The 144,179-nt window shown below is 39.0% G+C and overlaps 4 protein-coding genes, 1 long non-coding RNA gene, 1 other non-coding gene and 1 pseudogene across 9 annotated transcripts; 6 read left to right on the forward strand and 1 right to left on the reverse strand.

Annotated features, from left to right (window-relative positions):
• The first annotated feature begins 1,393 nt into the window (after window positions 1-1,393).
• On the forward strand, window positions 1,394-1,502 carry LOC120104742 (small nucleolar RNA R71). The gene has a single exon (XR_015974348.2). It is a non-coding gene; the product is annotated as a small nucleolar RNA R71 (small nucleolar RNA).
• Window positions 1,503-13,848: 12,346 nt separating this feature from the next.
• On the forward strand, window positions 13,849-15,680 carry LOC103700484 (senescence-specific cysteine protease SAG39-like). Its single transcript, XM_008782423.5, has 2 exons — window positions 13,849-14,547; window positions 14,656-15,680. The coding sequence occupies exons 1-2, from the start codon at window positions 13,917-13,919 to the stop codon at window positions 15,240-15,242; spliced, it is 1,218 nt and encodes a 405-aa protein (XP_008780645.4). The 5' UTR covers window positions 13,849-13,916; the 3' UTR covers window positions 15,243-15,680.
• A 17,743-nt stretch (window positions 15,681-33,423) lies between these two features.
• LOC148715472 (uncharacterized) lies at window positions 33,424-65,349 on the forward strand. The gene is made up of 2 exons (XR_015972402.2): window positions 33,424-33,980; window positions 65,099-65,349. It is a non-coding gene; the product is annotated as an uncharacterized LOC148715472 (long non-coding RNA).
• LOC148700584 (uncharacterized) lies at window positions 57,959-60,457 on the forward strand. Of its 3 annotated transcripts, XM_089926465.1 has the most exons (10): window positions 57,959-58,173; window positions 58,253-58,497; window positions 58,614-58,817; window positions 58,920-59,012; window positions 59,102-59,203; window positions 59,307-59,699; window positions 59,807-59,871; window positions 60,103-60,140; window positions 60,236-60,313; window positions 60,424-60,457. In XM_089926465.1, exons 1-3 carry the CDS (start codon window positions 58,005-58,007, stop codon window positions 58,797-58,799), a joined length of 600 nt encoding a protein of 199 aa, XP_089782591.1. In that variant the 5' UTR covers window positions 57,959-58,004; the 3' UTR covers window positions 58,800-58,817; window positions 58,920-59,012; window positions 59,102-59,203; window positions 59,307-59,699; window positions 59,807-59,871; window positions 60,103-60,140; window positions 60,236-60,313; window positions 60,424-60,457. The 3 variants fall into 3 exon arrangements, with proteins under 3 accessions (XP_089782591.1, XP_089782590.1, XP_089782588.1); XM_089926464.1 differs by lacking the exon at window positions 60,424-60,457 and having other exon boundaries at window positions 60,236-60,404; XM_089926462.1 differs by lacking the exons at window positions 60,236-60,313; window positions 60,424-60,457 and having other exon boundaries at window positions 60,103-60,201.
• On the forward strand, window positions 60,238-62,575 carry LOC149768819 (telomere repeat-binding protein 1-like). The gene is made up of 6 exons (XM_089927392.1): window positions 60,238-60,313; window positions 60,603-61,169; window positions 61,347-61,556; window positions 61,650-61,712; window positions 61,824-61,903; window positions 62,278-62,575. Exons 1-6 carry the CDS (start codon window positions 60,238-60,240, stop codon window positions 62,407-62,409), a joined length of 1,128 nt encoding a protein of 375 aa, XP_089783518.1. The 3' UTR covers window positions 62,410-62,575.
• Window positions 65,350-70,865: 5,516 nt separating the features above from the next.
• On the forward strand, window positions 70,866-72,317 carry LOC103721657 (senescence-specific cysteine protease SAG39-like; annotated as a pseudogene). The gene is made up of 2 exons (XR_015972403.2): window positions 70,866-71,313; window positions 71,441-72,317. The product of XR_015972403.2 is annotated as a senescence-specific cysteine protease SAG39-like (transcript).
• Window positions 72,318-96,685: 24,368 nt separating this feature from the next.
• On the reverse strand, window positions 96,686-99,532 carry LOC103700213 (putative auxin efflux carrier component 1d). Its single transcript, XM_088709411.1, has 7 exons — window positions 99,044-99,532; window positions 98,767-98,959; window positions 98,175-98,497; window positions 98,002-98,087; window positions 97,682-97,839; window positions 97,289-97,365; window positions 96,686-96,997 (listed from the first exon to the last, which is right to left on the reverse strand). Exons 2-7 carry the CDS (start codon window positions 98,827-98,829, stop codon window positions 96,907-96,909), a joined length of 798 nt encoding a protein of 265 aa, XP_088565537.1. The 5' UTR covers window positions 98,830-98,959; window positions 99,044-99,532; the 3' UTR covers window positions 96,686-96,906.
• Between the last annotated feature and the right edge of the window lie 44,647 nt (window positions 99,533-144,179).

Consider the following 144,179-nt stretch of genomic DNA (forward strand, 5'->3'; position numbering starts at 1 on the left):
AACTGACCTGTCAGCTAATTGCAAAGTGACGGAGGTTGGCTTCAACTCACCTAAACCAAGTTGCTCATATACAGAATATGGCAACAAATTCACACTCGCCCCTAAATCTAACAATGCTCGCTCTATCCTAAAGTCGCCTATGATGCATGAGATGGTTGGGCAACCTGGATCTTTATATTTAGGGAGAATGTTGTGCTGCAAAATAGCACTCACATTTTTAGTTAAAAATGCCTTCTTCTTAACATTTAATCGGCGCTTGACAGTACACAAGTCCTTCAAAAATTTGGCATATGAGGGTACTTGTTTGATTGCATCAAGAAGAGGTATGTTGATCTTTACTTGCTTAAAAAGCTCAAGAATTTCAAAATTAGGTTCAAGCTTTTGCAACGGCTTTAACCGTTGTGGAAAAGATGGAGGAAAAGGACATTCAACTTTCTTGGTAGAAGTTGGGACCTCAACTTCTTCTTTGTCCCTTTCATCGACTTTGGGAGCATCAGAATTAGAAGTGACCTGCGGTCTCAATGGAACGGTTTGATCAATGATTTTCCCATTACGCAAAGTCATGATGCTCTTTGCATGTTCTGTATGCGAACTAGAAGGAGCCGTATTATTACTACCGTGCACTTGTGGGTTAGGTTGGGGTTGAGCTGGAATCTTACCCTTCTCTTGGGTACTTAGGACGGTAGTCAACATTGACAATTGGTTCCTTATATCTTCAAAATTTTGAGTATTTTGAGCATTGATATTAGCTTGACCTTGTAGAAAAGTTTGTATAGATTGCAAGGTATCCTCGATATTTGGCTTCTGAGAGGGTGGTGATGCAAAAGTAGGATGTGCAGATGGAGGAACTGAATGGTGTAATTGTTGAGGATGATCATTTCTCCACCTAAAATTTGGATGATTCTTCCAACCAGGGTTATAGGTATTCGAGTATGGATCGTTATAAGGCTTTTGGTAGGAGTTCATAGCATTTGCTTGATCGTGCAAGACTTCTTTAAATGCCGGTATGGTGGGACAATTTGTAGTAGTATGACCCGACATATCGCAGATACTACAACACTCGTTTCTAAACTCTATAGTCTTGACAGACTCAACCTTCCTAAGCTCAATTTCTTCTACCTTCCTAGTGAGGGCTGCTATTTTAGCATGAAGATCATCCTCAGTTCTAAGGTTGTAAAGGCCTCCCTATACAGAGCTAGTAGGCTTAGGCAAAGACTTGTTGTTTCTATTCCCGTTATCCCAAAGTTGGGCAGTCTCCGCAAGGGAATCCAAATACTCCCACGCCTCATCAGGGTGTTTTTCTAAAAATCTACCATTGCACCTAGTCTCTGCAAACTGTTTCAACTGTGGAGATAAACCTTCATAAAAGAAGCTAATGGTTCTCCAAGTTTTGAATCCGTGATGAGGGCATGAGAGAAGAAGGTCTTTAAATCTTTCCCAACATTCATAAAATGTTTCATTATCTTTTTGTTGGAAATTACTGATATGTCTTTTCAAAAAGTTGGTCCTTTGTGTGGGGAAGAACTTCTTTAAAAATTCTCTCTGCATATCTTGCCAAGTTCTTATTGATCTAGGTCGTAAAGAGTTTAGCCATGTTTTGGCCTTATCCTTTAAAGAGAAAGGAAACAATGTCAGCTTGAGGACATCCTCGGTGACATTTGGCACTCTAAATGTAATGCTCAATTCTTCAAAATCCTTTAAATGAAGATACGGACTCTCGGTTTCTAACCCGTGAAACTTGGCAGCAATTGAATTACCCCGGGTTTGATGTTAAAATGTCCTACATTATCAGAAAAAATTATGCATGAAGGCTGACTAGTCCTAGCCGGTTGTAGGTATTGTCTTAGGGTCATAACATGGGGTTCACGTTCTCGATCGTGGTGACTCCCCGCATCTTCATTTAAATCAGCCATCTCACAAGGTGTGAGATATTGCGAAGGAATTTCAGGGGTATGTCCTAAGGGATGATCTAAAGTTGTACGACTTAATCGACCGGTGTCGTCCCTATTCTACTTTAGCATGCAAAATATTTTCCTCTCTTTTTTTTTCTTTTTTTTAAAAAAAATAAAATAAATATAAGTACCAACTAAAGATACCCTAATACGAAAATCTATTCACAATCAAACATGCAACAAAACATTACATCTTAATTCCTAATGTTTTTCTTAAATTTCTAGACAACTCCTAACTGGTTTGAAGAGGGCACCTAAGCCTCCAATCCGATCTAATGAACCGAGTTGACCAGGTAAGCTCCCAGGTAAGTGAAGGGGTCACGATGCGTTCGCAAAGGTTCCACTTAAAACCCACTTGCCTCGAACAGATGAACTGTCTTCCTTATAGGGACAAAGCTTGCCTAGACATCAACTAAGCCACAGAGCAAAATTGGTGCAACTTTCGGTGGTCTTCATCCTATTGAGCTCGAATGTCCTTAGGGGCCAACGTCTAGTTGATTTTAGTTAAGCTTAGGATATTTATGCACTGGGGTGATTTTTGGGCTAAGGACGAGTGATGAAATCCCGACCTTATCTTTTTAAATTGGTTCAGCCCTTAGAATATTTTATGCTGATGCCTTATACTATATGCAACAATCAAGAAATTTTTTTTTTAATGTTTTATGACATGACATTAAATTTCATTGAATAGGTGATCAAGCAAATTATTTATTTTTTTAAAAAAAATTTATGAGTTGAAGTTTGAAATTTGAATTCTGAAATTTGAAATTTGAAATTTGAAATTTTAGTTTTTTTCTCTTTTTTTTTAATTTTTAAATAATCACCCTTTATCTTTTCTTAAAGTTTTTTTTTCTAAATTTTCAATTAACAACAAGGGTTAATGAGATATGATAACAATAAAATTCTGATTCTAAAAAAAATTAAATGCAGAAAATTTAAAATAAAAAGCAGCAAGGTTTTGTATTAATCTGATGGTCTTAAAAATGTCAGAATGTCAATCAGACCATTCAGATTATCGAACAATGTGTCTTTCACTAGCTGACCAAATTTGAGTCAAATCAGACGGCTAATTTCTATTATATCAGAGTTTGATGCAAACTGTGCAGGGAATTAAAAATAGTAGCTAGTAAAAAATTATTTATTTATTTATTTTTTTAAAAAAATACTAACTACTAAGGTAAAAATTAAATCTAAAATTATACTAATCACTCAGCCGTTGCCCGGCAACGGCGCCAAAAACTTGGTGCTTTCGAAAAAATGTTCTCCCAAGTGCAGGAGATTCGCACAAGTAGTATAACTCGAAAGTCCGAGGTCGATTTCTCAGGGAACGATCTATGGATTATTAGCGTAATCTCAGATTAATTAATTCAGTTAATTTGTTGATTAAGATGATGTTTTGCAAATAGAAAACAACTCAGTACACAGAGAATCAAAGTATGGATAGATTAAGATGGAGTAGGGATCTGGAATTCCCCTTGATAATTTTGCATTCAAGAAATAAATTCTTCGATTCTTGATTAAAGATATAAATGTAGGATAGATCAAAGCATGGGATATATTTTAGGGACATATGAACTCTATTTCTAAGCATTTATCGTGCCTATTACATCAACGACAAATCAAATACTAAAGCGGTCCACATGTCGATCAACATAAACCATTAAAGAACTATCTACAAAATAATTATGCAATAATCCATAATATATTGGAAATATAAATCTATAAGAATTAAAGGTTTAGAATTTACTTCAAAGATAGCAATACATCAAGGGTTCCTCCATCACCCTTCACCTAAAGGATTAGCCAGCCATCAACATCAAAGACTCTCCCCTGTTACTCCTCTCTCTTTTATTTTTTTTTTCTTTTTCTTCTCGGAAACAGGGCATCCCCTGTTTCCTTCTTCTCTTTTCCTTCAACCCCAGCAGGCGGCCCCGGCTTCCCTGTTTTCTTTTTTTTTTCGATCCCTCTGCCTCTCCCAACCGAGAGAGCCTTATAGTTGGCATTCAATCCCCCTCTTTGCACTCGACGCTGCATCTCGGGCGAATGGGGCGTGAGATGGGCAGAAGAGGAGCAGGCGCAGATCCGGGAATGGCTCGCGGAAGAAGAGGATGCACAAAATCATCACGAACAGCTGGGAGTGATCGCGGGCGGATGAAGAGGCTGGACTTGCGTGGGATCGACGCTGGGACGAGTCGTCGATCTGCAAGACGCCCAGAAGGAAACTGATCGCGGACTGTTGGGGGGGTCGCCGAGATGGTCATGAATGGCTGCAGGCAAGATCAGCGGGATGCTGGGGGCTTCACGGGTGGCTCGCAGGAGGATAGGCTGCACACGGACGCTGTGAAGGAGGCGGTGATCACACAGGTGGCTGGGGAGTCTGATGCGGGTCCGGAAGAAAGGGGCGTTGATCGCTGGTGCTGTGGAGGAGGTTGGAGACGATCACGGGCACAGGAGCGTTGATCGGGTGCGACGCTGCGGACGAGACGGATGGCTGGGAGGAGCGTGAGATGGGCGCAGGTCACGGATCCGGAATGCTGAAATCTCAGACACGAGGCTGATCGCGGAAGGCTTGGAACATGGGAGAAGCTGATGAATGCCGTGGCTCACTTGCGGAAATGGGAGAATGTAAGCAGGAACCTTGGCTCGGATGTGCGAGAACCCAGGAGAGGTGGACGCTCTGGGATGATGGAGGAAGCTGAGAGATCTAATTGCAGAATTTGGGAAGTTGCTCGGGTGCGCGGAAGAAGAGTCATGGACTCTGTTATGCAGTTAGGAAGATGCGTCCTTTTTAGATGAATTCATACAAAATAATGATATAAATTATAATAAGTGCTAAGGATAAAATATTAATCCTGCAAATGCTAACACCTATTATTTATCATTATTTTGCTAGCATTAGGCTAAGTTAATTGGTACTTAGATCGCACTTTTGTGCTCTCATCACAGGCTTCTTACCCAACTGCATGAATTCGAAAACTCTCTCCTATTCTTGTATGATATTGGCTATTGGCACCGGCCTGTGTTTGTGGATCAATCTTAATTTCAATCATGCCGGCATTTATCCTATGGAAATTTGAAGTATGAAATTGTAATCGTACTTAATTTAAGTAATTTATGATATGATTTTGGATTTCTGCACACATTTGGGATTAAACTTTATGGCATAGGAGTATCTGATACTTTGGTTTGCTTGCTGCAGTTTGGACTAATTATTCACAATATGATCTCTTAATAAAGTGGGTTTACTTAGATAAAATTTAAAAAGAAATTCAGTTTTTCTTTTTTGCTTTCTGTGTATGAAGTGTTAAATATATTATTTGATCTATTGACAATCCTATCATCATAAACTGCACTTATCAGTTAAGAGCATAGATTTAAAAAATTAGTTTGTCCATTTCCAATGTGGCTCCCACGTTGCTCGACCTTCCTCAAATGAAATACCACTAGAATTGTTACTTGGCTTCAAATCCAAAACTCTCTCTCTCTCTCTCTCTCTCTCGCTTCTGAATTTAGGAGAGCAGCAATCAAATGGCGGAGCCGAGTCTTGCTAGTTGTTATCCTTCTGTCTTTAGATTAAGTCATTTTAAAACAGATTGATGGGATCTAATTTGTAGGCTGCGTCTAACTTAATGAATTAAGTAATTATAGGCTAAAGTAGTTGATATTGATATGACGTAGGCAAGCTCCATTTTTTTGGGTTGAAAAGTATGCCTTCCGTTTCACTAGAAAGAATAGGCTTGGTCTAGTTGCATGTCATGGACCAAGGCAAGGTTTGGGCCGAGCAATGTTCTCTTGATAAGACTAGCCAGCCCGACCCTGGATAAAATTTTCCAAACCCTAGACTTACTTCGTAACTGGTACTCAAATCGTAGACCTAGGCCCAATTGAGTCTTAAGCCTGGCTCTGGGTCCGGGCTTGTCCTCCATACACACCACATCCTGTGACGCAAGCGCAGGGCTTTTTTTTATATATAGATATATGTGTTCTTGATCCAAAACTCCATATCGTGTTTTTGTTTTAATTCTTGCATGGATTTCATCATATGAATCCAAAAGAATGAGTTTGCGGTGGTTTCTTGATTTTAGAGATAAAAGATAAAATAGGAGAAGGTGTTGAGGATATCGGTCGATTGTAAATTACAAGAAGGATCGATACAGAGAGATCTTGATCGTGCATTATTGTCCACGAAAAAAGAAAAAAGAAAAAAAAATCCCAAAGGTTAAAGGGAGACTCCATAAAAAGAGATGGGTTGATCGGCTCTTGCAATGGTTTCTTGATTTCCAATAGCATTCTTGTCTAATAAGAAAAAAGAAATTTCAAAAATGTTAGAAGGGGTTTTACAAAGGGCAGTACATCTTCATATGGCTTTAAGGGAATCCTTCCTTCACTAGGGCTTTAAGGGTCAAGGGGTAATTGGAAGAGGGCCACCCTTGTTGTGAAGCCCATTGACTCCAGGATTCTTCTGAGATATCAAGATAGATAAAGAGAGAGACTATCTCAAGTCAATCCTTATGGTAGTTGATGATAACTTGTTGGCTACTGATAAGCCATACTTTATAGATTTGTTTTATATGGTTATTGCATGTGTCAGTTATCTCTTAAGGTTGACATATTTCTACTCATTGTTCATGCCATTACATGGAAACAAATCCCATTTTATTTTGCTTTTCATGATTCTGTCCTACTCTTTTCATGTGCAGCCCAGTGATTACATCAACTGATTTGTTGGCTCCTAGAGATGGTCAAGTTCCTGTCGATGTTCATTAATCTTTGGCTACTCAAGGAATTTTTCATGTGGTATGTTGTCCATATTTTAGCAGCTATTACAAATAATTTTGCACTGTTTATAGGACAACATTTTATGTTGCATGTAAATCAACAATGGAACAACCAAACTTGTCTTATTCATTACTAAACTAAATAATTTTGTTTCTGAAGAGATTGGGCTTATCAGTGGGAGGTGATGCCGTCAAGCTTGCTTATTTACTGAATGCTGCATACAATGGGGAAGAAAATATACGCCATAACATCGACTCATGTTGATTATGAAGCCTTTTTTGAAACTATTCGAAGGCAATGAGATTGGTGGCTGTGTATTGGAAAGAAACTGTTTTATTACTAATCATGAATTATTCACCATCACCATCATGCATTATTTTGGCTAGTGCATCATTGATTCTTTTAGTGCATATTGGCCATTTAATATGTAAATTTCCTTTTTTTACTTTCATATTTGTGCATTATTTATTCAAATGCCAAAAAATGTTCAGAAATAAATCTGTTTGTGCGAACTACTAAAAATGCATCCGTTCACCGCGCTTTATACTTAAATTATTTCAGTCTAAGCTTTTTTTATGCACCGATACATCCTTCTATAGGCCACTTTGAGACTAGACATGATCTTGAAAATTTTAATTAGTTATCCAAATCCCGTTTTACCACTTCTGTGCATGTCTGTGATTTTTATTATGCTTTTTAGCCCCGCCAAAAGGTTGTTTGAATGATTCTGCCCCTGTTGTTTGAATTCAACATTCTCTAGATGTGTATATTATGTGGATTATGTACTTGGAAACAAGGAAAAAGCCTTAGTCGGTATTTTAGGCCCATTCATTTTCGGACTTGGTAATGACTTTTCTCTCTACAACTTTAGTTGGTATTTTAGGCCCATTTACAATATTTTTCCATAATTCATAATATATAGCTTGAACATATATTCTCATTCTACCTTTCCAATAGTTATAGTTTAAATCATTAAGTAAAGGTGGCTTATTGGTCGATTGATCTTCGGCAAGAGAGGTTCCTATTATGGTTGCCATGATCTACTCTAAGACAGTTAAGCCTATAAATAGAGCTCTTGTTCTGATACCAATTATTGGCCCAACTAGGCAACCCAAGATTGGGTTTATAAAATTTTGCAAAAATAAAATCAAATCCCTTCAAATGAAAAAAACTAGATGCAACAAGTATAGCAAGTAATAATCACAAATATATAACTAAGTATGAAAAAGTAAAGAGTGAAGGAAAAAAAGTCTTACATGACGATTTATAGTGGTTCGGTCTTCTTGTGAGCCTACATCCACTCTCCAAGACTTCTTCTCGAGATTTAATCCACTATGCTTATTCAAAACTTTACAAAATGCTTGTCTTCCGGGTGCAAGCAACTTTTACACTTGGTGATATCCGAGCTAACTCTTGGTTGATCTACTTCCTTAAACACTTCCTTGTTTATCTAGAGGACGATCCTCCCAAGCAATCCTCTCTATCACTCAAGTTAACAAGAGCTCAACAACTCTCTTACGATACTTAATCAAAATAACAAAAATGAAAGCACTACACTCAATTTCTCAACAGAAAAGGCTTTTTATTTGTAAACACAATACTGTTTTGATTTCTCTTCAAACTCTATAGAACTCTCTTGATGCAATATGAGGTATGAATTTTCTTTTATAAGCTTTAGAAGCCATTTTCTCGTTTGAAACAATTTGAAGCTTTGGAAATTCTTTTTCAACACATTTAACGTAAGCAGATTCAGGTTAGATTTAATTTTTTACTTTGCATGACCTTTTTGATAAATCAAAAGGTTGAATTTGACTTAGTTTCTAAAGACAAAATTGTATCCCTTTACGTTATCTTTCCAACATGATAAGAACCATCTCAAAAGAATATTTGGTTGAAAAGTTACAGTTAAAAGAGTAAACATATGTCAGCGTAAATTATGGCTATGGATAGATAGATCTCAGACCCTATTACTCATAGATAACGTTCCAATTTGAAAATATATTGAACATAAAAGTTGTATCGCTTTAAGTTATCTTTTCAACCTGATAAGAATCATCTCAAAAGGACATTTGGTTGAAAAGTTACAGCTAAACTAGTAAACATATGTTAGCCTAAATTACAGCTATGGATAGATAGATTGCAGACCCTATTACTCATAGCTAAGGTTCAAATTTAAAAATATATTGAATATAAAAGTTGTATATAAATACGTCTTTGTTCCAGATATTTAAGAATTGCATTAATATTACATTCCAATAAAAAGTTATACCAAAAATACTAACACACGTTTAAAATTCCAGCATCTACCTTCAAAAGAAATCTTAATTTCTAATTTTCATTCATTTGCTATAATTATAATAATGAACTAAATTCATTTGTTTGTTATCATCAAAATCAAACAGTAAACCATTGAAACCATGGGGTTAACATTCATATTATAATTTATCTTACGTATCCTCATATTTCCTTTTCTCTCTTGCCACCTGAAATACTTGGGCATGTGTTTGATTTTGATTCTCGTATCTGTGTCCATGGAGCACTGCTCATTAGCTTCATTTAGAACCAAATCCTGTCCTATCACTTTGCCTCGCCAAAGTTGATTTCATGTGACAAGTTTATTAGCATGATTTTATCTGGTTCTAAATTATATAAAATTTTGATTAAATTTATTGCTCAAAACAAGTATTCATTAAACTCAACAGGCCTAAAGCATAGATTTATGACTCTGTAAGTTTTCTATGTTTAAGTATGTGGGATGAGAAATATTGTACTTCTATAGTTCTCATGTATGCATCACGAGTGAAGTCGTGAAGACTTTGTTCACCCTATCATGAGTGTTGGTCCTAAACAAACCTTAAGTGGAATCTGCCTTTTTTATTTAGCTTTAGTTAGTATTTTGAAGATTGAGTTGCCTTGTTTAAACCCATTTGTTCTTAAATCCATTTATTTCCAAAGATTTTTGGACTCTATAAAGTTGATTCCGCTTCAGTTAGCTATTTATTTGCTGGTGCTCCCTGGGACATCCTAATGTCTATGGAATCCTCTAATATAATTACATGTTCGGATTGTTAAAAATCTTGCATCATTATGCTACTTGCAGGCAATTAAGTTTATGTCTCCAACAAATTTCTAAGTACAAAATTGGGAATGCAATCCAATGGTTGCTTGAATTGGTTCTTGTGTTTCTTACTAGAATACATTTGTCGTGGAAAAAATTTGCATCCATTTTGCATAGAATCATGGTTTAGATCATAATGGAATAGAGTTTTGGCATGTGCTTTCTCCTTTTTTATATTGGCCAGCTCTACCATATGATTGCTGCAGGTATAATTTAATATTTTTGCATGTGATGGTTTTACTTACTCTTTGATATCATTGCGGGTCACTGAAAACTTTATACATGTTCCTAAGGTGGGCACCATATTTGACCCCTAATCTTTAATTAGAGCTCTGACTGATTTGATATATGAGCATAGGGATTCCTTCATGGTGCACTCTAAAGCTATGGCATAGAATCTGTAAAAAAGTTTAAAGCTTCTGCAAAAGTTGTATATTTATCCTACATTTACTCCATATTGTAGAATTAGCTCTGTAAAGTAATTCACCTCATCTCCCCATATAATGTATTATTTTTTTATTATCTTGTTGGATGCATTCTGTTTGTTCTTGCCCAATGTTGTTCTATTTTTGTCTTGCTGCATTAACAATTCCATACGTACCTTTGTACCTCTGCTTATCTTCAAATATTATATACATTTATTTACGAAAAGAAAATTGCATGCAAAGCATTCTTACAACAAATTCGAGATGGATTCCACCTTTTCATTTTTTTTGGTACATTGAGTGATGATAGATTCTTCAACCAAGATTCCTTCTGGATGGATTCATCATATTTTTGTCTTATATCATTGTTCGTTATCCCAAGCTAGTATTCCACATTCTTCCCTTGCACTTGAGTGCGATCTTCACGGCTTGGTAGATCATTTGTGATTCTTTGAAAAATATAGGAATGCCAACTGTTGAATTGCTCAACGAGATAGTCTACAACCACTGAACGACCTTGATCAAAAAAAATTGGAAACATCACAATTATTGTCGCAAACAGGGGAAGGGCTTCTGCCACTATTGGAATGTAGGTGCGAACATAGGAGACAAAGCGGATTCTATCTGATTTTGATCTTTATCCACGAAGACATTCTTATTCCAAGGAACAAAGTGTGCATGATATTTTCCATTCATATAAAATTTTAAATTAGTGTAAATGATTGGATCTAATCTTGAACTTCTTTGGGGTCATGGAGTTCTGCACAATTTTATTTCATTTTATTTTATTTTTTGAGAAAATAAGGGAGTGGAATGGGAAACCTCCTGTACTTTAATTATATCAAGTTCAATTTTTTGAGGATGCATCCCTTAAAAACGGGATCCAAAATCTTTTTTGATCGATTTGTATGCACTTTATATCATGTGTTAAACTCCTAATAGAGTTCTCGAGCTCTATATTTTCGTAAAAATAAGCAAAAAATTGAAAATTCTATCAACTCTGGCCTAGATGCTCCGCAATACACACATAAAAAGTCAAATTGGTTGTTGTCTAGAAGGCTAATATTTATGGGTCATAAAGTATTTGGTGGTTTACTCAATATCTAGTTTTTTTTTTTTTTTTGAGAATTCTCTTATTTTTAGAATAGTAGGAAGACTGATATTTTTTTCATGTTAAAGTGTAGAGGCCTGAGTATCATAGTGTGCCATGCATAGCAATGAAGATTGTTCAAGCGCGAGATAGCTGATATAGGAGATTTTTTTTTAATGATTCTTTGCTTACACCAATTCAAGGGATGAAATGTCAAATATGATTGTTAAGATACTGGTAAAAATGTGATGATTTATCAACAACCAAAGCATATGCTAATTAGCCAAGCTGTCTAGTTAGACAGAGGTTTATCATTGTTGTATATTTCTGTTTAGGCAATGTTTAACAAATGTCAACCAAACCTAGTAAATGATGAGTAGTGATACATCAACCAAGACTTCTTTAAAATAGATTGATTAATTTATTTCTTCAATTAACCATCTAATTTTTTTTTTTGGACAAACAAGAATTTCTCAAGGTGGGAATTATTTGCATCCATAACTCAAAATGTTCTTGCTAGAAATAATTGTAGATTTGATGATTAAAAGCAACAGTAAAGATTTGTTTGGAACTGCATCAATTTGTAGAATAACTACAATAATATTTATACTAAATGGGTTCTCTTAGCCTTTTATCATGTAATTAGATTTCTTCTCTGCAATGAAGGTTTGACCAACTCTAATGATCATTTTTCCATCTTTAATCATTGTATTTTAATATTTTCAATTATGTCCAACATACATCAAGAATCTATAAATCAAATTGCATGGAGGTCGATTTAGTTCCATTCTTTTATCTAATTCATGTCTTTGGTACTTCTTTTACACTTTTTTGCCTCCTATGTCACCTGCAAATTAGTCCTTTTATCATAGGTAAAAATATAGAAACCCTCTATAGTCAATCTCTTGATTGAGATAAAATGTGTAAATTGCATTCATCAACATTTGAATTATTGGCTAATTAACCAAATTGTACACAACCATGTGTTTTATAACAATTCTAAGCAAATTGTTTTCAATTCATTCTAATTTGGGGCGGTGTCTAGTGTCTATGTTTTGACCATATATCAAGATCATGTATACGTTTCTAGTATAGGACTCACATTTGGGTCAATATCAGTTATTACATTACATGTGTACCACATTAAAGACTTGATAATATAGTATGGTTATGGTAGTCTCTTTTACTTTTTTTCCCCTAAAACCACCTACTTGAGATGCTGCATCACCTTCCGTCTTCCTTGCATGCTGTGAACTCCTTTCTTTTAAGGCCCGTTCTTTAGGGGCTAAAACACTTACTCAGATATCTATATTTTCCTAAGTAAGTATTTTTTGGGCAATATTTAGATGGAAAAATAGCTTACGCATATTCTTTTATGCATTGGAAATTGGCTCCTTAATATGTTACCTATGTTCTTTTGCATTACTACTTTCTCAAGTAAGTTGCTAAGAACTTTCTATATTTTCTACAATACCTTTTATTGTATAAATACTATTACGTATAATATAATATATTATACTGTATTATACATATTATATTATATTATTATTATTATTATTATTCTACTATCGTAGGGTGATCGATATTTTAGGAACAAAATAAAAAGATTATTTTACCAGCTAGTGGGAAAATAATTTGGTTATATCCCTATTGGGTTAAGTCTTTCTGTCCAATTTATAGGTAAATGGTGTCCACAAAAAAATATCTTAGCAACTTAGAGAAACGAAGAGCATGGATATGTTGGTCAATGAAAAAGTTGGTCAACTTTCTAATAATATTTTTACACCAGAGGACCGGCCCATGATTATGATTTTCGGCGTGAGTATCCATTCTTAGAAACCTCTAAAATATTACACTATGACCCAACACGCGTCTTCTTGGATGACCGAAGTTTGCAGAGGATTAACTGTAGGTCTTAATCAATTGCAAGCCCGATAAATCCAAAAATAAAGCTGAAATAGATTAAAAAAACCAAGCTTTTTATTAATTGGACAAGAATTGTGTAAGATCACGTCATCTTCTTCTTCTTCTTTTTCTTGTTGGTTTAGCCAATCATCACTAGCTAGCCTAAGATATTTTTATCAGGAAAAAGAGTAAGGACGAGAAAGAAAAGCCAAATTATTGATCATGGTGGCCAGACGCATGAAGAGTCGTTCGCATGCAGCAAGATGCATTGTACAGGAATAAATTAAGATGCGACTGATAGCAACCCAGGCCGAAATTGGGTGCGCAATGCCAGTTTGGGTCCGTTATATTGTGGCCCACCAGGCGAGCGGTCTCTTCCGAAGCGCACGACACGTTTTCTAGAGAGTATCACGCGCTTCACACAACAATAGCCGTCAATGCTCGAACAAATCAGCCACCGCTCATCACGCTCTGCAAGACGTGTGATGCGAGTTAAGAGCACACGTAAAGTTTCAGGATTCTTCTGCTAAGCCAAACCTCCGTATAAACCCTAGCTCTCTGCCGGCAACCTCTCCAGTACTAAATAGGCACTCTGCTGCACCATTCCCGAAGTCTTTCCACACGTCGTTTTGCGGCATCGAAGCGTGATGAACGGCCCAAACTGCAGAATCCGGCAAACAATTAAACAAGAGTCCGTCCAAACGGGCCGCTCATCACTCTTTGCAAAACGTGCGATATCCGTCGGGATGCCGTCCGTCAGGCTCCAAACCTCCTTCCAGGCCAACAACCTCTATATAATCCCGGCTCGACACCTATTGTTTGCATCAAGCAAACATTACCACAAGACCATGGCTTCTACCACCCACCAATGCCTATGGCTTATACTTGCCTTGTTCTCCATGGGCTTTTCCCCAAGAGATGCGTCCCGCACCATCGGCGACAGTCTGATCGCCGCGAGGCACGAGCAATGGATGGTGCAGTATGGGCGTGTGTACAAGGATGCAGCAGAGAAGGAGCACCGCTTCCAGATCTTCAAAGCCAACGTCGATTACATTGAATCCACGAACCAAGCTGGGCATCGCAAATACAAGCTCAACATCAACCAATTTGCCGATCTCACCACCGAGGAGTTCAGGGCATCTCACACTGGATTTAAGCCCAAGCCGATGCGTGCCACAGGACAGAACTTCGGATATGCGAACGTAACCGACGTGCCTCCAAGCGTGGACTGGAGGAGTAAAGGAGCGGTAACTCCCGTCAAGGATCAAGGCCAATGTGGTACGATACGATGCACGTACGATTGTAGTTCTTTCGAAGAATGAATTGATGTACGTGCGTACTTAAGTGCTTCACTAACAAGTCATACTAATGAATAAAATAAAATAGGATGTTGCTGGGCATTTTCTGCCGTCGCGGCTACTGAAGGGATCGCTCAGATCAGCACTGGCAAATTGACCTCCTTATCAGAGCAACAACTTGTGGATTGCGACAAGAAGAATGGAGGATGCGATGGGGGCATAATGGATGATGCATTTAAGTTCATCATCAGCAATAAAGGCATAACGACGGAAGCTAATTATCCTTACATGGCGAAGGATGGAACCTGCGACACCAATAAAAGATCATCCGTTGCAGCCACCATCAGCGGCTACGAAGACGTGCCTAGGAACAGCGAGTCATCGCTCTTACAAGCAGTCGCAAAACAGCCCGTTTCCGTTGCCATCGAGGGCAGTGGGAAAGACTTCCAGTTTTACTCCGGCGGCGTTTTCATGGGTAATTGCGGAACTGATCTGGACCATGCTGTCACTGTCGTGGGCTATGGGACGGCAAATGATGGAACTAAATATTGGCTGCTCAAGAATTCATGGGGTACCACTTGGGGCGAAAACGGATATATGAGGTTGCTTCGGGACATCGACGACGCAGAAGGTCTCTGTGGCATTGCCATGCAACCTTCTTATCCAACCGCATGAATTGCAAAGGACGACATCTCATTAACGTACTACATGGTTACTTATAATCTTGGCCTGCAATGATTTTTCCAGCCTACTTTGCTTTGCATCAATGTCTGTCGTATTAGCCATCATATCTAGTGGCTGTTAATGTATTGAAAGTTCAAATACTATGCTTTGTTTTAATTGTTTGTTGTATCCGTATGCCATTTAGACATGGATGATGTGAGATACGGGTCTGAAGTCGGGCAGCCCCAGCCGACTTCAGCCCCATTCCTCTTTTGGAAGGGGCCAGGGGATTGCAATCGCGATCCCCTCCGGCTTCTCCGGGTGCAACGGGAGCGGAGGCACCGCGGACAATCCGCGGCAGCCCCACGGTCGTTTTGTGGCCGCTCCGCGTCCGCATGAGCAGCCGCTGATTTCGCCTCCGCCGCGATTTCCGCCATGGAGAGCCATTGAAATGGGATGATAAAACCCCCATTCCTCTTCCTGAGACCACCTTCGAGCCCTCCTCCCTCTCCTCCATCTCCTTCTCTTCCTCTCCCTTCTTCTTCTCCTCCCTCTCCTCTTGCTTCCCAAGTGGCCGGCGTGCCGCCCGACCAAGCACCACCACTGATTCCTATTTCCTTGATTTTCCCCTATTTCAAGATCTCATTTCGCCGTCAGAAAGCACCGTCGCTGCTGCCGCTTCACAGTCGGACTGAGTCACCTGCGGCTTAGATCCTCCGCCTCTGTCGACCGTCGGTAAGCTCCTTCTTTTTCTCTTTGTTCCGTTGCTAAACATCCTCGAGTTTTTTCCTTTATTTTGGCCACAAATTGAGACCATGCTCGGTTGATCATGCCCGTCGCCATAGCGACCGCCGGCCGCCACTGCGGTCGGCTGGCCGGTCGACCGGGCGACGGCCCCCAGCCGCCTAGGCCGGCCACCCAGGCCGACCACCCCGCCGATCCCCCTTCCTCTCCCGTTCTCCCATCTCCCCTGTCCATGGGGAGCTCGGTGAGGAAGAAGGCCCATGTGGGCCGAACTGGGCCAAGCTTGGGCCCGGATCACTGTGGGCCCAACTTGGGCCCAGTTGAAACCCGAACCCAAAATCCAAAATCCGAATCCGAAATTCGAACCCGAAAATCCGGAATCCGGAACCCAAAACCCAAACCTGTTTGGCCAATAAATGGAATTTTGCAGTTAAGCTCTTGACAATATATTATTTCACAAAAAGGTCTTCTGTAATTTATATTTGATCCTTATAAGAAAGATTTATAACATAAAGGTCCTCAAATATATTTGTTTGGTCCCTTTACTCAAGTTTTATTATAGAACAATACCCTATAATTAAGTATTAGTCCCTGCAATAAATTTGATTGCATAAATAACCCATTTAGAGGCCAACTTTGGGGGCGCTATTGGGTCGGATCTACGAGGGCCCATTAGGCCATATCCGATGTGGACCTTGTCGGGTCATGCCCATTATGGGCCAACGCTGGGCCCTGTTGGACCATGTTCAATAGTATTATTTTTAGTTTTACTTAGCTCCAAAATTAACAAAGAAATTAATTAAATTTAAACAGGTGAACCTGATCAGCCTACCTGAAGTAGGAGTTAAGCGAGAAGAGGTAAGTAACTTAATGCTTAAAAGTGCATTTTTTCTAAAATAATTATTAGCGGAATAAATTTTGAAATATGTTTTGTATTTAGTAAAATGGGTCTCGCATGTTAAATTTCATTTGAAAATTATGTTATATGCTCTGAAATTCGTAAACTATGATTGGGCAATTTATGAAATATGTTTCTATATATATGCATTCTCAGCATGGCTATGATATGTTCTGTTCTGTTCTGGCCCCGCCAATGGGGATTATATGTTGGACCTGTCGACTTGTAATCTATGAGGAACCGGTTTCGACACCGCGCCACCGATGATTAGAATAGTAGATTTGGACACCGGCTGCCATCAGTGGATAAATATAGTGGATTTGGCACTTTTGTGCAACACCGGCTGCCATCAGTGGGTAAATATAATGGATTTGGCACTTTTGTGCAACACCGGCTGCCATCGGTGGATAAAAATAGTAGATTTGGCACCTTGTGCAACCCATGCCACTGGGTTATGTAATGGCCGTAGCCTATTATGTTGAGATTCCAGTATCAGAGTTTTTGTAAAAATAAAAATAAGTTTTGAAAAGAGAAAACGATGTTATTTGTGATTTATTCTCAGTTATTATTTTGTTTTGATCTGATATGCTTTGACCCCACTCTGGGGTATTTTGTTGCTTACTGGGTTAATATAGCTCATTACCTTATTTTCTCTGTTTTCAGATCCAGAGACTTGATCGCACGGAATTGGGGAGTGCACTAGACTTTTCGATTATTCCTTCAATTATTAGCATTTTAGTTAGATTAGCTTGGACATTTGAATTATGTTGGCATATGCTATTTTGAAATTGTGTAAGACTGCAGAAAAATTTTGATCTATAAAAAAAAAATTCAAGAATTTGTATTTGTTTTGATATGATCAGCTGCCTTGCACACCTGTGCGGTTCGCCGTATGAGCGTGCGGTGTCTGCCGCGCTCCGGGCTCGGGGCGTGGCAGATGATATATCATGGATAGGGTCTACATAAACCTTATTGCTTCAAGATATTTTGCTTCTCTTCCTTTAACCTACATGCTGAGTTCGACTCGACATGATCGTCCCATAATATCTCTGAATTCCTCCTCCATGAGAAAAGATTTCCTCTCCTTCCTCCACATGAACTATACCAGAGAGAGAAAGAGAGAGATGTTGGAAATATTTCTTCTACAACGTTATAAATCTCTTTTATGGAATTTTACTTTTTTATCTGTAATATCTAATTAATTAATGACTTCCTGTACATATGGAATAAATAAATTCAGTTTTGATACTATCTGATTCGAGGCATGCTATGGAAGGCACTTACTGTAGAGTAGAAAGATAAAAACTAAATCTATTTAGAAAATCAAGTTATTTGAGAACCTAGGATAAGGATTTATATTGAAGTAGGTTTATGTTTAGTTAAATATCTATTATGGGATTAATTTTAGAATGAGTTTTCATATAGTATAAAATCTAAATTAGTATAAATGATTGGATCTAATCTTGAACTACCTTTTGGAGTTATGGAATCCTACACAATTTCATTTCATTTTATTTTATTTTTTGATAAAATAGGGGTGGGGGAAGGGAACCTCCCATACTTTAATTACATCAACTCCAATTTTTTGAGGATGCATCCCTAAAAAATCAGATCTAGAATCTTTTTTTGTTAAATAAGAGGTGATCCTGACACCTCTGCTTGCCAGCACCCTCCGGGTCGGTAAGCAGCCCCAAGCCACCATCCAAACAAACAAGGCTACTTAAGGGTGCACCCACATCCTCCATATCCATATGCCCTCAATCTGTCGTAGAGCCTCTCTGCCCATCGGCACCTGCAAATCCCTGTTACACACCCTCGCCCTTCCTATCGATGTCCACAGTCGCCTGTCTCTTCTCACCTCACCAAGGATCAGAATATCTAGGACCCTCTCAGCCAACTGCTCTCTGAGGGCGTCCCGGATCACTACCTCGTTCCATCAGCCCCTGCCCCGACTGAGCAAGTCACTGACTCTGCACCCGGCCAATTTTGTTGAGTCCACCATCGTCGGCATCCTACCCAGTGGCTGGTCAGTCACTTAAGCATCTCCGAGGACATCAATAGACCATCCATCCCCGATGGTCTATCTAATCGATGGCAGCATCACCGAAGAATGAGCACAAATCTCCTTCCAGATGAAGGAACTATGTCATCCCATCCGGAAGTCATCCATTGTCGAGCACACACCTTACTTGCCCCTCAGAAGGGCATACCACAGGTTGTCCGACTCCAGAATATGCCTGGTCGCATATCTCACTTGCAAAATCTCCCGCCTCACTACTAGGGAGTGCACCCCCAGACCACTTGACCTGACCGGCTAGCATATCACCTCCCACGCTACAAGGTGGATGCCTCTTCTTACTTAGTGTTGACATATTAGTGAACAAAGTCTGGAACTAGGCTATTTGATACAAATTTTATATGCCATAAATATAGTACTGGCAATTGTGGGGTCCATTTGTGTTAGTGCTCCTCGGCCTTGCACTAGTATCTTTGCTTTATAAATGCTTTAGAGATAGCCCAATCCCATAGGTTGTGGCCCATAACCATACTCATATAGATAAGTCCTTCAAGGATGTCTACAATGGATATATGTTGACAGACTTTTAAGCCATTTTTCCAGTATTATTAAGTGCAATCATCCCAGCTTCCATAGAGGATCTTGAGATACTAGATTGCTTAGCAGATTTCCGAGTTATAGTGTCTCCACCGAGTGTAAACACATATCCAGTTGACTTTAAATATTCAAATCGACAATTCAATTGGCATCACTATATCCTTCTAATACAGCGAGATAACCATATTGTCACTATCGTGGGCTATGGGGCAACAATTGATCGAACTAAATATAGGCTTGGGGGGGAAATAGATATATGCATGGTGGTGCTCCAAGACATTGATGATGTAGGTCATTGTGGCATTGGTATGCAAGCTTCTTACCTAGTCACATGCATACATATTTGCATACAAATACATACATACATACATATACACATAAATACACACATACATACATACAAGCATACACACATGCATACACATACATGCATATATATGTATATATGTGTGTGTGTGTATGTACGTATGTGTATATATATGTATGTAAGTACGTACGTATGTATGTATGTATGTATGTATGTATATCGAAGGTTCTAATGGATGATGCCGTCTAATTTATTAGTGATAATAGGGGTTTAACAACTAGGGGTAACTATCTTTGCTAGGCACCAGATGACACTTGCAAGTTGCAACACCAACAAGGCATCCACTAGCCAGCTGGCCAGTCTCAGTTGTTATCAATGCTGGCGACTTAGGCCCTATTTGGAGGAGCTTTTGTAGGGCTAAAAAGCACTTTCTGGCCCTCCAAAAGTACTTTTGGATAAAAAAGAGTGTTTGATAAAAATTTCGAAAAACTATTTTAGATTTTTTAGAAAGCTAAAAAAAGCTTTTTGGAAGAAGCTCAATTTGGAGCTTTCCGAAAATACTGTTTTCAGCTTTGTCGGAAAGCTATTTTTTTGACCAAAATACTCCTATTTAAAAGTTCCTTTTTCCTTCCAAAACCCTCCATCCTACCGCCTCTTCCTCTCTCACCCTTCCCTCTCTCTCTCCTTCTTCTTGTCAACACCGCCGGCTGTTTCTTTTTTTTTTTGGTGAACCCATGGTTGCCCACGGTGGCAGCCACCACGTCGGCCACCACCTGTGGCCGGCGGCCCCTTCGTAGGTTATCGCGATACCACCCGTGGCACATGGCCGGCCCATGGAGTGGTCGGGCTTGGCTCTGGGGTGGCCGGGCCTCCGTCAGCCGCGAGACCACGGCGTCCCAGCCGCGGGACCAAAGAGGCGAGCCGCAGCGAAGCCCCCAATGGCGGCCAGCCGTGAGGTGTTCTTTTAGGCGGCGGCGGCCGCCCGCGGCGACGTGCGCCAGTGGTGGAGCTATGGGGCGGCGATGTCCGCCCGCGGTGGTGGCGGGCTGTTGGCAGCGACTCGCACCGGAACCCACTCACACCGGTACAACCACCAACGTCGGACAAGCAAAGAGAGAAGCAAACGGATAAGCACTCTCTCGCTCCCTCGACACCGGACTCAAGGATCACCGCTTCGCTTTCGCTACGAAGGGCAAAAGATTACCCCGTGGTATCAATAGGGTAAAACACTTGAGCACCGCAGCGGATTATCAAACCAAAGGAAGAAGAAATAGAAAGAAAATAGCAAAGCAAACACAAAGATGTAACGAGGTTCGGCTACAAGTAGCCTACGTCCTCCACCGCTCCAAATCTCAATTAGGATGAACAGATTACAGAGATAGCACACACCCGAACGATCACACGCGATCGCTCTACAAGAGATTCACACAGAATTCCCTTTGCACAAGAAGTAGGATCCCAATCCTCTTCTTCTCTAGAACCCTAGCCGCACAAAACAAGAGTCTCTCTCAAAATTATCCCTTGAATATCTCTACTCCTAGGGCTCTCATGAGTCCTATATATAGTCTCAAGACCTTCAGATGATCATAGCCGTCGAAACGCCACCAAAAACACCAAAAAAAAATCGTCCGTACGATTTTTCGCGAGCCCGAGTCGACTCGGCTGTGGTTCGAGTCGACTCTGGCACGTCTGGACAAAACTGGCACGATCTAGAGTCGACTCGACTGTAGCTCGAGTTGACTCGACGATGCTTCGAGTCGACTCGACTGTATCTCGAGTCGACTCTGACAGTCGAGACAGAAACATGGTTTTCTCGGTCTTCTGGCCTTTCTCCTCCCGGGTCGACTCGATTGTTCCCGAGTCGACTCGACTGTTCCCGAGTCGACTCGACTGTAGCTCGAGTCGACTCCGACAGTCCGCCAGACAGAATTATGCAGAATTGATTCTCCTTCAATTCTCTTCATCACCAATGGTCTCCACATACCCCAACAATCTCCCACTTGGAGACCTTGGGTATATCCTCTTGTTACTTGGCTCTCCTCTGTGCTCCCACTGAAACTGAATCATCCTAGTGAGATAGGTACGATGCCTCCTCAACGTCTTCAAGCATGAAGACCAGCAGAAGCTGAACAACTCCTCAGCTTCTCCACCGTGACGACCTTCGCCAACATATCTGCAGGATTCTGACTTGTATGAATCTTCTCCAACTTGACGAGTCCCTGCTCGAGCAATGACCTCACAAAGTGGTACCGTATGTCAATATGCTTCGTCCTTGAATGGAAAGCTGAATTCTTTGCCAGATGAATTGCACTTTGACTATCTGAATATAACATGCAATCCTTCTGCTCCTTCCTAAGCTCCTTCATCAAGCCCTGAAGCCATATTAGTTCCTTGCACGCCTCTGTGGCTGCCACATACTCCGCCTCCGTAGTCGACAATGCAACAACTGGTTGCAACCTGGAAATCCAACTGACGGCTCCACTGCCCAGGGTGAACAAGTACCCTGTCGTGCTCCTCCTGCCGTCCAAGTCCCCTGCCATTTCTGAGTCCACAAAGCCCTGTAACCGGATCTCAGAACCTCCATAGCACATTGATATGTGCTCCGTGCCTCTCAGATACCTCAGTATCCATTTGACCGCACGCCAATGCTCCAAGCCTGGGCAGCTCATAAAGCAACTCACAACTCCCACTGCTTGAGCAATGTCAGGTCTCGTACAGACCATAGCGTACATCAAGCTCCCCACCGCCGATGCATACGGGATTTTTGACATATTGAGCTCCTCCACCCGCGTCTTCGGACTTTGTCCTTTTGAAAGCTTTAAGTGGGCACCTAGTGGTGTGCCAACAGGTTTGGCACCCTCCATGCAGAATCTCTTGAGTACTCGGCTGATGTACTCCGCCTGAGATAGTCTAAGGATATGTTTAGACCTATCTCTGCTGATCCGCATCCCAAGGATCTGTTTCGCTGCTCCTAGATCCTTCATTGCAAATTTTCTTGACAGCTTCAGCTTCAATTTTGCAATCTCATGCATGCTAGCTCCTGCAACTAACATGTCATCAACATATAATAGCAAGATAATATAAGATGTACCGAAGTCCCGGAAGTAGCAACAGTGATCCTCCTGACATCTCCTGTATCCTATCTCAAGCATGTAACTATCGAACTTGAGATACCATTGCCTGGGCGCCTGTTTCAAACCATAGAGGCTTTTCTTCAATTTGCAAACCAAGTCACCCATGCCAGCTGCAATGTATCCCTCGGGCTGCTGCATATATATCTCCTCATCGAGATCTCCGTGAAGAAAAGCTGTCTTCACATCAAGCTGCTCTAAGTGAAGATTCTCTACTGCCACCATGCTCAGCACCGCCCGAATAGAACTCATCTTGACTACAGGAGAAAAGATCTCCGTGAAGTCGATACCTGCTCTCTGCTGAAATCCTTTTACAACCAGCCTGGCCTTGTACCGTTTCTTCCCATTCTGCTCTTCCTTCAGCCTGTAAACCCATTTGTTTGACAGTGCTTTCTTCCCCTTGGGCAGATCCACCAAATCCCACGTTTGATTCTGCTCCAATGACTCCATCTCATCATCCATGGCCAACTCCCACTCCTTCCTTGTTGGGGTATGTGGAGACCTTTGGTGATGAAGAGAATTGAAGGAAAATCAATTCTGCATAGTTTTCTGTCTGGCGGACTGTCGGAGTCGACTCGAGCTTCAGTCGAGTCGACTCGGAAACAGTCGAGTCGACTCGAGGTCTGTCGAGTCGACCCGAGAGGAGAAAGCTGCAAAAACCATGTTTCTGTCTGGACTGTCAGAGTCGACTCGAACTACAGTCGAGTCGACTCGGAGCATCGTCGAGTCGACTCGAGATACAGTGGAGTCGACTCGAGATCGTGCCAGTTAAACTGAAAGTTGTTCAGACGTGCCAGAGTCGACTCGGACTTCAGCCGAGTCGACTCGGGCTCGCGAAAAATCGTACGGACGATTTTCTTTTGGTGTTTTTGGTGGCGTTTCGACGGCTATGATCATCTGAAGGTCTTGAGACTATATATAGGACTCATTAGAGCCCTAGGGTAGGGTGATTGGCCGTATATTTGAGAGAGACTCTTGTTTGTGAGGCTAGGGTTCTAGAGAAGAAGAGGATTGGGATCCTACTTCTTGTGCAAAGGAAATTCTGTGTGAATCTCTTGTAGATCGATCGCTTGTGATCGTTCGGGTGTGTGCTATCTCTGTAATCAGTTCATCCTTATTGAGATTTGGAGCGGTGGAGGACGTAGGCTATTTGTAGCCAAACCTCGTTACATTTTTGTGTTTGCTTTGCTATTTTCTTCCTTCTTCTTCCTTTGATCTTTGATAATCCGTTGCGGTGCTCAAGTGTTTTACCCTACTGATACCACGGGGTAATCTTTTGCCCTTCGTAGGCGGAGCGAAGAGGTGATCCTTGAGTCCGAAGTCGAGGGAGCAAGAGAGTGCTTATCCGTTTGTATCTCTCTTGCTTGTCCGACGTCGGTGGCGGCGCTGGTGTGAGTGGGTTCCGGTGCGGGGCGCTGACAACAATTGGTATCAGAGCTATTGGTTATTCTGCAATGGCGGATGAAGGGAAGTTGCGAATTGAGAAGTTCAATGGCACGAACTTCGGGTTTTGGAAGATGCAAATAGAAGATTACCTTTATCAGAAGGATCTCTATTTACCTCTTGGAGGTAGAGCAAAGAAACCAGAGAAGATGTCCGATGAAGACTGGGAGGTCCTCGATCGGAAGACGCTCGGCACCATCAGATTGTCACTTGCATCCCAAGTGGCATTCAACATCAAAAACGAAAAGACGACGATGGAGTTGATGGCAACATTGTCGCGGATGTACGAGAAACCCTCAGCATCAAACAAGGTATTTCTCATGAAGAGGTTGTTTAATCTTCGTATGAAAAATGGCGGCAGCGTAGCAGAATACCTCAACGAGTTCAATGGACTCCCGGCCCAGTTGGAGTCAGTGGAGATTAGTTTTGACGATGAGATTCGGGCATTGCTAATCCTCTCCGGATTGCCTGATAACTGGGAGGGCCTGGTGATGGCGGTGAGCAACTCTTCGGCAACGGGGAAGTTGATTTTTGATGATGTTGTGGGAGTGCTTCTGAGTGAAGAAGCAAGAAGGAAATCTTCTGGAGCTACGGAGTCGTCTGGAAGTGCACTAAACACCTCTGACCGGGGAAGACAAAAGAAGGACGGTCGATTTCGAAGCGACTCGAAGTCGAGATCCAGCAGGTCTCGAGCACCTCAGAACAAGGGAGCGAAGTGCTGGAACTGCGGGAAGACGGGGCACTTTAGGAGGGATTGCAAATCTCCTAAAGGGAAGCAAGGCGACCACACCGAAGGAGTCAGCAAGGATCTGGCAAATCTTGCTGAAGACGGTGATATGGATGCCCTCGTTCTATCTTTGTCTACCTGTGACGAGTCTTGGGTGATAGACTCGGGCGCGTCTTTCCATGCTACATCCCAACGGAAGCTTCTTGGAGGATATGAGAAGGGAGACTTTGGCAAAGTCTACCTAGAGGATGGAGAGCCTTGCACCATACAAGGAAGGGGAAGCGCGGAAGTGAAGTTGGTTTCTGGATCTTCACTTGAGCTTGAGGACATACGGCACGTACCTCAACTGCAGAGGAATCTGATTTCTGTTGGACAGTTGGCGAGCCAGGGGTACAAGGCTACTTTCACAGCTGATCAGTGGAAGATATCCAGAGGTTCGTTGACGGTGGCTAGTGGCAAGAAGGTTGGGACACTTTATGTCACCAACGGCACGGAGAACTCTATTGGAGTTGTTGCAGCAGATGTGGACACCAAGTTATGGCATTGTAGACTTGGGCACATGAGTTATCAGGGACTAGAGGTGATGCACCAGTTGGGAAAGCTGCAGGGTCTCAGGAGTGTTGAGATGGACTTCTGTGAGGATTGTGTTCTCGAAAAGCAGAAGCGTGTTTCATTCAACAAAGAAGGTAAACCTCGGAAGCAAGAAAAGTTAGATCTCGTGCACACGGACGTGTGGGGGCCTGCACCAGTTTCTTCCATTGGTGGATCTCAGTACTATGTTACTTTTATTGATGATGCTACCAGGAAGCTTTGGGTGTTCTTCTTGAAGCACAAGTCAGAGGTATTTGGGGTCTTCAGGAGATGGCAGGCGATGGTAGAACTCGAGACAGGAAAGAAGTTGAAATGCCTGAGATCGGACAACGGTGGTGAGTATTGTAGCAGGGAGTTTGAGGACTACTGTGCAGATGCTGGGATCGTCAGGCAAAGGACAGTTCCAAGAACACCACAACAAAATGGAGTTGCTGAAAGGATGAACAGAACAATTAATGAGCGTGCCAGGAGTATGAGGATACATGCTGGATTGCCACAGCAGTTTTGGGCGGAAGCAGTTAACACTGCTGCCTACTTGATCAACAGAGGGCCATCAAAGAAACTTGAATTTGGGATTCCTGAGGAAGCATGGACAGCGAAGAAGATTGATTTGGCGCACTTACGAGTATTCGGTTGTACCATTTATGTCCATGTTGATTCCAGTCAAAGAAGCAAACTAGACGCCAAATCAAAGAAGTGTATTTTCGTTGGATACGGAGGTCAACAGTTTGGGTACCGGCTTTGGGATCCCGAACACAAGAAGATCATTCGTAGTAATGATGTGGTATTCAATGAGAAAATGCAGCAGAGCACTGAATCAGAAACAAAACCTGTTGAGCCGTGTTTTGTGGATCCTGAAGAGGAGTCTACAAATTCTGGTCAGAAGACTCAGTCAGAGCAAGAACCTGAAGCATTGGCACCCCCTCCACAACTAAGAAGGTCCACTCGTAGTACTCATGGGAAGCCTCCTCAAAGGTATGATGGGACTCTTAGTTATTTGCTGCTCACAGATAATGGCGAACCTGAATGCTTCACGGAGGCATTGGAGGTTGATACCAGGAAGGAGTGGGAGTTGGCCATGGATGATGAGATGAAGTCATTGGAGCAGAATCAAACGTGGGATTTGGTGGATCTGCCCAAGGGGAAGAAAGCACTGTCAAACAAATGGGTTTACAGGCTGAAGGAAGAGCAAGGCGGGAAGAAGCGATACATGGCCAGGCTGGTTGTAAAAGGATTTCAGCAGAGAGCAGGTATCGACTTCACAGAGATCTTTTCTCCTGTAGTCAAGATGAGTACTATTCGAGCGGTGCTGAGCATGGTGGCAGTAGAGGATCTTCACTTAGAGCAGCTTGATGTGAAGACGGCCTTTCTCCACGGAGATCTCGATGAGGAGATATATATGCAGCAGCCGGAGGGATACATTGTAGCTGGCACGGGTGACTTAGTCTGCAAACTAAAGAAAAGCCTCTATGGTTTGAAACAGGCACCCAGACAATGGTATCTCAAGTTCGATAGTTACATGCTTGAGATAGGATACAGGAGATGTCAGGAGGATCACTGTTGCTACTTCCGGGACTTCGGTACATCTTACATTATCTTGCTATTGTATGTTGATGACATGTTAGTTGCAGGAGCTAGCATGCATGAGATTGCAAAATTGAAGCTGAAGCTGTCAAGAAAATTTGCAATGAAGGATCTAGGAGCAGCAAAACAGATCCTTGGGATGCGGATCAGTAGAGATAGGTCTAAACATATCCTCAGACTATCTCAGGCGGAGTACATCAGCCGAGTACTCAGGAGATTCTGCATGGAGGGTGCCAAACCTGTTGGCACACCGCTGGGTGCCCATTTTAAGCTCTCAAAAGGGCAAAGTCCGAAGACGCGGGTGGAGGAGCTCAATATGTCAAAAATCCCGTATGCATCGGCAGTGGGGAGCTTGATGTACGCTATGGTGTGTACGAGACCAGACATTGCTCAAGCAGTGGGAGTTGTGAGTCGCTTCATGAGCTGCCCAGGCTTGGAGCATTGGCGCGCAGTCAAATGGATACTGAGGTATCTGAAAGGCACTGAGCACATGTCATTGTGCTATGGAGGTTCTGAGATCTGGTTACAGGGCTATGTGGACTCAGACATGGCAGGGGACTTGGACGGCAGGAGAAGCATGACAGGGTACTTGTTCACCTTGGGCAGTGGAGCCGTCAGTTGGATTTCCAGGTTGCAACCAGTTGTTGCATTGTCGACTACAGAGGCGGAGTATGTGGCAGCCACAGAGGCGTGCAAGGAACTAATATGGCTTCAAGGCTTGATGAAGGAGCTTGGGAAGGAACAGAAGGATTGCATGTTATATTCAGATAGTCAAAGTGCAATTCATCTGGCAAAGAATTCAGCTTTCCATTCAAGGACGAAGCATATTGACATACGGTACCACTTCGTGAGGTCATTGCTCGAGCAGGGACTCGTCAAGTTGGAGAAGATTCATACAAGTCAGAATCCTGCAGATATGTTGACGAAGGTCGTCACGGTGGAGAAGCTGAGGAGTTGTTCAGCTTCTGCTGGTCTTCATGCTTGAAGACGTTGAGGAGGCATCGTACCTATTTCACTAGGATGATTTAGTTTCAGTGGGAGCACAGAGGAGAGCCAAGTAACAAGAGGATATACCCAAGGTCTCCAAGTGGGAGATTGTTGGGGTATGTGGAGACTTTTGGTGATGAAGAGAATTGAAGGAAAATCAATTCTGCATAGTTTTCTGTCTGGCGGACTGTCGGAGTCGACTCGAGCTTCAGTCGAGTCGACTCGGGAACAGTCGAGTCGACTCGAGGTCTGTCGATTCGACCCGAGAGGAGAAAGCCGCAAAAACCATGTTTCTGTCTGGACTGTCAGAGTCGACTCGAACTACAGTCGAGTCGACTCGGAGCATCGTCGAGTCGACTCGAGATACAGTGGAGTCGACTCGAGATCGTGCCAGTTAAACTGGAAGTTGTTCAGACGTGCCAGAGTCGACTCGGACTTCAGCCGAGTCGACTCGGACTCGCGAAAAATCGTACGGACGATTTTCTTTTGGTGTTTTTGGTGGCGTTTCGACGGCTATGATCATCTGAAGGTCTTGAGACTATATATAGGACTCATGAGAGCCCTAGGGTAGGGTGATTGGCCGTATATTTGAGAGAGACTCTTGTTTGTGAGGCTAGGGTTCTAGAGAAGAAGAGGATTGGGATCCTACTTCTTGTGCAAAGGGAATTCTGTGTGAATCTCTTGTAGATCGATCGCTTGTGATCGTTCGGGTGTGTGCTATCTCTGTAATCAGTTCATCCTTATTGAGATTTGGAGCGGTGGAGGACGTAGGCTATTTGTAGCCGAACCTCGTTACATTTTTGTGTTTGCTTTGCTATTTCTTCCTTCTTCTTCCTTTGATCTTTGATAATCCGTTGCGGTGCTCAAGTGTTTTACCCTACTGATACCACGGGGTAATCTTTTGCCCTTCGTAGGCGGAGCGAAGAGGTGATCCTTGAGTCCGGAGTCGAGGGAGCGAGAGAGTGCTTATCCGTTTGTATCTCTCTTGCTTGTCCGACGTCGGTGGCGGCGCTGGTGTGAGTGGGTTCCGGTGCGGGGCGCTGACAACATTCCTGGTATCAACCTCCAATACCTCCGTGAAGCATTCAGGTTCGCCATTATCTGTAAGCAGCAAATAACTAAGAGTCCCATCATACCTTTGAGGAGGCTTCCCATGAGTACTACGAGTGGACCTTCTTAGTTGTGGAGAGGGTGCCAATACTTCAGGTTCTTGCTCTGACTGAGTCTTCTGACCAGAATTTGTAGACTCCTCTTCAGGATCTACAAAACACGGCTCAACAGGTTTTGTTTCTGATTCAGTGCTCTGCTGCATTTTCTCATTAAATACCACATCATTACTACGAATGATCTTTCTGTGTTCGGGATCCCAAAAATGATACCCAAACTGTTGACCTCCGTATGCAACGAAAATGCACTTCTTTGATTTGGCGTCTAATTTGCTTCTTTGATTGGAATCAACATGGACATAACTGGTACAACCGAATACTCGTAAGTGCGCCAAATCAATCTTCTTTACTGTCCATGCTTCCTCAGGAATTCCAAATTCAAGTTTCTTTGATGGCCCTCTGTTGATCAAGTAGGCAGCAGTGTTAACTGCTTCTGCCCAAAACTGCTGTGGCAATCCAGCATGTATCCTCATACTCCTGGCACGCTCATTAATTGTTCTGTTCATCCTTTCAGCAACTCCATTTTGTTGTGGTGTCCCTGGAACTGTCCTCTGCCTGACGATCCCAGCTTCTGCACAGTAGTCCTCAAACTCTCTGCTACAATACTCACCACCGTTGTCTGATCTCAGGCATTTTAACCACCTTCCTGTCTCGAGTTCTACCATTGCCTGCCATCTCCTGAAGACCCCAAATACCTCTGACTTGTACTTCAAGAAGAACACCCAAAGCTTCCTGGTAGCATCATCAATAAAAGTAACATAGTACTGAGATCCACCAATGGAAGAAACCGGTGCAGGCCCCCACACATCTGTGTGCACGAGATCTAGCTTTTCTTGCTTCCGAGGTTTACCTTCTTTGTTGAATGAAACACGCTTCTGCTTTCCGAGAATACAATCCTCACAGAAGTCCATCTCAACACTCCTGAGACCCTGCAGCTTTCCCAACTGGTGCATCACCTCCAGTCCCTGATAACTCATGTGCCCAAGTCTGCAATGCCATAACTTGGCGTCCACATCTGCCGCAGCAACTCCAATAGAGTTCTCCGTGCCGTTGGCGATATAAAGTGTCCCAACCTTCTTGCCACTAGCCACCATCAACGAACCCCTGGATATCTTCCACTGATCAGCTGTAAAAATAGTCTTGTACCCCTGGCTCGCCAACTGTCCAACAGAAATCAGATTCCTCTGCAGTTGAGGCACGTGCCGTACGTCCTCAAGCTCAAGTGAAGATCCAGAAATCAACTTCACTTCCGCGCTTCCCCTTCCTTGTATGGTGCAAGGCTCTCCATCCCCTAAGTAGACTTTGCCGAAGTCTCCCTTCTCATATCCTCCAAGAAGCTTCCGTTGGGATGTAGCATGGAAAGACGCGCCTGAGTCTATCACCCAAGACTCGTCACCGGTAGATAAAGATAGAACGAGGGCATCCATGTCACCGTTTTCAGCAAGATTTGCCAGATCCTTGCTGACTCCTTCGGTGTGGTTGCCTTGCTTCCCTTTAGGAGATTTGCAGTCCCTCCTAAAGTGCCCCATCTTCCCGCAGTTCCAGCACTTCGCTCCCTTGTTCTGAGGTGCTCGAGACCTGCTGGATCTCGACTTCGAGTTGCTTCGAAATGGACCGTCCTTCTTTTGTCTTCCCCGGTTAGAGATGTTTAGTGCACTTCCAGACGACTCCGTAGCTCCAGAAGATTTCCTTCTTGCTTCTTCACTCAGAAGCACTCCCACAACGTCATCAAAGATCAACTTCCCCGTCGCCGAAGAGTTGCTCACCGCCATCACCAGGCCCTCCCAGCTATCAGGCAGTCCGGAGAGGATTAGCAATGCCCGAATCTCATCGTCAAAACTAATCTCCACTGACTCCAACTGGGCCGTGAGTCCGTTGAACTCGTTGAAGTATTCTGCTACGCTGCCGCCATTTTTCATACGAAGATTAAACAACCTCTTCATGAGAAATACCTTGTTTGATGCTGAGGGTTTCTCGTACATCCGCGACAATGTTGCCATCAACTCCATCGTCGTCTTCTCGTTTTTGATGTTGAATGCCACTTGGGATGCAAGTGACAATCTAATGGTGCCGAGCGTCTTCCGATCGAGGACCTCCCAGTCTTCATCGGACATCTTCTCTGGTTTCTTCGCTCTACCTCCAAGAGGTAAATAGAGATCCTTCTGGTAAAGATAATCCTCTATTTGCATCTTCCAAAATCCGAAGTTCGTGCCATTGAACTTCTCAATTCGCAACTTCCCTTCATCCGCCATTGCAGAATACCAATAGCTCTGATACCACTTGTTGGCAGCGACCCGCACCGGAACCCACTCACACCGGTACAACCACCAACGTCGGACAAGCAAAGAGAGAAGCAAACGGATAAGCACTCTCTCGCTCCCTCGACACTGGACTCAAGGATCACCGCTTCGCTTCCGCTACGAAGGGCAAAAGATTCCCCCGTGGTATCAATAGGGTAAAACACTTGAGCACCGCAGCGGATTATCAAACCAAAGGAAGAAAAAATAGGAAGAAAATAGCAAAGCAAATACAAAGATGTAACGAGGTTCGGCTACAAGTAGCCTACGTCCTCCACCGCTCCAAATCTCAATTAGGATGAACAGATTACAGAGATAGCACACACCCGAACGATCACACGCGATCGCTCTACAAGAGATTTACAAAGAATTCCCTTTGCACAAGAAGTAGGATCCCAATCCTCTTCTTCTCTAGAACCCTAGCCGCACAAAACAAGAGTCTCTCTCAAAATTATCCCTTGAATATCTCTACTCCTAGGGCTCTCATGAGTCCTATATATAGTCTCAAGACCTTCAGATGATCATAGCCGTCGAAACGCCACCAAAAACACCAAAAGAAAATCGTCCGTACGATTTTTCGCGAGCCCGAGTCGACTCGGCTGTGGTTCGAGTCGACTCTGGCACGTCTGGACAAAACTGGCACGATCTAGAGTCGACTCGACTGTAGCTCGAGTCGACTCGACTGTATCTCGAATCGACTCTGACAGTCGAGACAGAAACATGGTTTTCTCGGTCTTCTGGCCTTTCTCCTCCCGGGTCGACTCGACTGTTCCCGAGTCGACTCGACTGTTCCCGAGTCGACTCCGACAGTCCGCCAGACAGAATTATGCAGAATTGATTCTCCTTCAATTCTCTTCATCACCAATGGTCTCCACATATCCCAACACGGGCGAGCTGCCTCGGCTTCCTTCTGCCGCGGCAGGAGAAGAAGAAAAGAGAGGAAGGAAGAAGAAAAGAAGAGAAGAAAAAAGAAAAGAAGAGAAGAAAAAAGAAAAGAAAAATAAAAGGAAACAAAAGAAGAAAAGGAAAGAAAAAAAAAGGGAAGAAAAGGAAAGAAAAAAAAAAGGGAAGAAAAGAAAAACAAAGAAAAAAAGAAATAAATAAATAAATAAATAAATAAATAAATAGATAAATGCATAAATAAGGAGAAGAAGAGAAGAAAAAAGAAAAGAAAAAAAAGAAGAAAAGGAAAGAAAAAGAAGAAAAGAAAAGAAAAAAAGAGAATGCCCATAATTATAGTTTGGCCTTTTTCCAGTCGCTGAATCATTTATGTTCTCATCTGACATAACTAGAAGGTAAAACTTTCTCTAAGTAACATAAATTCGCAAAGAAAGAAGATCCTTTGGTATTAGATGTTCTTGCACCCCCTTCATATCTAGTTGGTCTGTCAACTGATATCAGATTTAAAGAATCCAGTGTGAATGCCCATAATTCTAACCATGTATGTAAGTTTAACTAAGCTGGATTGGGCTTTTGATTAGTTTAATATCACTTATGGAGCAGAAACATTATTTTCCATTTCACTTTATGGTTTAAGATCATTTTATTATGTTATGTTTTGGATGATATGCTATGTTTTGTTTTTAACTATTTCTCATGGAGTTAGGGTTCTACATATTTTAATAATAATCCTGTGCTTCTTAGTATTTAAAATATAAATTATTTATTAAAATTCTTAAAATTAATTTCAGCTGCTCTATAACTGTTGGAAGGCTAGTTTTTCTGACATTACTTATTCCTGTCTGGGCCTCATCCTGGCTGCAACAAGTTGGGCTGCTAGGTCTAGCTTGCTGGGAACGACATTTAGTAAATCTTATTCAAGTTGGCAAAATTCACCCACACACAGCCACACATGCACACACACACACACTCACACACAGAGATAGAGAGAGAGAGAGATGGTATATGATGAATAACTTTGTTTACAACCTCCAATGGTCTACATGATTTTATTTTAAAAAAAGATTTAGAGGCATAAAGTTTTAGGGTTTTTTTTTTTTTTAACCTGTTGACATGTTATTGGCTGTTTCACTTTTCACTTTATAACTATTTTACTAGTTTAACACTACATTATTCTATCAGAATATTTTCTGAACATCAGTTATTGATTTGCTAGGTTGATGGAGGTATTGAATAATATTGTGGTGAGTTGAGAATTTGACAGGTATGAAATCGTTGAGGGGGAGCATTCTTTGTGGAATGGTGTATCACAACCTTACAGGGAAACAATCTGTTTATTTCTGGTTTACTTCCAAAATCAGGTACCCAATCTCCTTGATGATCAGTTTGATATATGTGGAATAAGTTTCATAGTGTTGTTCAAGTTGACTAGAAAACAACTTGAAGATTTTCTTTAGTCTTGTTTCCACTCAGTATTCCTAGATTAATTGCTAGGCTGTAGTTATTTGACGACTACGGGCACTATTAACTAACACCTATATGATCCTATCACGTGATCATGTATTCTTTGATGGCATTTGTAACCAACAACAACATGATCAATACACTACTTTTTGGTTTATTCTGGATTCTTTATTTTAATTTTAAAACTCTTGGAGCCGTGATGCCAAATGTCCTCGTAGTTGCGTGTTTGTTGGTCTCATCGTGAACAATGAGATGACATAGTTAGTGTCCAACTTTTCTTTCTTTCTTTTTTACTAATTCTTCATGAATTTATACGATAGCTCCTGTTTTGCTGAGCCTTCTTGAATAAATTATTTTGTTTCAGCAATGGCAGGTGATATTTTCTTATACAAAAAATGCTGGTATTTATGTTATGGCCTCTGCCAACAATGTAGTAGTGAATGGATCTTACGGATAATTTCTTATTCTGCTTTGCTCCTTATCCTTAGTGATTGAAAAATCTGGACTTATTATTTCTTTATTTGTCAAGCGACCTAGGCTTTGCTTAGGATTGCTATTGGCAGCAGAGCTTTTAGAAATAGAGCTTTTGGGAAGTAGAGTTTTTATAAAAAGCTATTTGCTGTTTGGTAATTACATTTCTAAAGTGTTGTGAAGCTTTAACATATATTCGGTAACCAAAATAAAAAAGTCCTTTTGGTATGATAAAATGACAATAAAAAATATTGCATAACGAAGTGTAATAAAATATAATATTATATATCAAACTATTATTTTGTATAATATTATTGTAATATAGTATAATATAACAAATTATATTGTAGTATAATAATATTACATTATTATTAAATATTACTATATTAGAATATATTATTGCAATATAATAATATTATATTACATTATACATTTTATTATAATAATATAATATTATTATAATATAATATAATATAATGTAATATAATGTAATATAATCTAATATATTATCTTTTTATATTATTAATAGTATATTATAATATTATTATAATAATTATATATCATATTATCATAAAATAATAATTTTTATTATAATAATATAATATTATGATTGCAATGATATGTTATATTATGCTTATAATATAATATAAAAATATATTATATTATAATTATGTATTACTACATAATATAATATATTATACTATTATAATGTAATAATAAAATATAATATAACATAATATTTTATTAATTTATTATAATATAATATTATATTTATAATATAATAATATATTGTAATATGATATAATATAAGATGTAATAATGAGATTTGTTGATGGGCATTTTGGTTATCAAAATTTTTTATTAAAACCAAAATAACTTTTTGATATTGGTCGGAAAGCACTTTTGGGGAGAAGCTCCAAAATATGACTTTTTTCAGATAGACATTTTCAACTTTTTGGCAAAGCCAAAATTACTTTCCGAGTTTTTACCAAACACCATTATACTGTCCAAAAGTGCTTTTAGAGGGTGAGAAAGAACTTTTTAGCCCATCAAAAACTTTGTCAAATGGGGCCTTGTGTTGGGAACCCGCCCATGCCGCTGATATTTTAAAAATTTTTCAGATGGCAGCGGAATCGGCATGCACGGGTTCGACGTTCATCGCATGAACGCTTGTTTCGAGACCTTTCGTAATTAGGTAAGAATTAAAGCTTTTAAAACAATAGGAAGATCAAATCTTCACCTTGCGCGGGTAGACGATCACCGCGAATCTGAATTCGTGGTTATGGGAGAGGGTTCGCTTGAAGCCGTTCAAACGTCCGGCCTCTACGGGTATCCACACGAAGTAGAGAACCGATCAAAGCTTTCTTGTCTTCCCGGGGTGCTAGCTCCCTTGCAAAGACTCCTTTGATGGCTGATCTCTTCTCTTTCTTTCAACTCTTGAAAGTGCTTGAGAGGAGGAAGAAGAAGGTTGAAGAAGAGGAAGAAGAAGAATCCCCACGCAGCCTTCTTTCTTTTCCCTGCGTTGGAAGGAAGAAGGGAGGAAGAGGATGCCGCCAACCTTTGGCCTTGGTCTTCCTTGCTTGCGGCTGATCACAAGAAGAGAGGAGAGGGAGGCTCACGGCAAGGAGAAGGAGGAGTTCTTCTATATTTAGGGCGCCGGCCTCACACCTCCTTTTATAGCCATCTAGGGTTCCTACTAAGTAGGAGCCCTAGACATCTTTCCAAAGAGGGGGCGCCGGCCCCCTCTCTTGTGCCGCACCAATGGATCAAGGGGGAGGGGCTTGCGCCCCTCCCTCTTGGTAAACCCTAGTCCACATTAGGGTTTGCATTGCCCTAATGTGGTCAAGCCCTAATCCTATTAGGTTTAGCCTAAGGGTGAACCAATGGATCCAATCTAGGTAAGTCCTAATCCAATTAGAACTTGAATCAATTTTGACTCAATTGAACTCTTCAATCCTAATCCAATTAGGAGTCTTATTGATTCATTAGATTAATAATTAATTGTGACTTAAGAAACCCTAATCCATATTAGGATGTATTTAGTCCTAATCCAATTAGGATTAGATTTGAATCCGAAGTCCTAATCCAATTAGGATTCCTAGGAATCCTACTCCAAGTAGGAATCCGATTTAGATTCAAAAATTCCTAATCTCATTAGGATTGAGGAATCCTATTCCAAGTAGGAATCCCAGTCCTAATCTAATTAGAACTCTAGGTATCCTATCCGAAGTAGGATTCTTGTTTCAAGTCCAATTAATTAATTCCTTTTTCCTTCTTCAACCTTTTATCAATCAAATTGATTTCTTGTGATTCCTAATCACGATTTCAACCATCGGATCGGTCAATACTTCTAGTGTGTGTGACCCCATAGGTTCTATTCTGACTGGTAGTGAGATATACTGTGATCTCTATCACTATATCATTGAAAACTTCTTTCAATGGGTTGGAACGATTCCAACTCAACTCATTGGGGTTTATCGATCATCAAGATAATCCCTATGAGTCCCACCATCCACCAGTGACACCCAGCAGCATGTAGTGGCTACCCAGCAGAATGGAATGATGAACTTCTAGGTGCAGTTAACATGTGATATAGTCCTACTATCGTGGATCCCTACAGGACGGAGGTCATGGACAACTCGTCAAACCCCATCGTCTGTCATATGTCAAGATTTATTCGACTCGAGTTCGATAGTGAAAAACTCTTTCTCCACTGTGCATACTGCCCCGGCCGAGGTCTTACGAACTCAGTCTTATAAATCACATAGGATCTCTCCTTATCTATCAAGGTCGATAGATTCCATATAGGTGCATACCCTACTCCTACAGTGAACTTACTGCAGCCAATCTACACTGCATGGACCCATATGGCTAGAGACCATGTATGTGTGCAGTCAAACTACAATAACCTCACTGTGAGTAGCCGAAGCACCGCAGGTCAAAGGACCAGTCACACTACTGCAACATCAAGCAAGTCACTGACGAGTGGATAGACATCCAAGTGACTTCTTGTATTGGTCACGCTCAGTACCCTTGTTCTCTAACAAGCACCTGCACTATCACTTCAGTGTCCCTACACTGTGGACTCAAGTCTCGTCCATCCAGAAGGAGAGTGATCTGTGCACTGATCGGATCGATCACCGTCCTCGTGATGATCCTTTGATCAGGAGCATTTAGAAATTAATCACCAATGATACATGGCTCAAATTCTCAACTCTTGAGAATATGTATCATCATCTTATTAATTTCTTGGACGATTCATAGACACATAAACAATATGAATGAAAAAGATGCCTTTTATTTATTCAATAATAAATAGTCAAGTACAAAATTATGTCCCTAGAATCAACAATGTGTCAGCCAAATTGGCTTCTAGGGCATACATCTAACAATCTCCCACTTGCACTAAAGCCAATTGGTCATATATCTTAGGCCCATCTTCTCAAGGTGGGCTTGCTGACTCAGCTGTTTAGTGAAAGGGTCTGCCACGTTATCCGCGGAGTCTACTCTCTGTACCTCTACATATTTCTTCTCCACATAGTCGCGTATGAGGTGAAAGCGCCGCTCTATATGCTTAGACTTCTGATGAGACCTTGGCTCCTTAGCAAGGGCTATGGCGCCATTGTTATCGCAGTAGAGTGTTATGGCATCTGATGTCATCACATCCAGCTCTGCAATGAATTTCTTGAACCAGAAGCCTTCCTTAGCAGCTTCAGAGGCGGCGATGTATTCGGCTTCCATAGTCGAATCAGCAATGATCGGTTGTTTAGAACTCTTCCAATTCACCGTACCACCATTGCACAAGAACACGTATCCAGATGTTGACTTCCTGTCATCGACATCAGTCATGAAGTCTGAATCTGTGTACCCTTCTACCTTTAACTCTGATGATCCTCCAAAAACCAAGAATAAATCTTTAGTTCTTCTCAAGTACTTAAGAATATTCTTCACAGCTGTCCAGTGTTCTTCACCTGGATTCGACTGATATCTGCTTGTGACACTCACAGCAAGAGCTATATCAGGTCGTGTACATAGCATGGCATACATGAGGCTTCCTATTGCCGATGCATAAGGAATCTTGCTCATGCGTTGAATTTCCTCAGATGTGTTGGGGCACATCTTCTTGGAGAGATGAATTCCATGCCTTAGGGGTAAGAGACCCCTCTTGGAGTTTTCCATGCTGAACCTCTTCAGCACCTCCTCTATGTACATTTTCTGTGACAGGCCAAGCATCCTTTTAGATCTATCTCTATAGACCTTTATTCCCAAAATATAGGATGCTTCCCCAAGGTCTTTCATGGAGAATTCTTTTGACAACCAGACCTTGACCGAGGTTAGCATGGGAATATCATTCCCAATCAGGAGAATGTCATCTACGTACAGTACGAGAAAAACGACAGCACTCCCACTAACCTTTTTATAAATACATGGTTCCTCCTCGTTTTTGATGAAATCAAACGTTTTGATTGCATCATCGAAACAAGTGTTCCAACTCCGAGAGGCTTGCTTTAGTCCATAGATGGACCTTTGCAGCTTGCAGACCTTGTGATCTCCATCACTGGAAGTGAAACCCAAAGGCTGTTTCATATAGATATCTTCATCAAGATATCCATTCAGGAAAGCAGTTTTCACATCCATCTGCCAGATTTCATAATCATGAAATGCTGCAATGGCAAGCAATGTTCGGATGGATTTTAGCATGGCTACAGGTGAAAAGGTCTCCTGATAGTCAATGCCTTCGCGCTGACTATACCCTTTCGCCACAAGCCTTGCCTTATAGGTCTCTACCTCTCCATCCGAACCTATCTTCCTTTTGTAGATCCATTTGCATCCAATAGGTACAATACCTTCTGGTGGATCTACTAAGGTCCAGACTTGGTTGGAATGCATGGAGTCTATCTCTGACTTCATAGCTTCCAGCCATTTCTCGGAATCGATATCAGATATCGCCTCGTTGTAGGTTTTGGGATCCTGTATGTGATCCCTATCCCCCACTAGGAACATTTCCTCTGTATCCTCTTCTAGTATACCTAAGTATCTATCGGGAGGATGGGAGACCCTACTAGATCTACGAGGTGGTTGAGGGACATCGTGTACTGGCTCCTTATGAATAGGTTCTATAGGATCCATGACTCGTTGCTTTTCAGAGACTTTCTCTTCAAGCTCAATTTTCCTCCCACTGCCTCTATCAAGGATAAACTGATTTTCCAAGAAGATGGCATGACGGCTCACAAACACATTGTGATCCTCTGAGACGTAAAAATTGTATCCTAATGACTCTTTAGGATATCCTATAAAACGAGCACTTATGGTCCTAGCCTCTAACTTGTTCGCCTGTAGTCGCTTGACGTGGGCCGGACATCCCCAAATCTTGAGATGACCCAGACTTGGTTTCTTACCATGCCATATCTCATACGGTGTGGTAGGAACGGATTTAGAGGGAACTCTATTCAATAAATAAATCGCTGTGAGTAAGGCATCTCCCCAAAGGAACATAGGTAAATCAGTGAAGCTCATCATGGACCTGACCATATCCAATAGGGTCCGATTTCTCCTCTCTGACACCCCGTTGAGTTGAGGTGTACCCGGAGGTGTCCATTGTGAGACTATGCCGTTTTCTTTGAGATAGTCCCGGAATTTCCCACTAAGGTATTCTCCTCCCCGATCTGATCGAAGAGCCTTAAGAGGTTTTCCAGTTTGTTTTTCTACTTCATTTTTTAACTCTTTGAACTTTTCAAAGGATTCAGACTTGTGTCTCATAAGATACACATACCCATACCGTGAATAATCATCGGTAAAGGTAATGAAGTAAGAATAACGTCCCCTGGCTAGCACATCGAATGGGCCACATACATCTGTATGTACTAGGGTAAGTATTTCAGTGGTCCTCTCCCCATGTCCTACAAAGGGCAGTCTAGCCATTTTTTCTTGAAGACAGGACTCGCAAACTGGATATGACTCGGAAGTCAATGAGCCTAAGAGCCCATCTTTATCCATTTTGTTCATTCTATCTTCTCCAATATGGCCAAGTCTGAGGTGCCACAAATATCTTTGGTTTATCTCATCTCTGGATCTTTTGGATCCTTTGGCACTCACATCTTGCTCGGTAACATTCACAGATACATCCATATGTAAATGGTAGAGACTGTCAATCATAAAACCACGTGCGACTATTTTATTTCTCAAATAAATAGAATAGCAGTCTTTGTCAAATGTAAAAACATGACCTTCCTGTGCTAGACATGAAACAGAAATCAAATTTCTGCTAGCAACAGGTACATAATAGCAGTCTCTAAGTATTAAACTAAATCCAGACGGTAGTCGCAGATGGTAGGTGCCCATAGCCACAGCAGCAACTTTTGCCCCGTTGCCAACCCGAAGGGTTACCGCACCTTCCGCCAGCCTTCTACTTTCCTTTAGACCCTGCATGGTAGTGCACAAATGAGCACTAGAACCAGAATCTATAACCCAACTAGAAGTAGAAGAAACCGTTAGATTAGTTTCAATAATGAGCAAGTTTATACCTTCTGAAGGTGTGTCACTTTTCTTGTTCTTCAGGCTCTCGAGGTATGAAGGACAGTTTCTCTTCCAATGGCCTTCGACATTGCAGTGGAAACATTTTTCTTTGTCGTTAGCCTTTTTCTTTTGAACTTCCTTCTTTGGCTTCTTGTCTTTCTTCTGCTTCTTTGTAGGCTTCTTTTTCTTCCAAGTAGACTTTCTCTTGGAACCAGAAGTCAACTCAGCAGCGAGGACATTGCCCCTTGAACCTTTCAAGGCTCCCTCAGCAGTTACCAACATGTTGATTAGTTCAGTCTTAGTGCATTCAATCTTATTCATGTGATAGTTTACTATAAACTGACCAAATGAATCAGGAAGTGACTGTAGGATCAAATCCACTTGCAATTCCTTGTGCATGTCCATACCGAGCTTCTCAAGCTCCTCTAGGTCCTTGATCATGGTCAGACCGTGATCATGGACAGACTGCCCTTCGCGCATCTTCGCTTTGAAAAGCCTCTTGGACACTTCAAAACGAGCTGTGCGACTCTGCTCACCATACAACTCTTGTAGGTGTGCCAGTATGTCCCTAGCAGTCTTTATATTTTCATGCTGGCATTGGAGTTCATTAGACATAGATGCCATCATATAGCATTTTACTCTAATGTCATCATCCAACCACTTTTTATGCATCTCACGCTGAACATCAGTGGGACGTGCTGGTAATGTGGGGATATCTGAATCGAGTATATAGCCTATCTTCTCACAGTCCAAAACTATTTTGAGATTTCTAAGCCAGTCCTTGTAATTGGTTCCGGTCAGTCGGTTGGTCTCAAGAATACGGGTCAAAGGGTTTGAAGCCGACATTGTATCTGCAGAGAGTAAAGATTCTAGTTAGACTCTTGTACTTGATCCTAATCTGTCCTAAGGTCTTTTAGAACAAATATGACTCCCACTATTTTCTCGAATTCCTCACACTCTCCTGGTAGGAAAACGGAAATCCCACACGACTAGGGTTTCTAGTGGGTACTGCGGTCCCACCAATTTACATGCCACCTCACCTAACAGTTATTGGTGACACATAGATGGATGAGTGTACAACTCTTGTACAATGCTTCTCAAGCATGTTGCAGTGCAACTTGGTCTCTAAGCCATGAAGACCTCACCTAACAGTTATTGGTCCCATTTCTTAGTTAAGTCAGACCCACTGTATAACCGTAGGAATAAAGTCGTCATTGGGTCCTCACCTAACAGTTATTGGTGCCCAACCCCACCTTTACCCTACAACATCTCATGTCTATAGAGAGGTCCAGCCCCCCAATGCAACTTGACCACTGTATCCAGCCGAGACAAGTCAACATCAGAAAGGCCTTAGCAGCTCTACTACAGTGGAAGACCTATTGACTTAATATTGGTTAATCAGGTCTTAGTGTTTGCAACTTGAGCCTTTCATAAGAGGTAATCGAACAATTGGCCAGGTAAGCAGGTGGGAGGCTCCCCTTACTCAGAGAGTAAGGTCCTAATTAAGTAACCACCTTTCATGCTTTCCTAGACACCAATTAGATCAATTAATCTAATATGACTTGCTCATGTCGGTTCACTCTCGACTTGATTGAGGAGGTTTTGATTTAGGTCTCAATTGGGTTTGCTACATCACATGTAGACCTATCTACCCGACTCTCATTCACATCACATGCAAACGGCGCATTGCAGGCAGTTATAATCGCGGCAATAATTAAAGCTAAACTTTAACTAGGTGATGATCATGGATTCTAATTAGGTCGTATTGCAAGCACATGCACATCAATCGATCAAGTGGTCTTCAACTCTTGAATTGGATCCAAGCTTCCTTGATTCGATCCTTGATCAACTCTTGATCCCATCGCCATCAACCGCTTAGACCCCTGTTCATCTCATGCATCGTCTTCGACTTGATCGTTGATGTACATCACATCACAGAAATACAACCAGATGTAAAATAAAAATAAAAATAATTTACATATCCTTTTAGGAGGCACGCAGGCCTCTCAAAACATCAAATAAGATGCATGCAAGCATCTGAAAAATTACATGACATCGCAGATCACATCGCAGGTCATTACATTTGATACCAAAAGGGGTTGAATCCTATGATCATCACCGTATGCTACAATTATAATTTTCAGATCTGAAACTTAACTGATTATATCATGACATAGGTCGCTGATCATGCTAATCATGATTTTAAACTTTGTAATCCCATTAACAATGCAATTAGAATCATCTTTTTATCACATAAAAATCAGCATGTAAAAATCAGCACCCCTGAAAAAATCTGCATGCAGAATTTTTCAGCATGCATGATCATTTAATTTTCAGATCTAATATGCCTTTAGATATTTAATTCTTACCTTAATCTACGAAGCCTAGGCTCTGATACCACTGTTGGGAACCCGCCCATGCCGCTGATATTTCAAAAATTTTTCAGATGGCAGCGGAATCGGCATGCACGGGTTCGACGTTCATCGCATGAACGCTTGTTTCGAGACCTTTCGTAATTAGGTAAGAATTAAAGCTTTTAAAACAATAGGAAGATCAAATCTTCACCTTGCGCGGGTAGACGATCACCGCGAATCTGAATTCGTGGTTATGGGAGAGGGTTCGCTTGAAGCCGTTCAAACGTCCGGCCTCTACAGGTATCCACACGAAGTAGAGAACCGATCAAAGCTTTCTTGTCTTCCCGGGGTGCTAGCTCCCTTGCAAAGACTCCTTTGATGGCTGATCTCTTCTCTTTCTTTCAACTCTTGAAAGTGCTTGAGAGGAGGAAGAAGAAGGTTGAAGAAGAGGAAGAAGAAGAATCCCCACGCAGCCTTCTTTCTTTTCCCTGCGTTGGAAGGAAGAAGGGAGGAAGAGGATGCCGCCAACCTTTGGCCTTGGTCTTCCTTGCTTGCGGCTGATCACAAGAAGAGAGGAGAGGGAGGCTCACGGCAAGGAGAAGGAGGAGTTCTTCTATATTTAGGGCGCCGGCCTCACACCTCCTTTTATAGCCATCTAGGGTTCCTACTAAGTAGGAGCCCTAGACATCTTTCCAAAGAGGGGGCGCCGGCCCCCTCTCTTGTGCCGCACCAATGGATCAAGGGGGAGGGGCTTGCGCCCCTCCCTCTTGGTAAACCCTAGTCCACATTAGGGTTTGCATTGCCCTAATGTGGTCAAGCCCTAATCCTATTAGGTTTAGCCCAAGGGTGAACCAATGGATCCAATCTAGGTAAGTCCTAATCCAATTAGAACTTGAATCAATTTTGACTCAATTGAACTCTTCAATCCTAATCCAATTAGGAGTCTTATTGATTCATTAGATTAATAATTAATTGTGACTTAAGAAACCCTAATCCATATTAGGATGTATTTAGTCCTAATCCAATTAGGATTAGATTTGAATCCGAAGTCCTAATCCAATTAGGATTCCTAGGAATCCTACTCCAAGTAGGAATCCGATTTAGATTCAAAAATTCCTAATCTCATTAGGATTGAGGAATCCTATTCCAAGTAGGAATCCCAGTCCTAATCCAATTAGAACTCTAGGTATCCTATCCGAAGTAGGATTCTTGTTTCAAGTCCAATTAATTAATTCCTTTTTCCTTCTTCAACCTTTTATCAATCAAATTGATTTCTTGTGATTCCTAATCACGATTTCAACCATCGGATCGGTCCATACTTCTAGTGTGTGTGACCCCATAGGTTCTATTCTGACTGGTAGTGAGATATATTGTGATCTCTATCACTATATCATTGAAAACTCCTTTCAATGGGTTGGAACGATTCCAACTCAACTCATTGGGGTTTATCGATCATCAAGATAATCCCTATGAGTCCCACCATCCACCAGTGACACCCAGCAGCATGTAGTGGCTACCCAGCAGAATGGAATGATGAACCTCTAGGTGCAGTTAACATGTGATATAGTCCTACTATCGTGGATCCCTACAGGACGGAGGTCATGGACAACTCGTCAAACCCCATCGTCTGTCATATGTCAAGATTTATTCGACTCGAGTTCGATAGTGAAAAACTCTTTCTCCACTGTGCATACTGCCCCGGCCGAGGTCTTACGAACTCAGTCTTATAAATCACATAGGATCTCTCCTTATCTATCAAGGTCGATAGATTCCATATAGGTGCATACCCTACTCCTACAGTGAACTTACTGCAGCCAATCTACACTGCATGGACCCATATGGCTAGAGACCATGTATGTGTGCAGTCAAACTACAATAACCTCACTGTGAGTAGCCGAAGCACCGCAGGTCAAAGGACCAGTCACACTACTGCAACATCAAGCAAGTCACTGACGAGTGGATAGACATCCAAGTGACTTCTTGTATTGGTCACGCTCAGTACCCTTGTTCTCTAACAAGCACCTGCACTATCACTTCAGTGTCCCTACACTGTGGACTCAAGTCTCGTCCATCCAGAAGGAGAGTGATCTGTGCACTGATCGGATCGATCACCGTCCTCGTGATGATCCTTTGATCAGGAGCATTTAGAAATTAATCACCAATGATACATGGCTCAAATTCTCAACTCTTGAGAATATGTATCATCATCTTATTAATTTCTTGGACGATTCATAGACACATAAACAATATGAATGAAAAAGATGCCTTTTATTTATTCAATAATAAATAGTCAAGTACAAAATTATGTCCCTAGAATCAACAATGTGTCAGCCAAATTGGCTTCTAGGGCATACATCTAACACCTTGGTGTTATTATTTTAAAAATAAAATTTTGGTACTAATATTTAGTTCAAGATACATTCTGTTTGATGTAAAGATTTTCTTATCTTCTTATCTAAAATATCATAGGGAAGGATGGAGAGGTCTTTTCTTCTCGTTCCAGATCTGGTCAAACCTTCTTCCTTTATCTGCTGAGAAATTGTCATATCTGAGCAGTGTTAAGCTACTAGTCCATTCCAGATTCTCTAGCACATTCTGTAATCTTCTAGCAAGATCTGAATTCAGTTAATTCCTACTGAATTCAGTTAGTTCACAACTGTTGTAACCAACTCCAGCTAGTAAGCAGCTGGTTACTTGTATCCTGGATCATCACCTATAAATAGATACCTACTGTAAGCTCTTGGAATTAATGAAAATCACATTTAAACTCTTCTTCCCAGTTCTCTGCTTTATCAATAGCTTACTATAGCAGAACAGTTTCAGTGCCGTGCCAGTTATTCAAGGAATGTGCCGGCTACTGTAGCTTCAACATATTTTCTCCCAGACTTCTTCTAAACATATCGTCTTCAAGAATTCTTCTTGGTATCAGAGCAGGGATCTAGATCATCTCACCATGATCCACTAGCTCAATTAAGCTCTGTTAATAAGATCAGAAGATCTTAAGGTGTGATTTTTTTTTTTATGTCATTAAGGTCGGAAGACTTTGCAGTGATACTTCCTCCTCTTGAGAGTGATTCTATGGCATCTCCTACATCAGTGAATCATATCAGATCAGATGACGCAATAAGGTCTTCTAAAGATCAGGTTATATCTCCCAAACTTAAATTCTTGACTTCAAGGATTCAATCACTTGTACCCAGTCAACTTACCTCTGAAAATTATCTTGTCTGGAAATCCCAAATCACTCGAGTGTTCAAAGCAAGTGGATTTTTTGGATTTCTAGACGGATCATCAACTTGTCTACAATCATCATCTAGTTCTGAATTTGATGCTTGGTTTTTGAATGATCAGTTCTTAGCAGTGGCTTTGAATTCAACAATTTCTTCTTCTATACTATCCTATGTGATTAATCTTGAGCATTGCCATCAAATTTGGGCTACATTGGAATGTAGATTGAATTCCTCAACTAGATCTCATGTAATTCAACTAAAGAATGAGCTTCACAATATACGGAAGCAAGATCTACCAATGCAGCAGTATTTAAATGAGATCAGGAATAAGGTAGATGCCCTTGCAGCTGCTGGATCCAAGTTAGATACGGAGGATGTGGTGCTGTATGTTTTGAATGGCCTCCCAGCGGCTTATGATTCCTTCTCTACTGCAATTAGGACTCGGTCTTCAGCTATTACTTTGGATGAACTCTATGCACTTTTATGCAGTGAAGAGATTATCTTGTCTAACAAGAAAAAACATCAGTCCTCTGTCGACTCTGCATTTGCACTATTTTCAGTTCATGGCAGAGGTCGTGGACGTTTCTACTTCACCAACCGAGGACGAGGCAGGTCAAGAACATCAGGATGGTCCTTTCCAGGTCGAGGCAGAGACCAGAGAAATTTATTGGAATGCCAAATTTGTAATAAACGAGGTTATTCTGTTGTAAACTGCTGGCACAGGATGGATTCAAATTACAGTAGCACAGGTTGGCAATGCATGGATTCTACTCACAATGCATCCACACCGGCACATACTCCTCAGGCTCTTCTAGCAAACTCTGCTTCTCAAGCTTCATCTGTAAGTTCTACTCTATCAACAAGAACTGGGGATTGGATTATTGACAGTGGAGCTACAGCACATATGACGCCTGAGCAATTCGTCCTGCATCAACCTGTTTCTTACAGTGGGTCTGAGCAAGTAGCACTTGGAAATGGCGCTTCTATCCCTATTCATCACCTGGGTTCTGGTATACTCCCTACACCGTCTCATTGTTTTAGACTATCTCATCTTCTTCATGCTCCTCAAATCTCCCATAACCTCTTGTCAGTCTATAAATTAGCAGCTGACAATCATTGTGTTCTTATTTTTGATTCGGATGGTTGTACCATTAAGGACAAGCATACAAACAAAACTTTGTTTCAGGGATGTTGCAGTAAAGGACTTTATAGGATTCCCTTCACTTTTGTTTCATCATCGGTATCAGCTTCCTCAGCTCCAAATGTACTCTTAGCTTCAAAATTGTCTTCCTCCATCTGGCATCAGCGTCTTGGACATCCAGCTGCCTCTGTGCTTTGCACATTGTCCACTCATATACAGCCACTTTCTTCTCCAAATTCTTCCTCTGTCTGTCAGACATGCAGCATGGCGAAGAGTCATAAACTCCCATTCAAGTCCAGTTCTGCAGCATCAACAAAGCCTCTGGAACTCATTCATTCCGATGTTTGGGGGCCGTCACCTGTTGCATCTTCAGGAGGAATTAAATACTATGTTCTTTTTGTAGATGATTTCTCTCATTTTTGTTGGGTCTATCCTCTTCGTAATAAATCTAATGTCTTTCAATATTTCTTACAATTCAAATCTATAGTTGAAAATCAATTTTCCTCCACCATTAAAGTGTTTTGGTCTGATGGAGGGGGTGAGTTTAACTCCCGAGCTGGTATTGTACATCAAATGTCCTCACCATATACACCAGAACAGAATGGTCTTGCTGAGAGAAAGCATCGCCATCTCTTGGAGGTTGTTAGAAGTCTCCTTATTCATGTCTCTCTACCTTCAAAATTCTGGGTTGAAGCACTTTTGACTGCTACATACCTTATAAATCGCTTGCCTACACCGCTACTTCATTGCAAATCCCCCTTTGAACTTTTGTTTCACCGTGTTCCTGATTACAGTCATTTGAAAGTTTTTGGATGTCAATGTTTTCCTTGGCTTCGGCCACAAGCATTGAATAAATTCTCTCCAAGATCTACTCCCTGTGTTTTCATTGGTTATTCTACACAACATAAAGGCTATTGATGCTTCAACTTGAAGTCAGGGAAAGTTATCATTTCTCGGCATGTTGAATTTCATGAGTCCTTGTTTCCATTTTTCCAAGAGTCTTCTCTTTCATCCTCTCAGCCAGCGCTCCTTCCTTATCCTCTTCTTGTTCCATCCTCACATTCTTCAGAGTCATCTGCTGTGTCTTCTACTTTTCAACAAATATCACCACATACCTGTTCTCCTGCACAATCTTCCTCTGTTTTTGTTCCTGCTTCCCAGTCTTCTTCTTCTTCTTTTCTGTCATCTTCTTCTCATTTACTGCCTTCTCCTCCACAGCCTTCTCGTCACCCCATGGTCACTCGGCTTCAGACCGGCTCACTTAAACCTCGGCGTATTTTCTCTCTACTTAGCACTGCATCTGTTCCCACTGAGCCTTCTTGCTACTCCACTGCTATTGCTGATCCCCATTGGCGAGCTGCCATGTCACAAGAATTCAGTGCTTTAATTGATCAGCAAACCTGGGAGCCGGTTCCTAGGTGTCCTTCACAGCATGTTCTTGGCTGTCGCTGGATTTTTAGGGTCAAAAAGAATTCTGATGGCTCTTTGGCCCTGTACAAAGCTCGAGTTGTGGCACAAGGCTTTAAACAGGAATATGGAGTTGATTTTACAGAAACTTTCAGCTCTGTGGCCAAGTTTCAAACAATCCGAGTTTTTCTTTCCCTTGCAATTACTTCAGGCTGGGATATTCGTCAATTAGATGTTTCAAATGCATTTTTGCATGGTAAATTGGATGATCAGGTGTTTATGGAACAGCCAAAGGGTTTTATTGATCCTCATTCTCCAGATCATGTTTGCCGTCTTAAAAAGGCAATCTATGGCTTAAAGCAAGCACCGAGACAATGGTTTGCTACGTTCACTAGTTTTCTCATTGAGCAGGGATTTCAGAGCAGTTCAGCTGATCCCTCTCTTCTGCTTTTCAAACGAGATGGAGTTGTCCTATATCTGGTGATTTATGTTGATGATATATTGCTTACTGGTAACAATACCAGTGCTATATCTTCTCTTTTTCTTCAGCTGCAGAGTAGATTCTAAATGAAGGACCTTGGCTCTTGTTCTCATTTTCTGGGCATCACAACGACCTTCACTTCCACTGGTGTTTTTCTTAGTCAGGCTACTTATGCCAATACTTTATTACACCGAGCTGGGATGCTGACTTGCAAGCCAGCCTCTTCCCCATTGCCACTTAAACTTGGAGTCTCCTGTCCGAATGATGCCTTGTTTACTTCACCTGAATTATATCGAAGCTTGGCAGGTTCCCTTCAATACTTAACGGTTACACATCTAACATTTCCTATGCCGTTAATTACCTCTGCCAATTCATGCATTCTCCAAAGATTTCTCATTTTCAGCTGCTGAAGAGGGTTCTTCGTTACATTAAAGGGACCTTGAATCATTCTCTTTATTTTAAGTCAGGACCTCTCATTCTCTCTGCATTTTGTGACTCAGACTGGGCTGGCAACTCACTTGATCGTCGCTCTACCTCTGGTTTTTGTATCTTTTTGGGTTCCAATTTGATTTCTTGGTGTGCCAAGAAGCAGCCGACTGTTGCTCGCTCTTCTACTGAAGCTGAGTACAGGGCCTTGGCTATCACAGCTTCTGAGTTGATCTGGCTGCGTCGACTACTTCGTGAGCTTGGTATTTCAGTTGATTCACCCACTGAGATCTACTGTGACAACATTTCGGCCATTGCTCTTGCTTCAAATCTCGTCTTTCATGCACGAACGAAGCATATAGAGGTGGACTATCATTTTATCAGGGAGAAGGTGCTTTCCAAAGAGCTTCATATTGCTCATGTATCTAGTGCTAATCAACCTGCAGATATTTTCACAAAATCCCTTACTGCTAGAAGACATTCTCTCCTCTGTTCCAAGCTGAAGGTCACTTCCCTACCTTCAGCTTGAAGGGGGGTGTTAAGCTACTAGTCCATTCCAGATTCTCTAGCACATTCTGTAATCTTCCAGCAAGATCTGAATTCAGTTAATTCCTACTGAATTCAGTTAGTTCACAACTGTTGTAACCAACTCCAGCTAGTAAGCAGCTGGTTACTTGTATCCTGGATCATCACCTATAAATAGATACCTACTGTAAGCTCTTGGAATTAATGAAAATCACATTTAAACTCTTCTTCCCAGTTCTCTGCTTTATCAATAGCTTACTATAGCAGAACAGTTTCAGTGCCGTGCCAGTTATTCAAGGAATGTGCCGGCTACTGTAGCTTCAACATATTTTCTCCCAGACTTCTTCTGAACATATCTTCTTCAAGAATTCTTCAAGCAGGTTGTGTAGGTTGAGGCTTGTAATCTGCCTTCTACTTCTTTTCATCAAGTCAATCGTTATTGAGGGAAAGAAGTGGAGCAAATTGAGGAACTTCCATGAAGGAAATGTACTGAAAATCAGGGACAACTGGGGGAAAGCAAAACCTTGAATGAAAAATGTTGGAATTGATTATTTTTTTAATTTTTATACAGGACTAGAATCATGCTTTCGAGACTTAATTTAGTACTTCTTTCAGAAAATGAGGCTTCATTTATTTCTTTGCAAGATATGACCAGTGCTTGCTATACATATGCATTGAAATGTTGGCAATATATTGAGTCCAAGGACACAAGATAAGTATTGAAGATAAGATAATGCTAGTCAGATATGTGGCAAAACTTAGACTAATACAGTTAGAAATAAGTATAGTAGTGGAACGAGATGTCATGCTAAATTACCAAATGAGGATCGGTAGAGAACCATTTAAAATGGCATGGCATGTGCAATAGTGATATAGTGATGCCCAGGTGAGGAGAGCAACCTGGGATTGTTCTAAAGGATCATGAAAGGGGAAGACCTACGTTAACATCAACTAGAACTGTTGGAGAAAATCTGGGAAATTGGTAGTGATAGTGGTGTAGGCCTTAGGTCTTCACTGAAAGGTGAAAGACTCATTTTCCAATTTCTAATAGGTGTGACAAGGCCTTTTAGTTATTATTGTAGTTATAAGGTCAAAATCTATCCAAACGTTTTATGAAAGTGTCACATGCTAGTCATCTTGAGTGCTTCATTTGGATTGGAAGTCCTAAGCCAAAGGATCCTACTGGATTAGGGTCTTGATATCAATGATTTTTTGGGATTCTTCAATTTCTTTTCCAGTGTCAGCATATCATTTTCATAAATGTTCCTATCGATGGATGAAGTTGATACAATTCATATTTCTTTTCTCTCAGAACATTGTAACACTTTATGAGATGCTGGAATAGAAGGCTAATCCACATCATGTTGCGACGAGTGGAATATTATGAGAGGTCGTCTGCAAGAAGCAAAAATTAGTTTGCAGATTGAAAACTATGAATAATGTTTGTCAGGAAGTCAACTATTAAATCATGGAAAGGGTATGGGAAAAACAAGGAAGTGTTCTTATTTCAAGATTAGAAGTTATGCATCTCTGTTTTCAGTTAATGAGTTAGTAAACCAATTATGATAATTCACACATAACTGTATCATAATTAGTTCAGTATACACCAAGGATTGATGGACACACCTAAACTTGCATAAGAACAAGTCCCCCCCCCCTCCCGCGCCCGCCCGAACTACAACATTTGCACTTTGTCATGTTATTCTTCTCAATATATAATCCTTTGAGTCAAGGTTTAAGTCAAGTTCTGCTGAACCGGTACCTGGCTTGTACCGAATGGCGACCCGTTTGGTATGGTAAGGTTTAAGTCAAGTTCTTTAGCATGGAACAACAGTAAAAAGATTGCAATTATTGCTTATAGTAATAGGTATTAGAGAAGAGGACTAGGGTTCCTCTATTAATTTACAAGATCCCAAGCCCTGAGCTTGTGCCTCATTTGATACTGCTATTAAGTACAATACCTGCATTTTCCATGCCAAAGAAATAAAGGCACCACTCACTCAAGCCGGCAAGTCCTTGGTTGTTATACCAAATGACTTGGGAATCCTTCCTTCGCTAGTGTTTTAAGGGTTAAGGGGTAATTGGAAGAGGGCCACCTTGAGAAACCCATTGACTACAGGATTCTTCTACCACACAGAGAGAGAGAGAGAGAGACTATCTCAAGTTAATCCTTGTGTGGTAGGTCCTGATAACTTCTTGGCTACATGTAAGCCATACTTTATAGATTTATTGTATATGGTTATTGCATTTGTCAGTTAACTTTTAAGGTTGATATATTTCTACTCATAGTTTATGCCACGTGGTGGAAACAAATTTCGTCTTATTTTTCTTTCATGATTCTGTCCTACTCATTTCATGTGCAGTCCAGTGACTACATCAATGCTTTGTTGGTTCCTAGAGATGATCAAGTTCCAGTGATGTTCAGTCTTTGGCTGCTTAAGGAATTTTTCATGTGGTATGTTGTCCATATTTTACCAGTTATTACAAATGATCTTGCAATGTTTACAGGACAACATATTGCATGTAAATCAACAATAGAACGACCACTTAACTTGTCTTATTCATTAGTAAACTAAATCATTTCCGTTTCTCATGAGTTGGGCTTATCCGTGGGAGATGATGCCATTAAGCATGTTTATCTACTGCATGCTGTAAACAATGTGGAAGAAAATGTACATCATATCATCGAGGCATGTTGATTCTCAAAACTATGAAGGAAACGAGATTGATGGCTGTGAATTGGAATGAAACCAATTTATTACTAATTATGAATTTATCTTAATATAATTTAGATTCACCATCACATCATGCATTACTGCTGGCTAGTGCATCATAGATTATTCTAGTTCATATTGGCCATTTAAATTGTAAATTTCTTTTTTCACTTTCATAGTTGCATGTTATTTGTTCAAATGCCTGAAAATGATCTGAAATAAATCAGTTTGTAGGAACTATTAAAAATGTGTCTTTTCACAGTGCTTTATACTTTAATTATTTCAGTCAATCTGTAAGCTTTTATAAATCGATCTTACATCCTTCTACAGGCCACTTCGACACTAGACGTCATCTTGAAAATTTTAGGTAATTATCCAAATCCCATTTTACCACTTCTATGCATATCTGAGAGTTTTTTCCTATTTCTGTACTTCCTGACCCTGCTTAGCATTTTCTCGCCTCTATTCTTCCTACGTTTTACTTATTGATCTCAACATCTTTATTGTGCATTTTAGTCCCACCAAAAGGTCGTTCCTGGTTCTGCCCTTGTTGTTTGAATTCAACATTCTCTAGACTTGTATATTATATGGATTATGTACTAGAAAAGAAGGGAAAAAAATCTTTCACATAAATTTTCATTGACATGTCAACTCTGTTCACTACAACAAATATGAGTTTTGCCGACTCTTTTTTTCCGACGCTAGGGGAAAGCGTCGGGAAAGTTTGGCTCAGCGCCAACCTTTGCCGACGCTTTCTCCTTGCGTCGGTAAAGGTTTAGATACAACGACGCTTAAAAGCATTGGTAAAAGATTAAGAGACGACGACGCTTAAAAGCGTCGTTAGAAAGCATCAAACCCTCCAACCGTTCGCCCAGCCCCCTCTCCTCCATTTTCTATCGGTCGATGCCCACCTGTGCGCGCGCCGACTTCCCACCTCCATCGAGAGCCGGTGCTTCCCCGCTGCCGTCTTCCTCCTTCCGTTCGCCCAGCCCCCTCTCCTCCATTTTCTATCGGTCGATGCCCTACTTGTGCGCGCGCCGACTTCCCACCTCCATCGCGAGCCGGTGCTTCCCCGCTGCCGTCTTCCTCCTTCTCCTCTGAGGTAAGCCTCCTCCTCCTCCTTCTCCTCCTCCTGCTGCTGCTCGTCCTCCTCCTCCTCCTCCTGCTGCTGCTGCTCGTCCTCCTCCTCCTCCTGCTGCTGCTGCCCATCCTCTCTCGGTCGATGCCCTAGCTGCGCGCCGACATCAATCCTCCATCCCGAGCCCTAGCTACTCGGCCACCGTCGACCTCGCCGTTGCCTGAGGTAAGTGATCCTAGTATCCTCAACCATGTATTTATTTTAAGCCTTGCGATTTTCCTCTCTGGTATGTAATATATCAAAGTCTGAGGATTTGAAGCATGGGTTTAAACTGTGGTCACGTTCATTTAGTCTTCTTCCTATTGTTTAGGATCAGATCTTTATTCGCCATGGGCATAAACTGCGGGACAATTTACAAAATATGATTAGGTCTCCTTCCGTGCTCTCTCTGTCAATTTAGGTTTTGTGGTAGATAGTTTCAGCCAAGAGCTACCTACCTTAGAAATTTGTTATGAATTAAAGGTTCAGCGGCAAGCCAGTAGCTAGGCTAAGCCGCAGTCACAAAGATGGCTGTTTATCTCAAAGCTATGTTAAATTTAGAGGTATATTCTGCTCGAGTTTGCTGCTTTAATCCTATTTGGTGGGTTCAGTGTTGAGTTTTATGTCTCAGTGCATTTGCGTGCTCAGCCTGGGACATTCAATTGTTACTCTTATTCTTCAATTCACCATTGCATGAAAATTATAGTACTCAAAGATCAATAAATTCCTCCAGATTATATGAAAATATTTAGAAGATAGTATCAAAATCATTTTATTGTCAAAAGGAAGAAAACTTATTGGTGACCATGCAGTTGAAAATTTAAATGGTGAGAATAGCCTCCAAAGGAACTATGTTATGGAAGTTTTAAGACCGATATCGTGATGTCCGTAATTGTAAGGCTGGATCGGACCTAAACTCTGCAAATGACGTATGAGTTAAGAAGGTGTTATCGTAAAAGTATAGGTTGAGGGGAATTCAGCTGCTATTATCTCATGGATAAATTTTTATCCTTCTTGTAGATTGCATGTTAATTCACTGTTGAAAGATTTTGGCTATGAAAGTGTGCGACAATTAGTATTCGGGCATTCTATGTTCTAGACAAGCTAATCAAGCTGCTGATTGGGTAGCAACTCAAGCAAATAATTATCATGAGGTTTCATATCAGGATCAATCCTTGGTTCTATAAAATTTCAGTTGATGTATTGCCTTTGTTGTATGTAAGACACTAATTTTTTTTTTCTTTGGGCTATGGGCTCCCTTGTATAGAGGGGGAAAAAAAGACACTAAGTCTCTTGACTTAGTAAAGAGAAGGGAACAATTTAGGATGAAGATGAAAAATAATAAGGCATGAGTTTTGCCTGAAATATTCGATTTGCAGCTTTATGTGTTCTAAGAGAAAGGAGTACCTAATGGATGATAATTATACCAATAATTAGTTCATTTAAAATAAATCTGATTTATTTCTTTTTTACCAGAGCTTGCATGGAGGGATGTTGAATGAAAAGAGGATGCAAATATAAGAGAAAGTGATCTCTCTCTCTCCTACTCCTCTCCCTCTGTTTCTCTCTCCCTCTCTCCACACATACACAGACTTATATGCCTGTTTTTGTACATACTTTTACCAGTTACTTGGACTACATGTATTGAAGAGATAAAATATTCAAAACTTGTAAGAACAAATGCAACTAGGCAGTAGAATGCCTTCACCTTTTTCTCAAGCAGAGTGCTCCCTCATAATGAAAATTATTGTTAAGTATAGTTGGTGTGGCATTGATGGTGACTTCATGTTAATCTTCTGCATTCGAATATGATGGATCATGAGATGTAATATGAATTCTAGGATCAATAAGACGAGTAGATGATGACAGCATCATATGGAGAGTTTGAATTTGACTATTTGATGCATAGGCACCCCAATCTAAGTAGCTGGTCATATAAAGATTCTCCCCCTACATTATCTCTATACTAGAACATGAGTTATCAGATTTTGTAAGGATTAAGATGCTCATTGAAAACTATATGCCAAGAAATATATATTGGGTGGAAATAATACCGATACTCTTTGTGAACCGTATTCTAGTCGATAGAGATACATGGTAAGGATCTTTGGGAGAATTTAGATACAAAGATATGCTACTCATCATCTGCCTAATATGACTAAATAGAAGTTTCTTTTTAATCTTACTGAATTCTCGTAACTAGAGCCTTGCAAGTCTCCCTCAGATCAACAGGTTCTAAATGTTAAAAAGTTTTAAACATAACTTGTTCCCATCAGGATCCGTGGCGCAATGGACATTAAGTTTTAAATTTGTTATGAATTAAAGCCGCAGAATTATTTATTTTCTGTTATTTACAAAGAGAATGAGTTTTTTTACCTTATAAATGGACATTAAGATGCAAGAGCGCGTATTTCATCATATATGTTCCAGATGTAACTTTGGAGGCCATTAATGGTGAGTTTTAGGCAGTTGAAGTACCTCAATCATTTATATACACCTACCTCAACAAACATTGCAAACTGCAATCCACTCAATAGATTCACAGATTTCTGACTTGTACTCATCAAATAGTCCCAAAACATTTTGGCAGCCTTCATAAGCACTGAAAATAGGTAATGCCCCAAACAACTGCAGATCGTTCTCTTGCTCAAAACAATATTTAGTTTTGCCATCAGATGAAGACTAAAATCCTAAGCAGCAAAAATGCAAAGCAATAGAGAACACCCTCAACCCACAATAAGTTAATAAGTTAACTTGTACATTAGGCATCTCTCATCTACAATAGATATTACATCAAGCACGACTCATAATCCTGTACAAACACAGAGAATGCATGTGCCAAACAAGTTGGCTGGAACATTTGTATCCAATAACCAAGTACACAAGTTGGCAAGAAATAGAAGAGAGTCAAAAGTTTTATTTATCAAAAACAGAGAAATGTTTCTGGACAATTGAGTTAAGTAATTTACAGAACAGTATCATATCTGCAGGTGAGTCATTCTCCCATACATAACATCAATCCATGTTTCGGAGATTCTTCGCTTTGTTTTTTATGTAGAGATTCTTTGCTTTCAGTAATCCTTAGCTGCCTGATATATGCCCTGAGAAAGAAAAGAAATGTTCATTTCCAAGGATTAGACAAGTGGAAGCAGTGGCATGACAAAAAGAACTAAAATAGCATAGTATGTGTTGCCCACTTGCATTTACATATATCCTTCATCTTGAATACAGATATCATTTCTGTATGCTCTCCAACTGTGGTGTCAATTAATTGAGCTTGGTGGTCTCTTTCAGAGCAAAAAGAACATCTATAATGTAGCATGTCGTGTCCAATTTGGTTCATTCTTTTCAAGTCTAACAACCAAAAGTTGATGTCATTCTTTTCAATTCTTACAACCATGCAGTAATATGTTTACGACCATGAAAGCATTAAAATTTCTAGCAAGATGATGATGCCTCCATGACAATGGAACTTTATTTAGTATAAATTTATCATTTAACCAAATATTGATTCTTTTTTGTGCATACCAGGTAACAATATGCCCCGAGGGAGACGATTTAGAGATGTGGAGTTCCAGCATTCTCAGGTGGGATCTACTTCTGATCAGTCCCTACAGTCCCAGCAGCCATGTGAGCATCAGCAGCACGAGTCAGGATCTCAGCGCGAGCCTCCTGCTGATTGCCCGGAGGATGAGCTCCGGATCCAGGGTAATTCGATTTAAAGTTCATATTTTATGTTCATATTTGTCTTCAACTTTTTAAGACATATTTTATTTAATTTTAATAGATGGACAAGGGACGGTGAGGACGAGACGGGGACCCACTCAAGCAAAGGATGTGTGGAAGCTTCCTCCGGGTGAGAAGATCATCATCCGATGCAACGAATTGGGGCAGCCCATCAATAGAGCTGGAAGTCTACTATCAAGCTTTTTAGGATCGGTTGCACGCAAGGGTCAGCTGTGTCCGCTCAACTATACGAAGTGGAATGACATGCTTCCTTCGTATAAGGTTGAGCTTCTTAAACTTATAGAGGTAATGAATTGAATTTATTCTTTTTAATTCGACACCTTCTGTATGTTAATTTGCTTTGTACCATAATTTTATTTTAGAGGTTTAATATTATTATAACATTCTGTACCTTGTTGTAGGGTAAGTTTGTACTCCCTCCAGAGAGCCATGATTGGGTGCTAAAGTCCCTCAACCACAAATGGAAAGAATATAAAGCAAAATTGAAGACGGACTTCAAGCACGAGGGTATGACAGAGGAGGAGGTTGCTCGTGTGACTCCTCCTGATGTATACCCTCAGCAGTGGAGGGAGCTTGTTCACTACTGATTTTCTGAAAGAGGACAGGTCATGTATATTGTTTCAATATCTTCTATTATCTTTATTACTAATATAGATTGCAAATATATACATTGAATCATATTATACTGTGTGCTTTTATTTTGGCAGACATATTCTAATATTGGTAGAGCTGCACGAGCATCTCAAGCAGTTCCTCATACTTCAGGCTCGAAGAGTTATGCGAGACGTAGAAATGAATTCGTAAGTTCTTTTGAAACTATTTGAAACTCTACTAACATATAACACGTATCATGATATATAGTTTGCCCATATACTTTCCATATGTGTAGATAGTAGAGCATGGAAGGGAGCCTGGTGAGGTAGAGTTTTATAAGATGACCCACACTCACCGAGATGGCAGCTTTGTCCGGAACGAGTCGAGAGATATAGTTGTATGTATTATGTATTCATTTTTTATTTTATCATAATTTTTTAATTAATTTTACTTCTTTTAAATTATTAATGTGACTGTTTGTTTTTTTGAGAGAGATATAGGAAAGAGCTACAAATCTTATTTCAGAGCGCATCGGGGAGTCATCATCATCCGACGCGGCCAGTCGTGTCGAGGCTCAGGTCTATGCCGAATTGATGGGCCCAGAACGTTATGGTCGCGTGAGGGGTTACGGTATCGGAGTTACCCCCACTCAGCTGTCTGCAGTGAGCCGATATACCCAAGATGCCAGACAAGGTACTAGCACTGCAGAGGTTTGTAGTTTGAAGACAGAGATGGCACAGATAAAGCAGTCATATGAGACAAGGATAGAGGAGATGAGGCAGAGTCATATGACTGATATGGCTGAGTTGAAGCAAAGCCAAGAGTTGAAGATACAATCTTTGCAGGACCAGCTTGACCATATTTCATCCTTTTTGCAGAGATTTGCTCCTCCGGTACATAACTAAATCTATTTGAATATTTTATGTAATTATAATGTATTCTTGTATGAGCGTGATGACTTTCGTATTTTTAGTTTCTAAAATATTTTTTTTTCTTGTAGGTTGATGATACTTCATCTACTCGTAGAGATGATGATGCCGACCCTTGATACATATTGTAGATTGTGTACGTAGGAATTTGACTTGTATGTTTTTAAAATTTTGGAGATTCCTTTGATTAATCTTGTATGATGATCATGAGATCTTTTTTGAACAACATGATAAGTAGAATCTATCAAAACCTATATGCCTTCTTCCGCTTTCCTTCATTGTTAGAATGGAATGCAACATCCATTCATTTGCTTTTCTAATTAATTGCTGTGAGTTCATTTTGAATCATATTTTATTCTATGAGCAGGTCACTTGACAGCTAGGAGTGATGTCTACAGCTTCGGGGTTGTCCTTCTTGAGCTCTTAACAGGACGCCGGTCTGTGGACAAGATATTCTATATTTTCTGATTGTTTCAATATCTTTTTTCTGAATGGAACAGGCATGGAGGCAGGGCTTATGCTTTGTGATTGCCAGCTTGTCCCAGGATCACTACAGATTGGCATTTATGGACGACTTTGTACGTACGGATCACTTGATACCATTTTCAAATTATTGATCATATTGTTTCTTGATGCATATTTAGATTGAACCTCACCCTATGTTCCCATATAACATGTTGCGTAACAGTTGAAACTACAGATGGTTTTCCTTGGCCATGACCGAGCACTTCTATAATTTTCGAAGTCCTGCGCATAGTAAGATGTATTAATGCATTGAATGTATCCAATTACATTGGTTTAATATTGTTTTCTTCAACATTTTACCATACACAGTTCTTGATGTCTGTTAACGTTTTTATTCTCCAGGCCATACAAATTCACCTGCATCTGCCTTTATAAAGTCTGATAACAAGGTTGTTTTTGCTGGGGAGTCAATTATTAGGGGTGAATTCGGACATTCTCTTGGTACCAGTGCCACCGCCCAAAAATGCGGCGCTCGGAGGTGCTCTCCTGGTTCTGTGGAATCGTGTGTGTGTGAAGGAGATGGAATTAAGACTCCACTCCAAGCTGAACGGCGAATTACTGGGAATCTCATAGCCCGGAGTTCTCCAGATATGTACAGTTTGGAGGATCTGATGGATTTGGATGCCAAACCTCCTGCTTTGGTTAGTTCAGACAGCAGTGCTGAAGTGCCTCCTTGCAGAGATCATGTTCCGTATAATAGCTTTGTTCCCAAGTGTAGGGATGGAATGAAATTTTCTGTAGATAGAGATGATGACGAAAATTCCTCAGGGTGCACTAATTCTGGCACCATCACCACTATTGCCTGTAAGGCACCATGTATAGGAGACCGTAGGATAAAGAAGCTGTTGGCATCTAAGTATTGGAAAGCTGCTCCAACTATGTCGACGGATGGGGAGCTTTCCAACACTGGTACGAATTCTGTAATATTGGTATCTTAATTCATGATTTTATGTTAGTGCGTGCGTGTGTGATTGTACATATACCTGCATATGTATGTGACATATAATTTTCTCTCTCTCACACAAACACATACTTACGGGTGACTTGCCTCCATTGATTAGACTTTCTATGTTTTTCTCTTACCAGATGTAGAAATGAAGCCATTTTTCCGCAGCAGGAGAATGTCTTGCACACGTCAAAGAACTCAAAGGAGTTCATTCAAGAGGAGGAAGTTGTTCGAGCGCTGCTCGATGTCAGCATCTGATGGAGGGATCTTTCGTGAAGGTATATCTAACCCACCTGGAAAGGGTGGCATCAAAGTAGAAGCAAGTGATTCACCAGTAACTTTACATGGAGGTTGGTATCGTTTAAGCTACTTACACGTGCTACCTACCTTCCGACCTTTTTGGTAGTACTTTGAATTTTGAAATAATAACATAGCTTTTGCAGCGAATGGTGCATTATCCTCAGCAACAGGTCAAAAATCATCATGTGAATCAGGAGATTACCAAGGTATATAATAAGCAACCTGAAATAATGATGCCTGTTAAATCTTTGACTTGGTTCACTTTGTTTTGACCCTGATATGACAAGGTTCTGAGGTGTACTGTCCTTTTCTTTCAGTGAAACTTAGCATCAAGTCCTTCAAGGTGCCAGAACTTTTTGTTGAGATTCCTCAAAATGCTACTGTTGGTTCCTTGAAGGTACATGATCCCCTAATATCTTTTTATTTCATGTTCTGCTTTGTTACCAACATTATGCACATTCTTTATTTTATCTGTTCCATTTGGTACAGACCAAAGCCTTTGGAATCTCGCATTGACAGGATTTTTATATTTTTATTGTATTAAGCTGCCTGTATTAATGCAATAGAAATCGATAACCCGATAATCTTATAATTGTTTTACTATAGCTGACAGGTTAGCATGTGAATTTGTGAATGTTACGTTCGTGGAGATTACTTAATGTTTTATGACTCTTAGAACCCTACTTCCTCAAGGCTCATTGTAGTTTTGCGGCACACACTTTCTATTATTATATAATCTAACCCAATAAATGGTAATTTTTGTTGTTGCAGTCGCAAGAATTCTTTCAATATCTTTTAGAATGTTTAATGACAATACTCGCCCGAGCAAAGAGCAGAGCAGAGCTTAAGAAGACTCCGGTCTGTGGACAAGACTCGCCCGAGCAAGGAGCAGAGCTTGGTTGACTGGGCTCGCCCCAAGCTTAATGACAATATTGTAGAGATGATGATGCCGACCCTTGATACATATTGTAGATTGTGTACGTAGGAATTTCACTTGTATGTTTTTAGAATGTTTTTGAAGTACAATGTAATCAAATATGATAATATGAATGTAATCAAAGTTCTTGTTTGTGACTCGTATTTTGTTATATATGTGATTCAGTGTATTTGTTTCTATTGTTTTGTTAGAATTTAATGTACACAGAGTACTTAAAAATTACTTTCATAAAAATTTTTTTAAAAAAAAAATTTAATGCCGACGCTTATAAGCGTCGGAAAAAGCAACCGGAATGTAAACTATTGGCACGCCTTTAACGACGCTTTTAAGCGTCGGCCTAACACCATAGTAACCAACGTTCTCGCCGACGCTTATAAGCGTCGGAGTCTTAAAACAAACGACGCTTAAAAGCGTCGGGATAGACCACGTTCTCGCCGACGCTTATAAGCGTTGGAGTCTTATAAAACAAACGACGCTTAAAAGCGTCGGGATAGACCACGTTCTCGCCGACACTTATAAGCGTCGGAGTCTTATAAAACAAACGACGCTTAAAAGCGTCGGGATAGACCGACGACGCTTTTTGACGCGTCGGGTTAAACCCGACCCACGCCCATCTGCCCGACGTCTGACCCACGCTTTGTGAAGCGTGGGCTGGGAATTCGCCGACGCTTATAAGCGTCGGTAGAGTCAAAAAAAACCGCCGGGAGTTATTCCTTCTTTTGTAGTGGTTTGTGCTTAAATTTTATATCACGAATGAATTGTCCTGGTCCATATTCGTTGGGGTTATGTTTTGTGCACTTACTTATCCACATTTGTTTTAGCATTGGTGATGCCAATAATATCGAGGGGCAGACCTGCTTTCCTGAAATCCTCTTATACATGTTGACCTGTTGAAGCACTTGCCCCCCATTGCCACAGCACTAGTCCCCCTTCCCCATTTATGACATAGGCAAAACTCCCTCTAACCCCTGCTTCCCCCCATTGCCATAGCACTGGCCCACCTTTCCCATCTAAGACCTAGCCAAACTTCCTCTCCAACCCCTGATTTTGTGTTAACCACCCACACCTAATGGGTCCCATTCATGATAAGTTCTCAAGATCCAGTTCCATTTCCAATGGAACCCTCCATGCTTCTTGGGTAACAAAGCGTCATTTGAAAGTTCCAAAAGAAAATCAAGGCAATATATCATTACCAATTATATAGAGAGATGAGCAGAGTGAGACTTCTGCACTTTCTAAGACTTCCTTCCACTTCTCTAATTTCGAACAGTAGCAAGAGAAATCCATGATCAAATATAAACACTTTCATCATTCATTCACAACTATGTAGATCTATGTTATCTAGACACTCATGTATAGCTCCAAAAAATCCATATTGGATATGTATTTGCCTCAAATGCCTAGTCGACACTTGGAAATTTTTGAAATTCTATTGTTTCCATTTTTAAAGATTGCTAGAGAGAAACTCCTGATAATGAGTTTGACCCTCCATTTTCATGTTAGAGATGGTTATTCATATTTTTAGTGTTGGCCAAGAATGCAGGTATTGAAATAACTTTGCAAAATATTATTTTTCTTATATTCTTAGTTTAATTTGGAAAGTTTGAATAAGAAACATGTTTATCGAAAGGCCTTAATTAATGGCATCTTCTTAACCTTTTATATTTAATGTTTAGGCAAGCAATTAAAGGTATAAATAATTTAGTCTATATTATAATTTATCTTATGTATCCTTGTATTTCCTCTTCTCTCTTGCTGCATCAAATACTTGGGCGCGAGTCCGATTCTTATTCTCGTATCCGTGTCCATAGAGTACCACTCATTAGCTTCATTTAGAGCCAAATCCTATTCTGTCAGTTTGCCCTGTCAAAAGCTGATTTCATGTGACAAGTTTATTCCCATTATTTTATATGATACAAATCTGTATAAAATTTTCATTAAAATATATTGCTCAAAACAATTTTTCATTAAACTCACCAGGTTTAAAACATAGCTGTATGACTATATAAGTTTACCATGCTTCATTATGAGGGGTGAGAAATACTGTACTTCTAAACTTCGCATGTATGTGGGACTAGAAATGAATTGATGAAGACTTTGTTTGCCACATCTTGAGTGTTGGCCCTCAACATACCTTAAGTGGAATTTGACTTTTTTTTAGTTCCAGTCAGTATCTTGAAGATTGAGTTGCCTTGTTTAAACCCATTTATTCTTGAATCCATTAATTTCCACAAGTTTTTTGGACTCTATAAACTTTCTGCTTCAATTAGCTATTTATTTGCTGATGCTCCCTAGGAAATCCAAATGTGTATGAAATCCTCTAATATACTTACAATTTCAGATTTCTAAAAATCTTGCACCATTATGCTACTTGGAGCCAGTTAAGTTTATGTCTGCAACACATTTCTAGGTACATTGTTAAGAATGCAAACCAATGGTCGCTTGAATTGGTTCGTGTTTATTACTAGAATACATTTATCATAGAAAATTTTGCATCTGTTTTTCATGGAACGATGGTTTAGGTTATATTGGAATAGAGTTTTGGCATGTGCTTTCTCTTTTTTCATATTGTTTTGTTCTACTCTCTGATTGTTACTGGCACAATTTAATATTTTTGCATGCGATAGTTTGACTTATTCTTTGATGTCATTGCAGATTATGTAGACTTTATGCATGATCATAAAGTGGGCACCAAATTTAACCCCAAATCTTTAATTAATGCTTTGACTGATTTGATATACAAGCACAGGGACTCTTTCATGGTGCACTCTAAAGCTATGGCAGAATTTGTAACAAAATTTAAATTGGAAACTGTATTGCGGTTAGTGAAGAATACTTTCTGCCCAGAGTTGTATATTTATCCCATATTTACTCCATGTTGTAGAATAAGTTCTGTAAGTAATTTATCTCATCACCCCAGATAATGTATTATTTTTATTATCTTGTTGGATGCATCCAGTTTGTTTTTGCCCGATTTTGTTCTGTTTTCATCCTGCTGCATTGACAGCTCCATATTTACCTTTGTACCTCTGCTTGTCTTCAGGTATATACATTTGTTTACAAAAAAAAAATTACATGCAAATCATTCTTACAGCAAATTTGAGATGGATTCCACTTTTTTATTTTTTTAGGACATTGAATGATGATTGATTCTTCAACCAGAATTCCTACTAAATGGTTTCATCCATACTTTAAAACTCATATCATTGGTCATTATCTCTTGTTTTAGTTGTATGCCAGTATCTGCATTCTACAGTGCTCGAGCTAGTGTTCCACTTTCTTCCTTTGTGCTTGAGTGAGATCGTCATGGCTTGATAGGTCTTTTGTGATTCCTTGAAATAAGTAGGAATGCTGACCATTGAATATAAGAGATTCAATATTGCTCGGTGGGATAGTATGCAACATTGCAATTATTGTCACAAACCGGGGAAGGGCTTCTGCCGCTGTTGAAATGTAGGTGTGAACGTAGGAGGAAAAGCGGCTTATATGTGATTTTGATTTTTGGCCACTCACATATTCCCATTCCAAAAACCGAAGTGTGCACGCTAGTTTGCATTTTGTGATTGCAAAGAGCTTCCAATGTTGAGATATGACTTGTTGAAACTCTTCAGCATACCCCAATTTAGCTGATTCCCATGATAAGCTGTGGTTTCACAGAGGAGGGAGAGGAGTAGCCAAAAGAGGAGGGGGGGGGGGTTCAAGGGGCCGTTTGACTAATCTACTGATTTCTTTTCATCAATTATTGAATTTATACAAGTAATTTTATGTAATTCTTTCCTGTTAGTATAAAATTAATGCTATCACTAGAAGGGAGGGGGAAAGAAAAGAAATAAAACAAAAGAAAAGCAGACTAGGTCCTGGCCTAAAAATTGAAAATTGGTATCCCCTTAATATGTTGGAGAAGTGTTATTCTATCTATTTCGTTGAAAATCAAAATAATATGTATGAACTTTTTCATATAATAAGAAAAATAAACTTTGTAACCCCTCCTCGAAAATATTGTAAGGCTGATTTTTTTCCTTAACAATATTTCCATTTTTTATGTTGGATGTAGTGTAGGTGCTCTACATGGTGAAAACATACTAAATTTTTGCTTCACTTTTTTAACCTGGATGTGATATATGAATGAGATTTGTATTTGTGAAACATAGAACATAATGGTCCAATCGTCCAAATCCGGAACTGTAAGTTTCCACTATGTATAGAACCTAAACCGTACCTTTCATTTTTTTCCCCTACGTTTGCTTTAAAACAAAAGTCGGCACAAATTGGCTTGCTATCAATATCAGAGAATCTTTAGTAGCTAAAACTCTATTTGTATATCCTTGTTTGCAAGTTTGTAGTTAAAAAAATGGAAAGACACGCTTAAAAGGATTTCTTAAGTGTCCATTTGATTAATCTAGCATGAAAAAATATATAGATCCTATATTAAATTACTATATTTAGTACAAAAAAAGATGAAAGAGAGAAAAATAAATGATGGGTTATTTTTACTATAATCTATAACCCAGATTATAATCCAGTTATTTTTTGGCTTCATAACCAAACCCAGTTGATTTTTTCAAGTCAATCAACCAAAATCTTAATTGATTGTTTTTCGGGTTCACAATCAACCAAGTTGATTTTTCAAGCAGTCAACCAAAATCTTAACCGATTATTTTTTGGGTTCATAATCAACCTAGTTGATTTTCTAGATAATCAACCAAAACATTCACAATCCAATTTTAGATTTGGATGGATCTTTTCCTTAAGTTTCAGGGATTGAAACATGTAACAACAAAGAATAGAAAAAAGTAAATACTGTTACTAGGGGTGCAAATGGGTCGGGTCGGGTTGGGTCTGGAGTGACCCTGAGCCAATCTGGTTTTTTATTCGGATCCTAATTTTGGACCCTGCCCTAACCCATCTGAAGATCAAGTCGGGTTGAGTCCACGGCTACAATTTTTGAACCATTGGGTCATTCGAGTCGGGTAAACAGCTATAATTTTGACCCAATGGATCATTCGGGTCGGGTCGGGCCCATGTATAACCTGGACCTAACCCAAAAAATTTAGGTCTGGTTCGGGTCCGGGTATAAAATGATCAATATAAAATTAGCCAATAAAATCAGTGCCTTACAACTTGAAAATGCGTACATACTCTGTTCTGGAGAAAGAGACATAATTGCAATAAATAGAAGTCTTATTAAGATCAGGAATAAAGTCAGAACTTGAAGCACGACCTCGACAAGAAGTCCTACGCCAATGGTGACTGACGCCCAGGACGGCCACGAGCACTACATCTAGCGCAAAGGCATCGAGTACGCTGGCTAGTGGCGAGCTGGCCTCCTCCACGGCAAAGGCTCCCTTGTCTTCGCTAATGGGAACAAGTACGATAGCAGTTGGGAGGACGGCATGCCCAACGGCAATGGTACCTTTTGCTGGGTTGATGGCAGCCTCTATATCCGCATCTAGAGCAAGGATGACGCCGAGCACAAGGGGGTCTACCACCCTCGGCGACGTTGCCCACGATGAATTTATGGCTTTTTTATGGCTTGACTCGCCAACACGATGATTTTCTCAACTTTTTGTCTCTTTTCTATAACCATTCAAGGGTCAATTCGCTTTTATCTGGGGTTGACTAGTGCTACACTAGAGTTGGCTTGAGTACTTCATAGGTCGACTCATCAATGTGATGATTTTTTTGGCTTTTTATATGTTTTCTGAGACTGTTCTAGGGTCGACTCGTGATCTGTCGGAGTCGGCTCGTGAAAGTGTATTAGTCAGTAACAGTGTATCGGGGTCAAGTCGTTGCAAGATTGGGGTTGACTCCTAAGGTGGCTTAGAATGAAATGTACAGTGCTTGTTTGTGAGCTTCCAAAGAATGTTTTTATGACCTTTTTGGAGTTAGCTTTTTGATGTGGAGCTTCAGATGGATGATCTTTTTTTGAGAGTGGCTAAAGAATTTCTTCTTTGCTTTCTGAAAGTTATTACTTAAACTTAAAGCAAATGGATTAGTCAACTTTTGACTCAACTATTTTGCATCATCAAAATCAACCTTTTAGGGTCAACAATGCTTACTTTACTATGCGAGAAAATAAAACAAATACTCTCAAAGGGTGGTATTTTTTTTCAAGCCAAATTACTAAGTGGAGGTAATCCGAAATTGTCATTGCTTGATGGAAGTACCCCCACTTTTTCATTAAAACTCACAAAAATATCCTCTCTTAATATTCTTAATCCCACAATAGTCCCAACTCAAAACATAATATTAGCCGTCCATTTTATGTCTAACAATTTTATTTTTTCCCAAGTTAATTAAGTAATAGTGCGGTTGTGCTTAAATACATTTACTTAATAAGAAATTAAAAATACTAAAATTTATTTATAATAAAAATATATTTTTTAATATGTATATAATTAATTTAAAAATATTTATTAACTTATGTAAATATATTTTAATATTCAAAATGACATATAATGATAGCCTTCATGTAAGTGGGACATAAATGGTTAACAAATGGCTTGAACAAAAAGAAACATCATTACTTGAATTGTTTATTCAAAATTATTGTTGAAAATTTGGCGATGTTCCCATATAAGATTACATCCAATGAAACAATTGATCTTTTTCTAGTGCTATTTTCTATAGTATATTTTCTATCATCTAAACATGATAAAATTTATTTCATCTGCAATCATTTTTATAAATAAATAATTCTAAAAAATTATCAGATTATCCTGTAACCTAGCATACCCCAACCAAATAAATCCTAAATGGAATCACAAATTTTAGAATAAGTTTTCATATAGTATAAAATCTAAATTAGTATAAATGGTTGGATCTAATATTGAACTACCTTTTGGAGTTATGGAGTCCTACACAATTTTATATCATTTTATTTTATTTTTTTGATAAAATAGGGGTGGGGGGAAGGGAACCTCCCATACTTTAGTTATATCAACTCCAACTTTTTGAGGATGCATCCCTAAAAAATCAGATCCAGAATCTTTTGTTGTTAATTAAGTAAGAGGTGGTGATCATTGACATAAATCATAGTTTCCAAGTCCTGCATGTATGAATGGCAAAATTCCATGTGATCAACATGCTTATGCATTATATTCAGCATTAAACCACTTTGGTAAGTGGAATCCTTCATAAATGAATGGCAAGTTCTCTTTGATCAATTTGTTATGTGCTTTATATCATGCGTTAAACTCCTAATAGAGTTCTTAAACTCTACATTGTTTAAGAAATGAGCAAAAAAAAAAAAAAAATCTTATAGCTCTAGCCTAGATGCTCTACAAAACACAGATGATGAGCCAAATTGGTTGTTTTCTAGAAGGCTCATATTTATCGGTCATAAAATATTTGGTTAGTCTATAACTAGTTCTTGTAATTTTTTTAAATTCTATTATTTTCTAGAATAGTAGGAAGACTGATAATTTTTTATGTTAAGGTGTAGAGGCCTGAGTATCATATCATGTCATGTACGACAATGAAGATTGTCTAAATACGAGAGAGCTGATATAGGGGATTTTTTTTAATGATCCTTTGCTTACACCAATTCATGGGAGTACAGGTCAAATGTGATGGTTAAGATATTGTAAAAATGTGATGATTTATAAGGAACCAAAGCACATGCTAACTAGCCAAGCAATGAGTAATTACATAGAAGTTTGCCATCGTCGTATATTTTTGTTTAGGCAATGTTTAACAAATATCAAACAACTCTGGAAAATGCCGAATAGTGATGCATCAGCTAGAATTAGATTGATTTATTTTGTTTCTTTAGTTAATTGTCTATTTTTTTTTAAACCACCAACTTGAGATGCTGAATTTCCTTACGTCTTCTTTGCACGTTACGGACTCCTTCCCTGTCATCAGTGCTTGACTATGACTTCCCGTGCATCCATTCTGAGAGAAACTCCAAAATGTTGACTTTCTCTTTTCCTTCTTGTTTTTCCCAAGTCATCACAAGCTACCCAAGATATTTTAATCAGGAAAAAGACTGACGATCGAGGAAGAAAAGCCAAATTATCGATCATGGGGGCCAGGCATGCATCTAAAGACTCGTTCACATGCAACAAGATGCGCTATACAAAAATTAGGAGGCCACTGATAGCAACCCAGACCGAAATTGGGTGCGCAATGCTCGTTTGGATCATTATATTGTGGCTCACGACCGGTCTTCTCCTGAACCGCGTCACCCGTTTTCTAGAGAGTATGAATCTAGCGCTCAAACAACATTGGACGAGCGAGCAGTCTACGTTCAACCAAATCAGCTGCCGCTCATCACGCTCTGGAAGACATGCGATGGGCGTCAAGAGGACGCACAACAGGTTTCTTCCAAGGCAAACCTCTATATAAACACTCAAGCCACCCTAGCTCTTTGGCCACATCCCCTCCAGTTCTAAATAGCAGTTACTTAACCCACGTAGCTGCACCATTCCAAATTAAGTGTTTCCACAGCAATGGCTCACCAATGCTTTGTGCTCACGTTGATGGTCTTCGGTGTTTGGGTCTCTGGAGCCACGGCTCGTGGCATTGCTGACGAGCCTATGCCAGAAGGCACGAGCAGTGGATGGCTCAGTATGGGCGGGTCTATAAGGACGCAGCAGAGAAGGAGCGACGATTCCAAATCTTCAGGGACAACTACGAGTACATCGAGTCTATCAATAGAGCTGGCGATCGCAAGTATAAGCTCGGCCTCAACCAGTTTGCGGACATGACCAACGAGGAGTTCAAGGCCTCTCGCCTTGGATTCAAGCCCATGCCTACGGAGTCCACGACAGGAAGCTTTCAGTATGCCAACCTGAGCGATGCGCCTGACAGCATGGACTGGAGAACCAGAGGTGCAGTTACCGCCGTCAAGAATCAACTTTCGTGCGGTAAGATATGACGTACAATGAGTTTTTTAAATTTAAAGAACAACAAGATACATGAAAGATGTCATCAAGTAATTAACATGGCTCACAAACAAGTTATATATCTAACCAACGACAAGTATATACGTAGGGTGCTGTTGGGCATTCTCTTCTGTGGCTGCCATTGAAGCAATTACTGAAATCAAGACCGGCAACTTGGTCTCCTTGTCGGAGCAACAACTCGTGGACTGTGATACTAACGATGGAAACAAAGGATGCGACGGGGGACTCATGACTCGTGCCTTCCAATACGTCATTGATAATGGAGGGATAACAACTGAAGATAACTACCCTTACAAGGCAGCTGATGGCACTTGTGACACCAACAGGGCATCATCATCGGCAGCTACTATCAGCGGCTATGAGACCGTGCCTGCAAATGATGAGTCCTCGCTCTTACAGGCGGTCGCGAACCAGCCTGTTTCAGTTGGCATCGATGGTAGTGGGCCAGACTTCCAGCACTACTCCAGCGGCATCTTCACCGGTCCGTGTGAAACGGAAATGACCCACGCTGTGACCGCTGTTGGTTACGGGACAGCTGAGGATGGGACTAAATATTGGCTGGTAAAGAATTCATGGGGTACGACTTGGGGTGAGATGGGATACATGCGCATCCAGCGTGATGTTGGTGCACCAGAAGGGCTTTGTGGTATTGCCAAGCTTGCTTCTTACCCAACAGCATAAATTCAACCATCTTCTACAATGGCGTCTTATTAATAACTTAGAGGAATCCTTCCCCACACACAAAAATAGAAGAAGAATGAAAAAAAAAGAGAGAGAGGAAATTAATTAATAACATTTATATTATTCTATCATGTAATAACTTTTATGTGTTAGTGCTTTATTAAGCAAAGTAATCTTATAATGTTGAGACTTGCTCCTATTTGTAGCTTACTTTGATACAAAGCTGCTTTGTATTGTCCATGAATCTATGATATGATTTAGTTATTAAATTTGATGTGCATTGTTCTTCCTGTGTAGTTATTAAATTTGATTTAGGAAAAAAGGACTATATTGTGTGGTAGTATTTATGCACAAAAGTAATCCTTACTCTTGATTTTTCCGAAAAAGTTTTTGACTTTCTTGAATCTATGAGTATTTTTTTTTTGCTACGAAATTTGAAATTTTGGTTTCTGCAAGTCAAAGTTCTCACCATTTGGTTGTTGCAAGAAAAATGTTCAAAAGTAGAAGTTTTTATTTATAATTTAGGGATTACTATGGAATTTCATCGCACATCCAAAAATTCTATATAATGAAATCTTAATATCCATAATTAAATATATGTAAAGCCATGAGGTCTCATGAAAATAGCTCAAACACCAACACTGTAAATAGCACTCAGGTAACTCTAGCTATTTGGCTTAGGCACACCTTCGCGCTTGTTTAAGCTCTAGTGTCCTCAGTATGCTAGGGGTCCAAATCCATTTAAATCTAATCATAAGTACCAAAAATCCAGTCACAAATATTTTAGACCATGATTAACTCAAATAGGCCCATGATACAGTATGTTATAATCCACCTAAGCTATTGACCGGATCTACTTTGATACTGTCAGAGCGGCAAATGGGTCGGATCGAGTTCCAAATTTGGATCCATTCCAAATTCTAAATCGGGTTTGGATTTATGGAGTTTTGACCTAATCCAATCCGATCCGACCAAGTTATTGGCTAGGTCTAATTTGGGTCTTTCAACCTATTACTCGACCCAAGTCCACTAACATCACCACCGTCCATGGTTCAATCTCTGAACTGTAATAACCCCAAATTTTTTTTATATATAAAAAGGGATAGAATAGTCCTTTAAAATTGATATAAGGGGTAAAATTGGAAGGAATCAAAAGATAATGGCATAGTTATAGATGCGTTGAAGTGGTAAGGGTAAAATAGGAAAGGAATCAAAAGTTAATAGCATAACAGTAGATCTATTGAAGTATTAGGGGCAAAATAGAAATTTAATAATATTATACAAAGGGTGAATAGTATTTTGATGTGACTTAAATGGGGTTGGTGGCTCTCGGTGGAATGAAGCAAAGAAGGAGAGAGGGGGGGAATCTCAGGCGACAGAGAGGAAGAAAAAGAAGAAGAGGAAAAGAAAGGAAGAAAATAAGAGGAAGAAGAAGAAGAAAAAGGAAGGGAAGGAAATTTCGGTTGCGCTGCCAGCTAAAGGGAAAAGTGTAGATCTCCTTTTCCTCTACGCAAGAACCTCGATTTTCAAAAAAAAAGGTAAATATCCGTCCCTATCTAGTCTTTTGATGATATTAGGCTATACAAAGGGTTGAGTAGTCTAGAGGGGTCGGATAAGGGTTGTAGAGGCGGTTAAAAGAGGAAGAATCGAATTTTGACAAATTTTTCCGGCACTACGAAAAAACTGTGTCGAAATTCCAACTTCGGTGAATTATTTCGGGGGTCAATCAGCCTTCGATGGTGATGCATGTTATCTTTTTGGAATTTCCTATGAGTGTAGAATGTTAGATAAAAATTTCATCAAATTTGAAGTCTGAAAAGTGGATCAAACCTGGGATGAAGTAACCAGCTGTCGGTCCAGGTTACTGTTCATCCAGGTGGAAAATAGGGAATTTCATGCTATAATAGGGTATTAAGCCTAGATTAAGCTAAGGGGACTTTGTACTCATGCAAGAAAATTCCTAGTATACATAAATGATGAGTTAATTAATAGAAAAAGAAAAAAATAAAGAAAAGAAAATATTTAGGGAACGGGGGAGTTGAATCAATTAAAGTTTCCTATATTATAATTGGCACGTAGATTATAGCCCTTGATACAAGACTAAATGTATTGTAAATACATGTCACAGTTGGGCAAGAAGCTAGGGAACAAGAGGAAGAAGTTTCCTCCTACCTGCTGTTGATTTTTGGAGGCATATCAAGGCTGTGCCGGATTGACAGGTGAGTAGAAGTTTGTACTTTGCACCATGAGCACATTCCTTATTCATTTTCATAAATGTTGCCAAGTGTAACTTGATTCCACTGAGCTTATTGATTGATTGTTGTGGTAGAATCCTCTATATTTTGTTCTCCATGCTTGATTATTCTGTATATGCATTTGAGGAAACATTGAGAGGAATTACGAGGGGTGAATGAGTAATTAAATTGGTTCCAAATTGTGAAATAACTTCTTTTGTAAATTAATTTCATTTTCTCTATTTTCCAGTAGCCAGAAAGCTAGCAGCAGCAAGGGCCACCAAAGATCATAGGTTCAAACAAAAGGAGATAGCCAGTGAATCACCGACCAATCCTTCCTAATTCACATCTTTGTTGAAAAAATTTCTTTTGTAATTCCTTACATAAGGACTCAGAAAATACCGGATCCCCACCTACACAAGCAAATTGTTGATAAAACTCCAAAATAGCATTTTCTTTTGACACAATCTTTTTTTTCTCCTTATCATTCGGAAAAAAGACAAGCAAATTTCAGGATAACAAACATTATCTAGAATTTTTCTTAGATTCGAACCCTGATGTGTAGAACCCTTTTCAGTGGTATATTGAGTTGCATTGCACTCCCATGATTCCTCACTCCCAAGCTTGATGTTAGTTTATGATTGGGTCGGAGTCGAGTGAGTGGTAGTCTTGATTATGCTTCTTTTTAGTAGAGTATTGGAAGGGTGCATTATGGCATTTATGCATGGCTTGGCAGCATCTGCAAGACACCTATAGTCGATGGGGGTTGGACATCGGCCTGTGTGCACATAGTAGCCTTCTGGGTGCGCGGAACCCAGTCCCTTCCTAGGGGGGACACGGCCCTAGGCGTAGGATCGGCCGGTCCTACGACTTATATATTTACTTGCCGCCGGGCATAGTAAGACCCCGCGAGGTGTAGTAGGCTTTCCGCGGATGTAGAATTCCCGCGAGGTGCCGTTTAGTAGATAGATGTGAGATGTTTCTATGGATTTCTGTTCTGGATACTGGCCAGCATTTACATTATCAGTATGGTGTCTTATCCTGCATATGCATGTGACAGTAGGGAGTTGTTGCTGGTTCGCCAGAGGTGTAAAACCCACCTTCCGACAGCTGTCTAGCATTATATTATCGATATGGTGTCTTATCCTGCATATGCATGTGACAGTAGGGAGTTATTGCTGGTTCGCCTGGGGCGTAAAACCTGTTAGATGTATGCCCTAGAAGCCAATTTTGGCTGACACATTATTAATTCTAGGACATAATTTGTACTTGACTTTATTATTATTAAATAAATAAAAGGCATCTTTTTCATTCATATTGTTTATGTGTCTATGAATCATCCAAGAATTAATAAGATGATGATGCATATCCTTAAGAGTTAAGAATTTGAGCCATGCATCATTGGTGATTAATTTCTGAATGCTCCTGATCGATGGATCATCACGAGGGCGGTGATCGATCCGATGAGATCAGTGCACACATTACTTTCCTTATGGATGGACGAGACTCGAGTCCACAGTGTGGCAACACTGAAGTAATAGTGCAGGTGCTTGCTAAGAACAAGCGTACTGAGCGTGACCAATACAAGAAGTCACTTGGATGTCTATCCACTCGTCAGTGACTTGCTTGATATTGCAGTAGTGTGACTGGTCCTTTGACCTGCGGTGCTTCGGCTACTCACAGTGAGGTTATTGTAGTTTGACTGCACACATACATGGTCTCTAGCCATATGGGTCCATGCAGTGTAGATTGGCTGCAGTAGGTTCACTGTAGGAGTAAGGTATGCACCTATAAGGAATTAATCGACCTTGATAGGTAAGGAGAGATCCTATGTGATTTATAAGACTGAGTTCGTAAGACCTCGGCCGGGGCAGATTGCACAGTAGAGAAAGAGTTCTCCGCTCTCGAACTTAAGTCGAATAAATCTTGACATATGACAGACGATGGGGTTTGACGAGTTGTCCATGACCTCCGTCCTGTAGGGATCCACGATAGTAGGACTGTATCACATAATAACTGCACCTAGAGGTTCACCATTCTATTCTGCTGGGTAGCCACTACATGCTGCTAGGTGTCACTAGTGGATGGTGGGACTCATAGGGATTATCTTGATGATCGATAAACCCTAATGAGTAGAGTTGGAATCGTTCCAAACCATTGAAAGGAGTTTTCAATAATATTGTGATAGAGATCACAATATATCTCACTACCAGTCAGAATAGAACCTATGGGGTCACACACACTAGAAGTATTGACCGATCCGATGGTTGAAAAGTGATTATGAATCACGAGTAATCAATTCGATTGATAATAAGTTGAAGAAGGAACAATGAAAATTGATTAATTGGACCTAAAACACAAATCCTACTTAGAGCAGGATTCCTAGAGTCCTAATTGGATTAGGATTGGGAATCCTATTTGGAGTAGGACTGGGATTCCTACTTGGAGTAGGATTCCTACAATCCTAATTAGATTAGGATTTTGAATTCATTTTTGGATTCCTACTTAGAATAGGATTCCTAGAAATCCTAATTGGGTTAGGACTTCGGATTCAATTAGAGTCCTAATTGGATTAGGACTAAAATTAAATATGTCCTAATTTGGATTAGGGTTTCTTAAGTCACAATTAATTATTAATCTAATAAATCAATAAGACTCCTAATTGGATTAGGATTGAAGAGTTCAATTGAGTCAAAATTGATTGAAGTTCTAATTGGATTAGGACTTACCTAGATTGGATCCAAATTGGTTCATCCTTGGGATAAGCCTAATTGGATTAGGGCTTGACCACATTAGGGCATTCCAAACCCTACTTAATATGGATTAGGGTTTACCATGAGGAGGGGCGTACGCCCCTCCCCTTTCTATGTGGTGAGGGATGAAGAGAGGGGGCCGGCGCCCCCTCTTAGGAAATAACTCTAGGACTCCTAAATTGTAGGAGCCCTAGATGGCTTTAAAAGGGGAGCAAGGGCCGGCGCCCTAGATGAAGTGTTCCTCCTCCTCCAAGCCGTGTCCACCCCTCTCCTTTCCTTGGTTCAGCCGCCATCAGCAAAGGGAAAAGAAGAAGAGGCGTGCACCTCTCCTTGGCCTCCTTCCTTGGTTCCAACGCAGGGAAGAAAAGAAAGGCTGCAGGGGCTTCGTTCCTCTTCCTCTATCTCTCTTTCTTCTTCCTCCTTTCAAGCACATTCAAGAGTTGAAAGAAAGAGAGGAGATCAGCCATCAAAAGAAGTCTTTGCAAGGGAGCTAGCACCCCGGGAAGACTAGAGAGCTTTGATCGGATCTCTGCTTCGTGTGGATACCCGTAAAGGCCGGACACTTGAACGGCTTCAAGCGAACCTTTTTCTAAAACCACGATCATCAGTTTGCGGTGATCATCTACCCGCACAAGGTGAAGATCTGATCTTCTTAAAGTTATAAAAAGTTTTTAATCCTTACCTATCTACGAACGGTTATCAAACGACGTTCATGCGATGAACGTCGATCCCGCGCATGCCCCTTCCGCTGCCATCTGATTTTTGTTTTTGAAATATTAGCAGCATGGGCGGGTCCCTAACAGTGGTATCAGAGCCTAGGCTTCGTAGATTAAGGTAAGAATTAATTATTTAAAGGCTTATTAGATCTGAAAATTGAATGATCATGCATGCTGAAAATTTCTGCATGCAGTTTTTTCAGGGTTGCTGAATTTTTGCATGCTGATTTTTATGTGATAAGATGATGATTCTAATTGCATTGATAATGAGATTACAAAGTTTAGAATCATGATTAGCATGATTAGAAACCTATGTCATAACATAATCAATTAATTCTCAGATCTGAAAATTATAATTGTTGCATATGGTGATGATCATAGGATTCAAACCCTTTTGGTATTAAATGTAAAGACCTGCGATGTGATCTGCAATGTCATGTAATTTTTCAGATGCTTGCATGCATCTTATTTAATATTTTGAGAGGCCTGCGTGCCTCCTAAAAGGGAGATGTAATTTATTTTATTTTTATTTTATATCTGGTTGTATTTCTGTGATGTGATGTACGTCAACGATCAAGTCGAAGATGATGCATGAGATGAGCAGGGGTCTAAGCGGTTGATGGCGATTGGATCAAGAGTTGGTCAAGGATCGAATCAAGGAGGCTTGGAACCAATTCAAGAGTTGAAGACCAGTTGATCGATTAACGTGCATGTGCTTGTAATACGACCTAACTAGAACCTATGATCATCACCTATTTAAAGTTTAGCTTTAATTATTGCTGCGATTATAACTGCCTGCAATGTGCCGTTTGCATGTGATGTGAATGAGAGTCGGATAGATAGGTTTACATGTGATGTAACAAACCCAATTGAGACCTAAATTAAAACCTCCTCAATCAAGTCGAGAGTGAACCGACATGAGCAAGTCATATTAGATTAATTGATCTAATTGGTGTCTAGGAAAGCATGAAAGGTGGTTACTTAATTAGGACCTTACTCTCTGAGTAAGGAGAGCCTCCCACCTGCTTATCTGGCCAATTGTTCGATTACCTCTTATGAAGAGCTCAAATTGCAAATACTAAGACCTGATTAACCAATATTAAGTCAATAGGTCTTCCACTGTAGTAGAGCTGCTAAGGTCTTTCTGATGTTGATTTGTCTCGGCTGGACACAGTGGTCAAGTTGCATCGGGGGGCTGGACCTCTCTATAGACATGAGATGTTATAGAGTAAAGGTGGGGTTGGGCACCAATAACTGTTAGGTGAGGACCTAATGACGACTTTATTCCTACGGTTATACGGTGGGTCTGACTTAACTAAGAAATGGGACCAATAACTGTTAGGTGAGGTTTTCATGGCTTAGAGACCAAGTTGTACTGCAACATGCTTGAGAAGCATTGTACAAGAGTTGTACATTCATCAATCTATGTGTCACTAATAACTGTTAGGTGAGGTGGCATATAAATCGGTGGGACCGCAGTACCCACTAGAAATCCTAGTCGTGTGGGATTTCCATTTTTCTACCAGGCGAGTGTGAGGGATTCGAGAAAATAGTGGAGTTACATTTGTTCTAAAAGACCTTAGAACAGATTAATGATCAAGTGCAAAAGTCTAACTAGAATCTTTACTCTCTGCAGATACAATGTAAGCTTCAAACCCTTTGACCCGTATTCTTGAGACCAACCGACTGACCGAAACCAATTACAAGGACTGGCTTAGAAACCTCAAAATTATTTTGGACTGTGAGAAAATAGGCTACATACTCGATTCAGATATCTCCACACTACCAACACGTCCTACTGATGTTCAGCGACAGATGCATCAAAAGTGGATGGATGATGACATTAGAGTTAAATGCTATATGATGGCATCCATGTCAAATGAACTCCAATGCCAGCATGAAAATATGAAGACTGCTAGGGACATACTGGCACACTTGCTAGAGTTGTATGGTGAGCAGAGTCGCACAGCTCGTTTTGAAGTGTCCAAGAGGCTCTTCAAGACAAAGATGCGTGAAGGGCAGTCTGTCCATGATCACAGTCTGACTATGATCAAGGACCTAGAGGAGCTTGAGAAGCTCGGAATGAACATGCACAAGGAATTGCAAGTGGATTTGATCCTACAGTCACTTTCTGATTCATTTGGTCAGTTTATAGTAAACTACCACATGAATAAGATTGAATGCACTAAGACTGAACTGATCAACATGTTGGTAACTGCTGAGGGAGCCTTGAAAGGTTCAAGGGGCAATGTTCTTGCTGCTGAGTTTACTTCTGGTTCCAAGAGAAAGTCTACTTGGAAGAAAAAGAAGCCTGCTAAGAAGCACAAGAAAGACAAGAAAACAAAGAAGGAAGTTCAAAAGAAAAAGGCTAACGACAAAGGAAAATGTTTCCACTGCAATGTCGACGGCCACTGGAAGAGAAACTGTCCTTCATACCTCGAGAGCCTGAAGAATAAGAAATGTGACACACCTTCAGAAGGTATAGACTTGCTCATAATTGAAACTAATCTAACGGTTTTTTCTACTTCTAGTTGGGTTATAGATTCTGGTTCTAGTGCTCATTTGTGCACTACCATGCAGGGTCTAAAGGAAAGTAGAAGGCTGGAGGAAGGTGCGGTAACCCTTCGGGTTGGCAACGGGGCAAAAGTTGCTGCTGTGGCTGTGGGCACCTACCATCTGCGACTACCGTCTGGTTTTAGTTTATTACTTAGAGACTGCTATTATGTAACTGCTGCTAGCAGAAATTTGATTTTTATTTCATGTCTAGCACAGAAAGGTCATGTTTTTACATTTGACAAAGACTGCTGTTCTATTTATTTCAGAAATAAAATAGTCGCACGTGGTTTTATGATTGACAGTCTCTATCATTTACATATGGATGTATCTGTGAATGTTACCAAGCAAGAAGTGAGTGCCAAAGGATCCAAGAGATCCAGGGATGGGATAAACCAAAAATATTTATGGCACCTCAGACTTGGCCATATTGGAGAGGATAGGATGAACAAAATGGATAAAGATGGGCTTCTCGGCTCATTGACTTCCGAGTCATATCCAGTTTGCGAGTCCTGTCTTCAAGAAAAAATGGCCAGATTGCCCTTTGTAGGACATGGGGAGAGGACCACTGAAATACTTACCCTAGTACATACAGATGTATGTGGCCCATTCGATGTGCTAGCCAGGAGACATTATTCGTACTTCATTACCTTTACCGATGATTATTCACAGTATGGGTATGTGTATCTTATGAGACACAAGTCTGAATCTTTTGAAAAGTTCAAAGAGTTCAAGAATGAAGTAGAAAAATAAACTAGAAAACCTCTTAAGGCTCTTCGATCAGATCGAGGAGGAGAATACCTTAGTGGGGAATTCCGGAACTATCTCAAGGAAAACGGCATAGTCTCACAGTGGACACCTCCGGTACACCTCAACTCAACGGGGTGTCAGAGAGGAGGAATCAGACCCTATTGGATATGGTCAGGTCCATGATGAGCTTCACTGATTTACCTATGTTTCTCTGGGGAGATGCCTTACTTACTACAGTATATCTACTGAATAGAGTTCCCTCTAAATCCGTTCCTACCACACCATATGAGATATGGCATGGTAAGAAACCAAGTCTTGGTCATCTCAAGATTTGGGGATGTCCGACCCATGTCAAAAGACTACAGGCGGACAAACTAGAGGCTAAGACCATAAGTGCTCGTTTTATAGGATATCCTAAAGAGTCATTAGGATACAATTTTTACATCTCAGAGGATCACAATGTGTTTGTGAGCCGTCATGCCATCTTCTTGGAAAATCAGTTTATCCTTGACAGAGGCAGTGGGAGGAAAATTGAGCTTGAAGAGAAAGTCTCTGAAAAGCAACGAGTCATGGATCCTATCGAACCCATTAATACAGAGCCAGTACACGATGTCCCTCAACCACCTCGTAGATCTAGTAGGGTCTCCCATCCTCCCGATAGATACTTAGGTATACTAGAAGAGGATACCGAGGAAATGTTCCTAGTGGGAGATAGGGATCATACACAAGATCCCAAAACCTACGACAAGGCGATATCTGATATCGATTCCAAAAAATGGCTGGAAGCCATGAAGTCAGAGTTAGACTCCATGCATTCCAACCAAGTCTGGACCTTAGTAGATCTACCAGAAGGTATTGTACCTATTGGATGTAAATGGATCTACAAAAGAAAAATAGGTTCAGATGGAAAGGTAGAGACCTTTAAGGCAAGGCTGGTGGCGAAAGGGTATAGTCAACGCGAAGGCATTGACTATCAGGAGACCTTTTCACCTGTAGCCATGCTGAAATCTATCCGAACATTGCTTGCCATTGCAGCATTTCATGATTATGAAATCTGGCAGATGGATGTGAAAACTGCTTTCCTAAATGGATATCTTGAAGAAGATATCTATATGGAACAACCTCTGGGTTTCACTTCCAGTGATGGAGATCACAAGGTCTGCAAGCTGCAAAGGTCCATTTATGGACTAAAACAAGCATCTCGGAGTTGGAACACTCGTTTCGATGACGCAATCAAAACGTTTGATTTCATCAAAAACGAAGAGGAACCGTGTGTTTACAAAAAAGTTAGTGGGAGCGCTGTCGTATTTCTCGTACTGTACGTGGACGACATCCTACTGATAGGGAATGATATTTCCATGCTAACCTCGGTCAAGGTCTGGTTGTCAAAAGAATTCTCCATGAAAGACCTTGGGGAAAAATCCTATATTTTGGAAATTAAGGTCTATAGAGATAGATCTAAAAGGATGCTTGGCCTATCACAGAAGATGTACATAGAGGAAGTGCTGAAAAGGTTCAGCATGGAAAACTCTAAAAGGGGTCTCTTATCCCTAAGACATGGAATTCATCTCTCCAAGAAGATGTGCCCCAACACATCTGAAGAGATTCAACGCATGAGCAAGATCCCTTATGCATCGACAATAGGGAGCTTCATGTATGCCATGCTATGTACACGACCTGATATAGCTCTTGCTGTGAGTGTCACAAGCAGATATCAATCGAATCCAGGTGAAGAACACTGGACAGCTGTGAAGAATATTCTTAAGTACTTGAGAAGAACTAAAGATTTATTCTTAGTCTTTGGAGGATCATCAGAGTTAAAGGTAGAAGGGTACACAGATTCAGACTTCATGACTGATGTCGAAGATAGGAAGTCAACATCTGGATATGTGTTGTTATGCAATGGTGGTACGGTGAATTGGAAGAGTTCTAAACAACCGATCATTGCTGAATCTACTATGGAAGCTGAATACATCGCCGCCTCTGAAGCTTCTAAGGAAGGCTTCTGGTTCAAGATATTTATTGCGGAATTGGATGTAATGTCATCAGATGCCATAACACTCTACTGCGATAATAATGGCGCCATAGCTCTTGCTAAGGAGCCAAGGTCTCATCAGAAGTCCAAGCACATAGAGCGGCGCTTCCACCGCATACGCGACTATGTTGAGAAGAAGTATGTCGAAGTGCAGAGAGTAGACTCCGCGGACAACGTGGCAGACCCGTTCACTAAACAGCTAAGTCAGCAAAAGACTGAAGTCCACCTTGAGAAGATAGGACTAAGATATATGACTGATTGGCTTTAGTACAAGTGGGAGATTGTTAGATGTATGCCCTAGAAGCCAATTTTGGCTGACACATTATTAATTCTAGGACATAATTTGTACTTGACTTTATTATTATTAAATAAATAAAAGGCATCTTTTTCATTCATATTGTTTATGTGTCTATGAATCGTCCAAGAATTAATAAGATGATGATGCATATTCTTAAGAGTTAAGAATTTGAGCCATGCATCATTGGTGATTAATTTCTGAATGCTCCTGATCGATGGATCATCATGAGGGCGGTGATCGATCCGATGAGATCAGTGCACACATTACTTTCCTTATGGATGGACGAGACTCGAGTCCACAGTGTGGCGACACTGAAGTAATAGTGCAGGTGCTTGCTAAGAACAAGCGTACTGAGCGTGAGACCAATACAAGAAGTCACTTGGATGTCTATCCACTCGTCAGTGACTTGCTTGATGTTGCAGTAGTGTGACTGGTCCTTTGACCTGCGGTGCTTCGGCTACTCACAGTGAGGTTATTGTAGTTTGACTGCACACATACATGGTCTCTAGCCATATGGGTCCATGCAGTATAGATTGGCTGCAGTAGGTTCACTGTAGGAGTAAGGTATGCACCTATAAGGAATCTATCGACCTTGATAGGTAAGAAGAGATCCTATGTGATTTATAAGACTGAGTTCGTAAGACCTCGGCCGGGGCAGATTGCACAGTAGAGAAAGAGTTCTCCACTCTCGAACTTAAGTCGAATAAATCTTGACATATGACAGACGATGGGGTTTGACGAGTTGTCCATGACCTCCGTCCTGTAGGGATCCACGATAGTAGAACTGTATCACATGATAACTACACCTAGAGGTTCACCATTCTATTCTGTTGGGTAGCCACTACATGCTGCTAGGTGTCACTGGTGGATGGTGGGACTCATAGGGATTATCTTGATGATCGATAAACCCTAATGAGTAGAGTTGGAATCGTTCCAAACCGTTGAAAGGAGTTTTCAATGATATTGTGATAGAGATCACAATATATCTCACTACCAGTCAGAATAGAACCTATGGGGTCACACACACTAGAAGTATTGACCGATCCGATGGTTGAAAAGTGATTATGAATCACGAGTAATCAATTCGATTGATAATAAGTTGAAGAAGGAACAATGAGAATTGATTAATTGGACTTAAAATACAAATCCTACTTAGAGTAGGATTCCTAGAGTCCTAATTGGATTAGGACTGGGAATCCTATTTGGAGTAGGACTGGGATTCCTACTTGGAGTAGGATTCCTACAATCCTAATTAGATTAGGATTTTGAATTCATTTTTGGATTCCTACTTAGAATAGGATTCCTAGAAATCCTAATTGGATCAGGACTTCGGATTCAATTAGAGTCCTAATTGGATTAGGACTAAAATTAAATATATCCTAATTTGGATTAGGGTTTCTTAAGTCACAATTAATTATTAATCTAATAAATCAATAAGACTCCTAATTGGATTAGGATTGAAGAGTTCAATTGAGTCAAAATTGATTGAAGTTCTAATTGGATTAGGACTTACCTAGATTGGATCCAAATTGGTTCACCCTTGGGATAAGCCTAATTGAATTAGGGCTTGACCACATTAGGGCATTCCAAACCCTACTTAATGTGGATTAGGGTTTATCATGAGGAGGGGCGTACGCCCCTCCCCTTTCCATGTGGTGAGGGATGAAGAGAGGGGGCCGGCGCCCCCTCATAGGAAATAACTCTAGGACTCCTAAATTGTAGGAGCCCTAGATGGCTTTAAAAGGGGAGCAAGGGCCGGCGCCCTAGATGAAGTGTTCCTCCTCCTCCAAGCCGTGGCCACCCCTCTCCTTTCCTTGGTTCAGCCGCCATCAGCAAAGGGAAAAGAAGAAGAGGCGTGCACCTCTCCTTGGCCTCCTTCCTTGGTTCCAACGCAGGGAAGAAAAGAAAGGCTACAGGGGCTTCGTTCCTCTTCCTCTATCTCTCCTTCTTCTTCCTCCTTTCAAGCACATTCAAGAGTTGAAAGAAAGAGAGGAGATCAGCCATCAAAAGAAGTCTTTGCAAGGGAGCTAGCACCCCAGGAAGACTAGAGAGCTTTGATCGGATCTCTGCTTCGTGTGGATACCCGTAGAGGCCGAACACTTGAACGGCTTCAAGCGAACCTTCTTCCAAAACCACGATCATCAGTTTGCGGTGATCATCTACCCGCACAAGGTGAAGATCTGATCTTCTTAAAGTTATAAAAAGTTTTTAATCCTTACCTATCTACGAACGGTTATCAAACGACGTTCATGCGATGAACGTCGATCCCGCGCATGCCCCTTCCGCTGCCATCTGATTTTTGTTTTTGAAATATCAGCGGCATGGGCGGGTCCCTAACAAAACCCACCTCCCGATAGCTGTCTTTGTTGATGATTTAGCCTATTGACACTTGATTTATATGTTTTAGTACTATAATCTGTTGAGCATATTCATGTTATCATACATACTTATTTCATTATTCTATATATGCTCCAGATGAGTTGATTGGGATTGTGATGATTTACTCCATATTTTTTATGTTGAGTTATGTGTATTCTGTTCTTGATGACTGCTCATATGCTCTTGAGATTTCACCTCGAGCTATGATTATATCTTGTCTCATGTGCATAGTACTCTCTACTCCACTCACTGAGTATTCATATACTCACTCCCCAGTTTGGTATTTTTGATTGCAGGGCAGGTGTTGTATAGAGAGGAGCAGGATTAGAAATTACCTGCTAGCTGTGCCGCTCCATAGTATAATGTAGATAGAGGTTTATACATTTTGGTGTATCGTAAATCTTCTGTTGTATATAGTGTATAGTTACAGTCACAGATCCTGTTGTGGATATGGGTTTGACCATGGATGGAATGGAAACCAGATTTTTATACAGATGGGTTATATGCATGTGATGATGTATTGATATATATTGTCCAGGTTCATTATGTGACAGATTATGTGATTGCTGCTCCGACAGGTAGTGTTGTTGTATGTATTGAGATAATCCTGACAGATCACTATTGAAAAGGTGATCATTTGTGCATGCATCATGCCAAAATTTTCAGAAATTATTATTGATTGATAGGTAATAGGGTTCTACGTAGTGGCTGGTGGCCTTATGCCTACCCGCACCCTAGGACCGTCGCGGCGGCCAGCCGGAATGGGGCGGGGGTCGTGACAAAGAAGTGGTATCAGAGCAAAGGTTAAGAAGAGTCCTGTCAGAGCAATAGGGTGAGTCAGGATTAAGTATAGGATTATACTATGGAGCATAGGATTTTTCTTTATGTTATTTTATGAGTCATTTACAATTCAGTAAAATATATTATGGCTCAATGTGTAACGACTGCCTTCTCTCCTTGATTTTTTTTAGAAACTGTAAGATACGGGGCTGAAGTCGGCAGCCCTCGCTGACTTCAGCCCCGATTCGATTCGGGAGGAACCGGAACAGAGGATCGCGATTGCGATCCTCTCCAGCTCCTCCGGGGGACAAACGGGGCAAGGGCGCCGCGGGATACCCAGTCCATCCGCGGCCAATTCATGGCCGCGGATCTCGCTAGACCACCGCGAAAATCGCGGCGGAGGGCCATTACAATGGGGCGTTAAAACCCCATCTTCCTTCTCCTAGGGCCACCGCCGAGCTCCCTATCCTCCCTCTCCTCCCTCTTCTTCCTTTGTTCTTGCCTCCCGAGTGACCGGCGTCCGCTTCCCGACCGAGCGCCATCCGGATCCCCCTCGCGGCCATCCCCTATTCCGAGATCCATTCTCTCGATTTCGAATGCCGCCGTCGCTTGACCGCTAGATCGAACAGCCGCGGCTGAGACCTTCCTCCCGCCGCCTCTGTCGACCGCCGATAAGCCTTCTCTTGCCCTGTATTTCATGTTTTTTTTTCTATTCAAGCCCCAAACCGAGGTCATCCTCGGATCCTCCCTCCACGGCCGGGCCGCCGTGGCACTCTGCCGCTGGCCACGACCGCCCTTCCGATGGCCGTGTCCCCCACGAGCCGCCGGCCGGGCCACTGTCCGGCCACCCAGGCCGGCCCCCCCTTCCTCCCCTATTTTCCCATCTCCCCTGTCCGTGGGGAGATTAGGAAGGAAGAAGGCCCGTTATGGGCCGAACTGGGCCAAGATTGGGCCCAGTTCACGGTGGGCCCAACTTGGGCCACCCTTGTTGTGAAGCCCATTGACTCCAGGATTCTTCTGAGATATCGAGATAGATAAAGAGAGAGACTATCTCAAGTCAATCCTTGTGGTAGGCGATGATAACTTGTTGGCTATTGATGAGCCATACTTTATAGATTTATTTTATATGGTTATTGCATGTGTAAGTTATCTCTTAAGGTTGATATATTTCTACTCATTGTTCATCCCATTACATGGAAACAAATCCGGTTTTATTTTGCTTTTCATGATTTTGTCCTACTCTTTTCATGTGCAGCCCAGTGATTACATCAAATGATTTGTTGGTTCCTAGAGATGGTCAAGTTCCTATCAATGTTCATTCTTTGGCTACTCAAGGTATTTTTCATGTGGTATGTTGACTGTTCGTCCTTTCCTGTCTACCTAAAAATATACTAGACAGATCGTTATTAGAATCGACGAACAAAAGTTTAATTTGAATTTCTACTCTTACCTTTCCTACTCAAAAAATAGCAGTTGTAAGAGGTCGATCCACAGGGAGGCGATTGGAGTTGCATAAAAATTAAAACATTCACTCAGATTTAAAATCGATTTTTGAATGATAGAAGAAAAACATTATTTTGAGGATGTTGAATGATTCTATAGTCTAACAGAGAATATTTTCTTATTTGAAAATAAACAAAAGAAAGAAGAAAAACTTTGCAATTGAAATCTAATGCATAGTAGGGGTCGATTTCTAAAAACAGAATATAAATTAAAATCGCCAATCAAACAGCAAAGACTAATTTTAGAGTTATCTTAAAACTAAGAATTTCAAAATACATAAGATAAATTGTGGAAAGTAAATTAAAACTTAGACATGAACTGCATAAAAAGAAAATTAATGGATTGCATAAAAAAAATAGAATTTAAACTGAACCTAGAACATGAATTACATTAAAGAAAATTAAATGATTTCATAAAAAGAAATGATCACAAAAAGTAAAAAGATTGAAGATGAAGCCTAATGCTTCTTTCTTCTACAAATAACAATAAAATAAAAATAAGTAATTTCCTTTTTTTTCTTTCTCTCCCACTCCCACGGTGGACTTCCAACATAAAATATTTTTTTATGTTCTTCTTCTTCCCAAGAACAGAGCACTCCTCTCCTGTTTCTTCTTTCTCTCTTCCTTCTCAAACCGATGGCCTCCCTCTTCCCCCTTGGACCCGCCTCTGTTCTTTGGAACCGACCCCAACCGAGCACTCCTTTGTTTCTTTGCCTCAACCCAGCACCGAGCTCTCCCCTGTTTGATTTTCTTTTTGATTTTCTTTCTTCTCTCCCAAACCGAGCCCTCTCCCCTGTTCTTCTCTTTTCTGTGGACCCGCCTGCCCCCTTCTTCTTCCTAGGACCCGCCGACCACCAGCCTTGGACCCGCCGGCCACTCGCCGAGAGCTCATCGCCTTCCTAGCTCCCACCCTCCTCTTTCTCCCCTCTCATTCTCCCCTTTTTATAGATCACCCGAGCATGGAACGGGTGCGAGATCTCGGGAGGATTTTTGAAATGGGGAAAGAAGAGGACGGCCGCTTGATCACAGCATGCTTGATGGGCGCGGGATTGCTGGAATCGGGGAGGAGGGTCATCCGGGATGCGGAAGGATGAATGCGAGACACACGTGGATGGCCAGAGGAGGCTGGGATGGGCTGGATCTCTGCATGCATCACGGGAGACTTGATCACGGAGGAGACGCTGATCCGGAAACTAGGAATGCGCTGAAGAGGAAGGAGCTGATCACGGGATGTTCACCGCGTGAAGAACGCGGGCTGAGGAGGAGCTGGGGTGAATCACGGAGGAGGAGGGATGCTGGGGTGCTCTTCCCTTCTTTGGGTGCCGGCTGGGACGTTCATGGCATGGAAGAGCTGGGATTTTGATCGCGTAAGGAAGGAGACGCGGAAGAGACGCTGGGATGGAGCAGTGATCACGGTTGACATGCGGTTGAGAGGCTGGAGAAGCGTTGGGGACGAGCTGGCCGCGATGTGTGATATGCTGATTTGGGAAGGAGCTTCATACGGACACCTGGGATGGATGTAGAAGAAGCGCTGGTTCCAGACGATGGCTGGATGCGGGATCACTTGGAGCTTCGTGGACGCCGGATTGGAAGCGAGATCACGACTCAAAATGGACATGGGAGGCTGAAGGGCACTGCGGGATACTCGGACGCAGGATTCGGGCAGCTCGGACACGGCTGGAACGGGCGAAAGAGGCTGCTGGGAGGAAGAAGAACAGTGATCAGAAAAGAACATTTCCGAAACATTGTTCATATGAACAGTGTTTTTCGTAACACTGTTCATATGAACAGTGATTTCAGCCATGAATAAAAATTTTGGAAATAAATAGTAATTTCAGCTTTTGTTCATGGAATTGGAGGTTGAAGATGAAGATGCTCATTTGGAAGGTGCATGCGTGGTGGGGACGCGCTGAGGACGCGGACGGCCTGGCATAATCAAGTTGGTGCTGTAAGGGTGGACTAGGAGCTGGAGACCCGTCTGGGCTGATCGCGAGATCCTTGGGACATTACTAATGGCGTGAAGGATTAGGACGCGCTGGAATGCTGGCTTGACCCGAGCTTGGGCTGCCGGGCATTGGGCTCAAACCCAATGTTATTGGGTCTCTTGGATTACTTGTACTCAAACACAAATACAACATTAATTAATTAATTTTATTATTAATTATTAATTATAATGCTAATTAAAATGGTCTGACCATTGCACTTTTGTGCTCTCATCATTGACCATATTTTGTCAGCTATTACAAATAATTTTGCACTGTTTATAGGACAACATTTTATGTTGCATGTAAATCAACAATGGAACAACTAGTTAACTTGTCATATTCATTACTAAACTAAATTATTTCTGTTTCTGAAGAGTTTGGGCTTATCAGTGGGAGATGATGTTGTTAAGCTTGCTTATTTACTAAATGCTGCATACAATGGGGAAGAAAATATACACCATAACATCGAGTCATGTTGATTATGAAGCCTTTTTTGAAACTATTCGTAGGCAATGAGATTGGTGGCTGTGTATTGGAAAGAAACTGTTTTATTACTAATCATGAATTATTCACCATCACCATCATGCATTATTTTGGCTAGTGCATCATTGATTCTTTTAGTGCATATTGGCCATTTAATATGTAAATTTCCTTTTTTTACTTTCATATTTGTGCATTATTTATTCAAATGCCTGAAAATGTTCAGAAATAAATCTGTTTGCATGAACTACTAAAAATGCATCCGTTCACAGTGCTTTATACTTCAGTTATTTCAGTCTAAGCTTTTTTTATGCATCGATACATCCTTCTATAGGCCTCTTTGAGACTAGAAATGGTCTTGAAAATTTTAGTTAGTTATCCAAATCCCATTTTACCACTTCTGTGCATGTCTGTGATTTTTATCCTGCGACATGATCTCAGCATCTTCATTATGCTTTTTAGCCCCGCCAAAAGGTTGTTTGAATGATTCTGCCCCTGTTGTTTGAATTCAACATTCTCTAGATGTGTATATTATGTGGATTATGTACTTCGAAACAAGGAAAAAGCCTTAGTTGGCCCATTCATTTTCGGACTTGGTAATGACTTTTCTTTCTACAACTTTAGTTGGTATTTTAGGCCCATTTACAATGACCTTCCATAATTCATAATCTACAGCTTGGACATATATTCTCATTCTAGCTTTACAATAGTTATAGTTTAAACTACTAAACAAAAGTTGGCTTATTGGTCGATTGACCTTCGGCAAGGGAGGTTCCTACTATGGTTGTTATGATCTACTTTAAGACAGTTAAGCCTGTAAATAGAGCTTTTGCTCTGATACCAATTGTTGGCCCAACTAGGCAACCCAAGAGGAGGGGTGAATTAGGTTTATAAAATTTTATGAAAATAAAATCAAATCACCTCAAATAAAATAAACTAGATGCAACAAGTATAGCAAGTAATAATCACAAATATATAACTAAGTATGGAAAAGTAAAGAGTGAAGGAAAGAAAAGTGTTACGTGATGATTTATAGTGGTTCGGTCTCCTTGTAAGCCCACATCCACTCTCCGGAACTTCTTCTCGAGATTTAATCCACTATGCTTATCCAAAGCTTTACAAAATGTTTGTCTTCCGGGTGCAAGCAACTTTTACACTTGGTGATATCCGAACTAACCATTGGTTGATCTACTCCCTTAAACACTCCCTTGTTTGTCTAGAGTACGATCCTCCCAAGCAGTTCTCTCTATCACTCAAGTTAATAAGAGCTCAACAACACTTTTACAATACTTAATCAAAATAACAAGAATGAAAGCACTACACTCAATTTCTCAACAAGAAAGGCTTTTTACTTATAAGCACAAGACTTTCTTGATTTCTCTTCAAACTCTATAAAACTCTCTTGATGCAATATAAGGTATGAAACTTCTTTTATAAGCTTCAGAAGCCATTTTTTCATTTGAAACAATTTGAAGCTTTGGAAACTCTTTTTCAACACGTTTAATGTAAGCAGATTTAGGTCAGATATAATTTTTTACTTTGTAGTGCCTTTTTGATAAATCAAAAGGCTGAATTTGACTTAGCTGCTAGAGATAAAGTTGTATTTATTTAAGTTATCTTTCCAACTTGATAAGAATCATCTCAAAAGGACATTTGGTTGAAAAGTTACAGCTAGAAGAGTAAACATATGTCAGCCTAAATTATAGCTATGGATAGATAGATTTTAGACCCTATTACTCATAGCTAACATTTCAATTTGAAAATATATTAAATATAAAAGTTGTAGCCCTTTAAGTTATTTTTCCAACCTGATAAGAATCGTCTTAAAAGGACATTTGGTTGAAAAGTTACAGCTAAACTGGTAAACAAATGTCAGCCTAAATTATAGCTGTGGATAGATAGATTACAGACCCTATTACTCATAGCTAACGTTCAAATTTAAAAATATATTGAATATAAAAGTTGTATATATATACGTCTTCATTCCAGATTATCAAAAATTGCATTAATATTGTATTCAATAAAAAGTTATGCCGAAAATACTAACACACGTTCAGAATTCCAGCATCTGCCTTCAAAAGATATCTCAATTCCTAATTTTCATTCATTTGCTATAATCATAATAATGAACTAAATTCATTTATTTGTTATCATCAAAATCAAATAGTAAACCATTGAAACCTGATGACCCAAAGATTGACTTAAAGATTGATTTTGATGATCACAAAACCTTGAAGTATAAATACTAATGTTTGTGTTGCAAGGAGAAAGATATTTATTTTGCAAGGAACATAGCAAGTTGGAAGAATACAAGAAGGCCTCCAAAGCTCTCAAGAAAAGTTGGAAGAAAGCTACAATTCATTGGCCCAAGTTTCAAGTTCAAAGAATTCAAGTTGAAGGAGCAAATTCAAAGAAAAATTTAAAAGAATAGTCCTCGAGTCGACTCCTGAAAGTTTAGAGTCGACTCTGGCACTCTAGAGTTTCAAGAAATAGTTCTCGAGTCGACTCCGATACTCTACGAGGCGACTCCGACTGAAAACAAACAAAAAGACAGAGAGTTGATTTTCAGCGCTATAGTGATCTCGAGTCGACTCCAACTTCAGCGCTACAGTGCGGAGCCGACTCCCAGCTACAGTGCCGGCAGACTACTATTCACAAGTCGACTCCTGTTTCAGCCGAGTCGACTCCTACTTCAGCCGAGTCGACTCAAGCACGCTGGGAGGCATAACGGCTAGTTTTTTCTTGATTCCAACGGCTCTATTTTTGTCTCTAACGGCTAGATTTTTGTTGGCACTCCCTCTAAAGCTATAAAATCAAGAAGAGAGCTAGGGGAGAAGGTATGGAAGTGGGAGAGAACATTTAGAAAAGAGATTTCAAAGAGATTACAAGAAAAATCTCCCATAAGCACAAAAGGGCCATTCAAAGTAAAATAGAGAGAAAAAGAGCATCCAAGTGAATCCCAAAGCTTCCTCTCCATCCGTGTGCTGCCTCGGTGATCCTCTACTTCGTGCAAAATCAGAAGAGGGTTAAGGGAAGAAGAAGCCGAGTTCCTCCATCTACAAACTAGTTTGAAGGCTTCTTCTCTTTACTTTACTTATTTATATTTGCTATATTTGCTTATATGAGAAGCTTGTATTTGATTTAAACTCTTGTTCTAATATCTTGTAACTTGATTCAATCAAGGGATTGAATCAAGGGGTTAAGGTTTGTTGGTGAGCCAAAGGGAAAACCAACGTTGTAAGGTTGTGGTTGGCGAGCCTTTGGGAAAACCAACTGGGTTGATTGTGAACCCGGAAAACAATCGTTGTAAGGTTGTGGTTGGTGAGCCTTTGGAAAAACCAACTGGGTTGGATTGTGAGCCCGTGAAAACAATTGGTTGGTTCTAGTCGGTGAGCCTGTGAAAACCGACCGAGTTCGTTGTGATCTCGCAAAACAACAAGTTGGGTTGTGAGCTTGTAAAACAACCGGCTGTAATCTGAGGGATTATAGTGAAATTCCCAAGAGGTCTTGGGGAGTGGATGTAGGTGCTGGGATGCACCGAACCACTATACTTTTGTTGTGTTTGTGATGCTCTTTGTTGTCTGACTTCCTCACTCACTTACTTAGTTAGATACTATGCGTGCTTAACTCTTCTCCGTGCATCCTTTAGTTGCAAGCATATTCAATTTACTTAATCAAGTCTCATTCAATTGAATTGCATACTTGGGCAAACTTAGACTAATCTTTTATTGAGTCCGCTGCTTAATAGTTGATTAGATTAGAATCATACTTTTGCTAAGTTTAAATTCCACTAAGCATCCATACAACTTAGCCTAATTAACTCTAAAAGATTAGAAGTAGTTGAAAAGTTTTTAAAAGACCCAATTCATCCCCCCTCTTGGGTTGTCACCTTGGGCAACAAGTGGTATCAGAGCAGGTGCTCTTCTATTAATTATAAGTCTTAACCGACTAGAGCTAAAGATTATGACAACCCCACATAACATACTATTTGCCGAGGGACTTTCCATAAACAGACCTCCACTGTTTGATGGAACTTACTATATTCAATGGAAAGCTAGAATGAAAATTTTTGTTCAATCACAAAACTATAAAATGTGGAATATCATTATAAATGGACCTCACACACTTTCTCAAAATGTCAATGAAAAAGACTTAGCACAATTGAATACTAATGCTATGAACTTTCTATATTGTGCTATCCATGAATCTATATTTCATAAGATTTCTGCATGCTTATCTGCTAAAGAAATCTGAGATACTTTAACAATTATTTATGATAAATCTCAGATTAGCTCCCATGTGCTTCAATTGCGTACTAACAATGAGATTGCAGAATCCTCCACAGTAGCCGAGTCGACTCCCAGTTTGTCCGAGTCGACTCCTAGAGAAGAACAGTCTGAAGGGCAGAGACACAATCTTGAAGACCCTGTGAACGAGTCGACTCCAAGTATTTCCGAGTCGACTCCCAAGTTAGCCGAGTCGACTCCAACAAGACCCGAGTCGACTCCGAGGCAGAACAGTTCAAAAGACAGAGAATCATCTTTTAGGCCTCTGAGAACGAGACGTCTCCCGAAGATCTCGAGTCGACTCTCAAGTCAGTCGAGTCGACTCCAAGTAAACCCGAGTCGACTCGCGGAAGAAAGAACAACAAAAAAATTCAAAAGCTTCCTAAAGACAAAGAAGAAGAGGAAGCAAGAAGAAAGAAAGAAAGAGATAAAAAGGAAGAAAGTTTTGACCAAGGAAGAGTCAAGCAAGAAAATAAAAGCTAGGAGCAACAATGATGATATTAGCTCCAAGGAACTACAAGAGGTAACTAACTTTTGCTTTATGGCACAAGAAGATAAGGTAAAATTTGAATCTAATTTTACACCAAATGAATTTCATGAAGAATTTTCTTATGATGAACTTTTAAATGCTTTTTATGATTTGTATGGCGAATGTAGAAAATTAGTTATGAAAAATAAAAATCTTAAAAAGCTAAATTTGGAAATTTCAAAAGAAAGAAATTCTATTGCTGAAATACAAGACAAACTGAATTCTGAAAATAAAAGCTTAAGGTCATTTTCAGAAGAATTGATTCAGAAAAATCATAGCTTAATTAAAAAAAATCAAAACTTAAGTAAAGAAATTAATCAATTAAAATCTTTTATTAACAAATTCACCGTAAGTTCAGAATGATTAAAAATGATGTTTGAAAGCCAATATGTTGCTTATGATAAATCAAAACTTGGCTTGACTCCTTTACTTAACAATAAATCTCAAGAGAAAAAGGTCACTACAGCAAAAAAGGTTTTTGCCAGCGCTTTTTTTTGTCTCTCCCGACGCTTATAAGCGTCGGCGAATTCCCAACCCACGCGACCCAAAGCGTGGGTCAGACGTCGGGCAGGTGGGCGTGGGTCCGGTTTTTGCCAACGCTAAGAGAAAGCGTCGGCAAAAACAGGGATTTGCCGACGGTAATGAAAGCGTCGGCAAAAACGGCTTTACCGACGCTTTAAAGCGTCGCTAAAGCCCAATCCAGTTTGCGTTTTCGCCGACGCTTTAAAGCGTCGGAAAAAACAGGAGTCCCGACGCTTTTAAGCGTCGATAAAGCCCAATCCAGTGTGCGTTTTCGCCGACGCTTTAAAGCGTCGGGAAAAACATGAGTCCCGACGCTTTAAAGCGTCGGCAAAGGCTTAAAAATCTTTTAATGCGCCAGTGCCGGGATAAAAATCTTTTAATGCACTGTCTGAGAGCTTGCAGAAACTCAGAGAACTGTTGCTGTTCTTCTAAATCTTTTAAGGACTCGTAAATTGCCAAACCCTCATAACCTGTTTAAAACGATATTGAATTAATACACAGGATCCGAAAATATTAATCCTTCACCTTTCTGAACAGTTAGATTCACCTGGTAGACCTGCTTCTAATTCAGTGTTTGCAGATGCAATAGGTTCAGAGTTTCAGAAAGTCGAATCAAACTCATATAAAGGTATGGGAGCTTGGTGCCAAAGTTCTGAAATGGCCACCAATATTTTTCAAGGAAACAGTTTCCTGCCTCTGCCTACGGCACATATTGATCAGTTTGTCTGGTAACTATTACAATGATTCAGAAGGTGCATTCGTTTTAAAAGAAATGGTAGTAATCAAGGGATGCACATAACTAAAACTTCCACCAACTTCGGGCACTGAAAATGCCAGAATGAAATCCATGTTGGACCGAAACAAAGATCAAGTTACTAATATGACCTTTTACACCAGCTGCAAAAGTCTTCAAATAAAATAAAAGAGTTACATGAAGCCTGATCATTTAAACTATCTAAGCCACTAGTCCCTAAATTGAGACTTCTTTTTTGCCAAATACATAGCTAACAAAACCTCGGCTATCTCAAGTCAGACTAGGGAATACAAAACTACCAGATAAGTTAAAAATCTTTACAGAAACCTTTCGACCTTGGCTCTGTTGATGAATGCAAAAGGTCCATCGAGCTCTAGAGTCCCTGAAATCAGCATTCCAAAGATAACCCTGAAATCATTAAGCATTCTATCAGAAACATGTACCATATAAATTGTGAGAGATGCAAATTATGGAGTACTTTAACAGATAAGAAAAATTGTGATTCAAAGCTCAGACTAGTGAATGAATTTCTCAAGCATAAAACTGTCAGATCTAAGACCAATGCCACCAACCAACACCATTCAATTGAAACAGGAGTCAGTACACATAGCAAGCTGTAATTGTTACAACGTAGGATCGAAGAGGCATTTGAGCTCTTAATAAAGCAGGATGAAGAAAGAGCGAAGTTAGAGTATGTACCCTGTGCTAAGAATATCAGGATGCACGTTGTACTCCTTGGCAAAAACAAATGGAACAATTCCTTGAGGAAGAGCTGCCTGCAGTTAAAAGTGAATAATTTATTACAGCAACTACCATCTCTCATTGGCTCATTAGTACCAACTATAGCCAACCAAATGGCGGCAAGCACGCGAAGGAAATTTTGTGTGGTTAAATTTCTTAGTCGATGTCTTCCTCTTAGCTTAGCAATGAAATGTTAAGTTTAGTTCCATGCTAGTTTCCAGTCATTCACATCAAAGAATAGAAAGACAAAGGACACAACTGAGTTAGACTAATCCTCTAGCATAAATTTGATGTTTCCAAACTCATTACTTATCTCTTCAAACATGACATGTCTGCGTTAAATTTGTTTACCTGCACGATGCCGATATGTAAGAGAACGCCTCTAAGTCCAACAGCAATTGAGGCCGCAGCCATGACAGCAGGTCCTGTAACAAATCTGACAGCCATTGCAAATGCAGCAACTGAATTGCCACAGGCAATAATCCTTGGTTGCAATGCCATAAATAAACCTGCGGTAATAAAACCGATTTCCTTAACACATGTTTCAGACTGAAGAGATGGTAGCCATAAAAATTTCGGTTGGAAAGTGCACGGACAACTTCCATCATTAAGGATCACAATTAGGGATAAAAATGAAATTAAACATGCTACAAGTTAGAAACTTGATATACCAAGACTGAACATGGCCATTCCAAGCCCTGCATCGGATAGAATGGAGATTGAGTGAGCGATAATTGCCGGCATTTCAATATTCCACCTGCAAAAAGTAACGACAAGATGCTAGGATTCATGCATGAGCGAATTCGAGAAATAAGAGAAAAGCTTGTTTTGGGGTGACCATAACCTGAAAGAAACTAGAGACCAGATGACACCAATCAGGCTGGAGTAGGTGTTTGGATTTCTAATCAGCTTTCGCCAGACCATGATCAAAATAAGCCTGGTCATCACACTGGCAGGAGGCATTGAAGTCGGCTTGATTTCCCCATCAGCCCCAGATTTTGGGTGGAGTTCAGCTGTGGAATTGGAACCGAGCTTCGAGAGACTAGGCCCATCCTTCTGCAGAGAGTCCATTCCCTGAGTACCAGCTCTGTTCTGGAAGCTGAAGTCATCGCGACCGTATACATCATAGGCATCTAACATTCCCTGAGTCGGCTTTTCCCACATTTCCTGTAGTGAGACGATGAAAAATAAGATGAACAACAAGATAACAGAAACATGCTATGTTACATGCACTGCAGGCTAATGCCATGGAGACTTACCAAAAAATCGAAAATAAAAGTAAATCCAACTCAAGAAATTTTCAGTTACCTTGCAGTATAAACAAAAATCTGGCTTTCAAACAATGTTGAGATGAACAGAAATCAAGAGAGAGTTACATCTTAAAGTAGATTCTTGTATCAGCTAAGAGTAAGAGATCAGCAAGGGAGAATACTCACATGCTCCCATCTTCCCTTCCAAGAAGCTTGATGGGAGTTCCGGATCTCGGTGGAAACAAGCATTTTGCAGGCAGCTCATCCCGACCAAGTATCCGCCCAGGCCACCACGATCCATTCCGACGGCGGACCCAAACCAGTCCTCCAGCTGACGCATCGATCCCGTTCAAACACCCATCTTGATCACTGCCCATCTCTAAATCCAAATCCACGAGAAACTGTTCATCAGAGAACGGGGAAGAGGAAGGGGAAGAGAGCGATAAGAAACCAAGAAATCTACCTTCAGATGGAGACTGGGAGGTCCCGACGGAGAGGGAGGAGCAGCGACTCATATGAGCGATCGAGGTAGAAGGGGAAGAGAGAGAAGGAAGTAGAGGGGAAAAGAAAACCTAGAGTGCTTGAAGAAATTTATCTCAAGAAAGGCAGAAAGGGAGAAATTTATCTCAAGAAGATCGTAGGTGAACTTGGCCGGCATCTCGTACACATAAACCCTAACCACCGACAGCCCCGACCACGGATCCGCCGGATCCCCATAAAGCCTCCCTGTTTCCTTCCCCCAGATCTTGTCATCGAGCGCTTTTACCGCGGCTCCGCCCGCGTCAGCCGCGACGGAGGAAGATCCGGCGGAGACAGGGCGCCGGGAGGTGAGGAACTTCTTGAGAGAGGCGACGAAGGAGTAGAAGAAGAAGATGGAGGCGAGCACGAGGAGGGAGAGGGTGGCGACGAGGAACGAGGGAGGGAAAGGGCCTGCATTATTAATATGTACGGTTCATCGCGGACGAGGGGGGGGGGGGGGGGGGGGCTGCATGTTCTACCACGACGCTAATTAGCGTCGTTCGCTTTCGGCAAAAAGGGGGGGGGGGCTGCATGTTCTACCACGACGCTAATTAGCGTCGTCTATGGCCGACGCTTTGAAAAATTGCCGACGCTTGTAAAAAGCGTCGGCAAAAAAGGGTCGGTAAAATCCCATTTTCTTGTAGTGGGTTATCAATTCACCAAGCAAACCATTAAATAAGATAACTTATTTCAAACATGAAAAGAATGGGCATAACAACTTTTCCCATCGTTCTAACACAATTAAATCAAATGGTAAAGTTATTACTATTAAACAGATTTGGGTTCCAAAAGGAACCATATGTCCTAACTCTCAAGGACCCAAGCAAGCTTGGGTACCCAAAATGAAAATATGAGGATGTGGACATAGGTGTGCCAAGATACCCATGGAACAAAAGAAACTTAAAATATACTTATGAAAAGTAATTAACAAAAATAATAATAATGAAATCAGTAATCCTTGCATCTCATCATTATTTTTGCTTTAGTATTTGATATGAATTGCAAGTATTGATCAATTTTGTGATATAGAAAATACTTTTGGAAATATAATCAAATCATTTCATTTTATAGTATACTTTACTCACTATTGGATAAGTTGCTAAATGATTAATCAATTTATTAAGAATAACTCTATGAATTCTCTATATGCTTGATTGAGAGTTTTTATCCATGGCATTATTGTTTATTGATCATAGATATGATAATGTGTACTTGGTGTGCTTTTGAATATATGCACTATGAATACCAAGATTAAAGAAACCATCTTTGGCATATAAAATCAACTCATGCTAGTATGTACTTAATCTCAAAAGACCTTGTCATTGGCTTACTTAGATTATCTTCTGAAAGGTCAAAAATTTGCTATGCATGCTAACTAAGGAAACAAACAAGAATCAATTTCTAAATCTAAAGATGTTATTTCCATCACTAAGTTTTCAAAAGCTTACATTGGATTTGTTCTTGGCAAATAAAATTGAAGTATTTTCTGTATTTGCTAAATCTTGTAAAAGTGTTTCAAATGAAAAAGGTTTCCAAACTGTGAAGATAAAGAGTTCAAGGCACAGTGTTGAAAACCAAAATCCTGATAAAGTTTATACAGAAAATAATATTAAATCCAATTATTTCAGCACCAAGGACACCATAAGTAAAATAGTGTTAATGGAACTCTTGAAGAAATGAAAAAGACAATGGTGTATGATAGTCTACTTAAATGATTTTTGTTAAAAGCTATCATCACTGCTTGTCATACATATGATTTCTATTATATCTATTTTTGATGAAAACTCCTTTTGATCTTCTGAAAAATAGAAAATAAACTATTGCATATCTTTCATATTTTTCAGTCGTACATATTATACTTGATATGTTCTTATGAAAATAATGCCAAATCTGATAGAGATATGTCTATCATTGGATATCATTCATCAAGCAATGCATATAGAATATTCAATGAAAAGATTTTAGTTGCAGAAATATCAAGTCATTTTATTCTTTATGAGACTAATGATTTATTATCAAGATACTAAAATCAACTTATATATATATATAGTTAATCTTTTACATATAATAATCTGAAAACATGTTAATAATTAGAACTAAATTGAGTTTTTCAGAAATGCACTTAATGAAGAAAAATTGATGACTACTAAAAGACTAAATCAAGAAAAGATGAAATAGATCTTGATGAAATTCTTGCATGATTAGAAGTAAAGATCACCATTATCATTTGCTTGCTTTATGAGCTTTATATTCTATCAAATGAATGTGTAGAATGCACTCCTAGGTGCTTATTTTATTAAAGAAGATATATGTTAAATAACCACCATATTTGAAAACACTCATTACAAATATGATAAAGCAATATATAATTTGGAACAAGCATCAAAAGCATAATATAAAAGCTTAAGTAACCTTTTTTTTGATAGAAAGTAATAGTGATAAATCTATGCATCAAAAAGAAGAATTTGTGATATCTTGTTTGCTCAAAGTATGCATTGATGACATCATTTTTGGTTCTACTAATGAAGAGTTATATGAAGATTTTACTTAGCTCATGCAAGGTGAGTTTGAAATATGTATGATGAATGAATTAATATCTTCTCTCAAACTCCAAATTAAGACAAACAAGAAAGGGGATCTTCATTGACCAAAGTTAGTCCACAAGAAAACTCTTATAGAAGATTGGCATAAAGAAGGTATGTCTATGACCCCATCTTGTAGAATTTGAAAAGGATGAGCAAAGTAGATCTATTGTTTTAGAGCTGTATTGAAGCATGATAGAATAATTATTTTATCATACAGCTAGTAGACCAGATTGTATGCTCATTATGTGACCTTGTGCAAGACTTCAATCTAACTTTAATGAATCATATTTTATTGATAACAAATAAATCATAATCTAAATTTTGATAGAAACAACTGTTTAAGATAAGTTGATTAAAACTTAGCTAGCGTGTTTTATTAATAATTATCTTAAGCAAATAGAATCTAAACTAAATCGATTTTGAAAATAAGAAATTGATTTGACCTTGATAAATCTTCCTATTGCCTCACATGCTTGTCCTTGAACCATCTTGGTTAATGAAACTATTTCTTTAGTTCAAGTGATATGTGCTTGCTTATATTTAGGCAATCTCTTGAGTAAAATGACTCAACATTCAATTGTTGTCATGATTGAGTCACCTAGTTAAGAAATATGCTATATGAATGTTTTGTATCTTGAAGAAACTAATGATTTTCCTTCAAGAAAGAAAAGAATTTTGTTAATAATGCAGGATCCTTGAGCAAGAAAATGAGAGATTTCAACTTGAAGAATATCTCCATGTAAGATACAATAAACATTCACATGCAAACAAGAGAGAGGACTTTCTTCAGCCAAAAAGTTACACATAAGAAATCTAGTAGGTATTTGACTTGAAGAATGCAGAATGTATCGGTAATTTTAGATACCTCTCTCATAAATTAGCTGAGCAAAGTCAATAACTTAAATCTTATTATGGCATGATTAAAATCTTTAATTATTAATCTTTTGATATCATGTCCATATATGTATTAATTGATTTATGCTTTTAGAAATTATTTCATGGTTTGCTCAAACTAAAATATTTCTTTGACTATATCATAACCATGAAATACACAAGTATATGCTTAAAATTTTGATTTAAAATGACTTGTGAGAAGCTATGAATTCTTGAGCATAATGAAAATGTTGTTTGCATGATATACCTCTATATGATACATTTGATTATTTCTTTATTCTGCTCTTTCAAGTAAATTACTTGAGAATAAAAAAAAGAGAGATAAAGAAAAGATAATGGATATAATAAAAGAGAAGTAAAATCTAAGTAAAGGCAAATACTCCAATCTTAAGGAAAAGCAAACCAAGCATAATATATTTGGCACATTTGTGAGACTTGTGTGAGCATTCTTTTGGAAGGATAAAATTCGTAATGAATTACACTTAAATAGAGAGAATTTGAAGTGAATATTTTAACCTTTCTATATTGCTCATCATAGGGATGGTGCCAATGGGGAGGCTAGTGGTAGTACCCGGCACTATTTGACCCAACTATTCGGTGTAGGGTATATTAGGGACGGCACAAGAGGGAGGCTAGTGGTAGTACCTCGTGCCCCTTCCAACTCCACCGGATAGGGAGCAAATAGAGTATAGAGCATATTAAAGTAAAAACAAAAAAACAATATCAAAATGTTCGTTAATTGGTTAAGAAAAGAAATTCAACAAAAAAGGAGGAAATGAATGACAAAATAAATGAAAGTATATAAGAAGAATCAAGTCAAGTATTAATCACTTGGAAACACACCTTAAGGATGAAATTAGTGGAAGATTATGTTTAAATAGGAGGAGTTAATTCGTAAAGAATTGATTTTGATCCTTGACATGCTTGTTCTTAATATTTTAATGCATGACTTAACACATAATATATTTTGCATGTGGCATGATGTTTTGAATTATGGGTTCTCAATATTTTGTAATGCTCCATGCTTGGATAAGTTGATTGAAATATGTCTTAACTTTGCCCACAAGTCCTTGCTTCACCCTTGCCTTAAACTAACTTGTGTTCCAATGCTTGAATGTTTAAAATACTACATAAAATTTTTTTTGGTAATATTAAAAAGAAATTTCAGTTTTATCATTCACGATTATCTTTGAAAGTTAAATAGATTTACAAAAAGAAGAAGAGAAGGATATTTCTATTTAGGCAAAATGAATTGATCTTGATCTATCTTTCTACTTGCCTAACTTTGATACATAATGTCCTAATACTTGTTAAAATATCTTACATTTTGTATCGAAACTCCATATTAAATACAAAGATTCTGAAAGTGCTTTAATGTTATTGAAATATGTGTTTTCAATCTTAGTGATTTAAGATGAGCTACAATGTAGAAGATACATATCTCAAATTATAATTTTGAAAGCTTTCTTGGAAATTCTTATGAAAATTCAGAATTTGATTTTGTATAAAAGCTTAAACTTAACTTAAAAATGCTTATATCGTCACATCTTTGTAACCTTAGTTATATGCTTCAATGATCGCGTCATTCAGGAGAATAACTCAATATAATTAATTTTGATGCTTTGGTTGATTGTCTCGATACGCATCCGAAACATATCTTTTCTTATCCTTAAAGTGTACTAAAATTGGTCTAAATGATGTATTTTCAATAATCTTGACTGCAAAGAAATGTTTCTAAACATATGATTTTATTTTGATATTAAAAAATTATTATGTTTCATATATATACATTGCTGTAAAATCATTGAATTCTATAAATATATATACTTGAATGATCTTCTATATGTTTTAGTCTTATGCTTCTATCATTAAAAGAAAAAGCCTTTTTTTTTAAAAAAAATAGAGTAAATGCTCCTAAAGCTAGAAATATTTTAACTCACTCAAATGACTCTTAAAAGAAAGAAAATGTAATTGCTTTTGAAAGAAATTGAGCTTCAAAAGAATTATTTTGCGACTAATATTTCATTACATCTTCTCAAAGATTAAGACAAAGAATAACTTGCTCTTGAAAGATTAAAAAAGAGTGATTGCTATAAATTTTGAATAATTCTAGATCACTCTACATTCTTGATATCATAGAATTTCAGTTCTATTCATGCTTATCATCAAAATCTGAAATTCAACAAAGAAAAGAATGATTAAAGAAGAATGCATCTTTTGAGGGGGAGCTTTGGATATTCAATCTAAATGCAAAATATCACGTCCATTTGATAAATATCTTCTATACGTTATGAATTGATTTTGATGAACCTCCTTATATTGCAAGACTTGCTTTAATTATATAATAAGTTTATACCTTGAGATGAGTTCTATAAAGGTTGTCTTATCTCAAACCTTGAGTCTTATGAAAATAAGCTGAAACTTATAGAAAATATATTTTCGAGATTGACAATTTTATTGAACATTATCTTCAAATTCTAAACTCTTAAATGGAATGATCAATTGAGGGGGAGAAAGAAAATTTTAGAAGGAGAGATCTTATGAAACTTAATCGCATTAATCTATAACTAAAGGAGAGAGAAAGAATACTAAATGAAAAGTGATCCTAATACTCTCTAATATGTATCATCTGAAATTTAAATCTGAAAATCTTTATGATACACCTTGAGGCTTGTTATTTGGTTAATATATCTTATACATAAATCATGAACCAAATTGCAATTCAAACAGTTGATCTTAAGAGCCTCTAACTTAATGAAAAAGGGAGAGAATAATGTTGAATTTTCTTGAGTATCTCTTGTGAACACAATTTTAAAAGTAGCTGCTACATATGATAGATTTATAGTTTTTAAAATCAGAAAATCAGCTGTTTTGAAAATTATTTTTTTTTTAAAAAAATATATTCATGTCTCTATTAGAAAATCTATTTTGGAATTCACTAATGAGTTCTTATTGGCTTGCTCTTTAGAGTTTCAATCCTGTGCCAATTTATTTTTATATATATTAAAATGTGTTTCTCTCTAAAGGAATAAAGTCTTTAAAAGAGCTTTAATAGAACCTGATAAGTGCTAAATAATGCATAAATTAATATCTTATTCATAGCACTTATCATTATTTTAATTCACATATTTTATAAATTTAACTAAAAAAATGTATTACCTTCATCATTGCATTTTAATAAATTATCAAAGGTAATTCAAGTTTGATTTGATTATTTATTGATTAAGCTTAATGCATGCAGGTCGAGTCGAGCTCAATTAGGTAAAGCCTAAACGGACGCTACATCATTTCATAATTTCACATTCTCCGGAGTCGACTCCAAGAACTCTTCTCCAAAATCCAGTGCTTTCCAAGATCACCTAAATTTCTTCCCACTCATTCCAATTCTCCTGTTTTAACATTAAAAATAATACAATCCCTTCGATCATTTGTCTCACATATTTCAAAATATATCATCTTTAGCCGCACGGATCCTAAAGAATTCTAGCATTAGCCTCTTCCGGTTTCGGTTCCCAGCCAAATGAAGCATGCTCTTATCCCAGCTCACGAGTCCGTTGCTTCATCCCAACCCGCGACGGATTCCTTCCACGTCGCGTCCACAGACCAAGCTCCCCTATTCCGGATCAACCTCATCCGCAAGCCATCCCGCGATGCATATCTCTTCATCTCAACCAAATCCTCAAGTTCTTTTCTCAGGCGGGATAAGCCTTCCGAAACGCCCAGATCTCATCCCGTTTGGAACGGAGTCCCATCGTTCATGGATAAAGCCCAGGAATCCAACTCCTTCCGCATCCAAAGAACAACCATCCGAGATCTTCTCAAAAGCCTACAGCCGCATCCCAAAGCCTCATCTCTTCTCAGCCGTGGGCTTCATCCAAACATCCCCTGATTCACGTGTCTTCATCTCCAAAGCTTCCGGAACAACTCCTCCCATGATGCTTGCCAAGCAAACAAAGATCCATCTTTATCCAAGCAACCTCACACAACCCATCTCCCAGCCGAGATCCCAACTTATCTCCCCTATTTCATGTTCAATCCGTTCGTAATCATCCCGTTAATCCATGCGCTCCCAGCCGTATCCCATTCCGAATCACGGCTCTTCACTCCTTCCCAGCCGAATCAACCAACCTTCTCTGGATTCCACGTCCACGAACAGATCCAGCGTCAACCTCCCGAGTCTATCCACAGCTCCAAGTCCAACAATTCCACATCATCCTCCCAGCCGCTGGGATCTTTCAACGCCCACGCAATGAAGAAGCGTCGGTCTCTTCCGGATCATGTCCAGTGTCAGCAAGAATCCAGCTGAATCCAACCCTCACCAACCATCTCCTCTTCATCACCCACGGATTTTTCACATCCGCGGATCACACCCAGCCAGCTTCCGATCTTTTCTCTCTTCAAAACAGAACCAGCTAAATCCCAGCATTCAGCCGCGTCCAAGTTCCCTCCACGTCCACGTTTGATCCAAGCCACATCCACTCGCATTCAACCATTCCGGTTCATCCTCCCATGATCCACTAATCTCCCAGCTTCATCTCTTCTGAATCAAACCAAGTTTCTTCTGTATCCCCTGTTCCGGAACCAATCTCAGCCGAACTCCCCTTGATTCATCCCAACTTCCGGATTCATCCCATCCACTTCCTCCGAGATCCTCTCAAACCCATTGTTTTCCCATGCTTCAGCCGAGAGCATAGTCCCCTGCATCCACGTCGACAGTTTCCATGTCTCGGCCGCATCCAGAATCTTCTCCCACGCGTTGAAGAAGCTCGCCTCCTTCATTCCCTGGATTCACGTCAACGGGATAAGCTACAACTCCGAGAATCACCCCAGCTTCAACCGCATCTCGCTTCATTTCATCCTTATCCCCTGCGTGATAACAGAGGCTGTGAAGGCTATAAAAGGGAATCAATGCATGCAGGCTAGAGCCATTCCCTCTTCCCCCACCGGGGGGGGGGCACTCCTTCTTCCCCATCGGGGGAGGTTCGGTTCCAACTCATCTCTTCTCAGGAGTTCCCACCGAAGTAAAAAAGAGAGAGAATAGTTTGAGGCATTGTGGGAAGGACTTCCCACGGAAAAAGAAATGCTAAGGGAGTTCCTACCGAGTCCAGTGAAGGAAGAAGACAGAGAAAGGAAGGAGATAGCCGTGATGGGAGTCCTCTACATCGCTGCTGCTACCCCCCGTACCATGGAAAGCTGATCTTCTCACTAGGGCTGGATGCAGCCCTAACAAAAGGGACACGAGTTTTATATTTTATTTTATATTCTTGGGGTTGTATGAACTTATTGTTTTTAATAGATATATTCTTTTGAATCATATTTAATTTCTGTGATTTTAAGTATGATGTTCGTACAACTGTTCTTCATGATCACTAGGTAAATATAAGATAGTCTGTTGACCCTCTAATGAATTTTGATGAATACAAAACACTAGAGTATAATTTTCTTTATCTTAACAATTTATTTGAGAATTTTAGATGTTTAATTAAGAATATTATTAAGAAATGTCTAGGCAAGTTTCCATATTTTTCAAGAATTTATTGAAGAATTTTTGAGTTGAAGAAAACAGATCAGGGGCAGCCGAGACGTCTTCGGGTTGTCCCAGAGACGTCTCTGGCACGAACAGGAAGAATTAGCACGTCTGGAGACGTCCCCGGCACCTGGCGAGGCATCTCGCAGGGTCGGAGTCGACTCCCGACTCTGCGGAGTCGACTCTCTCAGAGACGGCAGAAAGGCCGATTTCAAGGGATGCGCGCGAGTCGTCTCCGAAGGACGCGGAGTCGTCCCCACGAGTAAAAAAGCAAACTTCTCGAGTCGTCCCCAGAGAGCGCGGAGTCGACTCTCTCAGGGGATTCTAGAGGATGTGTTTTTCATTGATAAAACGGCGGAGTCGTCCCCGACGTCGCGGAGTCGTCCCCATGCATAAAGCACAAACATCCCGAGACGTCCCCGTAAAGTGCCGAGCCGACTCTCTCAGAAAAACAGAAAAACAAGAAGTCAAGGAGTTCTTCTTCGGAGTCGTCCCCGTAAAGCGCCGAGTCGACTCGAAACAACGTCAAAAGAAATTTTATACAGCTGAGACGTCTCGCGTTCAAGCGGAGACGTCTCCGGAGTGCCTGGGACACGACTGACACACTTTTACAGGTAAATTTGAATTTCAAACGGTCATATTTTTGTGTCTAACGGATCTATTGCTTTTGGGGCTATAAAAGGAAGCTTTTAAGTGCCTTCCAACAACTTCTCACTAACCAAAATACAAGATCATTCAAGAGAGAAGAAAGAGAAAGAGGTTCAAGGGAGTTAGTGCTTTCAAGAGAAGAAATCAAGTGCTTTCAAGCTTTCCCATCTGATTTCGTGCTCAACTACTCACTCCCACTTGGCATTCAAAGCTCACATTCAAGCCAACGCGATCCACATCGGAAGAGCCACCATTACCCACGCTTCCAACGGCAAAAGGGTTCTTCCGGATTTTGATATTTCTCATTATTATATTTGCTTCATTAAGAGCTTTTAAATCTTTGTAAAACATTTCATTATTGTGCTTGTTCCAGTCAAGGGACTTAGAACAAGGGAAAGGCGTCCCAAGCCTAGGTGAAATTGGGGGATTGTAGGGTTCGTTGTTAGCCCGGGGTAAAACAACGAGTTGGGTAGTGCACTCGCAAAACTATCGTACTGTAATCGCTGATTATAGTAGAAATTTCCAAAGATGTTTAGGGAGTAGACGTAGGAGCAGTGGAAGCTCCGAACCACTATAAATCTTTGTGTGTTTGCGTTTGACTGTGGTTGCAACTTTAATTACACCTTTGCACATACACTTGTGTGTTTTGTTTTAATTAGTCAAAAAGTTTTAAAACACCCAATTCACCCCCCTCTTGGGTGACCATCTCTGGGCAACAAGTGGTATCAGAGCAGGTGCTCTGTGTATTCCTTGAAGACCTAACTGTCTTAGCCAAAGATCTAGATGGCAACACCCTTCAACAATGTTCCTGCTGAGGGGCAGGCAACCAATAGACCTCCACTCTTTAATGGGATAAATTATTCCTATTGGAAGACTAGAATGAGGATTTTTATTCAAGCACAAGATTATGCCTTGTGAAGGGTTATAATCAAGGGACCACACGAACCATCTCACATGGTTAATGGCATTCAAGTTCCCAAACCTGAGGAGGATTGGGATGAGAATGATAGTAGGATGGTTCAACTCAATGCTAGAGCCATGAACTCATTATTTTGTGCTCTAGATGTAAATGAGTTCAATAGAGTCTCCACCTGTAGTTCCGCCAAGAAAATATGGGATAGGCTTGAAGTTACCCACGAGGGTACAAATCAAGTCAAAGAGTCTAAAGTGAACATTCTAGTTCACAAATATGAGCTATTTAGGATGGAACCCAACGAAACCATTTCATGCATGTTCACACGCTTCACGGATATAATAAATGGTCTAAAAAATTTGGGTAAATCTTACACTAACCCAGAACTTGTGAGTAAAATTCTCAGGCCCTTGCCAAAAGCTTGGAAAGCGAAGGTCACGGCGATTGTAGAAGCTAAAGACCTCAACACATTGGGACTTGAACAACTATTGGGCTCATTGATGACGCATGAGCTCACAATGAAGCAACATGAAGAAGATTTGCCAAAGAAGAAGACAATCGCACTCAAGGCTACTTCGAGTGTTTGTGAAGAAGAAAGTAGTGAGAGTGAAGAAGAAAGCGAAGATGAGGACTTGGGCTTAATAGTAAGGAAGTTCAAGAAATTCATGAAAAGAAAGAAACCCTTCCCAAGAAAGAAGTTTGGAGGGAGAAATGATTGGAAAAAGGAAAAAGAAAAAGAAAGAGACCCAATCATATGTTATGATTGCAAGAGACCGGGACACATCCGTTCCGAATGCCCTCAACAGAAGAAGCACTATGGAAAGAAGAAGAAGAAGGCGTTGAAAGCAACTTGGGATGATAGCGACACATCCTCCTCCGAGGAGGAGAAGGAAGAGATCGCCAACTTGTGTTTCATGGCATTCGACGACGATGAGGTATGTCAAAGCTCGACTACAAATTTTACTTTAGAAGAATTATATGAAGCTTTTCAAGAGCTCATGAGTGATTGTAGTATGTTAGGAGCAAAGAATAAAGAATTAAAGGCCTCCAATCAAAAACTAAAGGATGACATTAAAAACCTATTGATTGAGAAGGAGAGCTTTGAAAATGTTAACACCATTGACCTAGAAAATAAAAATTCAAAACTTAGCATTGAAAATGAAACGGCAAAAACACTAATTAAGGAATTAAATCTAAAAGTTGAATCCCTACTCAATAGTAATACCTCACTTGCGCAAAATGTTGAATCTCTTAAAAATGATAAGGAAGAATTGGCTAAAGAAAATTTGGTTCTTAAAAATGAGGTACATAAGTACAAACCAATTGTGGAGAAATTTACACATAGCTCTGAAAAATTAAATCTTATTCTATCCAATCAAAGAGCTGTTTTTAATAAAGCTGGATTAGGATATAAAACTAGCAAACAACAAAAATATCTAAAGAATTTTTTTGTGAAAGCAAAAGATATCAAGACTGAAAAACCTACATGCTTTCATTGTGGGAAGAGTGGACATAAAGCCTATTCTTGCATTCAAAGAAAGATTCAAACTAACAAGAATACTTTTGTAAAAGGTAAAAATACAACTAAAGTGTGGGTGCCTAAGGGAACCAACTACACTAACCAAGAAGGATCCAAGAAAACTTGGGTACCTAAGAGCTTCACATGATTATTTTGCAGGTATGCCTTGCAGCCGGGAGTAAAAAGAGAATGTGGTATCTTGATAGTAGTTGCTCAAGGCATATGACCGGTGACAAGAGCCTTTTCGTCACCTTGAAATCGAAAGAAGGAGGAGCAGTCACATTTGGAGACAATGCTAAAGGTCAAATCACTGGCATTGGTAAAATCTCCATATCACCCTCCTCATTTATCGACAATGTATTGTTAGTTAATGGATTAAAACATAATTTATTAAGTATAAGTCAATTTTGTGACAAGGGCTTTAAAGTGTCTTTTGAATCTTCACTATGCATAATTAGTAGTCCACTTGACAATAAAATCATATTTACGGGGCATAGGCGTGGAAATATTTACATGGTAGATCTTGATGATCTCACCATGAAGGATGGCCAATGTCTTGTAGCCATGGATGCCAAAGTCAATGAGACTAGCTGGTTATGGCATCGTAGGTTAGGGCATGCTAGCATGGATTTAATTTCTAAATTGATTACAAAAGATCTAGTCAAAGGACTACCAAAAATAGACTTTGAAAAGAACAAAATTTGTGCTGCATGTCAATTAGGGAAACAAACAAGAAGTTCTTTCAAGTCTAAAAATATAGTCTCAACATCAAAACCCCTAGAACTAATTCAAATGGATTTATTTGGACCCACTAGAACTGCTAGTCTAGGGGGTAAGAAGTTTGGTCTTGTAATTGTTGATGATTTTTCACGTTTTACATGGGTTTCATTTCTTGCACACATAGATGAGTCCTTTCCCGCTTTTATCAAGTTTCATAATAGGATTTCGAATGAACTCAATCTTAAACTAAAAGCAATTAGGAGTGATCATGGTACCGAGTTTGAAAATCAGCATTTTGAAAAATTTTGTGAAGAAAACGGTATCAATCACAATTTCTCGGCACCTAGGACACCCCAACAAAATGGGGTGGTAGAAAGGAAGAATCGCACACTAGCAGATATGGCTCGTACCATGTTGTGCGAATCGGATCTACCAAAGTACTTTTGGGCTGAAGCAGTAAATACTGCTTGTCATATTTTAAACTGTGCTTTAGTTAGATCTATCTTAAAGAAAACACCTTATGAGTTAATGAAAAATAAGAAGCCCAATATAAGCTATTTTCATGTTTTCGGTTGTCGATGCTTTATTTTAAACAATGGAAAGGACAATCTAAGTAAATTTAGTGCTAAATCAGATGAGGGGATCTTCTTAGGTTATTCCTCATCTAGTAGAGCATACAGGGTCTTCAACAAGAGAACTCTCGTTGTTGAAGAATCCATTCATGTTGTTTTTGATAAAGCTAATGGAGACTCTTCTAGAAAAGAAGAAGATTGTGATGCAGGTATACTTGAAGACAGAATGAAGGAATTCTCTATACAAGATAAACAACATGAGGATGAGATCAAGGAAGATACAATTCAGCAAGGTGAAGAAGATCAACCTCCAACGAGAAATCAAGATCTTCCTAATGAATGGAGGTATGCACATGGTCATCCAAGGGATCTAATCCTTGGTGATCCTTCACAAGGGGTAAGGACAAGATCCTCTCTAAGAAATACTAGTAATTATCTTGCATTCATTTCACAAATAGAGCCTAAATCACTAGAGGAAGCCGAAAAGGATGAAAATTGGATAAATGCTATGCAAGAGGAATTAAATCAATTTGAAAGAAATCAAGTTTGGACTCTAATGAAAAGACCCCCTAATGTTTCAATTATAGGCACCAAGTGGGTATATAGAAATAAACTAGATGAAGATGGAATAGTGATAAGAAACAAAGCTAGACTAGTTGCCAAAGGCTATAATCAGGAGGAAGGAATAGATTTTGATGAAACTTTTGCTCCTGTTGCTAGGTTAGAGGCTATTAGACTACTTTTGGCATATGCATGCTTCATGGATTTCAAACTCTATCAAATGGATGTAAAAAGTGCCTTTTTAAATGGTTATATAATGGAGGAAGTTTATGTAGGACAACCTCCAGGTTTTGAGAACCACTTACATCCAGATTATGTTTTTAAATTGCATAAAGCACTGTATGGACTTAAGCAAGCCCCTAGGGCATGGTATGAAAGATTAAGTAATTTTCTAATTGAAAATAAATTTAAGAGAGGAAATGTAGACAAAACCCTCTTCATTAAAAGAAAAGAAAATGACTTATTGCTTGTGCAAATTTATGTGGATGATATAATTTTTGGTGCTACTAATGACAGTCTTTGTCAAGAGTTTGCCAAGCTTATGCAGGGAGAATTTGAAATGAGCATGATGGGTGAGCTCAACTTCTTCCTTGGGCTACAAATAAAACAATCAGAGGAAGGCATCTTCATCAGTCAGTCCAAATATATCAAGGAAATGTTGGAAAAATTCAAGATGAAGGATGCAAAGGAAATCAGCACACCCATGGGCTCAAGTTGCAAGCTTGACAAAGATGAAAAAGGTAAAAGTATAGACTGCAAATTGTACAGAGGTATGATAGGCTCTTTACTTTATCTTACTGCTAGTAGACCAGACATATTATTCAGTGTTTGCATGTGTGCTAGATACCAAGCATGTCCTAAGGAATCACACTTGCAAGCTGTTAAAAGAATATTCAGATATCTAGTAGGGACATCTAATGTAGGCTTATGGTATTCTAAACAATCTGACATAAATTTAATTGCTTATTCCGATGCTGATTTTGCCGGGTGCAAACTCGACAGAAAAAGCACAAGTGGCACATGTCAATTCTTGGGTGCCAATTTGGTTTCTTGGTTTAGCAAGAAACAGAATTCAGTTGCCTTGTCCACAGCTGAGGTTGAGTACATTGCAGCTGGAAGCTGTTGTGCCCAAGTTCTTTGGATCAAGCAACAACTTGAAGATTTCGGTATCAAAATGGACAACATACCAATTAGATGTGATAATACAAGTGCAATTAATTTAACAAAAAATCCTGTTCAACACTCCAAATCAAAACACATAGAGATTAGGCATCACTTTATAAGGGATCATGTGCTGAAAAATGATGTGATGATTGAGTATGTACTGAAAATCAATTGGCCGATATATTTACAAAGCCCCTTTGTAAAGATAGGTTCAACTTTTTAAGAAATGCTTTGTGCTTGTATGATCCTAGCAAGTAGATTGAATTTGTAATGCAAGCATGTATTGACTTCAATGATTTAATTTGTCAAGCATATGCAATGCTTTGTAAGCTCTAGAGATACATGTGAATGCTACTCAAGCTAATAATACACCTTAAGGTCACAAATAGCAAACCTAGTATCTATTAAGTGAAAACATGAATCTATCAAAGTTAAATGACGAATTGTTTGACTTTCCGGAGGATGGTTACCCTCCCTTGGACTCTTCATGGAGATATTTTCAGAGCCTATTTCATGGGCATTCGAAATTTGGTCAAACATTCCTCATTTCAATATTGATAATTCAAAAAAAAAAACCATTATCAAACTTTTAATAGGATGTATTATTGAATGGAAGGATCACCAGCAAACTCACTCTATATTCACCAAAAGAAATCACACTGATTATTGTGGTTGAATAAAATAAATTGGGAAAAGATAGAAATCATTCTGAAATTTTTTAGTGCCGGAGACGTCTCTGGCAAATCACAGAGACGTCCCCCCCGGCGAGACGTCTCGCATTAGTCACGGAGACGTCTCGGGGACCGAACCAAAGTTTTTAAATTAGGTCAAAACAGCTCGAGCCGACCCGAGCTATCCTCTTTCGTCCCCAACGAAAACACAAACCCTAGCCTCCATTTTCTCTCCACCACAAACTGAACCAAAATCTCTCCCATTTCCCTAGGATTTCCAATCCATGGCACCTAAGAGAGCTAGGCGAACAGGTGGGAGGCGTCCTAGAGTAGCAAACGACGACGGAGAACGGAGGGAAGAGCCTTCCGCGCCATCTCCTCCGGTTGCTCCGCCAACCGTGACCCTTTCCTGTGCAAATCGCACAGTAACCACGGGTAGGTTCATAAATTTCTAGTTTCTAGCGAATGAGGGGTTCTCTATTGGAGAGAGACTCCGTGCCCAAGATTGGGAATACCTATGTACCCTAAACACATCAACCTATCCCGGCCTAGTGAGAGAAATGTTTAGCAATATGGCCTTAGGGGACTCGGGGTACACCGGACATGTCCGAGGGACATTGATAGAAATCAATGAGGATATTCTATCTAGCGTATTACAAATCCCTAAATACGGTGAGGCTCCGACCTCACATCCCCAAAGGGAGATTGCCCTAAATCTACTTTTAGGAAGAGAGGACTGCGGCCCTCTTGACGTAGTTAACCCCCAAGACCTCAATGCCGAGATGAGATTGCTTTTGAGCATTGTTAACCGGGTCTTGTTTCCAAAAATCGGTCGCTTCGATTTTGTTTCGGAGCGAGATTTAGCTATCATGCACCATATCTTGCTAGGGATTCCCCTAAACCTACCTAGGCTCATGTTGAACTACATCTCCATATGTCATAGGTATTCCAGATTTAGCATACCATATGGGATGATTTTTACCCTACTGTTCAAACATTTTAAGGTTCCAATTCCAGAAAATGAGCCGGCAAAATCTTTAAGAAACACCGATTACTACAATGAGAGCACATTGCATAGAATGGAGTTTCACAAGAAAGATGGGTCTTGGGTTAAGGCCCCTAAAAGAAAATCCCAAACCTTAGAGCCTGAGATCCCACATCAGGAGCCTGACCACCACTCTCCTCCACATAGCCCTATGGCCTTCCCTGATGTACCTTCCAGCTTGACTGGACCATCCACCTCTGTGCCTCCTCCTCCTCCTCCAGTCAGTGGATCTTTCTCCCTATCAGATGAACAGATGCACACTCTAGCATCTGTGATATGCCAGCAGATGAGGAAAGAGATGAGATCGATAGTCTCTGCTGAGTTGGCCCCCATCCGTACCTCACATGAAGCTCTCCTACAAGAATTAAAGGAAATCAAAGTTCAGATAGAAGCTACAGCATCAGAATTGGTTCATATGGGTACCAGCCAAACTTAAAGGTCAATGGAGCTACAGGCTGAATTGAAGATCATATCAGATGGTCTTCAAGAGTTGACGAGCCCTGGAGGCAATGTGGGCACCGTGGCTGCCCAACTTAAAGGAAGAATTGAAAGGGCAAGTCTTGAGTTCGAAGCATTAGTGGCAGCCTTCCATCAATCTCAGGGAGATCAGTTTAGAACTCTACTGGATTCAATAAATGCATTTATAGAGGCAGCGGCTAGGGCTATTGAGCAACGTCGCCGGTGAAGGACATTTTGTAAACATCTAGGGTTCATCTTTTTGTAAAACCCTAGGCTCATTTTGAAACTTCTTTTGTATTAGGAATCAATACTTGTAATGATTTCTTTTTTTAACCTTGTAATGACTTCAAATGATTGCAATGATATATGAATGTCATACAATTCCTTTTGAAACCTTGTGTATGTTTCTAATTCTGTGGAATCAAACTTTGTGTATGTAATTCTGTGATGTGCCATAAAAATCTCATAACATACCTTAAGTGTTCAAATTTGACACAACTTATCAATGCATATAAAACAGGGGGAGCACATCTTGTGATAACCATTTTTTTTTTAAAAAAAAAGTCTGAAATGAATTCCAAAACAAAGGGGGAGTGAAATGAATGCTGAATTCATTAATAGAAATAACTTGGACAGAGGGAGCATAACTTGAATATCCTTGAGTGATTCATGGTAATATGCTGAATTCTACTAGGAATTGTGTTTTAGGTACCTAAGAAAAATTTGTCCCCTTCATTGTTGATGACAAAAAGGGGGAGTAGAACCAATATATGGAGTAGAACCTATATATGGAATAGAAAATAGAACAAATATATGGAATGCAAAATACAAAATTTACACTCATACTTAAAAGTTGAATTAGAAAAGATAAAATTGAAGAATATTGGCTTTAAGATAATTGCCCTTCTGGAAAAGAAAGGGGGAGTCAAAAAGTACTTAGCTTTCAATTGTCTTTAGCATCAATATTTCATTAATTTACATCTTAACTTGATTCAAATTCAGTTGATATGCTAAAATTGCTCAAGAGCTACTAAGATCAATACTTATGCATAAGGATAGAACTGAAAGTTGACTATTTTGAATTATGCACACTGTATCTAGCTCTAACCAAAACATAATACTTGTACATCTGATCAAATACTGTGTATATGTTTAAATTTCGAATTTTGCATATACTCAGTGTTTTGTCATCATCAAAAAGGGGGAGATTGTTGACCCCCTAATGGATTTTGATGAATACAAAACACTAGAGTATAATTCCCTTTATCTTAACAATTTATTTGAGGATTTCAGGTGTTTAATTAAGAATATTGTTAAGAAATGTCTAGGCAAGTTTCCATATTTTTCAAGGATTTATTGAAGAATTTTTGAGTTGAAGAAAACAGATCAGGGACAGCCGAGATGTCTCCGGGTTGTCCCAGAGACGTCTCTGGCACGAACAGGAAGAATTGGCACGTCTGGAGACGTCCCCGGCACCTGGCGAGGCGTCTCGCAGGGTCGGAGTCGACTCCCGACTCTGCGGAGTCGACTCTCTCAGAGACGGCAGAAAGGCCGATTTCAAGGGATGCGCGCAAGTCGTCTCCGAAGGACGCGGAGTCGTCCCCACGAGTAAAAAAGCAAACTTCTCGAGTCGTCCCCAGAGAGCGCGGAGTCGACTCTCTCAGGGGATTCCAGAGGACGTGTTTTTCATTGATAAAACGGCGGAGTCGTCCCCGACGTCGCGGAGTCGTCCCCATGCATAAAGCACAAACATCCCGAGACGTCCCCGTAAAGTGCCGAGCCGACTCTCTCAGAAAAACAGAAAAACAAAAAGTCAAGGAGTTCTTCTTCGGAGTCGTCCCCGTAAAGCGCCGAGTCGACTCCAAACAACGTCAAAAGAAATTTTATACAGCCGAGACGTCTCGCGTTCAAGCGGAGACGTCTCCGGAGCGCCTGGGACGCGACTGACACACTTTTACAGGTAAATTTGAATTTCAAACGGTCATATTTTTGTGTCTAACGGATCTATTGCTTTTTGGGCTATAAAAGGGAGCTTTTAAGTGCCTTCCAACAACTTCTCACCAACCAAAACACAAGATCATTCAAGAGAGAAGAAAGAGAAAGAGGTTCAAGGGAGTTAGTGCTTTCAAGAGAAGAAATCAAGTGCTTTCAAGCTTTTCCATCTGATTTCGTGCTCAACTACTCACTCCCACTCGGCATTCAAAGCTCACATTCAAGCCAACGCGATCCACATCAGAAGAGCCACCATTACCCACGCTTACAACGGCAAAAGGGTTCTTCCGGATTTTGATATTTCTCATTGTTATATTTGTTTCATTAAGAGCTTTTAAATCTTTGTAAAACATTTCTTATTGTGCTTGTTCCAGTCAAGGGACTTGGAATAAGGGAAAGGCGTCCCAAGCCTAGGTGAAATTGGGAGATTGTAGTGTTCGTTGTTAGCCCGGGGTAAAACAACGAGTTGGGTAGTGCACTCGCAAAACTACCGTACTGTAATCGCTGATTATAGTGGAAATTCCCAAAGGTGTTTGGGGAGTGGACGTAGGAGCAGTGGAAGCACCGAACCACTATAAATCTTTGTGTGTTTGCGTTTGACTGTGGTTGCAACTTTAATTACACCTTTGCACATACACTTGTGTGTTTTGTTTTAATTAGTCAAAAAGTTTTAAAACACCCAATTCACCTCCCTCTTGGGTGACCATCTCTGGGCAACATAGTCCATACTTAGGAAAGATACGATGTGCTGCCACCTTAGATTAGGATAGACATTTCATGCCAACTGAAGATGGATTATGCCCAAATTACTTTTGTGAAATTTTATTCGAATGCTTATTAGGCTTGTAGCCAATTTGCATGTTTATCCAAGAATAAATTGAAAATATAATTAATCCTTGTTCCGATGTTACTGGTGAATTCCATGCCCTAGGTTCCCCCAAACTGATCGTTTTAATTGCATTTCTTATTAAATTGCTTAGTTTAATAGTTTTCACAAACTCTTCCTTTTAAATATTTTTAATTTTTTTAAAAGAAAAACAACTGTACCCCAATCCCTGTGGATCGATACCCGTAATCACTATCCTACCAGATACGTGCTATTGCGTGGTCTTTAAAATTGACTATCAGAACCTTCAAAGCTTTGAATTTTATGTATGCTCTAAGATATATCATAAATTGCATGAATTCATGTTTTAGTATTTATGCCACAATATTTTTACATCATAAAAGAACTTTGCAATCATACTTAATATATTGCTTTTATACTCTGAAAATTAGTTAAATTGCTCTCATATTGCTAAAATACTTAATATATTGGGCAAAAGATCTTAAATGAACAAGCTTTCATACTTATTATTGAAGAGATGTTAGATTTCTGTTGCCCAGTAGATACAACCCAAGAGGGGGGGTGAATTGGGTCTTTTAAAACTTTTATACTACTTATAAAACTTTTCAATTAATTATGCTAAGTTGTATAGATGCACAGTGGAATTTAAACTTAGCAACAGTTTGATTTATTGAATGAGACTTGATTAAGTAAATTGAATATGCTTGCAACTTAAAGGATGCGCAGATAAGAGTTAAGCAAGCAATTTATCTAAGTAAGTAAGTGAGCAAGTAAGACAATGACAAAAAGCATCACAAACACAACAAACATATAGTGGTTCGGTGCACCCCAGCACCTACATCCACTCCCCAAGACCTCTTGGGAATTTCACTATAATCCTCCAGATTACAGCCGGTTGTTTTACAAGCTCACAACCCAACTTGTTGTTTTGCGAGATCACAACGAACTCGGTCGGTTTTCACAGGCTCACCGACTAGAACCAACCAATTGTTTTCTCGGGCTCACAATCCAACCCAGTTGGTTTTCCCAAAGGCTCACCAACCACAACCTTACAACGTTGGTTTTCCCTTTGGCTCACCAACCAACCGTAACACCGTTGGTTTTTCCTTTGGCTCACCAACAAACCTTAACCCCTTGATTCAATCCCTTGATTGAATCAAGTTACAAGATATTAGACAAAGAATTTAAAGGAAATACAAGCTTCTTAACTTAAGCAAATATAGCAACTATAAATAAGTAAAGTAAAGAGAAGAAGCCCTCAAACTGATTCGTAGATGGAGGAACTCGGTTTCTTCTTCTCTTGACCCTCTTCTGATTTTGCATGAAGTAGAGGATCACGCAAGGCAGCACACAGTTGAAGAGGAAGCTTTGGAATTCACTTGGATGCTCTTCTTCTCTCTATTTTGCTTTGAATGTCCCTTTTGTGCTCTTGGGAGATTTTTCTTTGAGATCTCTTTCCTAAGTGTTCTCTCCCTCTTCCATATTTTCTTCCCTTGCTCTCCCCTTGATTTTATAGCTTTAGAGAGTGTGGGAACACAAATCTAGCCGTTAGAGACAAAAATAGAGCCGTTCTGCACATTCTGCAACTCCTGACAATGTTTCCGTTGGGATTGGAGTCGACTCGCGCGATCTAGAGTCGACTCGCCTGGTGTAGGAGTTGACTCGTGCTTTTCTGGAGACGGCTCGGCAATTGTTCCATATTTGAATTAAAGTGCTGTCTTGACTTGGAGTCGACTCGACTCAACCTGGAGTCGACTCCCCAATGTCCGGAGCTGACCTGGCATCTTTGGAGACGACTCGTTCCAAGAAATCCTGAGATGTATTTTTCAAGTTTGCTCACTCGAGTCGACTCGGAAATTCTGGGAGTCGACTCGGCGCTCAGAGTCCGAACTCCCGATCTTCTGTCTTTTGACTCGTGCCGTCCTGGAGTCGACTCGAACTGTTTCGGAGTCGACTCGGCTCTCAGTATCCGAAAAGCAGTCTTCTGTCTTTTTGAGGTAGCGCTGCCTTGGAGTCGACTCGGACTTTGCGGGAGTCGACTCGGCTCTCAGTGTCCGAAAGTTGCTCTCTGACTTTTGCTTTGTATCACACTGGGAGTCGACTCTCGCTTCCTTTGGAGTCGACCTGCCAACCATCGGAGTCGACTCGAGTTCCTCCGGAGTCGACTCGGCTCTTAGGGTCCAAAATAACTTCTCTGTCTTTCTGTCTGTAACTCCCTGGAGTCGACTCGTACTACCCTGGAGTCGACTCGGCAAGCATCGGAGTCGACTCGCGCTCTTCAGGAGTCGACTCGTTGACAGGTTCTGAGATGAATCTTTCTGTCCGGCTGTCTGTTGCTCCTTGGAGTCGACTCGGAACTGTAGGAGTCGACTCGAGTGCCTTTCCTTTGAATTTTTCTTAAAACTTGCTCTTCTAAATTGAAGCCTTTGAACTTGAATCTTGGGCCAATGAGGTGTGGCTTTCTTCTAACTTTTCTTGAGAGCTTTGGAGGCCTTCTTGAATTCTTCCAACTTGCTATGTTCCTTGCAAAATAAATAATCTTTCTTCTTGCAACACAAACATTAGTATTTATACTTCAAGGTTTTGTGATCATCAAAATCAATCTTTAAATCAATCTTTGGGTCATCAGTCTCCCCCTTTTTGATGATGACAAAACTTGGAGTATATGCAATATATTGTGTTCTAGAAGTAATGCATAGCTAAGTTGTTTGAAGTAGAAAATATATATCTTTAAAATATACTTCATGATAATGCTTTAGATTTAATCAACTTAACATAATCAGCATTATGAGCATATACTTAGATATTTCTCCCCCTTTTTGACAACATCAAAAAGATTGTGAAACATTAAGCACAAAGATAAGAATACTCAAATATTTCTTTTTCTTATTGTACTCTGATTTGCATGTCAAATTATTGCAAGGATATGAATCATATAACTCAAGGCAATAACGTTAGAATAAGATTAATGAGCATAGATCAGAGCCAATTAAGATAATTTCAGAGCAGAACACATCGAATGTGATTCCAAAGATAGTTTTCAAATCAAGTGTAGGTGGAATCTTTCTTAAGTTAATTCAAGAAGTACCACGAATGATATTCAAAGAAAGCACGAATGGAAATCTAACCTCTCTTCAATAATAAGTATGAAAGCTTGTTCATTTAAGAACTTTTGCTCAAAATATTAAGTATTTTATCAACATGAGAGCAATTTAATTAATTTTCAGAGTATAAGATCAAAACTTATATACTTGAAAAACATATCATCATGTTGGATCATTAATTCTTAATGACTTCAAAGTTTTTTTATGATAATAAGAGCATTGGGGCACTAATACCAAAATATGGATTCATGCAATTTTTGATACATCTTAGAGCTCTTTTAAAGACTTTCTTTTATTCCTTTAGAAAATAAGCACAATTTGATACATATAATAATGAATTGGCATAAAAATTGAAGTTCTAAAGAACAAGCCAATAAGAACTCATTAGTAAATTCCAAAAATAGATTTTCTAAGAGATACTCAAGAACATTCAACACATTATTCTTCCCTTTTTTTCATTAAGTTAGAGGCTCTTAAGGTCAACTGTTTGAATTGCAATTTGGTTCATGATTTATGCATAAGATATATTAACCAAATAACAAGCCTCAAGGTGTATCATAAAGATTTTCAGATTTAAATTTCAGATGATACATATTGGAGAGTATTAGGATCACTTTTCATTTAGTATTCTTTCTTTCTCCTTTAGTTATAGTTTTATGCGATTAAGTTCCATAAGATCTCTCCTTCTGAAATTTTCTTTCTCCTCCTTAATTGATCATTTCATTTAAGAGTTTAGAATTTGAAGATAATGTTCAATAAAATTGTCAATCTCAAAAAAAATATATTTTCTATAAGTTTCAGCTTATTTTCATAAGACACAATGTTTGAGATAAGACAACCTTTATAGAACTCATCTCAAGGTATAAACTTATTATATAATTAAAGCAAGTCTTGCAATATTAGGAGGTTCACCAAAATCAATCAAAAAAAATAAATAAGATAAAGGTATACATCAAATTAAAGTAATTTTTAGGATAAGATACTGAATATCTAAAGCTCCCCCTCAAAAGATGTATTCTTCTTTAATCATTCTTTTCTATTGTTGAATTTCAGATTTTAGTGATAAACGTGAATAAAACTGAAATTCTATGATATCGAGAATGTAGAGTAATCTAGTATTATTCAAAATTTATAGCAATTACTCTTTCTAATCCTTCAAGACAAAGTTATGGTTTCTCTTAATCTTAGAAAAAATGTATAGAAATATTATTCAGAAGATGATTCATTTGAAGCTCAGTTTCTTTCAAAAGCATTTACATTTTCTTTCTTTTAGAATCATTTGAGTGAGCTGAAATATTTCTAGCTTTAAGATCATTCACTCTATATATATATTCTGATGGAAGTCTTTAAGAATGTAGGAGAGAAAAACATATAGATGATCATTGGGGTATATATATTTATAGAACTCAATTTCTTAACCATAGTTTTTCAGCAATGTATACATGAAACACAATAAATCTTTTTTAATATCAAAATAAAATCATATATTTAGAAATTTTTGTTTGCAATGAAGATCATCGAAAGACACATCATTTGGACCAATATTAGTACACTTTGAAGATAAGAAATGATATGTTTCGGATGCGTATCGGAGCAATCAACCAAGGCATCAAAATTAATTCTATTTTTCTTAAATTAAGATTTTATTTAGAAATCATATTGAGTTTAAGCGTTTATACAAAATCATATTCTGAATTTCATAAAGATTTTCAATAGAGGCTTTCAAAGTCATAATTTGAGATATGTATCTTCCACATTGTAGCTCATCTTAAATCATTACGATTGAAAACATATATTTCAAAACATATAAGAGCATATTCAGAATATTTGTATTTATTATTGAGTTTTGATACAAAATGGAGGATATTTTAACAAGTATTAGGATATTATGTATCAAAGTTAGGCAAGTAGAAAGATAGATCAAGATCAATTCATTTTGCCTAAATAGAGATATCTTTCTCTTCTCCTTTTTACAAATTTATTCAACTTTCAGTTTTTAAAGATGATTGTGAACGACAAATCTGAAATTTCTTTTCAATAATACCCAAAAATAATTTTATGCAGTATTCCAAACATTCAATCAAATTGTCCAAGCATGGAGCATTACAAAATATTGAGAACCCATAATTTAAGACATCATGCCACATGCAAAATATATTATGTGTTAAGTCATGCATTAAAATAACAAGCATGTCAATGATCAAAATCAATTCTTTTCAAATAAACTCCCCCTATTTAAACATACTCTTGCATTGATTTCATCCTTAAAGTGTGTTTTCAAGTGATTAAAAAATTTGACTTGATTCTTTTTATATACTTTCACTTACTTTGTTTTTCATTTTTACTTTATTATGCTCTATACTCTATTTGCTCCCTATCCGGTAGAGTTGGAAGGGGCACGAGGTACTACCACTAGCCTCCCTCTTGTGCCGTCCCTAATATACCCTACACCGAATAGTTGGGTCAAATAGTGCCGGGTACTACTACTAGCCTCCCCATTGGCACCATCCCTATGATGAGCAATATAGAAAATTTGTAAAGTTCACTTCAAACTCTTCCTGTTTAAGTGTAATTAATTGCGAATTTTATCCCTTCCAAATGTGCCGAATATATTATGCTTGTTTTGCTTTTCCTTAAGATTGGAGTATTTGCCTTTGCTTAGATTTTACATCTCTTGAATAATATCCATTTTCTTTTCTTTATCTCTCTCTCTTTTTGTTATTCTCAAGTAATTTACATGAAAGAGTAGAATAAAGAAATAATTTTATGTATCATATAGATGTATATCATGCAAACAACATTTTCATTGTGCTCAAGGATTCATAATTTCTCACAAGTTATTTTAAATCAAAATTTTAAGCATAAACTTGTGTATTTCATGGTTATGACATAGGCAAAGATATATTTTAGTTTGGGCAAACCATGAAACAATTTCTAAAAGTATAAGTCAATCAATATATATATATATATAGACATGATATCAAAAATTTATAATTAAAGACCTTAATCATGCCATAATAAGATTTAAGTTATTGACTTTGCTCAATTAATTTATGAGAGAAGTATCTAGAATTACCAATTCATTCTGCATTCTTCAGTCAAATACCTACTAGATTTTTTATGTATGAACGTTTGGCTGAAGAAGGTCCTCTCTCTTGTTTGCATGTGAATGTTTATTGTATCTTACAGGGAGATATCCTTCAAGTTGAGATCTCTCATTTTCTTGCTTAAGGATCCTGCATTATTAACAAACTCCTTTTCTTTCTTGAAAGAAAGTCATTAGTTTCTTCAAGATACAAACCATTCATCCAACATATTTTTTAACCAGATGACTCAATATAAGATATGACAATAGTTGAATATTGAGTCACTTTACTCAAGAGATTGCCTAAATATAAGCAAGCACATATCACTTGAACTAAAGAAATAGTTTCATTAACCAAGATGGTTCAAGGACAAGCATGTGAGGCAATAGGAAGATTTATCAAGGTCAAATCAATTTCTTATTTTCAAAATCGATTTAGTTTAGATTCTATTTGCTTAAGATAATTATCAATAAGACACGCTAGCTAAGTTTTAATCAACTTATCTTAAACAGTTGTTTCTATCAAAATTCAGATTATGATTTATTTGTTATCAATAAAATATGATTCATTAAAGTTAGATTGAAGTCTTGCACAAAGTCACATAATGAGCATACAATCTGGTCTACTAGCTGTATGATAAAATAATTATTCTATCATGCTTCAATACAGCTCTAAAACAATAGATCTACTTTGCTCATCCTTTTCAAATTCTACAAGATGGGGTCATAGACATACCTTCTTTATGCCAATCTTCTATAAGAGTTTTCTTGTGGACTAACTTTGGTCAATGAAGATCCCCTTTCTTGTTTGTCTTAATTTGGAGTTTGAGAGAAGATATTAATTCATTCATCATACATATTTCAAACTCACCTTGCATGAGCTAAGTAAAATCTTCATATAACTCTTCATTAGTAGAACCAAAAATGATGTCATCAATGCATACTTTGAGCAAACAAGATATCACAAATTCTTCTTTTTGATGCATAGATTTATCACTATTACTTTCTATCAAAAAAAAGGTTACTTAAGCTTTTATATTATGCTTTTGATGCTTGTTCCAAATTATATTATGCTTTAAGCAAGCACATATCACTTGAACTAAAGAAATAGTTTCATTAACGAAGATGGTTCAAGGACAAGCATGTGAGGCACTAGGAAGATTTATCAAGGTTAAATCAGTTTCTTATTTTCTAAATCAATTTAGTTTAGATTTTATTTGCTTAAGATAATTATCAACAAGACATGCTAGCTAAGTTTTAATCAACTTATCTTAAACAGTTGTTTCTATCAAAATTCAGATTATGATTTATTTGTTATCAATAAAATACGATTCATTAAAGTTAGAATGAAGTCTTTCATAAGGTCACATAATGAGCATACAATCTGGTCTACTAGCTGTGTGATAAAATAATTATTCTATCATGCTTCAATACAGCTTTAAAACAATAGATCTACTTTGCTCATCCTTTTCAAATTCTACAAGATGGGGTCATAGACATACCTTCTTCATGCCAATCTTCTATGAGAGTTTCTTGTGGACTAACTTTGGTCAATGAAGATCCCCTTTCTTGTTTGTCTTAATTTGGAGTTTGAGAGAAAATGTTAATTCATTCATCATACATATTTCAAACTCACCTTGCATGAGCTTAGTAAAATCTTCATATAAATCCTCGTTTGTAGAACCAAGAGTGATATCACAAATTCTTCTTTTTGATGCATAGATTTATCACTATTACTTTCTATCAAAAAGTTACTCAAGCTTTTATATCATGTTTTTGGTGCTTGTTCCAAATCACATATTGCTTTATCATATTTGTAATGAGTGTTTTCTACACATTCATTTGACAGAATATAAAGCTCATGAAGCAAGCAAATGATAATAGTGATCTTTACTTCTAATTATGCAAGAATTTCATCAAGATCAATTTCTCTTCATTAAGTGCATTTCTGAAAAACTCAATTTGGTTCTAGTGATTAACAAGTTTTCAGATTGTTATATGTAAGAGATTAACCATATACATATATAATTAAATTTCAGTTTCTTGATAATAAATCATTAGTCTCATAAAGAATAAAATGAATTGATATTTCTACAACTCGAATCTTTTCATTGAATGTTCTATATGCATTGCTTGATGAATGATATCCAAGGATAGAAATATCTTTATCAGATTTGGCATTATTTCCAAAAGACCATATCAAGCATAACATAAACTACTGAAAAATATGAAAGATATGCAATAGATCATTTTCAATTTTTCAGAAGATCAAAAGGAGTTTTCATCAAAAATAGATTTAATAGAAATCATATGTATGACAAGGAGTGATGATAGCTTTAAAAAAATATTTAAGTAGATGACTATCATACACAATTGTCTTTTTCATTTCTTCAAGAATTCTATTAACCCTATTTTATTTAAGGTGTCCTTGGTGCTGAAATAATTAATTTCTGTATAAACTTTATCAGGATTTTGGTTTTCAACACTGTGCCATGATACTCTTTATCTTCACAGTTTGGAAACCTTTTTCATTTGAAACACTTTTACAAGATTTAACAAATACAGAAAATATTTTAATTTTATTTGCCAAGAACAAATCCAATGTAAGCTTTTGAAAACTTAGTGATGGAAACAACATCTTTAGATTTAGAAATTGATTTTTTAGTTTGTTTCCTTAGTTAGCATGCATAGCAAACTTTGACCTTTCGGAAGATAATCTGAGTAAGCTAATGGTAAGGTCTTTTGAGATTCAGTACATACTAGCATGAGTTGATTTTATATGCCAAAGATGGTTTCTTTAATCTTGGTATTCATAGTGCATATATTCAAAAGTACACCAAGTACACATTATCATATCTATGATCAATAAACAATAATGCCATGGATAAAAACTCTCAATCAAGCATATAGAGAATTCATAGAGTTATTCTTAATAAATTGATTAATCATTTAGCAACTTATCCAATGGTGAGTAAAGTATACTATAAGATGAAGTGATTATATTTCCAAAAGTATTTTCTATATCTCAAAATTGGTCAATACTTGCAATTCATATTTTAATCAAATACTAAAGCAAAAATAATGATGAGATGCAAGGATTACTGATTTCATTATTATTATTATTATTTATTTTTTATTTAAAATTACTTTTCATAAGTATGTTTTAAGTTTTATTTTTTGACGTGTGTCTAGAACACCCATTTGTATGAATCTATTTGTTCCATGGGTATCTTGGCACATCTATGTCTACATCCTCATATTTTCATTTTGGGTACCCAAGCTTGCTTGGGTCCTTGAGAGTTAGGACATATGGTTCCTTTTGAAACCCAGATTTGTTTAATTTTAATAACTTTACCACTTGATTTAATTATGTTAGAACGATAGGTAAAGTTGTTATGCCCATTCTTTTTATGTTTGAAATAAGTTATCTTATTTAATGGTTTGCTTGGTGAATTGATAACCTTTTCCTCTAGAGATTTATTATTAAGTAAAGGAGTCAAGCTAAATTTTGATTTATCATAAGCAACATATTGGCTTTCAAACATTATTTTTAATCTTTCTGAACTTACAGTGAATTTGTTAATAAAAGATTTTAATTGGTTAATTTCTTCACTTAAGTTTTGATTTTTTTTAATTAAATTCTAATTTTTCTGAATCAATTATTCTGAATTTAACCTTAAGCTTTCATTTTCAGAATTTAGTTTGTCATATATTTCAGCAATAGAATTTTTTTCTTTTGAGATTTCGAGATTTAGCTTTTTAAGATTTTTATTTTTGATAGCTAATTTTCTACATTCACTATACAAATCATGAAAAGCATTTAATAGTTCATCATAAGAATATTCTTCATGAAATTCATTAGATTCAGATTCTACTTTATCTTCCAGTGCCATAAAACACGAGTTAGTTACCTCTTGTAGTTCCTTGGAGCTAATATCATCATTGTTGCTCCTAACTTTTAATTTCTTGCTTGACTCTTTCTTGGTCAAGGCTTTCTTCCTTTTTATCTCTTTCTTCCTTTCTTCTAGCTTCCTCTTCTTCTTTGTCTTTAGGAAGCTTTTGAATCTTTCTTCCTGATTTAGAGTGTTTCCTGCATGCTCAATATTAGTCTTGCAATTATCCTCAAGTAAACTAACATGGGGTTCTTCGAAAATATCATAAGTTGCTTCAAGAGTATCCCATATTTGTTTGGCAGATGAACATATACAAATTTGGTTGAAAATATTTTTATTAAATGCACAGTAGAGAAGGTTCATAGCCTTAGCATTTAGTTCAGCCAAATTTTTATCGAACATACTTTCAATTAATTTCGTGGGTGTGTGTAGGCCATTTGTTATGACATTCCATAACTCATAGTTTTGTGATTGAGTAAAGATTTTCATTCTGGCTTTCCATTGAATATAGTTAGATCCATCAAACAGTGGAGGTCTGTTTGTGGAAAGTCCCTCAGCAAGTAATACGTTATGTGGGGTTGTCATGATCTTTGGCTCTAGTCGGTTAAGACTACAAATAATATTTGAGCACCTGCTCTGATACCACTTGTTGCCCAGTAGATACAACCCAAGAGGGGGGGTGAATTGGGTCTTTTAAAACTTTTATACTACTTATAAAACTTTTCAATTAATTATGCTAAGTTGTATAGATGCACAGTGGAATTTAAACTTAGCAACAGTTTGATTTATTGAATGAGACTTGATTAAGTAAATTGAATATGCTTGCAACTTAAAGGATGCGCAGATAAGAGTTAAGCAAGCAATTTATCTAAGTAAGTAAGTGAGCAAGTTAGACAATGACAAAAAGCATCACAAACACAACAAACATATAGTGGTTCGGTGCACCCCAGCACCTACATCCACTTCCCAAGACCTCTTGGGAATTTCACTATAATCCTCCAGATTACAGACGGTTGTTTTACAAGCTCACAACCCAACTTGTTGTTTTGCGAGATCACAACGAACTCGGTCGGTTTTCACAGGCTCACCGACTAGAACCAACCGATTGTTTTCTCGGGTTCACAATCCAACCCAGTTGGTTTTCCCAAAGGCTCACCAACCACAACCTTACAACGTTGGTTTTCCCTTTGGCTCACCAACCAACCTTAACACCGTTGGTTTTTCCTTTGGCTCACCAACAAACCTTAACCCCTTGATTCAATCCCTTGATTGAATCAAGTTACAAGATATTAGACAAAGAATTTAAAGGAAATACAAGCTTCTTAACTTAAGCAAATATAGCAACTATAAATAAGTAAAGTAAAGAGAAGAAGCCCTCAAACTGATTCGTAGATGGAGGAACTCGGCTTCTTCTTCTCTTGACCCTCTTCTGATTTTGCATGAAGTAGAGGATCACGCAAGGCAGCACACAGTTGAAGAGGAAGCTTTGGGATTCACTTGGATGCTCTTCTTCTCTCTATTTTGCTTTGAATGGCCCTTTTGTGCTCTTGGAAGATTTTTCTTTGAGATCTCTTTCCTAAGTGTTCTCTCCCTCTTCCATATTTTCTCCCCTTGCTCTCCCCTTGATTTTATAGCTTTAGAGAGTGTGGGAACACAAATCTAGCCGTTAGAGACAAAAATAGAGCCGTTCTGCACATTCTGCAACTCCTGACAATGTTTCTGTTGGGATTGGAGTCGACTCGCGCGATCTGGAGTCGACTCGCCTGGTGCAGGAGTCGACTCGTGCTTTTCTGGAGACGGCTCAGCAATTGTTCCAGATTTGAATTAAAGTGCTGTCTCGACTTGGAGTCGACTCGACTCAACCTGGAGTCGACTCCCCAATGTCCGGAGCTGACCTGGCATCTTTGGAGACGACTCGTTCCAAGGAATCCTGAGATGTATTTTTCAAGTTTGCTCACTCGAGTCGACTCGAAAATTCTGGGAGTCGACTCGGCGCTCAGAGTCCGAACTCCCGATCTTCTGTCTTTTGACTCGTGCCGTCCTGGAGTCGACTCGAACTGTTTCGGAGTCGACTCGGCTCTCAGTATCCGAAAAGCAGTCTTCTGTCTTTTTGAGGTAGCGCTGCCTTGGAGTCGACTCGGACTTTGCAGGAGTCGACTCGGCTCTCAGTGTCCGAAAGTTGCTCTCTGACTTTTGCTTTGTATCACACTGGGAGTCGACTCTCGCTTCCTTTGGAGTCGACCTGCCAACCATCGGAGTCGACTCGAGTTCCTCCGGAGTCGACTCGGCTCTTAGGGTCCAAAATAACTTCTCTGTCTTTCTGTCTGTAACTCCCTGGAGTCGACTCGTACTACCCTGGAGTCGACTCGGCAAGCATCGGAGTCGACTCGCGCTCTTCAGGAGTCGACTCGTTGACAGGTTCTGAGATGAATCTTTCTGTCCGGCTGTCTGTTGCTCCTTGGAGTCGACTCGAAACTGTAGGAGTCGACTCGAGTGCCTTTCCTTTGAATTTTTCTTAAAACTTGCTCTTCTAAATTGAAGCCTTTGAACTTGAATCTTGGGCCAATGAGGTGTGGCTTTCTTCTAACTTTTCTTGAGAGCTTTGGAGGCCTTCTTGAATTCTTCCAACTTGCTATGTTCCTTGCAAAATAAATAATCTTTCTTCTTGCAACACAAACATTAGTATTTATACTTCAAGGTTTTGTGATCATCAAAATCAATCTTTAAATCAATCTTTGGGTCATCAATTTCCATTCGTGCTTTCCTTGAATATCATTTGTGGTACTTCTTGAATTAACTTGAGAAAGATTCCACCTACACTTGATTTGAAAACTATCTTTGGAACCACATTCGATGTGTTCTCATTATAATTGGCTCTGATCTATGCTCATTAATCTTTTTCTAACATTATTGCCTTGAGTTATATGATTCATATTCTTGCAATAATTTGACATGCAAATCAGAGTACAAAAAGAAATATTTGAGTATTCTTATCTTTGTGCTTAATGTTTCATTATCTTGCAACCTTTTTGATGTTGTCAAAAAGGGGGAGAAATATCTAAGTATATGCTCATAATGCTTTATGTTTTGAATTGAATACAAATCAGCTTAAATTGAAATATGTTGATTTGTTAAGCTGAATAAATCTAAAGCATTATCATGAAGTATGTTTTAAATATATATGTTTTCTACTTCATGCAACTTAGCTATGCATTACTTCTAGAACACAATATATTTTATATTGCACATACTCCAAGTTTTGTCATCATCAAAAAGGGGGAGACTGATGACCCAAAGATTGACTTAAAGATTGATTTTGATGATCACAAAACCTTGAAGTATAAATACTAATGTTTGTGTTGCAAGGAGAAAGATATTTATTTTGCAAGGAATATAGCAAGTTGGAAGAATACAAGAAGGCCTCCAAAGCTCTCAAGAAAAGTTGGAAGAAAGCTACAATTCATTGGCCCAAGTTGGAAGAATACAAGAAGGCCTCCAAAGCTCTCAAGAAAAGTTGGAAGAAAGCTACAATTCATTGGCCCAAGTTTCAAGTTCAAAGAATTCAAGTTGAAGGAGCAAATTCAAAGAAAAATTCAAAAGAATAGTCCTCGAGTCGACTCCTGGAAGTTTAGAGTCGACTCTGGCACTCTAGAGTTTCAAGAAATAGTTCTCGAGTCGACTCCGATACTCTACGAGGCGACTCCGACTGAAAATAAACAAAAAGACAGAGAGTTGATTTTCAGCGCTACAGTGATCTCGAGTCGACTCCAACTTCAGCGCTACAGTGCGGAGCCGACTCCCAGCTACAGTGCCGGCAGACTACTATTCACAGGTTGACTCCTGTTTCAGCCGAGTCGACTCCTACTTCAGCCGAGTCGACTCGAGCACGCTGGGAGGCATAACGGCTAGTTTTTTCTTGATTCCAATGGCTCTATTTTTGTCTCTAACGGCTAGATTTTTGTTGGCACTCCCTCTAAAGCTATAAAATCAAGAGGAGAGCTAGGGGAGAAGGTATGGAAGTGGGAGAGAACATTTAGAAAAGAGATTTCAAAGAGATTACAAGGAAAATCTCCCATAAGCACAAAAAGGCCATTCAAAGTAAAATAGAGAGAAAAAGAGCATCCAAGTGAATCCCAAAGCTTCCTCTCCATCCGTGTGCTGCCTCGGTGATCCTCTACTTCGTGCAAAATTAGAAGAGGGTTAAGAGAAGAAGAAGCCGAGTTCCTCCATCTACAAACTAGTTTGAAGGCTTCTTTTCTTTACTTTACTTATTTATATTTGCTATATTTGCTTATATGAGAAGCTTGTATTTGATTTAAACTCTTGTTCTAATATCTTGTAACTTGATTCAATCAAGGGATTGAATCAAGGGGTTAAGGTTTGTTGGTGAGCCAAAGAAAAAACCAACGTTGTAAGGTTGTGGTTGGTGAGCCTTTGGAAAAACCAACTGGGTTGATTGTGAACCCGGAAAACAATCGTTGTAAGGTTGTGGTTGGTGAGCCTTTGAGAAAACCAACTGGGTTGGATTGTGAGCCCGTGAAAACAATCGGTTGGTTCTAGTCGGTGAGCCTGTGAAAACCGACCGAGTTCGTTGTGATCTCGCAAAACAACAAGTTGGGTTATGAGCTTGTAAAACAACCGGCTGTAATCTGAGGAATTATAGTGAAATTCCCAAGAGGTCTTGGGGAGTGGATGTAGGTGCTGGGATGCACCGAACCACTATACTTTTGTTGTGTCTGTGATGCTCTTTGTTGTCTGACTTCCTCACTCACTTACTTACTTAGATACTATGCGTGCTTAACTCTTCTCCGTGCATCCTTTAGTTGCAAGTATATTCAATTTACTTAATCAAGTCTCATTCAATTGAATTGCATACTTGGGCAAACTTAGACTAATCTTTTATTGAGTCCGCTGCTTAATAGTTGATTAGATTAGAATCATACTCTTGCTAAGTTTAAATTCCACTAAGCATCCATACAACTTAGCCTAATTAACTCTAAAAGATTAGAAGTAGTTGAAAAGTTTTTAAAAGACCCAATTCACCCCCCCTCTTGGGTTGTCACCTTGGGCAACAAAACCATGGTGTTGCCCAGTAGATACAAGCCAAGAGGGGGGGGTGAATTGGGTCTTTCAAAACTTTTATGCTACTTCTAAAACTTTTTGATTAACTATGCTAAGTTGTATAGATGCACAGTGAAAGTTAAACTTAGCAAGGGTTTGATGTATAGACTTCGACTTGATTAAATATGCTTGCAACTAAAGGATGTGCGGATAAGAATTAAGCAAGCAATTTATCTAAGTAAGTAAGTGTGTTAGTTAAACAATAACTAGAGGCATTACAAACACACAGGACATATAGTGGTTCGGTGCACCCCAGCACCTACATCCACTCCCCAAGACCTCTTGGGAATTTCACTATAATCCTACCGATTACAGCCGGTTGTTTTACAAGCTCACAACCCAACTTGTTGTTTTTACGAGCGCACAACGAACTCGGTCGGTTTTCCCAGGCTCACCGACTAGAACCAACCCCGATTGTTTTCCCGGGCTCACAATCAAACCCTTACACGTTGGTTTTACCCTCGGCTCACCAACAAACCTAAACCCCGTTGGTTTTCCCTTTGGCTCACCAACAAACCTTAATCCCGTTGGTTTTTCCTTTGGCTCACCAACAAACCTTACACCGTTGGTTTTCCCTTTGGCTCACCAACAAACCTTTAACCCCTTGATTCAATCCCTTGATTGAATCAAGTTACAAGATATTAAAACAAAGAATAAAAACAAATCAAAGCTTCTTAAACAAGCAGATATGACAATATAAACAAATAGAGTAAAGAGAAGCCCTCAAACGAGTTTTGAAGATGGAGGAGCTCGGCTTCTTCTTTACTTGACCCTCTTCTGATTTGGCACGAGGTAGAGGATCACTGAGGCAGCACACGGATGGAGAGGAAGCTTTGGGATTCTCTTGGATGCTCTTCTTCTCTCTATTTCACTTTGAATGGCCCTTTTGTGCTTATGGGAGATTTCTCTTGTAATCTCTTTGGAATCTCTTTCCTAAATGATCTCTCCCACTTCCATGCCTTCTCCCCTAGCTCTCCTCTTGTTTTTATAGCTTTAGATGGCGTGGAAACAAGAATCTAGCCGTTAGAGACAAAAATAGAGCCGTTGGACACAGTCTGCACTTCCTGACAATATTACCGTTGGGATCGGGGTCGACTCGCGCGATCAGGAGTCGACTCGCATGTTGCAGGAGTCGACTCGTGCTTTACTGGAGACGACTCGGCCACTGTTCCAATTTTGAATTATGGTGCATCCTCGACTGGGAGTCGACTCGTCTTAACCCGGAGTCGACTTGCCAACTTCTGGAGCTGACTTGGCAATTTCGGAGTCGGCTCATCCACTGAAGTCCGTGGATCCAATTTTGAATTATGTCCTCTCGAGTCGACTCGACTGTCCTGGGAGTCGACTCGAATCTCAGAGCCCGAACTTCCGATCCTCTGTCTTTTGGCTCGTCCAGTCTTGGAGTCGACTCGAACTTCCTTGGAGTCGACTCGGCTCTCAGTTTGCGAAACTTGGTCTTCTGCCTTTTTGATGTGAAGCTGTCTTGGAGTCGACTCGAGCTGTCTGGGAGTCGACTCGAATCTCAGAGGCAGTAACTTGGTTTTCTGTCTGTTGATGGTCGCGGAGTCTCGGAGTCGACTCGTGCAATGCGGGAGTCGACTCGAATCTCAGAGTCCCAAAAATGCTCTCTGACTTTTTCCTTGTGTTCCGCTGAGAGTCGACTCTTGCTTTCTTTGGAGTCGACCTACCAACCATCGGAGTCGACTCGCGTTCCACTGGAGTCGACTCGAATCTCAGACCCGAAAACTGCTCTCTGACTTTTCTGCCTGTGACTCCTAGGAGTCGACTCATACTTCTCCGGAGTCGACTCATACTTCTCCGGAGTTGACTCGAATTCCACTGGAGTCGACTCGAAGACTGTTCTTTTGAATTTTTCTTTTGATTTTACTCCTCCAATTTGAATCCTTTGAACTTTAAGCTTGGGCCAATAAATTGTAGCTTTCTTCCAACTTGAGAGCTTTGGAGGCCTTCTTGTGTTCTCTCAACTTGCTATGTTCCTTGCAAAATAAATATCTTTCTCCTTGCAACATAAACATTAGTATCTATACTTCAAAGTTTTGTGATCATCAAAATCAATCTATGAATCAATCTTTGGGTCATCAATCTCCCCCTTTTTGATGATGACAAAACTTGGAGTATATGCAATATAAAAGATATTGTTTTCTAGAAGTAATACATAGCTAAGTTGCATGAAGTAGAAAACATATATATTTAAAAAAAACATACTTCATGATAATGCTTTAGATTTAATCAGCTTAACACAATCAACATATTTAAATTTTAAGCTGATTTATATTCACTTCAAAGTAATAAAGCATTCTGAGTATATAGCATATACTTAGATATTTCTCCCCCTTTTTGACAACATCAAAAAGATAGTGAAACATTAAGTACAAAGATCAGAGCAGAACACATCGAGTGTGAATTCAAGAGGTTTTTTAATTTGATACCACAGATAGTTTTCTAATTAAGTGTAGGTGGAATCTTCCTTAGGTTAATTCAAGAAGTACTACAAATGATATTCAAAGAAAAACATGAGTGGAAATCTAACCTCTCTTCACTGAGTATGAAAGCTTGTTCGTTTAAGACCTTTTGCCCAATCTATTAAGTATTTTATCAACCATGAGAGCAATTTAATTAATTTTCTTAATGACTTCAAAGTTCTTTTATGATAATAGGAGCATTGGGGCACAAATATCAAAATATACATTCATGCAATTTTTGATACATCTTAGAGCTCTTTTAAAGACTTTCTTTTATTTCTTTAGAAAATAAGCACAATTTGATACATAAAATAATGAATTTGCACAAAATTGAAGTTCCAAAAAGCAAGCCAATTAGAGCTCATTAGTGAAGTTCCAAAAATAGATTTTCTAAGAGATACTCAAGAAAATTTAACACATTATTCTCCCCCTTTTTCATTAAATTAGAGGCTCTTAAGATTTGCAATTTGGTTCAAGAGTGATGCATGAGATATACTAACCAAATAACACGCCTCAAGGTGTATCATACAGATTTTCAGATTTAAATTTCAGATGATACATATTGGAGAGTATTAGAATCACTTGTCATTTAGTGTTCTTTCTCTCTCCTTTAGTTATAGATTTATGCGATTAAGTTCCATAAGACCTTTCCTTCTGAAATTTTCTTTCTTCCCCTCAATTGATCATTCCATTTAAGAATTTAGAATCCTAAGATAATGTTCAATAAGATTGTCAATCTCAAAAATATATTTCAGCTTATTTTCATAAGACTCAAGGTTTGAGATAAGACAACCTTTATAGAACTCATCTCAAGGAAATTAAAGCATGTCTTGCAATATAAGGAGGTTCATCAAAATCAATCCATAAAATTCAAGGTATGCATCAAATTAAAGTTTCTTTAGGATAAGATACTGAATATCTAAAGCTCTCCCTCAAAAGATGCATTCTTCTTTAATCATTCTTTTCTTTGGTTGAATTTCAGAATTTAATAATAAACGTGAATAAAACTGAAATTCTATGTTATCGAGAATGTAGAGTGATCTAGAATTATTCAAAATTTATAGTATTCACTCTATATATATATATTCTGATGATAGTTTCTAAGAATGTAGGAGAGAAAAACATATAGATGATCATTGAGGTATGTGTATTTATAGAACTCAATTTCCTAATCACAGTTTTTCAGCAATGTATACATGAAGCTCAATAAAATTTTTAAATATTAAGATAAAGTCATATATTTTAAAAATATTTACTTGCAATCAAGATCATCGTAAGACACATCATTTGAATCAAAATTAGTATACTTTGAAGGTAAGAAATGATATGTTTCGGATGCGTATCGGAGCAATCAAAATAAATTCTTTTTTTTTTACATTAACATTTTATTTAGTAATCATATGGAGTTTAAACTTTTATACAAAATCGGATTCTGAATTACATAGGATTTTCAATAGAAGCTTTCTAAGTCATAATATGAGATATGTATCTTTCACAATGTAGCTCATCTTAAATTGTTACGATTGAAAAATACATATTTCAATAATGCACTTTCAGAATCTCTGTGTTTAATTTTGAGTTTCGATACAAAATAAAGGATATTTTAACAAGTATTAGGACATTATGTATCAAAGTTAGGCAAGTAGAAAGATAGATCAATATCAATTTATTTTTCCTAAATAGAGATGTTCTTCTCTTCTCCTTTCTACAATTTTATTTAGCTTTCAGATTTTAACAATGATTGTGAATGACAAATCTGAAATTTCTTTTCAATAAAACTAAACAAAAGATGTTATGTAGCAATTCAAACATTCAATCAAATTGTTCAAGTATGAAACATTACAAAATATTGAGAACCCATAAATCAAGACATCATACCATATGCAAAATATACCATGTGTTAAGTCATGCATTAAAATACTAAGAACAAGAATGTCAAGGATCAAAATCAATTCTTTTCAAATAAACTCCCCCTATTTAAATATAATCTTGCAATGATTTCATCCTTAAAGTGTGTTTTCAAGTGATTAAAAATTTGACTTAATTCTACTTTCATTTACTTTGTTTTTCATTTATAACTTTCTTATGCTCTATACTCTATTTGCTCCCTATCCGGTGGAGTTGGGAAGGGGCACGAGGTACTACCACTAGCCTCCCTCTTGTGCCGTCCCTAATATGCCCTACACCGAATAGTTGGGTCAAATAGTGCCGGGTACTACCACTAGCCTCCCCATTGGCACCATCCCTATGATGAGCAATATAGAAAGGTCAAAATGTTTACTTCAAAACCTCCCTGTTTAAGTGTAATTAATTATGGATTTTATCTCTTCCAAAAGAATGCTCACACAAGTCTCACAAATGTGTCGAATATATTAAGTTTGTTTTGCTTTTCCTTAAGGTTGAAGTGTTTGCCTCTACTTGGATTTTACTTCTCTTGAATAATATCCATTTTCTTTTCTTTATCTCTCTCTCTTTTTGTTATTCTCAAGTAATTTTCATGAGAGAGCAGAATAGAGAATTAATCTTACGTATCATATATATGTATATCATGCAAACAACATTTTCATTATGCTCAAGGATTCATAACTTCTCACAAGTTATTTTACATCAACATTTTAAGCATATACTTGTGTATTTCATGGTTATGACATAGGCAAAGATATATTTTAGTTTGGGCAAACCATGAAATAATTTCTAAAAGTATAAGTCAGTCAATACACATATAGACATGATATCAAAAATTAATAATTAAAGAATTTAATCATGCCATAATAAGATTTAAGTTACTGACTTTGCTCAACTAATTTGTGAGAAAGGTATCTAAATTACCTATTCATTATATGTTCTTCAAGCCAAACTAGATTTCTTATGTGTGAACTTTTGGCTGAAGAAGATCCTCTCTCTTGTTTGTATGTGAATGTTTAGTGTATCTTACATGAAGATATCCTTCAAGTTGAAATTTCTCATTTTTCTTTCTTGAAGGAAGGTTATTAGTTTCTTTAAGATACAAAGCATTCATCCAACATATATATTTTTTAACTAGATGACTCAATATAAGATATGACAATAGTTGCATGTTGAGTCACTTTACTCAAGAGATTGCCTAAATATAAGCAAGCACATATCATTTGAACTAAAGAGATAGATTCATTAACCAAGATAGTTCAAGTCAATTTAGTTTAGATTCTATTTGCTTAAGATAATTATCAATAAGATATGTTAACTATGTTTTAATCAATTTATCTTAAACATTTATTTCTATCAAAATTCAGATTATGATTTATTTGTTATCAATAAAATATGATTAATTAAAGTTAGATTGAAGTCTTGCACAAGGTCACATAATGAGCATACAATCTGGTCTACTAGCTGTATGATAAAATAATTATTCTATCATGCTTCAATACAGCTTTAACACAATAGATCTACTTTGCTCATCCTTTTCAAATTCTACAAGATGGGGTCATAGATATACCTTATTCATGCCAATCTTCTATAAGAGTTTTCTTGTGGACTAACGTTGGTCAATGAAGATCCCCTTTCCTGTTTGTCTTAATTTGGAGTTTGAGAGAAGATGTTAATTCATTCATCATATTTCAAACTCACCTTGCAATATAACTATTCATATAAATTTTCATTGGTAGAACAAAAATGATGCCATCAATGTGTGCTATGAGCAAGCAAGATATCATAGATTCTTCTTTTTGATGCATAGATTTATCACTATTACTTTCTATCAACAAGGTTACCTAAGCTTTTATATATCAAGCTTTTGATGCTTGTTTTAAATCACATATTGCTTTATCATATATGTAATGTGTAATTTTTAAATATGGTGGTTATTTAACATAGATCTACTTTTTAATGAAATAACCACATAGGAGTGAATTCTACACATTCATTTGACAGAATATAAAGCTCATGAGTCAAGCAAATGATAGTGGTGATCTTTACTTTTAATCATGAAAGAATCAAGATCTATTTTTTTCTTGATTCAGTCTTTTAGTAGTTATCAATTTTTCTTCATTAAGTGCATTTCTGAAAAACTCAATTTTGTAATAATTATTAACAAGTTTTCAGATTGTTATATGTAAAAGATTAACCATATATAATTTGATCTTAGTATCTTGACAATAAATCATTAGTCTCATAGAGAATAAGACGACTTGATATTTTTGCAACTAAAATCTTTTCATTGAATATTCTATATGCATTGCTTGATGAATGATATCCAAGGATAGACATATCTCTATCAGATTTGGCATTATTTTTCATAAGAACATATCAAGCATAACATGTACGACTGAAAAATATGAAAGATATGCAATGGTTCATTTTCCATTTTTCAGAAGATCAAAGGGAGTTTTCATCAAAAATAGATCTAATAGAAATCATATGTATGACAAGCAGTGATGATAGTTTTTTTTTTAAAAAAAATCATTTAAGTAGATGACTATCATACACAATTGTCTTTTTCATTTCTTCAAGAATTCTATTAATCCTATTTTACTTAAGGTGTCCTTGGTGCTGAAAATATTATTTTTCTGTGCACAACTTAACACAAAATTGGTTTTCAATCACTATGCCATGATTTCATAGTTTGCAAACCTTTATCATTTGATCGCTTCTTGTGAGTTTGTGCCAATACAGAAAATATTTTAATTTGAGTGCCAAGAACAAGGCTAATGTAAGCTTTTGAAAAAAATTAGTGTTGGAAACAACATCTCTAGATTTAGAAATTATTTTTGTTTGTTTCCTTAGTTAGCATGCATAGTAAAACTTTGACCTTTAAGAGGATAATCTAAGTAAGCCTATGGCAAGGTCTTTTGAGATTAAGTACATACTAGCATGAGCTGATTTCATATGCCAAATATGGTTTCTTTAATCTTGGTATTCATAGTGCATATATTCAAAAGCATACCAAGTACACATTATTATATCTATGATCAATAAACAATAATGCCATAGATAAAAACTCTCAATCAAGCATGTAGAGAATTCATAGAGTTATTCTTAATAAGTTGATTAATCATTTAGCACCTTATCCACTAGTGAGTAAAATGAGATGATTTGATTATATTTCCAAAAGTATTTTCTATATCACAAAATTGATCACTACTAGCAAATCATATCAAATACTAAAGCACAAATAATGATGAGATGCAAGAATTACTGATTTCATTATTATTTTTTTGTTAATAACTTTTTAAGTTTCTTTATGTTCCATGGGTACCTTGGTACACCTATGTGTACATCCTCATTTTCTCATTTTGGGTACCCAAGCTTGCTTGAGTCCTTGAGAGTTAGGACATATGGTTCCTTTTGGAACCCATATCTGTTTAATAGTAATAACTTTACCATTTGATTTAATTATACTAGAACGATAGGTAAAGTTGTTATTCCCATCCTTTTCATTTTTGAAATAAGTTATCTTATTTAATGGTTTGCTTGGTAAATTGATAACCTTTTTCTCTAGAGATTTATGGCTAAGTGAAGGAGTCAAGCTAAATTTTGATTTATCAAAATCAGCATGATGGCTTTCAAACATCATTTTTAATCTTTCTGAGCTTACGGTGAATTTGTTAATGCAAGATTTTAATTGATTAATTTCTTCGCTTAAGTTTTGATTTTCTTTAATTAAGCTATGATTTTTCTGAATCAATTCTTCTGAAAATGACCTTAAGCATTCATTTTCAGAATTTAGTTTCTCTTGTATTTCATCATTAGAATTTCTTTCTTTTAAAATTTTCAGATTTAGTTTCTTAAGATTTTTATTCTTTACAGCTAATTTTCTACATTCACCATACAAATCATGAAAAGCATTTAATAATTCATCATAAGAAAATTCTTCTTGAAAATTATTTGATGTAAGAGTAGATTCAGTTTTTACCTTGTCTTCTTGTGCCATAAAGCACAAGTCAGTTACCTCTTGTAGTTTCTTGGAGCTAATATCATCATTGTCGCTCCTAACTTTTATTTTCTGGCTTGACTCTTTCTTGGTCAAGGCTTTCTTCCTTTTTATCTCTTTCTTCCTTTCTTCTTGCTTCCTTTTCTTCTTTGTCTTTAGGAAGCTGATTTGCCTCGGAGTCGACTCGGACCTTATTGGAGTCGACTTGGTGAACTTGAGAGTCGACTCTGAGATACTTGGAGTCGACTCGACTGAGGGAGATTCAACACCCTTTTCTGCAGTCTCATTGTTAGTATATATTTGAAGCACATGTGAGCTAGTCTGAGATTTATCATAAATATTTTCTAAAGTATCCCAGATCTCCTTAGCAGATAAGCATGCAGAAATTTCATTAAACTTCGTTTCTTGAATAGCACAATATAACATGTTCATAGCATTAGCGTTCAATTGTGCTAAGTCCTTTTCATTAATAGTTTGTGAGAGTGTGTGAAGGTCATTTGTTATGATTTTCCATAAATATTAGTTTTGTGATTGAATAAAAATGCGCATGCGTATTTTCCAATGTGTATAGTTTATGCCATTAAATAGTGGAGGTGTATCAATTGATTGTCCTTCTCCTAGAAAACTATCTATTTGACTTGTCATGATCTTTGGCTTTTGATCGTGAGATCAATAATTAAACTTAGAGCACCTGCTCTGATACCACTTGTTGCCCAGTAGATACAAGCCAAGAGGGGGGGGTGAATTGGGTCTTTCAAAACTTTTATGCTACTTCTAAAACTTTTTGATTAACTATGCTAAGTTGTATAGATGCACAGTGAAAGTTAAACTTAGCAAGGGTTTGATGTATAGACTTCGACTTGATTAAATATGCTTGCAACTAAAGGATGTGCGGATAAGAATTAAGCAAGCAATTTATCTAAGTAAGTAAGTGTGTTAGTTAAACAATAACTAGAGGCATTACAAACACACAGGACATATAGTGGTTCGGTGCACCCCAGCACCTACATCCACTCCCCAAGACCTCTTGGGAATTTCACTATAATCCTACCGATTACAGCCGGTTGTTTTACAAGCTCACAACCCAACTTGTTGTTTTTACGAGCGCACAACGAACTCGGTCGGTTTTCCCAGGCTCACCGACTAGAACCAACCCCGATTGTTTTTCCGGGCTCACAATCAAACCCTTACACGTTGGTTTTACCCTCGGCTCACCAACAAACCTAAACCCCGTTGGTTTTCCCTTTGGCTCACCAACAAACCTTAATCCCGTTGGTTTTCCCTTTGGCTCACCAACAAACCTTACACCGTTGGTTTTCCCTTTGGCTCACCAACAAACCTTTAACCCCTTGATTCAATCCCTTGATTG

This window comes from Phoenix dactylifera, chromosome 1 (genome assembly GCF_051530095.1).
Source record: "Phoenix dactylifera cultivar Ajwa chromosome 1, Ajwa_hap1_PhDact_Kaust_v1.1, whole genome shotgun sequence".
Lineage (NCBI taxonomy): Eukaryota > Viridiplantae > Streptophyta > Magnoliopsida > Arecales > Arecaceae > Phoenix > Phoenix dactylifera.

Bases quoted from the DNA above. Each gene is read 5' to 3' on its own strand.
- LOC103700484 (XM_008782423.5), top strand. From the start codon at position 13,917: ATGAACGGCCCAAACTGCAGAATCCGGCAAACAATTAAACAAGAGTCC. The intron at 14,548-14,655 runs GTACGATACGAT...AAAATAAAATAG, and splicing joins CAAGGATCAAGGCCAATGTG to GATGTTGCTGGGCATTTTCT.
- LOC148700584 (XM_089926465.1), top strand. From the start codon at position 58,005: ATGCCCCGAGGGAGACGATTTAGAGATGTGGAGTTCCAGCATTCTCAG. The intron at 58,174-58,252 runs GTAATTCGATTT...TAATTTTAATAG, and splicing joins GGATGAGCTCCGGATCCAGG to ATGGACAAGGGACGGTGAGG. The intron at 58,498-58,613 runs GTAATGAATTGA...ACCTTGTTGTAG, and splicing joins AGCTTCTTAAACTTATAGAG to GGTAAGTTTGTACTCCCTCC.
- LOC149768819 (XM_089927392.1), top strand. From the start codon at position 60,238: ATGGAGGCAGGGCTTATGCTTTGTGATTGCCAGCTTGTCCCAGGATCA. The intron at 60,314-60,602 runs GTACGTACGGAT...TTTATTCTCCAG, and splicing joins TGGCATTTATGGACGACTTT to GCCATACAAATTCACCTGCA. The intron at 61,904-62,277 runs GTACATGATCCC...TTGTTGTTGCAG, and splicing joins CTACTGTTGGTTCCTTGAAG to TCGCAAGAATTCTTTCAATA.
- LOC103700213 (XM_088709411.1), bottom strand. From the start codon at position 98,829: ATGCTTGTTTCCACCGAGATCCGGAACTCCCATCAAGCTTCTTGGAAG. The intron at 98,088-98,174 runs GTTATGGTCACC...TACTTTTTGCAG, and splicing joins TGGTCTCTAGTTTCTTTCAG to GTGGAATATTGAAATGCCGG. The intron at 97,840-98,001 runs GTATATCAAGTT...TTATTACCGCAG, and splicing joins AATGGCCATGTTCAGTCTTG to GTTTATTTATGGCATTGCAA.